Source organism: Antennarius striatus, chromosome 1 (genome assembly GCF_040054535.1).
Source record: "Antennarius striatus isolate MH-2024 chromosome 1, ASM4005453v1, whole genome shotgun sequence".
Classification (NCBI taxonomy): Eukaryota; Metazoa; Chordata; class Actinopteri; order Lophiiformes; family Antennariidae; genus Antennarius; species Antennarius striatus.
The window spans coordinates 17,246,856-17,388,619 of record NC_090776.1 but is presented as its reverse complement, the minus strand read 5'-3'; the positions used below and the strand labels follow the sequence as shown (position 1 = coordinate 17,388,619).

Genomic DNA, 141,764 nt, shown 5'->3' with positions numbered 1-141,764 from the left:
ACCCCACGTCTCACAACAACCATATGAAACCACTGTCATTGTAGGTGGTCAGCAACAGGACAGGAAACCAGAGTGCAGACTTACATCTGTCACATAAAAAAATCTTTCCTCCTAAAACCAGATGATACAGTAAAACTGTGAAGTAGTGTGGTGTTTTTTAGGATGGAGAAAAGTTTTTCAAAATATACTCAGAAGAGCCTCCTGTTATAGAGTTGCACAACATTAAGATGACATTTCCTTCTCTTCTTTCTCTTCACTTCAGCCTCCATCTCTCTCCTTCACCTCCACATAGAAGCCTGGAAGTCTGGAGGCCAACACAAACCGGTTTACCCGAGCAGCACGTCTGACCTGTTGCACCACGTTTTCACCTCATGATAATACTCCAGTACCTATCTTCCTTCCGGTCTCCTTTTTCAGCTGGTGGCCAACGTGAGGTTTACTGTGTCAGTGTATGGCTTCTCCAGCTGTCATCCTACACCTCAGGAAAAAGGAGACCACTGGTTGGAGCAGAAAAAAAACAGCTTCATCTTATGTGCACATTTATTTTAGGAAGTGGAAGTTTATATATGATTGGACCGCACAGGTAACACCAGGCCATGATGCAAATGTTCCAAGACACAAGTTTTTCAACACTGGAACCCCAAGTCTCTCCCTTCTTTAGTAATAATACGGTTAAATACCTCAGCTCTTTATCAGATCAGGTCTGCTCGTAGTGTAAGCTTTAAGGGTGTGACTTTGTGAGGGGAAAGATTATTTGAAAACTTCCTGGATTTTCAGCATTACGAAATCATTTGAAAACTTTTTATTATAACCTATAAAACGCTTTTTTTTTTTTTTAATGAAGACATCTTTCAAATCGCCTCTGTCTTCTCCACTTGAGAAGTAAAATGATTCGGGGATCTTTGGAAAACTTTTGCTTTCTTTTGAGTTTCAATTGGTTAACTGTAAAAAAAAAAAAAAAAAAAAGAAAAGAAAAGAAAAGAAAAAAGAAGTAATTGGTGTGTTCTTTGTTCAACAGGGAGAGCCGTCACGTTAACGCGGAGACGGGGTCATGAATAATTCATGTCAGGGGGAGGAGACGGTTTGGGGCCGACTACAGTCGGCGGCGTGCGTCACGCTCCAAATTGGAGAGAGGGACATGTCTGAATGGCTGACTTTAGAGCCACAGTAGGAAGTTTTCGTTCACGGAGCAACAGGTGAGGGGAATCTAACCTAATGCTTTTGGTGTAATGTAGATCTAATGTTCTCGTTAGTACTTGATTTATTTGAAAGAGTGTTGAATGGTTGTCTAATTTACTTCTGTAACGTGTTGAGATAAGGTGTCGTGCCATACTAGATATATTTTACGCGGAACTTTCTGCGCTATTATTTCTACGTGTCGTTTGAAAAAAACAGCCCTTTTTTTCAAACAAGTTTCGCTCAGACTGTTCTTGAAACGTGTTATTGGTGCGCATGATGTGTTTAGGGTGGTTTAAGAAAAAAATAGCCCTGCAGAACAGCTATTGAGGGCTTTAAAACAAAAAAACAAACAGTTTTACGCTCAGTGCCTGCTTGCCACCCAGATGTGTGATGTTTGTGTTAAAATACAGAGAGAATAGGTGAATGACACGCGTATTTGTTTGTCGTCAGTCACATGAGTGACACACAATATGAAGATTCAAATCCATACTGATTGCATCCTGAGTTTTAGTTCATTTAATCTCTCCAGTCTCAGCATGTTGGATGAATGAAGTTATCTGCCGTCGGCGATTAACATCCCGCTGCTGTTGGTCTGAAACCACAGCGCGGTCCTCAGTCTGGTGTTCGGTGCCTAAGGCGCACCTATAGTCTGTGTTTTGCGCCCGTGGTGACAAAACAAGTCAGAATTGGAAATGTTCACATGGAGAATACCCCCTTGTGTTGGCTGCGCTGCTCCCACTGCGGTTATTTACTTCCCGATGTGTGCAAACACAAGATGTAATACGACTCAGCCTTCTGGTGCGCCATCCTGCAGCCTCTCATCCTTTGTAAGAGACCCAGAGTCACAGGGAAGAAATGTGGCGTCAGTTCCACCAACTGGGCTCAAATCTCAGCCTGGCGCAAGCAACAGGAGGTGACAGGCCAAAGCCTGGCCCTCACCTGACCCCCACTCCTTTGTCCTTTTTTTTTTTCCCCCTTGCAAGTATTAGTGGATATCGAGAATGATAAGATCCGGATTTATAGTGTGACTGGTAATCTCAAGACCCCTGTGATTCTCCAGATGGCTCGGCCCTAAATTCTAAATCAAGAATTGCATTCTGTCAACTCAGTTTCTTTGTGCTGATATACATTAAAAGGATAATTCTGTGTTATTACATGTTAATGAAATGTCTTTACATCCATTGCATTACCAGTCCATTACATTTGTCGTGGCTCCTCTTGTGCACACAAACATTTGATTTGAAAGGTGTTCTTTCTCGAGCAGCTGCTGCCGAACCTCAGTTGTTGTTTTTTTCCTGATATGCAAATTTCCAGTTTAGAATGGCTTCTTCTTCCCAAGGGGGAGAGACATTTTGGCATCTCATTAATTAACAGATCATAGAGAAATCTGCCCATCACCTTCCTATATGAACAGGTTGGTGTATTATTTTTGGGAGTCGGTGAACATCTGCTTATTTGCTTGCAGCCTTCTTGATTGTTTTTGTGAGCGTCAAGTTTTACAGATGGGTCGGTAATGGTGTTTGTAATGTGCTGTTATCATAACAGGGAGCCTGGCTCCTGTTGGCCATGTCTGATTAATGGGCTCTGGCCTTAGTGATCCTCTCAGATCCTCCCCTAAGGTTTGCTCAACAGAGTTGAAATGTTTTCTGTCGAGATGAAAGTCTCTACCGTCACTGGATGCACAGCTCTGCTTTCTTTCATTGGTCTCGTTTACAGTGGACGTCCCATGAGTTGTCAGCGATGGCCAGTAAAACACAGACGCACAGATCACAGGCTTCCAGATATTGCACCATGTAGTATTTGATTGCATTAATCATCTGATTTGTGTCCATGTATAAGTGGTGCTGCAGCCCATCCAGTGGAAAATACAACAAAAGCATATCAGCATATCTCTTCTGTGAAAAGGCTCACAATATAATCATTGTGTCTGCTTCCTTGTGCATGTGTGATTGAGGTTTGCGGGCTGTGTAGAAAGATTGCATCAGACGTCTATTCTGGGGAGAAAATCAGACACAGGATGATACTATTTGCTTTTCATAATGTCTTAAATATACACTGGACGCAGTGGTTCACTGCGAATAATCTGCCAAAGGAAGTGAGATCAAACCTCTGAACGTAAAGATGCCTCACTACGTCCATGAGACATAATGATCCTGCGCTGTTTGCTACTAAACATGCATGCAGATTTCAGATTTATATTGACTGAAGTTACATGGAATTTGGTCAAGACAACAATATGGTGCCTGTTTAGACTTCCCTTTTTATCTGAGGGCATATGGTTTTGCCATAAGTGCATCAGAAAAGATGAGAAATGTTTGTAGATTTTGTTCTTTTAGTTCTTTATAAATAAACGTAAAGATCTTAGAAAATAAATACCTGAAAATTGTGGAGTATTGTAATCACAATGCTTTACAGCCTCGAGCGGAAGCCTTTTTCAATTCTTTTCAAGTTTCAGTTGCCGGTTTCATGTGGCAAACAGCCCGAAAGAAGAAGATATTCCATGTATGGTCATGTAACAGCAAAATTTGAGAAGCTTCCAACAAATAACTACCTGAACTTTTATTTCTTGGTCAGTGATTTAATCTTTAAAAATGTTGGTTAATCATTTTCTGGTGATCAATGAAGAGATTCCTTCATCATTAAATACAGGTATACCTTGGATTACGTCGTTCCAGGTTACGCCATTCTTGATTTTACGTCAGTTTTTTAAAAAAAACAAAAAACAAGTTCATGTCATTTTGCTAGACCTATAAATAATAATTCCTGTATTTGTTTGATAACCTTAAAAAAGGCTCTTATTTTTTCTTAATTTAACCAAATTTTATTATGTCATAAAAAATGTGATGTATGGTAAAGATCGCCACATTGTATTCAGAAATTTAGTTTTTTTTCTGTACTATATTAAAAAATAAATTTTTATCTGTTTTTTAAATCTTTAAATAGATTTGGATTACCCATTAATAATTCAAAATGCATTCATGAATACAGTACAGAACTGGGAATGGTTATTTTTGGTTTAGCCTGGGGACAAGTTAATTTGACATGGGTCATTTTCAACTTCAATCAATCAATCAATCAATCAATCAATCAATCAATCAATCAATCAATCAATCAATCAATCAAATTTTATTTATATAGCGCTTAATCATGGCAGCAGGATATTTCAAAGCGCTTTAACAGACAGAGAAACCCAACTGAACCCTCCAGAGCTAGCATAAGCGACAGTGGCGGGGAAAAAACTCCCTCGATGAGGAGGAAACTCCGGTCAGGACCCAGACTCTTTTGGGCGGCCATCCGCCTTGACCGGTTGGGTGGAAAAGAAATCAAAGGAAGATAAGAACAGTATCAGAGAGAGAGACAGAGAGAGAGTGTCAGATAGACCAGATAGAGACAGTGTCAATATGGTTAAGGTTATGTTTCCCACTGCTGAAGTCAAGGCACGATTACAGCTGTGTGGATGACTGTATGGCGGCACGGAGGAAGAAAGGAAGCAGGACCCCAGCTGATGGATAGTTGAGGGGTGGTACTGGTGGGCTTGGAGGAGAAGGTCCACAGCACATGGAGAGATGGGGGTGATACTGGTGGGCTCGGAGGTGCAGGTCCACAGAGGAAGGTCCACAGCGGATGGGCGGATGAGGGGTGGAACAGTATGATGACACCAAGGAAGAGAGGCAGCAGGACCCCAGTCGATGGTTAGGTGAGGGGTGATACTGGTGGATGGGAGGTGTAGGTCCACAGCAGATGGTCCACAGCAGATGGGTGGATGAGGGGTGGAACAGTATGGTGGCGCGGAGGAAAAAGGAAGCCGGACCCCGGCCGATAATTAGGTTAGGGGTGGTACTGGTGGGATGGGAAGAGCAGGTCCATAGCAGATGGGTGGATGATGGGTGAACCTCAGAAAAACCTGTGAATTTATGTGGTGTTTCCTGAAACCAGTTAATGACGTAGGGTGAGGTCTACCCATATCACTAAAGCTCTTTCAGTTCATCTCCTGGTCGATTTAAGTATTTATCATTCTCCATTCTTACACGCCTGCCCCTTTTTTCTCACCTCTCGCTCCTGTTCCCTTCCATTGATTCTCCCTTTCCTCCTTCCCCCAGATCAAAGCATGGCTGGGAAGCCTTTTCGGGCTACCTACATCTGGAGCAGCATCATATCCAATCTCCACGCTAACGTGGAGGTGAAACGTCGACGCCACAACCTCAAGTCCTACCATGACTGCTTCTTGGGCTCAGAGGCCGTGGATGTGGTCCTGGCGCATCTCACACTGAATAATTTCTTCGGTAATGAAGCGATGCCTCGCCACAAGGCTGTCCGCCTGTGTCAGGCCCTGATGGAGTCACGGGTGTTTGAGCCAGTGGGCGTCAAAGTATTTGGGAAAGAAAAGAAAAGGGCCACGTTCGAGGACAGTAGCTGCAGTCTGTACAGGTTTCTGAGCCCAGCGACGAGCTCCTCACCATCGCTGACCAACACTAACTCTTACTCCAGTAGCACCATTGAGAGCGGCTATGAATCACCAAGCATGAACAGGAGCAAGAACAGCTACAGTCTACCATGTGAAAGGTACAGACGAGAGACATAGGACCTTCAAATAATTTTCGTTCATTCATCTTCTAAACTGCTTTATCCGCCGTAGCGGGTCACAGGGAGCTGGATCCTATCCCAGCTGGCTTGGGGTGGGAGGTGGGGCAAACTCTAGGCGCAACATCAGTGCACTGCGGAGCCATGCAAAGACAGACAACCATGCATGCACACTCACACACTGAGGGCAATTTAGAATGGGTAATTAACCTGAAGCGCATGTTCTTGGAGGTGGGAGGAAGCCGGAGAACCCGAAGAGAACCCACGAAGACATGGGGAGAACATGGAAACTCCACACAAAGCGGGACTCAAACCGGAACTGCCTTGCTGTGCGGCGACAGCGTTACCCACTGCGCCACCGTGCCGCCCCAAATCAACTTTTGTTATTTGCTTTGTTCTCCTTCCATCATATCTAATTCCTGGTATAGTCCCAGAATAGGCATAAAGTTTCCACTGCGAGATAAAACATTCAGGCAACCCGTGTGCTTTAACAATTTAAATGAGGCTTTTATTGTATGAGGGATGGACCAAGTCAGGTTTTCAAGGGGATAGGTATGGTTCAATGCTGGAAATTGAGCATTTCTGTTTGGGTGGAAATAAAAAAAAAAAAGTAATGTAAATGTAGGAAATCGGAAAATAAAGAAACAGTGAACCAAAGTTCAGAAAACTAAGGCAGATTAGATGGGATTAAGTGTAATGAAGTGCTTCAGAGGAGGTCTAGGAAAGCAAAAACATTCTTCCTTTGCCTGAGATTCGTCCCTTCGCAAAATGACAGTAAAACCCATTGACAACTTTGCAGGATATATATTATACAAACAAACAAAAGCGGGTGATCATATGATGTAATGATGTGCAGCAAACTGACGGAGAAACAGGGCAGGACAAAATGAAGGCAAGTTGCATAAAGAACAAAACGTGATAGAGGGACACTTTCAAAATAAATAAGAAAAACTAAAATCATGACAAAAGCAAGAAATTGCGACTGAATCACAGACATGATGTAACCTTTACAATCGTGATGAGTCTCTTTTTTCCAAAATTGTTGGCACTGATTGCTGTTATGATGTGACTCTTCAGACAAGAGGCTCTGAGCCATGCTGCCCACCCCTCAGACAAATCACTGGCGGAGGTTCTGGGAGATTTCAACCTAAGCTCCTCCGTCACGCCTCAGATGATCAACCTCGGCCTCTCGCAAGAACGTAAGTCATTTTCTATCTGTTGAAACATTGAGAATGACGTCAAACAGGCATGTGGTCAAGTGTTGTTCAGATGCCCTGCCGAACCTCGTGTCTGCAAATCTGGGCACACCTGAGCCTGGAGTTCACAGCTTTTAACTCCTGTGTTTTTACAGTTGTGGATGAAGTGTGGCACCAGCAGGCGGTGTTCAGACTGCTGCAGCTGATAGAGCTCCCCCTGCTGGAGAACCTATTAGAGGGTAAAGATTCACCAAGGCCCCCCCTGCGTGACATGGATAGCGACCCGGACTTGTTGTATACATCGAGTTACCTGGACCGTGAGGTCCTCAAGGCCTTCAGTGATGCACAGTGAGTCAGGGAATCACTATGAAGCTAAAATGATCACCATTAGTATCAGTAATAATTGCGAGCGTCACTCTGTATAAGTAGTGATGTCTAAGATTTCAGTCCTGGTTGGTTTATAAAGCTACAATATCCTTGGATACCTGCTTGTTGCGGTGGAAATGCAGCCCTTATCCGACCCACCTTCTATTTCTGAGTTGCTCTTTTCGACCAACCAGTCAGCTATGTCTGAATCCTTTACTCTTTCCTCTCCCTCAGGGCTGATGAATGGATGTCTGGGGCTGTCGACTGTCTGGAGTTTCTACCAGATGAACTAGTGGTGGAGGTCAGTCGAGGTTTGTCCAGATGTGCAGACGACCTGGTCCAGACTAAGAAGCTGCTCTATGATGTCCTGGCTCAACATTATGGACACACGCAGCAGCTGCCTCTGCTCAGCAACCACGTTTTTGACATCCACTCCGGTATCTCAGAGCTGCTCGGTAAGACGAGGAGCCATCTCTCGCTGTCTTGTAATACTGATGTGTAAAAGCAAGTTTCATCGCCGCCCACCTTTAGCCAAGCTCAGCGCATTGATTGGTGAAATTTCTGTGGTCTATTAATAGTGAATGGCAAGCATGAACAAGCTCTAGAGTCTCTGCAGCTGAGCCTCAAGCTGCAGGACTCTCGCAGCAGGGAGGAACTACGAAGGCTCCTGAGATTCATGGCAATTGCAGCAGGACCACAGGAGATCAAACTGCACAAAGAGGTGAGTTTCTGAATGTGTCTTGTGAACGTTTATACAAGCGCAGGCCTTTTTTGATCTGTGTTAACCTGGAGACAATTCTCTGTCAGATTGAGAACAGAATGGCAGTGAAAAGGTCTTTCTCCAACGCCATTGTCTACAGCAGAAGACTCTCCAAAGGGAAGGTGGATTTGATGGTTCTGTTCATGATGGACAACCACTGCGATTTGTTTAAAGTAAGCATTTCTGATTGGCCTTTTTCACCCTTTTGTGCTTGTATGTCCAGTCTCTCGATCACCTTTGCAAGACGGGTTAGTTGCAGAGTCGATAAGTTATCTTTCAGTGTTTGACCCCGCCTTCAAAAATTGATAGACTGTTTAGAAACAGGACTGCACTCTAACTCTGACTTTGGATAGTTATCTCATCAAATGAGACTGACAGGATGGGATCAGATGGCAAGGAATGAAATAAATATGATAATCATATTTATTAGAATGGTACTGACATTAACTGTTGACATGAACTCTTTTTCACCAGATTCCTGTTTTGTTGCACAAGATGGTCAGTGAAAGAATAACAAATATCGTGAAGGGGAAAGATCCAAATTTGATAACAGGTTTGCAGATTTGCAGTTGTTTCATCTTGTATAGTCCTTTGTGGTGTTTAAGAGAAATCCTCTCTTACAAGTGAAGGACTATCCCTTCTTTTCACTCTCTTTACTGCAGGATCAACGTACTGCATGAGAGTGAGCTCCAAGGCTTATGAAGAAAATACACAGAAAACCACTAAAGAGGAACTCTGGTCTTTACTCCAGACAATCCAGGAGAATCCTAAACTCTCTGCCAAAGAAAAGAAAAGACTGCTCGGACAGTTTTATAAAGGCCATCCGGACATCTTTGTCCAATACTTTGGAAATAGACTGTCCAGTATCAACGTGTTGCTCCAGTGATATTTATAACTTTTATACCTCATTTATTCTAATGTAAAAAGAAATTGCTATCAGTTGTCAGTGATGTGCTGTATAGAATTTGCTTTTATGTAAATAGTTTAGACTACTGAACAATAATGTGAATTAACAAGCTAAAATATTTATGGACCCAACGTAAATTTCTCAGTGTTTTTCTTGGTGCAGGACACTAACAGGAAAAGCTCTTGTAAATTATACATCTGACTGTTACTTTTGAAGAAAGACAACAAGAATCCTTTGTTCTTAAGCCTAAGGGGATGTAAAGACGACAAATATACTTTTCTTTTTAAATTTCAGACGTTTCAACTCTCATCCAAAAGGTTTCCCCCAGAAAAAAAAAAGTCCACTTGCCTTCTATTATTCCCCTTAACATGAGTGTAACCTTTTTGGTTTTGTACTGCAATTTTGATTATCTGCGTCTGCACTTCTGCAGCCAGTAAGGGCAAGTGTACATGTGGCTTCTCAATGGGTGCATTTGTTGAACATCTGCAATGAACAGTGTTGGCAATTTAAAAATGTCTCAGCCTATTCATGTTGGGTTTTTTTTTTCATATTGTTATGTACAATGCAATACACAGTCTACAGTCAGATGTGTTGGGGCACAGAAATTCGAAACTGGAAATTTGAAACACTGATACGGCGAACAGGCAGAGGGATTCACAACAATAAGCCCTTAAGAGTTTTGTGTTCGTTTCAACAAATGGACAGAGCAGATGTTTGTATTTTTCTGACTTTTAGTTGTGGCATTGTGGTTGATTTAAATTTTTGTGCTGCTTTTAATCACCTGAGGAAATCAATTCCAGGCGAAAAAAAGTCGTCCCAGACTGAGCTTCATGCACACATCTTGTTTGAATATTAAATAAAATTGTACATTCAGACCGATACATTTTCCATTTTCATTGTAGACACAACAAAAGTATAATTGGATAAAGAAGAGCAAACGACATCCGGTATGTCAAGGACTTCCACAGCACACAGTTCATTCAGTTGGGAGACACATTTTGCTGTACCTTGACCGCCACCAGGAAAGTGGCGGTCAAGGTACTTTTACTTTGGGTGGAATAATTGAGAAGTCTGACATTGTTTTTTTTTTTTGTCATGCTACCATGGTTCCCAGTTCATGAACAAACTTTTTTGCACACTGTAAAATAAAATGGTTGGAAGTATTGTGGTGTTTTTTTGTTGATGTGTCATTTGTTTAGTATTCTCTTAAGATTAGCAGCCAATAATCATATATTTATAACTTTTCTTCTCATAACGCGTTGTAACATGCTGGAGCTTATCTGTCCACATAAAATATCAGAAGCGCTGATTACAGTACAGTATTTAAACGGACTAACGCCCCCCGGTGGTCACATCAGAGATAAAATCTCAAATAAAAACGCAAATCCAGTTGAATTCTTTCTCATTTTTATTGAAAGGAACGGTGTCCTCCACTTATCTAAAAAGAAATCCATCACTGGAACATCACAAGGCCAAAACTGAACTGTGTGGGGAAAAAACCCAAAACTGGTGAATTAAAAATTTTGTACAGTATAATTTTTCAGTCTTTAAAAAAAAAAAAGTCAACAAAAAGTCACGAGAACACACAGATGAACATACGGTATGTCTGGCTGTGTGAGGGTGAATACATTTGTCTTCTGCACAGAGCTCAATAGATGTCAGATGCAATGTGGACATGTAGATTAAACTCCAGATGTCACCATTTGGGAATACATTCTTGAGGGGTTCAGTGTTAGCTTATCGAATCCTCTTCTGTTGGCGTGCACGGTATATATCATGTATGGGCGGAGCCATGGCTCCTTTGTCGTCGTCCTCATCTGAGTCGGCGTTAGGCCTCTTTAGTGATTTGGTAACAGCGTGGTTCTCCATAGATCCGTTGCCTTCACCTCCTGTGTCTGGCTGTCTACCAGTGATCAGTTCTACAGCAGCGTCAACAGCTTTAGAAATAGAACATACAGGATTCAAATGTGAACAGGGGGTAGAGTGCCATTATAACAAAATATAACGCAACATGCTGATCTAAAAGTGCTCATTTGTTCACCGGATGACAGCCTATCCACCTGACATTTACACTATCGGAGTCACGTCGTAAAATAAAAATGGTCTACATTCATCTAATTTGCTGGTGAAAGCAACTTACTATCAGGAAGTGTGCATCTCCTGAACATTTCCATGAGTTCATCCACTTGAACAAAGGGACCCTGCAGTGAGAAATAACCACAGACTTTTTCAATAACCTATTTTTCTTTTGCAGTTACAATATTATCCTGAGAGGATTAAGCTGCAGATACTCACAGTGAAGCATGTAGGTGGAGGGAGCAGCTTCATCAGGACAACAGCAGCTGGGGGGACTGGGAAAACTCCACCAGGGACTGGGTGTAAACCTGGAGCTGTGGGAGGGAACACAGACGGAAAGCATTAAAAATGGATGCAGAAGAGACAGCAATGTGTGATAGAAGAGTTTCAGCTAAAATGAAAGGAAAGGTGTACAAAACTGTGGTGAGACCAGCGATGTTGTTTGGTCTAGAGACAGTGTCACTGAGGAAAAGACAGGAGGCAGAGCTGGAGGTAGTAGAGATGAAGATGCTGAGGTTCTCTCTGGGAGTGACCAGGAAGGATAGGATCAGGAATGAGTACATCAGAGGGACAGCACATGTTAGAGGTTTTGGAGATAAAGTCAGAGAGGCCAGACTGAGATGGTTTGGACATGTCCAGAGGAGAGATAGTGAATATATTGGTAGAAGGATGCTGAGTTTTGAACTGCCAGGCAGGAGGCCTAGAGGAAGACCAAAGAGGAGGTTTATGGATGTAGTGAGAGACGACATGAAGGTAGTTGGTGTGGGAGAAGAGGATGCAGAAGACAGGGTTAGATGGAGGCAACTGATTCGCTGTGGCGACCCCTGAAGGGAAAAGCCGAAAGGAAAAGAAGAAGAACCAGCAATGTATCTGTAAAAAAAGGGGTTGATGAGATTTGTGCAGCATGACACTTTAAAATGCAGATTCTGAAGACGTAGCTAACATACGGGCAAGGTGACGTGGCTGGAAGGGGATCATCTGATTGGTGTCAGGTTTGGGGTATTCGGGTTTACGGTCGGCTTCGTCTTTTAGTGTGGGAGCAGATGGCACCACCACCGTCTCTGGGAGCAGCGCCACCAGTTTGGCACGAGAAACATCCTAAGAAAACAACGCAGGATTTCAGTAAAATCTGACGCATATGACACCTTCACCAGAAAGAGACCGTGGACGGCAAAACACACACCTTATATCCGAGTGCTTTGAGTTCGCTGCCGGAGCAGGGATACAGGTCCATGAACTTGTATCTATCGACGAGCAAGGCGGTTTCTTTGCCCTCATACTCGTCCTTGAACGCGGAGAATCTCCTGCGCTCCACCTTCAGGATACTGGCCAGGTCTCCGATGTTACTCTCAAAAGCCAGGAATCTAGCCCAGACCTCGCTGCAGTATCAATGAGGAAAGAAAATGAACAAATATGTCCTTAGACATTGATCCACTACTTTAATACTGACTATGCAGCAACATTAATCAATACTTGACATTACCCTGACTTTTCTGGTGAGAGACTTCCTGAGGTGAGGACACGTTCAAACAGAACCCTGGTGTTGTTATCCTCTGGAGAGACACGACAGGAGAGGACAAAACACACTTACAATTTTATCTTCCATTAGGATGACAATAATAGGTAGAAACTTCAATTTAACTGACAGACTTATTCATTCATGACCTACCATTAAGGTGCGAGAGATAATCAATGTATGCCAGGATGTACTCTGGAATGTCCCCATACTTCTTCAAACCAAGCTCAAAAATCTTAAAGGCCACCGATTTATCCTGTGTGGAAGAATTGTCAGCAGGTTATATGTGATAATTACAGCCTCTCAGGTTGATGTTTTTTGTATTCGAAAAAAGATTTTGTGTTCTCACCTTGCTGCAGTAGTACTCCATTAGTGCTGCCGTCACGTAGACATGGTGACGGGTACGTAGATCTTCTCTGGCCTTTTTGAAGATGGTGCGACCGGATTTGATCCCCTCTGCTCTCCTGGCGAACTTCATGTACTGAATGTAGACCAGGGTGGGGTCGATGTCTTCGATGGCCAGCAGTTTATTATAGATGCTGTGGACCTTCTCGTACTTCATGCGACTCTGTGAGGGGAGCAGAAATGTTCTTGGTAAGAAACCATCTTGATTATAAATTGTGTTCACTGAGCGAATGGAAGTTCACCTCTTCATAATCAGCGAATGAAAAATATAGAAGCATGTTCTTTTTCAGGAGAGTTCCGATGGCACGTTCGTAGATGTTCGCTGCCTCGTCACTAAACAGCTTAGAATTATTCATGTCCTGAGTGAACAGAAAAGAAAACAAAGAATAAATATCTCACAGCTGAGGCTGTGAGATATTTTGACTATTTCACAGGAAATTCTGGTGTATCTCATACCCCTTTCTCTGCCAGCAGTTTGCTGGACTGTTCCAGGTACTGTGCCGCCTCATACCATATGTCAGGATGGTGGCCCAGCACCAGCAGGCACTGCTCATAGGCAAACATCACTGCAAGACAGAGCACAGCTGCAAATGACTACAGTCCAGTGAACACTAAATCTATGGGCCTCAACGCGTGAAGGGTTTCTTGTGCATCTCTCATATCTACTCAGAGGAAATTTGACTAGGAATTCATAAAATTTATTTGATGACTTCCTTTTGAAATGAAATTGGAAAGCAGCAAATACAGAGGGTTGGGTCAGTGAGGCCATCCGACGTTAAACTTTTGCCAAATCAAGCATGCAAATCAAATTTATGACTTCCATACTGGACCGGTAGAGAACTGGGTTAACAAAGACCACCATCAGTGCTGTTTAACCCCAGGGTGCCGGTGGAAATTTGATTACTATTGGACGAAGAAGGAGAAGAGGAAAGTGTGTTTGTAGGAAGAGAGAGAAGAGGAGCGCCAAGAGTATAGGACTGAGAGTAGGGACGCTGAATGTTGGAACAATGACAGGAAAAGGTAGAGAGTTGGTTGACATGATGCAGAGGAGGAAGGTAGACATACTGTGTGTCAAGGAGAACAGGTGGAAAGGTAGCAAGGTTAGAAGTTTAGGAGCAGGGTTCAAGTTTTTCTATTATGGTGTAGATGGGAAGAGAAATGGAGTATGAGTTATCTTGAAGGAGGAGTTTGTTAGGAATTTCCTGGAGGTAAAAAGAGTGTCAGATAGAGTGATGAGTCTGAAGCTAGAAATAAAAGATGTGATGTTCAGTGTTGATAGTGGGTATGCTCCACAGGTAGGATGTGAGCTGGAGGAGAAGGAGAAATTCTGGTTGGACTTTGATGAGGTGATGCAGAGCATACCTAGAAGTGAGAGAGTTGTCCTTGGTGCAGACTTCAATGGACATGTTGGTGCAGGAAACAGAGGTGATGAGAAGGTGATGGGCAGGTTTGGTATCCAGGAGAGGTAGAGAAGTGTGTACAGAGAAAGAGGTTAGCTAAGAAGAAGTGGGACACTGAGAGGACTGAGGAGAGTAGACAGGAGTACAGGGAGATGCAGCGTAAGGTGAAGGTAGAGGTAGCAAGGGCCAAACAAGGGGCTTATATGACATGTATACTAGGTTGGACAGTAAGGAGGGAGAGACTGATCTATACCGGTTGGCAAGACAGAGAGACAGAGATGGGAAGGACGTGCAACAGGTTAGGGTGATTAAGGATAGGGATGGAGGTCTATTGACAGGTGACAGTAGTGTGATGGGAAGAGTTGATGAACGTGGAAAATGAGAGAGAAAAGTCTAGAAGAGGTGGCTGTTGTGGACCAGGAAGTAGCAAAGATTAGTCAGGATGAAGTGAGGAGGGCATTGAAGAGGATGAAGAGTGGAAAGGCAGTCGGTCCTGATGATATACCTGTAGAGGTTTGGAAGTGTCTAGGAGAGGTGGCAGTAGAGTTTCTGACTGGGTTGTTCAACAGGATCTTAGATAGTGAGAAGATGCCTGAGGAATGGAGGAGAAGTGTGCTGGTGCCCATTTTTAAGAACAAGGGAGATGTGCAGAATTGTGGCAACTACGGAGGAATAAAGCTGATGAGCCACACAATGAAGTTATGGAACTGAGTAGTTTAAGCTAGACTCAGGGCGGAAGTGAGCATTTGTGAGCAGCAGTATGGTTTCATGCCAAAAAAGAGTACTACAGATGCAGTATTTGCTTTAAGGATGTTGATAGAGAAGTACAGAGAAGACCAGAGGGAGCTGCATTGTGGTTTTTGTAGATTTGGAGGGGTGTCCAGAGAGGAACTATGGTATTGTATGAGGAAGTCTGGAGTGGCAGAGAAGTATGTTAGAGCGGTGCAGGACATGTGTGAGGACTGTAAGACAGTGGTGGTATTTTTCCCAATATTATATCGCAGGAAAAGGTAGCATCAATTTTTTTTATTGTAAGTATTTAAAGCTTGCGTCCTACGGACGCACTTTGTCTGATAATTGTGCATCCATGTCAAAAAATGTGCGTCAAAGACGCAAGGATGCACGCAAACAAGATCGCTGGACTAGTGCACATGGAGAAGGCCGGTGTGAGTAAGACCCTAGATAAAAACGAGTGCATAAGTAGATCAAAGCACTAGCTTTGATCTATGGTCTTACTCACACTGGCCTTCTCCCTCGTCTCACTATCTTATCCAGTTCCTGAGTGTACAAAAGTTGAAATCTGACCGTGACCTACTTTTCTCAAGGTCAAAGTCATCTCACTTTCATCCCCTTTGTCGGCCGAATAATGTGCTTTTTGTTTCATCTTTTATCTGCAAGGGCTATGAAGATATTTGGTGGACTAGCAAACGAACAAACAAACGGACAAACACAGGAACACTGACAATCACAATACAACGCTGCTTTGAAGCGGGATGGATGTAAAAAATATTCACATACCTACAGGAAAAAAAATATTTGCAGAGACAAAAAATTGACTGAATGAAATTCTCAAAGAATTAGAAAAAAATTTTTTTAGCAAGTGCGCCAATACAGAGATTTGGAAATGCCACTTTAATTGATTGTCTTCACAATTTAACATAAAATCAATTTGTAAGTGCAATTAAAGTGTTTAAACCACCAGTAGAGAAAAGTGAGGAAAAGTGAAAAGTTTCAGTGCCCTCTAGTGGCATCTTTACATATGCCTCAAAGCAAACGTTGACAAATTCTGAATGGATATTTCCTGAGCACTGACACTCACCTCTCTTTGTGATGAGTGTCTGGTCTTCTGTGCGCAGCGGGTTGCTTTTTTCCCACTGGATGTACTTCTTCCACATTTCCACTTGCTGGGCTTCTTGAGGGGAGTTCTGTGGCGGAACTGAGGGGGCATTCCTGTCCAGTCCCTTCATCACGGTCTCATATTCCTGGATCACAAAAACCACACAACAAATAGGATTACATTACAAATGAGGACAAGGATGATGAATTTTAAGATATCGCAAAGGACCAATAACAGGTCTGCAGAATTTTTTGCCCTCATCTCACCTTCGCCACTCTTCTAGCGTTCATGTAGTCTCTACTTCGATCTTCAATCATCTTTTTGGCCAAGTGCACATTGATTCCCTGTTTGTGAAATCAGAGGAGTCAGTCTCAACTCCAGACAATGCAAATATGCGTAGGGAGAAATAGAAGAGCTGGGAAGATCACTCACTTCCTCATATTTGCTATAATCTCTCCAGAGCTGCTCAATGTTGATCATGGGGTTCACACAGCCCCTCTGGTACACCCTCCGAACAGCAGTGATCCGCTGGTTCTCTGCGTATGAGCCCACAGCCTCCCTGATGGAACATGAAATAAAAATGTCACCACATGAGTCTTCTAACACAACTTATAAACTATTTTATATTAATGATGAAAAAAATCACTCACACTCCTTTGAGGAAGTTGATGTAATCCACCCAAATCTAGTATGGGAGGAAAGGACTGTTAGCTAGCAACAGATGACAGAAACTCTGTGTGTGTGTGTGTGTGTGTGTGTGTGTAAACATATATGTTTGATGTAATGTTTTGAAGGAACTACAACAAAATTACAAGCACCATATTTTTCTACGGTAACATAACTGTATTGCATTATTTTCTAAAATTAGTAATTAGGGTTATGGCTCAAAAATGACAGCGGGAGTTCTCCTCCTCATGGACTGGAACACCTTGTGAGATGGTGACCATCCCAAAAGGGCTTTGATGGGGTTGGGCTCATCCCTGACTTTTCTCATAACTCCCACTACTCTTTTCTTTTGCTCTCTGAGTCCGGCAACGATATCCCATTAGATCAGAACCTTTGTAAGACTGTCAAGCTCAAAATCCACCTCGCGTCTGGTGGTGTGCTTTCTCTTTTTAATTGTTTTGTGACGTATGGACTGATTATGATTGCCAGTGGTGTTTGCTGCTGTGGTGAAGGATTGGATACTGATCCTGTCCAACTCATTCCAGGTGGAAAATTTGATTTTAATTCTGGGTTGCTACCCTGGTTACTTAACAGTCAAGTGTGACCAAACTCAAAGACAATGCTCATAGAGCCTCCCTATCGCTACTTATTTTAATAATAGCCTTCTCAAATTAGACTAGGTCTGCAGTATCCTTTTAAACCCCCTGACTGTAGTTCAGCTACATACCTGATAAGACATTATTTCCATGCCTATTTTATCCAGGGCAAAGTCATATGCTTGGGCCATCTTCTCTCTGCAGGTGCAAAGATAAACACAGGAAGTTAATTGTGCATATCACAGGATGGAGGCCATCAATGTAACTAAAATGTATTATGCAGCAGGTTCCCTTACTTGTAGCTGGGCAGCTTCCCTTTGGTCTCTCGGACATATGAGAGGTAACATTTCCACAAGTCGATGTGCAAGACTTTCATTAAGCATCTCTGAAACAACTACAAAGGTAGAATACAGGAGATAAAACAGATGGAACAGACATGTTTTTTTTTTATTGATTTAACCCCTGCTTAAACCGGCATGCTAATAACTAGGGGTGTATTTCATGCAAGATTTACAATACATCCACGAAAAGCCAGAAGTTTTTCCTTTTTCCTTCCGGACCTCAGTAGATTTAAGACTTCCTCACTCAGAATGTTCTGCATCAATGAACAGGCTTCAGATTTGGCTTATATTTCACCAAGCCACTCTAAAAATGATGGCGCCTGAAGCTCGTGTGACAGATGCCTCAATCTGTGGCGCTGACACTCAAGGAAAAATTGAACAGGATGTACTCTCAGTGGAAAACCAGTGCAAACCAAATCAACTCCAAACAAACGCAAATATTGGTTATATAAAAAAAATATTTTGCTAACAAGAATAATAACCATGTGATGTTAACTACAGTATTATTAAAAAAAAGGAACATAAATATAACATAATAGGAAAATAAACTGTGTCCATGCCTGTTTTAGGTGTACAGTATTTGCAATATAACTGTGATTTTAATATTCACTCTAGTGCTGTGTTTTATGCGGAAACCATATAAAGTCAACATGTACAATTACACCCTTCCCAGGTATAATAAAGGCCCACTGGTTGGCTTTCATGTGTATGGTGGACACTTACCTTCTCTACTTTGTCATAGTTTTTAGCCTTGACCTGTAAATAAGAGTGTAAATGCAATATTAATTCACACATCCCCTCTGCTTTCTACGTCTGGTACGAATCATGCACTCATGCAAGTGTGACCACTCTCTCAGTGAGAACACACACACACACGCACCAACACACACCTAAGATCAACAAAGTGAAATTCAAACAAGAATGACAAACTACTTTTAGAAGGGGGGGTTTATTTTTTGTTGGTTTTACTGCATAGCCCAGAAAAGCACCAGTGACCACATGCTACAGAAAGAAAAAAAAAAATCAGACAAAAGTGCAGATTTTACAGGTTTTCTTTGACGAATACATGTCATGTTTTTTTATGTTCATGAGTTGGATGTGGTATTAAAACCTCATGTCTATGTGCATGAATCTGATTACATCACTGTGCACTAGCTAAACTTGCTGACATAACTATTTTAAAAGCATGGAGAAGGTAAACTGCTGCAGGTTGGCTCAAAACGGAAATATTCTCAAGTGGAAATTACATGAGGTTTTTAACAGCGTTGTGACAACAGGTTTAGCTTAAAAACAGCTTGTGCAACGAGGTTTTAGGCAGTCTGACAATAGTCTGATCCCTGTTACAGGTTGGTTGAGTGATCTGTTGGGGACAATTTTGATTTTTCGTGTACGTGATGACATCTTGCAGCCTGACGGTTGCGAGATGTTTGCTGAATTTGTAACATCTACTTCTAAATTTCCTTCCTCTCTTCTTTTGGATCCTGTACCATCTTCTTGATGCATATTACTCATTCAATATTGACACTTACATAAGGGGAAATGAGACATTTAACAATTACGTTTGATAATTTGGGTCAGTTTTGCAAATACACAATTTCGAAGTGGTGCACACAACTCATGCAAAACGCAGAACCTCTTTTGCGATTGCAAATTTAGAGATCAGAACTCACGACCAAGTCATTTTCCTGTCATGTCATCTTTGATGATTAACCACATTTTTGGAACTTCTGAATATTCAGCTCAATTAGGAATGACATGCAATCCACTTTTTTTAATAATCCACCACACATTCTGACTTTGAAATGTTCACAAGAAGGTGACCTCACAGTAAGGCTTTTCACTCTGCACCATAAGGTCCCGTTCTGAGCCAGCCTGAACCAGTTTATGAGCTCGCAGTGTCACATTCTGACATCATCGACACAAATTTCGCATAGAATTCTTCAACAACTTCTTGTGACGCTTACATGGTTACTGCCTTTTCCTGAGCCGGACTGTGCAGAGGTTAGACGAAACATTCTTCATACACTCTAAACCAGAGAACACATCACCATGACAACCTTCACCTCAGACTGAAGATACACAGCTGATTCTGATGGGCTAATTAGTTTATTTTTAGACACCCCCCCCCACACACAATCTGCTCCTTTATTTATATTTTCAAACTCCACATAGCTGAAGTTGATGATCTAGTTTAATGTATACTATTCGTCCACCTGCTATTTTTAACCGCCTCCCAGTTTTTCAATAGTTACACATTACGGCTTTTACTTACACAGAAGTACAAATTAAACTAATTTCACAAATTACAGTCAGTTTGTTATTTGGAATCAATGATCCTAAAAATATTCCCCATCTTTCATACAACAGTGGTGTCATTCAAATCTTAAAGCCAGCACTGCATTTTAACCTCAACCCCTCCAATTCCAACATTCACACCTGCAGACTAGATTGGTTAACAATATTATAGTGCAGAATATACCCCCCCCCCCAAAAAAAAACCCCAACTTACATTTAATATGCATTCAAGGAACTACAACTACACATCTAGTCAAAACAACAGTAAAAGCAATAAGCTTTTCTGCTACTCTTATTTTAAAAAAGCCAGTAGAGCTCATGTTATAAAGAGATGTGTTTTTTGAATTATAAACTATGTTGACATTGCCTTCGAAGTATTACCTTATTTCCAATATATACTATATTATGAAGATTTGATTCTGTTCAGCTTATTCAAATAACAGACACTGAGTATTGCTAAATGGAATATTTTTCAGGGTTAAGAGAATTAAGCAAATGATGCTAATCCTAGATGCATTTTCATGAGCTCTCATGAATGAAAATCAGTTGCATAACACACTGCAATAATTGTATAATACACTGAAGAGATTCCAGACACACTTTCTGGAGGGGAATATTATTATTCCTCTACTGACTGCCACAACATTGAGTCTCTTGTTATATGGGAAATCTCATTAAAAAAAAATAACTCATTGCCTCCATGGATCTACTCAATTTCATGAGGATCAGTTAAATGAAAATTTAAGTTTATATGTATATATATATATATACTTTAATAATCCCGGAGGAAATTGCACATATCCACTGCTCAGCCAAACACCAGGAAAAAAACAAATAGGACATACCACAAGACATACACTACACTAACACACACACACACATATATATAACACCTATATAACATATAGGTATATAACACACATATAACACCTTATTGAAGTAGAGGACCTGAGGGATTAGTGAAACTATTTACTTTCCATTAAGAATTTGAGTAACATCACAATGCCAATTGCTATAATTTCTCTTCCTATCTCTGTATTAACATAATTGGTTCAACCGTATCAAAATGATTACATTGTTTAAAATACAGACTGCCTTCCTATGTAGCGATTGACTGTGGTGCTGTGCTCTATTTCTACACTGAACCAAAAAATAAACACTGAAGGCTAACTTGAGCTCTGCAGGTTTTAGTTCTATCATTTTTTATCTGGAACATATTATCTATAATCCAAAATTTTATCAAAGGCTGCCAGACAACAATCAAGACCTCTTGTTACACATAGTAACAGGCATGTCTTTAGTGCTGCATGTTTGTAGAACCAAGAAATAATGCACAATGAACTCCAGTATCGTGTGTCTTACACTAAGGGGAACAATATCTCTCAGTCCACCGGGCACTGCACTGAATAGTACTTATAAATTACTTGAAAGATGGAAGAGGGCTTTAAAAAAGACAAACAATGAGAACCTGATTTGCCTCATGGACTTCTCAAAATTAAGTCAATGTAAAACTAAAATCTTAAGAAAATCATGAGGTCAAGCTCCTTTTTTTAAAAAATGAGAATGGTTTTTGATGGAAAAATTTTACAAAATACAATTTTTTTGTAAAAAAGAAAAAATGGGGGAGGGGGGTCAAAATCTTATTCACATACTTACCACATAAGGTGTCTTTATGTTACCAATTCCATATTACTAACACAGACCATGGATTACGCTTTAAACTAAGAAGTTTGTGCTTCACTGTCTATTTGATAAAAACTTTATGCCGATAATACTTGCAGAAATTCAGTGTCTGCCTTTAGTCCAACAAATCTACCAACCCGCATGTCAAGCCTGGCACTTCAGAAAATACTAATCTCTACAGAAAAGTAACTCACTAGTTATCTGTTGTCCTGACTTGTTTTTCCGACTAGAGTGTGAAAATATCCAAAAAATTGTCCAAAAACTTTGTAACTCTGCACTATACAGCTTTGGTCTATTCTCAGTCTGAGCTCCACATTTGTATAATTTCCAAAGTGCATTCTGAATAATTCTATTTTGTGGAAACCTAAAAACGCACAATAACCTTTGCATCTATTCTCAAGCAAAACATAATGCATCATGAGAAAACTTAACTTTTAGATATTTGTTTTTTTGGCTAAAACTCCTAACACTAACCTAAGAAGTCTGCAAACTTGATGCCAATGTCTGCTCTAGATGCACTCATCAGTGAAAATGTCCCACGTCTACAAAGATAATTAACCTAAAACAGTCAAATTCTTAAAATAATTTGTTCTGTAAAATAATTTCAGCCAGGAGATAAACACACACACACACACACACACACACACACACAAATTTATGAATATGTTTAAAATAGCTTCAATATATAATTTTTTGTCTTCTCTCTGATTGTTGTCATATTCCTAAGACACAAATTAGAGATGGCTGTTCTATTGGTCATGGTTGTCAGGTTTTTCTTAAACTGGCTAATGCAGCTGAATTACTACAGGTGATATGAATCTAAGATGTAAAGTGAATGAGGAGGCAAGGGTAGTTTTACTAAGGGAAGTAACCCCACAACAAATCACAACAACCTACAAATACAGCAGCTTTCGATTCAAAGTAGTGAGGCGATATTTTACCAGTAATACAAACTACATTAAAGTCTGGTAATGCTGTGCAACTAAGTGTTTTACACCTCGAGCAGAACTCATCTGCACATGTGGAACAAAAAAGGTCACTGCATTAAGTTAGTAGTTATTAAAAAAAAATGCGTGCAAAAGAAAATTATTCACCCTATCAGCAGCTGACTACATAATGGCAAATCCTGTTGATGGCATCAAGGTACATGGGTCACTGGTCATATATTCTGGAGAAGTGGGAAGAAATGTCTCATGGAAAGAATGGGCCACACAATTAAAATATTTCTTTATAGAATTAACCAAAAGAAATGACACAGGAGGCAATAAATTGACACGACAAGTGAATAAAAGGCTAATGCACTCCGATACCATTAAAATAGTTTTAATACTGTTGCAGATCAAACATGCAACAAATGCACTTTACCCCATTTAAAGACGCAGAGAATATATATAATTTTTAAATCCTTAGAACAGAATTATATTTTTCAGAAAAAGAAACGTTAGAGCTACTTTTTCTTTTGTTTTGTTTAAAGGCACAATTTTTAATGAGCCCACTTAGAGCCTGACAAAAATGGCAAAAAAATAATTAAAATCTGTGTTAAATTCAGGTTTGTCATCAGATTGGACTATTTTAGCAAAGTAGTTGCTTTCTACAGTTGACATGCTATTGATCCTAGGATTTTTAAAGATTCAAAGTAGCCAGGCCTAGTGATTCAAGACAAAAATTGTGACTTTAAATATCATTGAAGTAAGAGACACTTTGTGTGAAAATCACATTGTTGATCATGTTAGAAGAATTCCCAGCCATGCATACTAAAGGAAATAAAATGATATTAACCTCAGCTTCAATGAATAGTTTCCAAAATCTGCCAGAACTTGGGAACTGTGTGACAAGTCGCTCATATGTCTTCCTTGCTTTATCTATAGGTTGGTTCTAAAGAAGGAGAAAGCATTTATATTCCACACCATTTCACATATGAAGCAGTCACGTGGAGGAAAAGTAATTTATAGTCTGACAATCTGTAAGTCCTAGAGCACCCCCCCACCCCACCCATTTTACTTAACCCCAGGAATACAACTCTGTGTCACTAAACCTGTGCTTCTCGAATCAGAATGCTCCATGCGTCAAGGTCATATGGGTTTTCTTCCAACTTCTTCTCTGCCTTCTTCACCTTCTCTGGAACGTACTCTGCAGCAGTCTGCAAGTTAACACGGATGGGACAGGACAAATGGGTCACGCAGCAGAACCGACGTGGTATATATATATTGGGTACTGATAATAATGGTGGCCAATATAACATTCAAATACAAATATGATAGGGATTAATGATGGGTTACATTATTGTTCGAGTTGGATCAAATTGCAGACAGATATCCATGTTTGTCTGGCTTATGCTGCTTGCACCACTGGCAAGGATTCCGCACCGTAAGAACTAAAATCGGAAACAGTAACTAAGTGTTCGACTATAAATCTGGATTAATATCATCTTAATTTGCTGGTAACGCTGAAACTTTTAATACATTCCGCAACTAGCAACAACAAAACAACAGTAGAAAACATGGCGATTAGCGGGCCAAGCATTTACAACACCACCAACTCTGATGTAAGTGCTGTAAAAATAATTAAATAAAAGTAATGAATGATGTTATATGGCACCTCACTTCTTATTGTTTTCCCTGTAGCATGATTTAATAGTAAATATTCTGTAAGCGTAACACAAATGCTAAAAAATGCTAAAGTTATAGTTGCAGTAAGCTAGCTCTTCTGTCGATCTCTGTGTAGCTACCTGGTCGGCTGTTCCGTCGGTGTTCATGGCTGGAAGAGTAACCTGGATTAGCAAAGTAATATCAGTTTGGTTAAAGCTCAAATGTTATTGTAGTGAATAAAAAAAAAAAAAAAAGACTAAGTGTTCCGCATATCTTCAAACAGCTCGATCACATAGCCCTCGCGCTGCACGAGATGATCGATGCCTCAAAATGGCGTGAAACTTGGCTTCCGCTCGAAGCGAAACAGCAACAAAAGCACTTCCGGGAGACGTCTTTCAAAATAAAACATCAAAGTACACATAAAAATGAAAACAATGAATAATAAAAAAAATATATACATGTATAGTGAGTACTAAAAATGCCGCCTGTATCTTCTCACTATTTATTGTAGTCAGAAATGAATGGATGTCAAAAAATATATTGAGGCATATACACCTTTATTCTTGAAATAGACTGGCAATGCCTTTTGTCCCGAAACAGATACAGTAATGCGTTATTTTAACGTTGACGTTACTTTAACGATACTTATGTATTTTAGCATAATTTTTATGTCTAATTTAATTATGGTCATAAAGAAGAAGATCTAATTATGGTCATACCCTCTTGAAACAATTCATAAAGATGCAAATATCGAAAGCAAAAGAAATATATTGTGCAAGTTTAAATGTATTTACAACAAGAACGCGTCGTACCGTAACTGTCAACTGTTTATGCATTACTTTCTTTCTTAAAATCCGCAAAAGCATCGACGGTTTGACTTTAGAGTTTGATGTTAGAGAGAGCATTCTTTTATCTGCCTATGCTGATGATGTTGGGTTTTCTTATCAAAAACCAAAGGGATGTGGATGTTTTGGTGGGTTTGACAAACTCATTCAATGTTTTAACTGCTGCAAAAGTAAACTGGAACCAAAGTGAAGCCCTTGCTGTTGGTGAGTGGCATGGCAACCTCCCGGTTCTTCCTCAAAACTTGTGTTGGAAGACTGATGGTCTCAAGTATCTCGGTGTGTACCTGGGAAATGAGACAACAACCAGGAAGAACTGGGAACTGAAGGAAACTTGAGAAATGGAAATGGTTGCTCCCCAGAATGTCGTACAGAGGTCGAGTTTTAGTGATAAACAACCTGGTGATTACAGTTCATCCAGCGGTTTCTGACCGGACCAGTGGATCTGACGTGGAGAGAGGTGGCCAGCTGCATTTTCAAATGTGTGAGTAACTTGGACCTGGATGCTGCACTGTTTTTAATGGACTCCAAGTTTCTAAAGTTAAACGGTTTGCCTCCGTTTTATCATGGTTTCTTTAAGTCATGGGCCCTATTTAAAAGCAGCCCAGGAAAAAGCTCTGACTCTGTTCTGGTTACTGAAGGAACCACTAGTGCATGGGGCCAGGCTGGACGTCTGCAGTGGAGCCACACCTGGGCTGTCTGCAGCGCTTTGCAGAACCGGGACCAGGACTCTCCAGTAGCTGGTGGACAACGTTGGCGGATGCCCAGGCTGTGAGCTCCCTGCTGAACATCCAGTCCACCAGGGTGGCTCAGAGGGTGCTACAACTGTGGAGGCAAAGACTTTCCGGGAGGGAGAGAAGCCTCCTCCTGGACTATACAGGGACTGTACCAGACAGCAAAGATCCTTTCCCAGAGGTCCACATCAGTCCCCTGTTTGGAGAACTGGAGGGTCCTCTCCTCGGAGATGAACGACAAATCAGCCTGCACATGGCCAACAAACAAATACTGTACAGACAATGTGTAAAAGTAATCAACAAGAAAAACCTGTGTAACAGAGCACCCACTACCTGGGCCAATAGGATGAGGGGAAATGGACCTGACCCACAGTAGAGACTTCTGTACAAACCTCCCCTCAAGAAAGAAACAGCCGACCTCCAGTGGAGGATTTTACATGGTGCCATCGGTTCCAATGCTTTTATCTCTGTTTTCACCCCTGCGGTGTCCAGCCAGTGTCCCTTCTGTCCCCTTCGTGAAACAGTCTTTCATGCTTTCAGTGAGTGTGGAAGACTTGCAGTGCTCTTCACTCTTCTAACGAATGTTTTTAATTTGTTCAGTGAAAATTTTAGTATCAGGAAATTCATCTACGGTGCTGGGTACAATAGATCGAATCAGAGAAAGTGGCAGCTTTTAAATTTTATCTCCGGAGAGGCAAAACTCGCAATTTATGTGACCAGGAAGAGGAGAATTGAAAACAATACTGTTCAAGAAGCAGCTACTGTTTTTTGCTGTAACATCAGATGTCGATTAAAACTAGAATTTGGTTTCTATAAAATGACAAAAGACCTGAATAACTTTAGGAACATCTGGTGTTACAAAAATGCCCTATGCACTTTAGTTGATGACCACCTCACTTTTGCAAACTTCCTGTTATAATGCACTAATTTTTATATTGTATTTCCTTTTGTTTATTGGTGTTTAGTGTTTTTGAGTGTTTAGTGTTTTTCAAGTTTCACCTAATGAAAAATTGTAAAATGTTCTAAATGTTCTGAATGTGATTGAAGTTTTTTGCAAAAAATCTTCTTCTTCTTCTTCATCTAATGTAAAATTGTAAAATGTTTGAATGTTATTGAAGTGTTTTTGCAACCAAAAAAAAACTTTCTTACTTTCTTTGTTTCTTATCTATCTGTCTGTCTGTCTGTCTGTCATTTGGGCCTATGTATGACAGTATTATGATAACCGAAATCACAAAACATCACCAATCATGCAACAAAAGCCCATTTTCCGTAACACAATTCTGGTCACGTTGCTCAGCAGGGGGAGACAAACGATAGTCACCGTGAGCGTGCGCTTGTGTTTATCTGGCCAACAACTCACAACAGACCAGAGTAAACGACCACAGAGCATTTACCTGATCGTAAATTAATTCTTATTAAAAAACAAACAAAAAGCGATTCAATCACGTGCTAAGTGCCTTTAAGTTAATTTCTTCTTTGTTACAGTGTGAAAGAGCAGGTTTGTTTCGATTACACAATTGCTTGAGAGAGATGGCCTAGTCCAGTACTCCCAAGAATCACCTCACCATTAAAAGCTTATGGAACTTCTATAGACTGACGTGTTGCCTGCTTTGCTTCCCCTATTACCGCAGCAGAATTTACTCGTGATTCACAAGAATCTGTTTTCCAGCTGATCAGGTTTGGGGGTTTGTTGTCTGTGACTCGAAATGGGAAGACTGTGAGAGGCAAAAGCCTTTTGAGTGGATTAGATTACAGCTGGTCTACTCAGACAGTGGGGGTTACAGGCAGCTTATTTACCATCTTGTTTCTTACAGACTGTATGATCAGATTTTGTGTGCGACTTTGCCTATAAATTTCCTCATTCAGATGATCCTCTAACCCCTGAATTTCCCTTGGGATCATTAAAGTATCTATCTATCTATCTATCTATCTATCTATCTATCTATCTATCTATCTATCTATCTATCTATCTATCTATCTATCTATCTATCTATCTATCTATCTATCTATCTATCTATCTATCTATCTATCAATCTATCTATCTATCTATCTATCTATCTATCTATCTATCTATCTATCTATCTATCTATCTATCTATCTATCTATCTATCTATCTATCTATCTATCTATCTATCTATCTATCTATCTATCTAACTAACTACTCAGTGCCATTACCTTGAATAAACCCATCTACACAATTCTGATGGATGAGTGGAGTTTTGTTCATTTAGGAGATTATACACAGGACAAGCAGGAACCTGTGGAAATTCCAAGATAAAACAATAATATCAGATGTCATTTGTTATCTTTTTTTTCTTCGCTGTCACAAGAAAGGGCGGCACAGTGGCGCAGTGGGTAGCTCTGTCGCTGCATAACACAGCGGGTTAGGGTTCAAATCCTGCTCTGTGTGGAGTTTGCATGCTCTCCCCGTGTCTGCGTGGGTTCTCTCCGGGTTCTCTGGCTTTCCCCCACCTCCAAAAACATACACTTCAGGTTAATTGACTGGTCCCAAATTGCCCGTAGTAGTGATAGTGTGTGTGCGTGGTTGTGCGTCTTTGTGTGTGGCTCCGCGGTGCACTGGCGTCATGCCCAGAGTGTCCCTCGCCTCACATTCTAATCCAGCTGGGATGGGCTCCAGCCTAACCCTAACCCTAAACTGGAAGTAAATGAATGAATGAATGTCACAAGAAAACAAACCGCTGTGTCTGACAAAGCCATAATGGCTCCGTGTCTGGGGGATGGACGAACGCGAAGACAAAGGCTGCTTTGGCGTTTCGGTCCGGCCATCCGGGTAGACGCCCGCATCGTGAGTTGGGTGCTGGTGAATAAAGCATCGGGGTTCCCCACACGACAATGTGAGGTTCGTTATAATCAAAGAATATAAAACCTCTGTGTTTAACAAAGCCAAAATGGCTCCGTAAGTGAGAGACATGGACAAATGTGAAGACCGGAGCTAACTTGGCTAGCGGCCCAAACTTCCAGGTAGACGCCGGCCAAAACTGTACAGTGTGTTTGCATTATATGTAAATGCACATTAAACAGAAAATAGAATATTTTTTGTGGTGACAGCTGTTTATTTTATTCCACGATGCTCTCAGGAGCTCTTGTTCATGTGATTCCTTCTGGCAGATGCAGTGTGATTGGTTGGGCGCTTGATTGACAGGCGGTGGGTGGAGTTAAAAAGCATGACAGTGTGAGGCTTTCAAGTGAGTTTATTCAAATATATATGTGGGAAGATAGATAGATAGATACTTTAATAATCCCGGAGGAAATTGCATGTGTTTCTAATCTATTTTTTTCTATTAATGCATCACAAATATTTAACAAAAAGTCCAGATATATTTATTTGTTTTTATTAACAAATCACATGTACTAAGTTTTTGGGAAATCCATTTCCTTTCACTCCCCATATCCTTTCAAAAATAATTAATAATCCGTAAATGGCAGTCCACAAAATCCTTAGATTAAAAGGTTATATTTAACTTCATATTCAAAAGGTATGCTGGTACTTACATATGCTTGTTAAGTAGGAAATGCAATCAGTGTGCATGTTCTACTTTAATGTTTATTACATGTGTGAAGTAGAAGAGATAATAAAATGGATTTACCATTTTTGTTTTGTTGTATTATACGTTACTCATTATGGGATACAACCTGTTTCTTTGCGACGTTACAGTATCCGCTCCTCAATCAACTACTCTGGTCTGGCTAATGCCGTCAGTTCACAAACATTTGCTTGCAGTTGCTAGAGAAAAGGGACATGTTAGAGGCTAGCAGGGCCGCGCGAACGCTCGGCTCGTCGAGGTAGCGGACACCCTGTTTCCGGAGATGGGATACTTTGCTAAAAGCGGAAGAAGACGAATTTGAAATCTGTAGCTACAAACTGGGCTTGATGCGGCACTTCTGGACGCTCAAATGCTGGAGTTGTTTAATGTTTAAAATGTGGGAGGTGGTGTCGTTACCGAAAGCGAGCTCTCCCTTCCTGTCGTCTAGGACAAGATGGCAGCAATGCAGGCGAACTGTGCATGGTATGGATTTATAAATCCATAACATGTTCAGAGAAGCCCTGGATTATACTTATAGTGACTCTATGTGAAGGTATGTGTAGGAATAAAGGCTGTCGAAGATATATGCTTTGTATAACATTTCAAGCAATAATCAAAATGTAATGAAATAATGAAGTTACAAGTTTGCTACAAACTTAACTTGGTTTGAGACCCTTTAGTTCTTTAGATTTCAAGTTTCAACCTCAGCATCAAACAGTCTTTGCTTTTGTGGATTTTCATTATACTGCCAGATGTATTTTCCGTTTAGGTTAGTGTTGCACATGTGCTCAATGGATGCACTCATAATATCACAGTACTCATGTTGATTTCTTAACTCGCTTTCTTTATTAACTAACTAGTGTCAGCATTCATATTTTTTCTAGCACTAATCCACTATAAACTTCAAGGATCAATTTACTTGACATTTGTGAGTGATAATGTTGATAATTAATACATATTAGTTTAAACCGAAGTCGGTAACCTAGCAAAACATAGCAGTGTAATGGTAATCTTAATGCCTAACCAAGGTTATGGCTAACTCAGTAATGTCTATTTACAGTACTGGACATTTGAAAGCTGAGTAAACACACATTGTAATAGTTAAAAATGGTCAAAAATGCAAAAGTCACTTATCTATAGTTACTGAACTATGATTGTTGAGTGATATATAATTAGTCTCGGGTACTTTAAAATGTGTGTTTGCTAAGGCTATGTGTTTTATGTTTTGCGACGCACTTTCAGAATGGAAAATTAGGGTTGGCCTCTGATAAAATCCTGGACAATGTTTCTAGTTGTTGTTATTAAGAATTTGTTCCCATTTTAAAATAACTTTACTACTCCGATAATTTTATCACATCAAAGTAAATACGTAGTTGCAAAGACAAAGTGAAAGATAAAAGCTCTTCTGTGAAGTGATGGTAACAGTTGACTTTGTTGTTGCACATGGAAACTTTCCTAAAATGCTTGTCAACAAGATTGTTTGCCACTCTGCTAGTAATGTGGTAAGTTATCGCCTACTCATCTGTTCTTGTAAAACGGTGAAAATACAGCCAAATTTCTGTAAATAGAGAAGGGTTTATCATCCACTTTTGCGTTTTCTTTTTTCAAAATATATTTGTGGTATGGAAGCTGCCACCAGTTGCTTTTTGTGAATACTGAGCCCATTGAGTTAGTACAGGACAGTATACCAATGTCCTATGTCGTTCGTTTGTTTCCTCTTGACAAAGATAATGTCAGCTGCGTATGTTTGTGTCACAGTCATCAATTTATCAGAAACAAGGGCAGCAAAGCAATGTTGAGGATCTTAGTGATGTTGGTAATGCTAAAAGAATGTACAAAATGTGCCCTGCATAAATAACGATTTCCCCTCAGCAAGTGATATTAGTGGATAATAGTGGAGTCTTTTAATGGTGTGGGAGGGCAGTATGACGTAAGTGCAGGCTATCATGTCATGCAACTTGACCTGCTGTAGGATGAGCAGGTGATGATCTGTATTTCGTTGTCCATTTAAATATTGATTTGTGGGTGATGTCACTTTTTAAGTGTGTGCACAGATATGAGGTAGAAAACAAAGCAGAACCATTTGAGTTTATGGGGAGAGAACCACATGCAAGATATTAGATAATTTTCATGGATTGCAAACATCCTGCATGGATCAGAGTCAAGTATCCCAGGAACTAAACATCTGTACTTACATATTGTAGGTAATTGTTCGTATGCATGACTTACTTTGGTCAGATACATGGATTCTAGAAAGAGGGTAGATATTTTGGTGCAGAAACTAATAAGAAATAAAATACCTACTTAAATACACTTTTCTTTTCATGGTTTTGAAAAGCTGATAAATAATGATACTTGTTAAATTCTATTCTGAGATATTTGCTTATTAGCATGCATTTGAGACTGAAATTGAGAGTTTTTTCACTGGACATTATCAAACATCATCCAGGTAATAATTACGGATAATAGTATAAAAAGACAATGTGTGCTCAGCTATGATTAGTTATATATTTCATTTACATTTTTAAACCTTTTACAAAAAAATGATGAGTCAGTGTTTGTATAATGTACACCATGGTGGAGTGTTAGATTTGTATACACCTTCAGTTGAGGCAGTCATGGAAAACACATGTGACTCACGACAACATTTACATGATACCCATTCTTTAGCCAGCCAGATTAATAATAATAATAAGAAATACACTTTAATGATCCTTGTAGGGAAATTATGTTAGCCATGCATTAGCCATGCCGTCTTTTGCCTGTCAGCAGAAGCTCATCCAAGAAGGAATACTTGTAAATGATTGTCATATGCTTATAGTTGATTTACCATATGGTCACATGCTTGAGATAATAGGGGACCCGTTTATCTCATGAGCTTTGAAGCTCACGTTCACAAGACTCATGCAAATGTCTGTAGTGTGTTGTGAAGTTATGATTGTAGCCGCAAGAGTGCACAAGCCAGTGTCCGGATAAATACAGAAGGTTGTATCAGGAAAGCCATCCGACGTAAAACTTTTGCCAAATCAAACGTGAATCAGATCTATGACTTCCATACCGGAACGGTCAAGGCCCGGGTTAACAACAACTGCCATCGGTGCTGTTCACCTACGGGATGCTGTTGGAAATTGGACTACTGTTGGTCAAAGAAGGAGAGGTGTAAGTGTGTTCGTAGGAAGAGAGAGAAGCGGAATGCCAAGAGTATAGGACTGAGAGTAGGGACGTTGGATGTTGGAACTATGACAGGAAAAGGTAGAGAGTTGGTTGACATGACAGGGGCGTCAGTGGCTTAGTGGTAGAGTGCGCAGTAGAGCGGGTCGTCCAATGTTTCAAAGATCGGCGGTTGGAGTCCCGCTCCCGCCCAAAAAGAACACCCGGATGTGAGCTGACAGTGGGAGATGTCTGCTCCCTTCCGGAGCACTGCTGAAGCAAGGCGCCATCTCCCTTACAAGTTGCTCATTTGGGGCGCACCAATGCAGGAGCTGCCCGCCACTCTACCTCCTCTGCATGTGTACAGGCCCCATGTGTGTGTGTTTGTGTGTTCAGGGCCTGTACACATACTTAATATGCATGATTTGATTTGAACTAACTAGAGTGTGCTACTAATTTCCCTGCGGGGATTATAATCAGTATATAAAATAAAAAAAAAAAATGATGCAGAGGAGGAAGTTAGACATAATGCGTGTCCAGGAGACCAGGTGGAAAGGTAGCAAGGTTAGAAGTTTAGGAGCAGGGTTCAAGTTGTTCTATCATGGTGTAGGTAGGAAGAGAAAGGGAGTAGGAGTTATCTTGAAGGAGGAGTTTGTTAGGAATGTCCTGGAGGTAAAAAGAGTGTCAGGTAGAGTGATGAGTCTGAAGGTAGAAAACAAACGTGTGATGTTCAATGTTGTACGTGGGTATGCTACTCAGGTTGGATGTGAGCTGTAGTAGAAGGAGAAATTGACTTTGCAAAAAGAATGGAAATGGCTATAGTAAATAATTTCTTCCTGAAGAGGCAGGAACATAGGTTGACCTATAAGAGTTGAGGTAGGAGCACACAGGTAGACTACATCTTTTGCAGATGGTGTAATCTGAAGGAGATCAGTGACTGCAAAGTAGCGGTAGGCCAGAGTGTAGCCAAACAGCATAGGATGGTGGTGTGTAGGATGACTCTGGTGGTGAGGAAGATGAAGAGGGTAAAGGCAGAGCAGAGGACGAAATATTGGAAGCTGAAAAAGGAAGCATGTTGCATGACTTTTAGGAAGGAGTTAAGACGGGCTTTGGGTGGTTAGGAGGTGCGTCCAGATGACTGGACAACTACAGCTAATGTGATCAGGGAGACCGGTAGGAGAGTACTTGGTGTGTCATCTGGAACGAAAGTGGATAAACAGACTTGGTGGTGGAATGAGGAGGTGCAGGAGTGTATACAAAGAAAGAGGTTAGCTAAGACGAAGTGTGAGACCTAGAAAAGTGAGGAGAGTGGACAGGAGTACAGGGAGATGCAGCGTAAGATGAAAGTAGAGGTAGCGAGGGCCAAACAAGAGGCTTATGATAACTTATATGCTAGATTGGACAGTAAGGAGGGAGACACTGATCTGTACAGATTGGCAAGACAGAGACAGAGATGGGAAGGACGTGCAACAGGTTAGGGTGATTAAGGATAGGGATGGAAGTGTATTGACAGGTGCTAGTAGTGTGATGGGAAGATGGAAAGAGCACTTTGAACAGTTGATGAACGAGGGACTGAGAGAGAATAAAGAGTAGAAGAGGAGGCTGTTGTGGACCAGGAAGTAGCAAAGATTCGTCAGGATGAAGTGAGGAGGGCATTGAAGAGGATGAAGAGTGGAAAGGCACTTGGTCCTGATAATATACCCTTTGGAGGTATATAAATGTCTAGGAGAGTTGGCAGTAGAGTTTCTGACTGGGTTGTTCAACAGGATCTTAGATAGTGAGAAGATGCCTGAGGAATGGAGGAGAAGTGTGCTGGTGCCCATTTTTAAGAACAAGGGAGATGTGCAGAGTTGTGGCAACTACAGAGGAATAAAGCTGATGAGCCATACAATGAAGTTATGGGAAAGAGTAGTGGAAGGTAGACTAAGGGCAGAAGTGTACATTTGTGAGCAGCAGTATGGATTTATGCCAAAACAGAGTACTACAGATGCAGTACCGGTATTTGCTTTGAGGATGTTGATAGAGAAGTACAGAGAAGGCCAAACGGAGCTGCATTGTGTTTTTGTAGATGTGGAGAAAGCTTATGACAGGGTGCCCAGAGAGGAACTGTGGTATTGTATGAAGAAGTCTGGAGTGGCAGAGAAGTATGTTAGAGCGGTGCAGGACATGTATGAGGACTGTAAGACAGTGGTGAGGTGTGCTGTAGGTGTGACAGAGGAGTTCAAGGTGGAGGTGGGACTGCATCAGGGATCAGCTCTGAGCCCCTGCTTGTTTGCTATGGTGATGGACAGGCTGACAGATGAGGTTAGACAGCAATCTCCATGGACTATGATGTCTGCAGATGACATTGTGATCTCTAGTGAGAGCAGGTAACAGGTGGAGGAGAAGCTAGAGAGGTGGAGGTTTGTCCTGGAAAAGAGAGGAATGAAGGTTAGCCACAATAAGACAGTACATTGTGTGAATGAGAAGGACCCAAGTGGACCCAAGAGTGAGGTTACAGGGAGAAGAGATCAAGAAGGTGGAGGATTTTATGTACTTAGGGTCAACAGTCCAGAGCAATGGAGAGTGTGGATTAGAGGTGAAGAAACGTGTACAGGCAGGGTGGAAGGGGTGGAGATAAAGTGTCAAATGTGATGTGTGATAGAAGAGTTTCAGCTAAAACGAAAGGTGTACAAAACTGTGGTGAGACCAGCGATGTTGTTTGGTCTAGAGACAGTGTCACTGAGGAAAAGACAGGAGACAGAGCTGGAGATAGCAGAGATGAAGATGCTGAGGTTCTCCTTGGGAATGACCAGGATGGATCAGGAATGAGTATATCAGAGGGACAGCACATGTTAGAGGTTTTGGAGATAAAGTCAGAGAGGCCAGACTGAGATAGTTTTGACATGTCCAGAGGAGAGATAGTGAATATATTGGTAGAAGAATGCTGAGTTTTGAACTGGCAGACAGGAGGCCTAGAGGAAGACCAAAGAGGAGGTTTATGGATGTAGTGAAAGAGGACATGAAGGTAGTTGGTGTGAGAGAAGAGGATACAGAAGACAGGGTTAGATGGAGTCAACCGATTTGCTTTGGCAACCCCTGAAGCAAAAAGCCAAAAGGAGAAGAAGTGTTGTGAAGTTATGGGTAGGGATGTTGTTCAATTTTGCTTTTCCTAATAAATAGAGAGGTTAAACATGGAGTGATCAACATGTCTAAATTCACATGACAATAAACCTGTGGACAATCGAATTTGTCAGGTCAGCCAATGTCCAAAAAAAAATTGTACGAACTCAACACAACAGTTGATTAGAAGTGGATGCTTGTTTTAATGAATCAACATTTGATAAGTTCAGATCTTATATGGCTCCTGCACATACAAACACCGTATAATATGTAGTGAAATGCTTCAAATGCCTGTCCAGAGTTCACATGAGTTACAAAGACGCTGAAAGAATTAAAAATATTAAGTCAATTTGTATTATTGGTGCAAGAACAGTTACGTCAATAATTGAGATTTTTGTCTGCAGGACACTTTTTTTTGAATACAGGCATTTGACTAGTAATGCTAAGCCTTCTGCTCTACAAGCTTCTACATATGCATTCTACATACTATTGTGTATTGCAATACTGAATCATTTTGTGCAACCCAAATTGAGGCACAAAACCCAGGGACAAGGCCTGTTCCAAATAGCAAAGCACTTAGTTTTATTACTCATCACACACTGATCAAGGTTGGCGAACAATGACAACTCTGACTTTCCTCCACTGCAATTTAAAGTGACACAATACTGTTCTTCTCTAAAATCACAACCTTATGCACTGACTTCACATTCATTCTCATATGTGATCTCAACCATGATGGAAAATGTCTTTGTTGTGCCAGTTGTGACTGTTCACTCTGCTGTCACATCAGTAGGAATCCAATAAGGATCTAATCTGGGAATCACACGAAAATGAGCCCAAATACAGTGAAAATATTAAATCCTATATGATTTATGCTTTTCACATTGTCACGAACGAACACCTGGGCCACTTTTGCCTGCAGTGTGAGTGTAGTCTAATCTACATGTCACTGTACTGAACACGTATACAGATATTCCCCTCAACACTTTTGATCCAGAAACAAAACAAAGGGTTATATTGTTAGCTGGTTAGTAGTGAAATGTGGCCAATGCTTTGGATAGTTTTTCGTCCTTCTGGCCATTTCGAAGCTTTCAGGGACAGCTAGGAGGAATAATGGTATGTTAGTCCACACTGCAGAGTGGAGACTGGCTAGCTCACCAGCTAATGATTTACTTTCGATGTTGTGGAGCCACATTTAGAATTTGCGTAGGTTCTCCTCTAACATGGCAGATAACTTGCATTTATTACATGTATCAAAACAGGTCATAGTCAGTTGTCATTGCCTCAAAAATCACTGCATGAAGTCCAGTAAAATTTTACACATGCTTTATAGAAGCCCTAATGTTTTCTCATCTCATAAACCTCATTTCAGCTATGTAGTACTGTCTCGTTTTGACTCTACTCACTTGAATCTATTCCTGGCACTACTTTTTTACTACCGCCTCTGTTGGGGTTCAAAGTGAGTTGATACTGAAATGACAGCAAAAGGCAGGAACGCACACACAAGGCTCATGTGTTTCAGTTTCTAAGCTCCACTGATCATGAATAGATATCATATTCAAATGATCAGAGTGAAAATAGTAGTTTATAAAATCTCATTGTCAAAGTATTGCGTTAAATTATACAATGTGTCTTATCTTTTGGCCTGAAAAATTGACTTCCGCCACTGCATGACTCATATTACTTGTCCGCCATTAGTTTTTTTTATTTTAAAGATATTTGAATTTTGTCAGTTCCATGTTCATCATGGATAGCGGTCTATATTATTTTCTTGACAAGTTTGGGTGGATCAGGGTCAGGAGTTCAAACCTTAGCAGTTGTGTAGGAGCTCAATGTTGCTGGAAATATTCTACAGCTTTGAAGGTAATGTGATGCCATAGGAGTAGCCTCATGGTGGACAGGTGGTAATGGCTGCATTCATTCTTTTGAATCTCAAACAACAAAGGGTGCTTAGCATCCCTCTCTCGTAATGCACATCAATGTAGTTAATGTCTTGTGTATATGTGTGTATGTCATCAGAATTACTCACTGATGGCCAATCTGAGTTATTTTTTTTAATTTGAATTGGGTATTTTGTTACACCAAGCTGGTATTCACTTAACAGAAATCTTGATTGCCCAGTTGGTTAGAGTTCCATCCCTCCGTATCTCCAGACAGCATGCTCTCCATTTCCAGACCAGTCAATCAAAATATCCATTCAACACATTCAGGGAACTTACACTATAAATGTAGTGTTAATTTAGAATAAGAAATGCATAGCTGAGATTCTGCACGAATGAATCTGTCATCACTGTATCACAGACAAGAAAACATCAGGCAAGTTCAATAAATGATGAATGAATAAATACTGAGTAATCTTAGATATGCTCAGTAAGAATATATTTTAAAATGTAAGTAAGAATATATCTTAAAATGAGTTCTTGGGTCCCTATATGTTAAGACTATAGCCCTGTTTTGGAGTTAGATTTTCATAATCAAAATAGTCTATACTCTCCATCAACACTCTCAAGTCAACAAGCTTGTTACTAAGTGAACTCCATAGCACTGAACATCACAAAAGTTTATGAGCAGTTAAATTTTTTTTAGCTGTTGTCCCTCCGCAATTTGATAGGGAAATTACTTTTTACCATTCAAAGTAGTCACAAGCGTGTGCGTGTATATATATGTGTGTGTGTATGTATACACACACACACAAACACACACACACACACACACACACACACACACACACACACACACATATATATATATATATATATATATATATATATATATATGACTCCACAGAAATATCAAGAGCCAAAGTTCAATTTTGTGTCTGTTTTTTTAGAGCTATGAACATGCTGTATGAAGCATAATCGATAATTTCCTGCTTCAAAGTAAAGGAGGCATTTTTAGTTAACCTAGCAAATTTGTTTTGCAATGTTTCCCCCACAACATTTATAAATTTAGTCAAGCATTCTTAGGGTACTCTATATGGATTCTTTCTTTGTAGAAGCTATACTATCGAAATTGCAACCATCATACAACGGTAATGTGATCCTTTTTTAAGGTTCATTCTGTGGAAGATGTGCAATTACAGTAGATCTGTTTAAGACCACTAAAGGGACTTAAGAACGGGGGCCATATTGGACAAGAGTTTTTTTTAATGGACAGCGCATTGTGGATAACTTCATTAACATGGTCTTGGAGACACCCAGCCATACGGCAATGCACTCTCTCCTGTGTGGTAACAGGAGAGAGTGCACAGGAGAGGTGGGGGCCATCATCCAGATTTTCACCGCTGTGTCTGAATTTAGAAGTCTACTACGTCATCATTTCATCGGAAAATCACCCTACTACAGTGTTCACACAATGTTCTCATGACCCTTCCTGAGTGATTAGTCCCGCAGATAGATGTAAACACTGACTCCTTTAAGGCCATTGTCAATTTTCTCACACGGTGCTGACTTGCAGTTTTCTATTAATATCAGTGTAGTTATTGTCCTTCATTGCTCTTTTTTTGCACATAATTGAGTTTGATGATAAAGTATTGCACCAATATGTGATCTCATTCTCCATAGTGCTTTATTTATTGTCCGTAAAACACGCCTACACACACACACACACACACACACACACACACACACACACACACACACACACACACACACACACACGAGCGCACTTCTGCACATACACTTTTTCTAACACCCAAGTAAACACATGGGATAGTAAAACATAATTCCTGTTGTAGGTCATTCAAGTGTGTTTTTTTAAAAATTTAATTTGACTTCTCTTTTTGTCTCTTTAGCACCCCCCTGGGTCTGGTTGCCTAGAGACACACTGTTAGTTTCAATGAAATGGAAGGAAAAGATCAGGCAAACCTCCGTGAAGTTAGTCATCTGCTATGTGGAGGTGTTTGTGGGATTGCAGTGTAGAGGGCAACATGGTGATGTTCTCACACGCTCCCTTCCAAGTTCATCTAGCCACTGATCAATTACTTATGCAATTAAAGTGGTGTGTGGATACGTGTTTCTGGGGCGCAATTAGTTGTGATGTTGGAAAAAAAAAATATTGGTATTTGTTTTGACTCGGTTGCTCAAATTATTAGTCTAAACTTGAATTTGTGGTTTAAGCAACTACGAGTGTCCGATTTTTCCCTTGATGGATGATCCAAGTTTATTTTTTTTTGTACTGTATTGCATAACGTGTTTTTGACCATTGAAGTTAAGCTTGAATATGCTGCAAAACATCTGTTTTCAATGTAAAATGGCACTATTATATGTATCTAGTGATGCCAGCCCATAAGTGAAATTGTTTAAATTTGGCTCACGGCAAACCCTTACCTTCTCCAGAGCTGTCCAAGTAATGTAAAGTTTAAATTTGGTTTCCTCTGGAAGGTTGCTTCTGCATGGTCAAATGTTAACTCATATTAGATAACATTACAGTATTTTCCACACTATAAGGCGCACCTAAAAGCCTATAATTTTCTCATAATCCCGTTGTGCGCCTTATAATCCGATGCGCCTTGTATATGGATTAATATTAATATTAGTATTGGTTAAAAACAAGGTTGCTGAAAAAAAGGCGGCAGTCATGCTGCCCTATGTCACCAGGGGCACCCTCAGACAGTATTCAGGCCGTACTACGCCCCCTAATCACGGTAGTCAAGGGGCATCGCTGAAGTGCCGACTCTCACTCCTGCTGTTTGACGGCAGAGCCTGCTGAGAAGAACACCGGTGACCGGCTCTGACAACGTAGCAAAACATTGGGAATTTTCAACAATTCTAATAATAAAGTTTGACCGACTGACTGATGTCAGTATTTCCCAACTACTGTGGCGCCGGAAATAACCCACTTTAAAGTTAATTGGTCTAAAAAATGCTATTGTCGAATGTCAGTACTGGATTTTAGTGACGGTCAATTCTGTTACTTTGCGGAAACACACAGAGAAGCTGGCATAAAGGCGAATGAAAGACCCTCAAAGCTGAACTTCCAGCCTTTTCTGAAATATCAAGAGACAATGGTACCTGGTGTGCTGCACTGATTTACAAATGTAGTTGATAGCTCTGGGCGGGCGGCAGAGGGTCGCATTCAGGCTTGTGTATTCTGTCTGCAGCGACGTGCTGTGAGATTCACGGCGGTGAGACACCAACGTTAAAGTCAGTTCTATGAGTAAAACAGCGTCACATTTGCCAGTAAATTAGCAGCCTGACATTAAAAACTGGTTAAAAATAATTTAGACAGCAAATGGTTGCACCTCACCTCCGACTGGACTACCGATTGATCGAAACAATATCTAATAAACGAAGACGAACGTCGCTGCTTCAAAGTTCAGATGAGGAAATAAACCCTGTTTGAAGTGAGTGGACTCGTAATAAATTCAACCAGTTTTAATGTCAATTTTTTTAATATGTGTGTTGACTTCTCTCTAAGGCCCCGTCCACACAATGACCGATTTTTAAAAAAACTGAACTTTTTAAAAACGCATCGAAAACAATTCGCGTCCACACGACAGCGTTTTAAAAAAAATCTCCGGCCCCATGTAAACGCACCAGTGCGTTTTCGAAGACGGCTATAAGCATGCCAAACATTGTGGTGGCAGTATTGAGTCAAATTTTATCCAATAGGAATCCTCTGTGTTTTGTTGTCACAACACACGGGCCCATAAATATGACGTCACAGTGGTTTTCATCGCAGGCAAGACGTCAGCGTTTTTAAAAAGTCGTGGACAGGCCGTCCACACGACGACGCAGATCCAGCATTTTAAAAACAAGGTAGGCCAACGTTTTTAAAAAGTTGCGTTTTCGTTCCGGATATCTGCGTTGTCGTGTGGATGGAAGGCGTGAACGCAACAGAAAAGTTGCGTTTTCAAAAAATCTATCATCGTGTGGATGGGACCTAAGATGGTAACGTGATCAAGTGATCAGGTTTCCTTGATGAGGCTCAGAATGGCTCATTGAAATAACAATAGGGGCCATTCACAGCTGAGTAAAGGTACTCACAGTCATGAATGCTCTGGCTAGTGGATGGATAGCGCAACTACAGCCACTAGTTTTTTAAATCTATGAATATTTTTTATTATATGCGCCTTATAATCCGATGTGCCTTACATATGAAATAAATTATAAAATAAACAATTCATTAAAGGTGCGCCTTATAGTGCAGAAAATACTGTAATTAGGTAAAAGACAACTAGTTTTTTAAAACTTCACATAGGGAGCATAAACAAAGCTGGTTAAGTAACGTCAGATTCTGAATGAGAATAATAGTTAATAAGTTAAATAGAAATGTAGAATTGTCAACAAAAAAAGAAATCGAGTGGACCAATACAGTAGTTTAGGATATGTTACTGAATTTCTAAAGTTTCACTTTTGAGATGGCATGTTTTTCCTTGAGAATTGGACTAAAAGGAAAGGACCTCTTATATTTCACACAACTTGTTCATTACTTGTTAATGGGTATAGGACTATTAAACGAGAAATGAAGAGCAAGCCAAAGTAATGACATTTTTTTATTGTCTGTCTCTTCAGGTATGGCCTCACAAGTCTTGGTCTACCCACCACACATTTATCAAGCCCAGACAAGTGCCTTTAGCAGTGTGAAGAAACTCAAAGTTGAGCCCAGCAACTGTGTGTACCATGAGAGGGCACACCCACGGACTTATCTGAACAGCAGAACCCTTGGAATTGTGCAACCAACGAAACAAGCCCGCTTGTTTGTGAACCGTGATTTGGGAGTAGGCTTGAAACTACGTGGAGGACAAGAGTACCCAGTGCAGACGGTGGTGGTGCGAGGTATACAGAGACAACAGCCTGGTAAAATAGGAGGTGGACCAGACCCTGCTGCGGCCCAGGAGCGACAAGACGGGGTTGTCCACTGGCAGGGCAAGGAGAAGAAGCAGACAAACATCGCAAGTGGGGGCAGAAGTGGAGCAACAGGAGCAGGAGGAGGGGGAAGGGGAGAGGGCTGCAGTGGAGGCAGTGAGGAAGGTGGAAAGGGGGAGGGAGACATAGAGGTGAATTGTGGAGGTTTCGACTCAGCTGACAGCTCTCAGAGATGTGGGCTGAAACGTAAAAGTGAGGAGCTGGATAACCAAGGCAGCACCATGCAGATTGTGGAGGAACTGTCAATGTTGCCTGCCATGTTGCAAACTACGAATGTGGGGAATAAAACCATGACTGCACCAGCGGCTGTGGGGGCTGGAGGGGGTCCCTCTAAACAGGGTATAGGGCCAGGGGGTGTAGGTCCAGGAGGGGGGACTGGAGCTGGTGATGGGGATTATCAGGTAGTACAGCATGAAGTTCTGTGTTCTATGAAGAATACATATGAAGTGCTGGATTTCTTGGGACGTGGCACATTTGGCCAGGTTGTAAAGGGCTGGAAAAGGGGCACAGGTGAGGTAGTGGCTATTAAGATCCTGAAGAACCACCCCTCATATGCAAGGCAGGGTCAAATCGAGGTTGGCATCCTTGCTCGTCTTAGCGGTGAGAATGCAGATGAGCACAACCTCGTGCGAGCCTTTGAATGCTTCCAGCACCGCAGCCACACCTGCCTGGTGTTTGAGATGCTGGAGCAGAACTTGTATGATTTCCTGAAGCAGAATAAGTTTAGCCCACTGCCCCTGAAAGTGATTAGACCTGTGCTACAGCAGGTCGCTACAGCTCTGAAAAAACTAAAGAGTATGGGTCTGATACATGCAGATCTCAAGCCAGAGAACATAATGCTAGTTGACCCAGTGAGGCAGCCGTACAAGGTGAAGGTGATAGACTTTGGATCAGCTAGTCATGTGTCCAAAGCAGTGTGCTCCACATACCTCCAGTCTCGGTACTACAGGTGAGTACAATAAAGAAGTAACTGTTTTTTGCCCATTTTTTTTTAGTGTGCTGTTAAGTGCAGTGCATATCAATAATTTCAGTTTCTGTTGATGCCTGATCTATTCATAGCAAGGTTACAAAATGTCCTTCGTCTTGCAAGCAAGTAAATGTCTCCTGTAATGCCAAACTTCCTGCCACATACCACTGACCTTGATAAACTGCAAACATTACTAGAGGGCTACAAACTCTATATATCTGCTTCCGCAGGAATTCAAATGCCTTTTTCTAAACATGCAAATAATAATAATGGTTATAGGACTATTTACTTTAAGGGTGAAGCTGCTTTGGTTTAAATAGTTAAAATGATTCACAGAGATGTCATGGTAGAAAAATGGTTGTAGTTAGAGGTTAGGGAGTGGCATTTAAATGACCTCAATTGGCAATTGTGGATTGATATTTAATAGATAACGACTTACGAACAGTTCAACTTCTGAATAACCTTTTGAAACCAAAGGTGTTTGTATGCTGGGCTTGCACTAGGAGCTAGTATGACTAAACCACTGTGGCTCAGTGTAAAAGAATTGAGCAAGCCACAAAATGCCACACTGTGTGTCCAAGACAGCGGCGCAGCACGCGGACGAGTGACGCTCGTCACGGGGGGCGTTGGGGGGTCCGGGGGTTTTGTTACTCCAATCTTGACATAGTTAATCCCTGCAGGATTATGATCTCATTATAGCAGTATTATGCCTGGTGCACATGGCGACCCCTGAAGGGAAAAGCCGAAAGGAAAAGAAGATGATGATGCCTGGTGCACAGGTGGCATGGCAAATGGCGGTTAAATCATTTGAATTAAAAGCTTGACAGCTGGTGCACACTCTGTTCATTAATGGTAGTGATTCAACCAAGTCTTGTCACAACTGACTCACTTCAGGCAATTTCATTATCCATCTTTTGATTTTTATCAAAGCTCAAAGACTGAACTGTAAGAATTAATATTCTCCTAGAGTACATTGAATTACACGTCTTAGGGATGCTTGTATTTTGCTGTCTCTCTGGTAACCCACTGCTGAGAAAATATGGGAAACTGGTGTGATAATGCCATATACCTAAGCTGTTAACACAATCTACATGTCAGTTTTCTATATAACCACATATGAACATCTCTTAGTCAATGCACATCTTTTGTCTATTTAATGTTACATTCTCATTCTCATACTTGCCAAAAATGTAACCTCCTCCATGTTCGTAAATTCAAGTCTCCGCAAACAGTTCAACTTTCTTAAATGCTCTGGGAATATGATTTAATATTATATGCAGTTACTTAGGGCATTATTGTGGAAAGTGTATTACATTATATATGAATAATATTAAGTGTCTGGCAGCCTCCACAGTCCATTCAGTTAGAATGGGGATGTCAAGCTAAAAAAAATTTCTGCAAAGTGACAAACGTTGCATAATTTGTAAACTACCTGTCTTGCTAACCATGCACGCAAGTTGTCGAAGTATTGTTAGGTTGAGTTTATTCTCCAGCAGGAAGGAGCCCCCAACTGGATCGAGAGTCACAAATTCCTTTAACATAAAGACCCGGTTAACAAGGAAACTTTGAATTCAGGAGTAAGGCAGACTATTATCTTCCCAAATTTAAGGCAATGTGACTTGACAGTTTTCATTTTGGTTGTATCAACTTTCCTTTCAAGTTTTAGTCTTTTGTATTTTTATATTAAAAAATTTTTTTTGAAAGTTTTGTGTGCTTGTTTCAGTAAAATTCAGATGGAGTTAATTAAAAAAATAAGGTGTTAGCTAATTAAAGTTAGGAAAAACATCAGAAAATGCCACACCATCCATCATCCATTCTCTTCCACTTATCCGGGGTCGGGTCGCGGGGGCAGCAGCTTAAGCAGGGAAGACCAGACTTCCCTCTCCCTAGCCACTTCGTCCAGCTCCTCCGGGAGAATCCCAAGGCGTTCCCAGGCCAGCCGGGAGACATAGTCTCTCCAGCGTGTCCTGGGTCGTCCCCGGGGCCTCCTCCCGGTAGGACGTGCCCGGAACACTTGGCCAGGAAGGCGTCCAGGAGGCATCTTGACCAGATGCCCGAGCCACCTCATCTGGCTCCTCTCATTGCGGAGGAGCAGCGGCTCGACTCTGAGTCCCTCCCAGATGACCGAACTTCTCACCCTATCTCTAAGGGAGAGCCCGGACACCCTGCGGAGGAAACTCATTTCGGCCGCTTGTATCCGGGATCTTGTTCTTTCGGTCACGACCCACAGCTCGTGACCATAGGTGAGGGCAGGAACGTAGATCGACCGGTAAATCGAGAGCTTTGCCTTTCGGCTCAGCTCCTTCTTCACCACGACGGACTGATACAGAGTCCGCATCACTGCAGACGCTGCACCGATCCGCCTGTCGATCTCCCGTTCCATTGTACCCTCACTCGTGAACGAGACCCCGAGATACTTGAACTCCTCCACTTGGGGCAGGATCTCATCCCCAACCTGGAGAGGGCACTCCACCCTTTTCCGACTGAGGACCATGGTCTCAGATTTGGAGGTGCTGATTCTCATCCCAACCGGCAACACTCGGCTGCGAACCGCTCCAGTGAGAGTTGGAGATCACGGCTTGATGAAGCCAACAGCACCACGTCATCTGCAAAAATCCGAGACGCAATACTGAGGCCACCAAACCGGACACCCTCAACGCCTTGACTGCGCCTAGAAATTCTGTCCATAAAAATTATGAACAGAATTGGTGACAAAGGGCAGCCTTGGCGGAGTCCAACCCTCACTGGAAACGAATCTGACTTACTGCCGGCAATGCAGACCAAACTCTGACATTGGTCGTACAGGGACCGAACAGCCCTTATCAAGGGGTCCGGTACCCCATACTCCCGAAGCACCCCCCACAGAACCCCCCGAGGAACACGGTCGAACGCCTTCTCCAAGTCCACAAGACACATGTAGACTGGTTGGGCGAACTCCCATGCCCCCTCAAGGACCCTGCGGATATTGCCACACGATATCTATTATTCACCAAAAATGCAGACGTAACCAGCACCGCTGTGTGCAAGAGGCTGTTATTTTTAACATGCTCTGAAAATAAAGAAATATGTCCAACAGTGTATAATTACAGAATAAACTCTGATTAGCATTGTTTTTCTTACCTGCACCAAAGCCCTCAAAATCAAATGAACCAGAACTTTATTCCTTTCACCGTTGTTGTGGACAGATTAGTTCACACAGGTTCATCAACAATATTGAACGGTTTCCGGAACATTTGCTGTCAGTGTATTCACAAATGCCAATTTTGTCCCAATGTTGATCACCCTGTCTTAAGGAATATGTCAGTATATTCAGGTTACATATTTATGGTAACAACAAAGTGTATGTTGTTTATCTGAGCAGTTTATAAAAAACGTTTGTCATAACATAGTATTAATATCTGATCAGTGATCTGCTGAAGGTCAGTTGCCCTTATGGCCGATATTTCTGATTGTGTGAGAGATGAATAGATTGATGAGCCACATTCAGGGTGTTGCTTAGCTGATTTTGTTGTTGTTGTTGTTGTTGCTTTGAAGAATATTTACATAACATTTGAATAATTCCTGCTACCTGCATGCTGAGCCAGTGAAGCACTATGCTCCACAAGGAATTACCATTGATAAAAGTAGATGCAAATGAAGGACTTGATAGCTATCGGTTTTTTTATCCACTGTAGATTTTGCCACTGATGTGAAAAGACAAGACTCACTTTACGTTTTTGGCCATAATTCTATTGAAGATTTAGAAAAATATACAGTATATTAGAATTACTTCTTTATAGTGCAGATTTGTAATGATGTCTCTCTGAGAATATGTTCATTTAGCACCGGTGTTTATTGCTGTCAGCAAAAAAATGTACCGGTACTGTGCTTTTCATCAAAGTTGAACTGCTAACAAAAGATGTTTGGCAAGACATTTAAATTTTAGAGTTAGAACAACCACAAAGCAAATTAGAAATCATTCTGAAAGCACAAACCCTCAGCTGTTTTTCTATTTCTTCACTATATAATTGCAGCAGAAAGCAATCATTCCTTGTTTGACACTTATAATATGGCTGTGATGATGAAAACTGTAAAATTTTAAAACACATTGACATCATTATTTTATTTAACGAAAATATATTTGTTTTCTTCTGGATCTGAAGCTCTCTATGTGTTGATTTTTAGTGTCATTTGATTTTCTTTGGCATTTTCTGATTAAAGAAGACAAATACTTTAGATACATTATTAAAGTTATAGCTGTATGCTTTGCATACTGTTTGCCAGTGTTGCTGAGGTTGAGAGTGAAGGGTTGCTTATAATAGATCACAGGACTCCGGCCAGTGGGCTTTGACTTCTATAGATGGTAAAGCACATAGGCAGCCAGAAATACTAGAGCTCTTGCTTACTTGGTCAAGGTCAACCACCTCTAACGTTGGCTGATTTTCAACATCCATTTATGTTTGTGTGCTTGGTTATATGCGTAAATGTTAGTTAATGGCTCAAATGATTTTATTAATCAAGCCAATAAATTGGAGAGATAGGTCAGTTTACCAGCATTTGGTCAGTATTTGGCGTCGACGATATGCTCTCCTAAATTTGAACAACTTGCTGGTCAAGAGTGACATCTGTATAATTTGCTGTTTTCGCAGTGTAGATCTGGGATCAGACATACTCATATATTAGTTTCAATAAAATTGTTGTAACTCATTGTTTAGGTTTAAACTTAAATTTATTTCTCACTTTTAGGACAACATTTAAAAAAAACGATAGAAGATGAGATTACATCACTACTGCTTTTGCAACATTTAACTGGCTGTACGTTTACAGAATTGATTTTAAAATTTTACTGGTTACGTTCAAAGCACTTACTTGTTAAGCTCCCAGTTATATATCTGAATAGCTGCCTTTCTATGAGCCAGATTACAGCCTCAGATAAGATCCCTTCTGCCTATAACTAAGTCCCAATGCAAGATTAAATGCACCTGTAGATATCTAACTAAAATCTGTTGATGTGTATTTGCTTATGGAGTGTTAAATATTTACCCCTTTCATATACAGTATTTCAAATTAAAACACATATTTTTCTTTTCAGCAAACATAAACTTTAAAGTCTACTTGAGATTTTCCTCAGTGGGCCAGTCTTGAAACTACTGGATTAACTTTTCCCTGAAAAGTAGGTCTAGCTTTTTACATAATGAAGTGAAATCCCAGAGAGTGTTGCAAGCAAGGAACAAGGAACTTAAGGGCACAACAGTGTTTCTATTTTATGAAATTTGTGTGTCATTTATGGTCAGTGTCACATTCTCTGTAGGATCCTAAAGTTGCACTTCTCATAAAAGGCTTCTTCAATTTTATTTTTTATTTTTTGCCATATTGGAAGTCAGTTTATTCACCTTCAGTACTGGAGAATCTGTCCCTGGACATATTTTTGCAACATCATTCATTAACAAGATGTGATCATTTGCTTTACAAGTCAATTAATGCTGTGTCAAATTTTATTCTCAGTTGCGTTTATTTATCAGAGCGAGCTTACTGAAGGGCATCCAACAATAACCCCATCCCTAATTACTGTCTCTTTGCGAGGATGCCACTTTACACTTTGCTTGTCTCTGTGAGGACAGACCAGGGGGATCACTGAACTATTTCTGGAGTATGAGACAGTGAATAAGAAATAGAGGTTGAGATAATTTCTTTGCTCTGTCATGGCCCTTGTTGTAAAAAACGTGATTCATACCAGTTCTTTTAGGTAAGATTATAATAAGACGCAGGTCACAAGAAAACACCTAAGGGACAAGGCTTATCAAAGGAACACTATCAGATACTGTATATGTCAGAATAACAGCTCCATGAAGAAGAAAGGTTTACATCAATTGAGTGGAAGGGGTAGTTAAATAATGTTGAATTTCAAAAAATACACTTTTCAACATTTAAGCATTAAGTAATACACAAATAGTTTTACATGTTAAACATAAAGCCATACTCCAGTACATCCATTAGTCAAATTAGGTCAGATGTAAGGACAATTAAGAAATCTGGCAAACTTCCTATGAGACTTCAGGGCTATTGACATTTCTGATACCGTGTATTTAGCTCAGTTCTTTAGCAGCATTCCTTTTCCAAAGCAACTGGGAGACAGAACAGGACTCAGCATTATGTTTATGCATCAGCCTCTTCCTCTCAAAAACTTAAAAGATGGAAGAAATTGTAGAAAAAAGGATGCAGCTGCTTGACGTGAAGGAGCAAACGGTTGAACTTAAGGGGGAAGCATAGGGGGAGGCTGTGGAGTTCTTTCTATTCATGTCAGTACAGTAGTAAATGCAGAATTTAGTGTTCTTAATCAGGATTTATTCTATCGATCTCATCATAACCAAATACTCCTTGTTGCCCCATCTTAATCTGTTAAATGAATTCAGTAGGGCTGTCAGCTATGCTTTAGCCCCTTATCACTCAGCGAACTGGAAACCATAATGCATTAACTTTTTAACTAAAAAGGCATGAAAAATAACAAGCGAGATGAATACACATTTACATGCATCGCTGGTTATTCCTGCCGGTCATGCAGATCAAAAGTCTAAAACTACAAACAAGTATTGATAATATCATTTACCTTCTGGTTGGTCTGTCACCACTCCCACCCCCCCTCAGCATTCACCATTTGTTGTTCAATTAGAATTTTAACGCAAAATCTACTATGAAACACTTGTTTCTCATTTTCTTTCAATCGATCGTCCTTGCCTTGTCGTAAACCAATTTGCGGGTTTAGCTTGTGAAAAAAGAATCCTGTTTTTTTTAGTGCTGTCAGGCGATTAAAAAATTTATCTAATTAATCACATTTTAATCTCATACCTGCTAAAGGCCCCCAAATAAAGAATTTGAATTCTAGGACATTACAAAATTGTAGTGCATGACTAATCAATAGAATGCAACAAGAAGAGAAGATTTGAAATCCACATTTTTGTTGTTTAAGTGTGCTTTATAAATGAAATTCAAAAGAAAAAAGGCCAAGCACATCAGCAAACCAATTAGGCCAGATGCATTTCTCAATAAGGCAATACGAATACCGTTAAATAAAATTCAGAAATAAAATAAGGCTGAGTCTCAATATAGCAATTCAAAATGAATAGTATAACATGCCTCTAAATAAGGCAACTAAGTAGCAAGATGACAACAGGCTTTTCCTTTAAAAGGGTACGCTAACGTTCAATTCTGTGTCCTTGACATGTTTTGCATTTAAATGATACATTAGGTGATATGAAAATTCTCTTTTCAAAAGGTACAAATAATAATAACAACAATAATAATAATAACAATAATAATGGATTATAGATTTATAGATTTATATAGCGATTTTCTGGACACTCAAAGACGCCTTACATCGGATCCATTATTCATTCACTCCTCATTCATACTTGGTGATGGTAAACTATGTGTGTAGCCACAGCCGCCCTGGGGCAGACTGACGGAGGCGTCTACAGCGCAGATTGGCAGCGCAGAATCACTGCGTTTTTGTTGATAGTCCTGTCTTTGTTCTTTTTATAAATAAACTATTTGCCCAAAGGTCGAAGTGGGCTTTCCTCGCTCTCCTGTGTCGCGTCCATCTCTGTTGTCAGTCACTCTGCTTTTGACTAGTGGCGCAGGTAGGAAATGACGTGCAGCTGCAGCCTACGGGTCACTTAATGGGCCAAATTTAAAATGCGCATTGACTTGCCACTCGCGATTAATTGCTTTAATTTTTATAGCGTGTTAATTTGGAGCGTAATTAATCTAATTAACGCGGTCATGACCCGAGTGCATATTTAATGATCGGGAGCATTCGGGTCACTTCGGCTATTTCCGTCAGCATGTGGAAATAGCAGCATGCAATTGTTTTCTTATGTTCTTGCTTCAGGATTTTCGCGAGACCAAAAAAGTTGTAGACTTTTTTTTGTAAAAATAACAATGCCATTCTGGCTACACAAGCTAAAAACCTTGTAGCCATGTGGAATTTACTTCGCCTATGGCGAAGTGGCGAATGGCTAGTGCAAGCCCAGACTATGACAAATTCAATTGTTTTCTGCACTAAATACCTTTCTTCCTAGATTTGGTTTCACTGTATTGTGGTGAGGCTTGAGTTGCAATGAGGTGCAACCATGACAACATTCATTCATGCCCCTCTAAACCAAGGGAAGATGGAAAACTAACCTTTTCTTATTTTTTCCATTTTCATTACACACTGTTTTCACATTGTCATCGTGTTGTGCATTTAAAAGAGGAAGATGTGTATGAAATTATATAACATAACACAATGTATCTTTTTGTACCCAGAAGCATGTTCTTTGGTGATGTTTGACAAACTAGGAAGAACTAAACTCTAGAGTTCATCCTCTGTTATATAACTTGCTTTTCTTCATCCTGTTGTTGATTGTTTTCCTGAAAAAAGTATCTGCTGAAGGTTTTGTGTTTTCATATTCACAGACCTTTGTGTTTCATTGAATATAAGAGAATGTGTATTTCAGGTTTATACAAATACAGTATTTTCCGCACTACAAGGCACACTGCATTATAAGGCGCACCTTCAATGAATTGCCTATTCTAAAACTTTTTCAGATATAAGACACATTGGATTATAAGGCACACAGGACCATAAGGCGCACTTTCAATGAATGGCTTATCTTAAAACTTTTTTCATATATAAGGCGCACCAGATTATAATGCGCAAGATACTGTATCTGGCAAGGCTATAACATCAACAGTTTTTTTTTTGTCATTGTAGCTGTTGTTTAGATAGAAACTAGTTAGTTGTTTAATTCATTGAACTGAGAAAATCCACTTCCAGCAGCAGAATTGACAGGTCATTTAAACTCCATTAATGTTTGAAAACTGATATGTCTGAATTAAAGACTGTGTAAGTTGGACAACCAGATTTTCTGTAATAATAGATATGATGACAACAGCACAGCAAGTTGTGATAATATACTTTGTTAATGCAAAGCAGCAAAAGCATATAAAATTATTAATTTTCATGAGGATTGAGAATTTGCTTCAATTTTTCAATTTTACTTCACATTTGACTTCTTGGTTGTGTATTTTGCCCTGAATGAATTGTTGTCCCCACCATCTCTGGAGGTAATGGTCCCTTAGCAATTCACATGGCAAGCTTGAAGGAGACAGATGCTGGTTTACATAACTGGCGAATTACAGACTGACAGAGATTGTAGTATTTTGATGGAGGATTGCTATGTAGACCATATTGAAGCCTTTTGAATTGACAAAGCTGGTAAGCTGTAACTCAAAAATTAAGTAGAACCTGTTGCCAAACTTGAGCGTTGCAGGTAGCAGGTGATTGCAGGATAGCCTTTAAATACTAGACCACCCTGATGGTGCTGCGTAATGCTGCCAAATTTGTTCTGATTAATCTTCCCATATATCCCCTTATAACTGGTAGCCTGGCGTCTGGAAGAATGCAAGGTTGTGTTGACATGTAGAATCTTTTGTCACTCCTCCAGGGAAACCTGTTCCTTATAAATAGGACAGCCTATGAAACTCAAATGGTTAGAATAACTGCTTAGTTAGTTTTCTGCTGCTACGTTGCCTACAGCACAAGCTGTTGTGAGCATTTGTTTTGATCACTTGTTACAATGCATTTGATAAATTGTCCTAGAAGGTATTTTAGAAGGCTTTAAATTTGCTGTTATTAGCCATTTGTTCAACACTTTTCAGCTCCTTATGGCAGCAGTGATGTCGTGTCAGTTGTCTCAAAATATTTTCAGAATGAATGGGATGATTGCCTAAAATGGCATGCCCACCAGTCACTTGGTCCAGCTGTCTAGGAATCCCATCCTTGTCAGCATGTATGTTATTAAAAGCCTCCAGATTCTTCCAGTTTGATAATTATTTTAAGGATATATTTTTATTTTATCTGTATACCTATATCTTGTATATGTTAAATAGATAAAATTTTATCTCATAGACATTCAGTTCTGTACTATATGTGCTCAAATGATTCTTTGTTGCCACGTTCTGTGACTGTAGTAAAAGTTATTTTTAGCAGGGTTATAATCTCCATTAATAATAAGGACACAATTACCACTGAAGAGATGAGGAAAGCCTGACGTCTACATGTTTATATTAATACAGTTTTTAACGCTAAAACTGACAATGATTTTGCTCAGTATTTTTAACAATGATCTGAATTCACCCCCATAAAACCAAAGAAGAGGAAAAAAAGAACATGTGCTACATCATTCTGTCAGTGCACCATCATAGTTCACAGGATTTGTGGTGTGTCTGAACCTAAGCTTTCTGTGTAGCTGTCAGCATATCTTACCATATTGATGCTGACAGGACTGTGTCACCAGTTGAAATCCTTGTGACGTGGTATTACAGTGCTATTATGGAGACCGTTGAAGAAAAACTGCTTCAGGATGTAGGCAGAGGTAGTTATTGTGCTTACTTCCTATCAGCCTAAAGCCGATACAACAGTCTGTCTTAGGTCTAATGCCAGCCTGACCTGCTAACCCACTGACTCAGCCTCTTGATGACTTTAGTTCATCTATGATACTGTCTTGGCAAACTTACACATATCCCCTCTGACAGGAAATCAACATGAATTCCACAACACTGATTTTGATAGAAGACCCCATGGAGCCAGAAGGAAACTTGTGCAAATCAAATGGAAAATTATTTGAAGATGTTGTTGGTAGAAAATTGATTGATAGCTTTTATGTAAACAACTGTAATGTGGTTAAAATGAAACATTGTAATGCTACTACACACGTTTGCTCTTTAGATCGGTAATGACACATGTATTCCGGTTACTAACACATTTTATGATATATTTCTATCATCGCACTGACAGTTTCAGCTTTTTGAGTGTTTTAAAGTTTTGCTTTCATTTCTGTAAAGAAGACATTTAAACTTTTTTACTTACATTTTTAAATGTAAAATTCTATGCTTGTATCACCATTTAATCCTTTCATATTACATTTGATCATTGTAAACCTTAGATTCTCGTTTATTTTTTGTTCCACAGGGCTCCAGAGATTATTTTGGGATTGCCGTTTTGTGAAGCCATAGACATGTGGTCCCTAGGCTGTGTGATAGCTGAACTCTTTCTGGGCTGGCCCCTTTACCCTGGGGCTCTGGAGTATGACCAGGTAAACATATTCATTCTTCATCATTTTTAGGGGAAGTTTGAACCTTTCAGTACCTTGTGTCCCATGCTATGCCATGCTAGCCTCAACTTTCTGTCCCATTAGTAACTTATTCCAGCATGCCTCCCTCTTCGGTCTACATCCATGACTCAGAATCTCCCATCTGTACCCTCTCCATGGAAAGTATTACTCCCTCTACAGCCCTTTCTCTCACAGCTCATTCCCCTAAATGGAACCCTTCATTCATCATAACACTGCCCATGTGGCAGTAGAAGTAATTTTGCACCCTCTTCCCACCCAACCAGTGATACTCCTAGATTATACTCTATTCCTTTTCTGTCTTGTCATTTTTTAAATTTTCCACTGAAAGTTCCAGTCAGGGAGGTTTTGAGAGGAGTGGGTTTACTGTTTGTTTTTTGTTCTTTCATTCTGTCCAGCTTTTTATTGAAGGCTTGTCTACAAGTTTCTGCCTCAGAAATGGCTCAGCTGCTGTTGAAGTTTAAATAATATGTAATCAATGGTCACTTTCTATATCTCCCAAAAGATGGGTTGCAGTGACATTTGGGAAAATAAGTTAACATAGCTATAGCAGATCGACGCTCTTAACGTCAGAGTTAAAAACAGATGGCTCGAGGCCAGGACAAGATTGCAACTGTTTGAAAAATGTGTTATTTTAATCTGTGAGATCGAAGCCAAATGCCATCTCTGTGCTCTTGAATGGATTTTGCCTATGAGGGTGGCATGGGTAGGAGGAAGAGGAAACTTTTGAGGTTAAGGGAAAGAGTCTTTTGTGCATAATTACAGCACATGGGAATAATAGACTGACGTGCACGACCAAATTAGCGCAGTACTTGCTGTTTACTTGGTGACGTACCTACCTAGATTACCTCGGCTCGTTTCTGTGACAGTTAACAGAACAACATATGGCTGTGATTAATGGTATGTCTATTAGGAGCTATTGAATGTCCCCCCTCCCATTTGAGTCCAGAGGGTATCGTCCCTGGACAAGACTTATGTTGGGCTGTTTTCCTCTGTCAACAGATCCTGTTAGATCCTGCTCTGTCCTATGCAGTTCCCTACATTACAGCACTCATACCCAAGTGTTTTTATTGCCTGGCATCATTTTTCACTCGTCTCACACCTGAGACAGGAGCAATAACTCAACATCCCCAAAAGAGATTTGACTGGATTTTTGCACCAACTGTCTGAATATGATGAAATGTTTTTTTGTAGGAGCCAGTCAGCATTTTGATTTCCAGATGTCTGGTTTCAGTGTCCTCATTTTAGCAAGGGGCCGCTTGGCTGCGGGTGGGGAAATGAGTTTGGGTGAGATGACAATGGTATAGATAGGGAGCGTTAGGCACAATATGGAAAAAAAGTCAGTAGTTGAGAAGTAACCTGTGAAAAGAGGAATGTGTCAGAGATCCCAGCCTGTATGCAAATAGATTACTTAATTTTATTCCATATATAATACTAATACAGGCAACGTGGCTGAAGGTCAACACTTTGTAGCTTGCAGGATGTTGCACCTCTCATGTTACGGTTTATTATTGTCTGCTGATTACCTGCTGTTAATTTTAATCTCTGGATGTTTTCTGATGAACCCAACTGACTACCCCGGACTATTTTAGCAGAATGGTTATGAAGTCACTTGGAAATGCATCCCAGAGCTTCTAGGCATATACAGTAATCCGTCATCGTGAATTTTTAGCAGGTAGTCACATGATACTGTATGCGCATTCTATTGGCGGACAGCATCTGGAAGTGCGCTACATTCCGAGACTCACGTACCGCAGCGCACTTCCGTGTATTAAAGAAACACCTAAAAGGGCTTTAAACAATCTATAAGAGTGTGAGAAAAGGTAATAGATATAAGGTGATTTAATATCAGTAAAACTTGTGTATCAACTTGTGTTTAGCACGGTCCAAAAACACAGTCCAAAAGAAATTAATACAGGTGAAATGGTGATCATGTAATGTTTCAACTTATCAGGTCAATAGATTTTTTGCAATTTCTTATTGAGAAATTAATGTAAGCATAAAATTTATGGAGGAATTTTTTTTTCCGTAACCGCTAACAGATGATGGTATTCTGATTGAATATGAAAGGGGAATCAATGAATGGCTCAGTCAGTCACAAGCAAAGATTGGGTAAAGCTCACTACATGGAGATTCATGAAACCATTGTCAGCTCAGTTCATGTGCATTCTGTTTTTTGTTTTGATGATTATACCTTGGCCTGCTGACTTTTTCTAGTTATGATGTGTGCCTGGACACGCTCCCCAAATAGAGATGATCTCTCCTTCCCACTGGCAGGCAGGATTCTCCATTTGGTCATAGAATTGACCAATAAGTTAGACCCAAGACAGTCAAGTGCATATAACGTACTTGAGAGTGACAGTTCCTGTTAAACAAGTCAATGAGAAATTTCAGCATCGCAGAGTGTTGATGGCAATAATTGTTGCACTGTCTGTAATGAATTCAGAATTCACTTTTTTCTGTTCACTCTTGAATCAATGTTGTTATATATTAAAAATACACCCAGAATTAATATCATGGCTTACTCTATGTCAGCAAACAGCTAGACAGCTGATTGCTGGTGTGAAGTGTCATGCAGGGGCCACAGGGTTGTTTGGCTGAAGTCACTGTCACCCCTGTCTTTCCCCTTTGCGTCTTCTTTTTCTTCAAGGGGTCTTGTTCCATGCCACACAGCATATCGTATTTATAACTCTGGCCCTTCCTCTTCCCTTCCCCTTATGCTCTTCTTACTTCATCTCCCAGTCACAACCATCGTTTAACCAGTACAGCCGGAGATTTTTCATGTGGCAAACCTCACAATACAGTCAGTAGGTTTCAAGTATATTCACCTTATTTTGGTCTTTTTGTCTGCCCACTGAACACCTATCTCAGGTTTTGTTTTATTGATATGCATTGGCACTCCATGCAGACGCTAAAATAAAATGTGCAGATTTTTTTTTTTCCCATTTCCGTTGGATCTTGGTGAAACTGGCAACCTGAAGGGTCTGTGAGAATGAAAGGATATAGGCAGGGTCAGTGGAAGAAAAGGTTTGGTGCCTTTATATTTAGATTAGTGGGCTCAAAGTTCCTAAATGAATGTTCCTGTGAACTGACATAAACTGGCCAAATGTCTGTGTGGGGACATTATTTTAAGACAAGATGTACTTTGATGGACATTGTTTAGTTGTAAATGATTGTGTGTATTCTTATATAGATTGCCATAAAATAAATGCTGCCTGTGCTTCCTGTCAGTTCTGCAGCAGGCCCAGGCCTGCTATATAGTTGTTGTTTGAAACGCAAGATTTACACCAGTGATCTCACTGGTTTGTGAGATCTCTGCAGAGGCATGCCTTCCAGGAAAAATAAGGGTTTTCCCATCAAAAGAATTTTCCCACCCACACACACTGACTGTGTTTGTGTCTGATGCTGTTTTCATGATGTTGCAGAAGGGGAATTCATCCAGTTCACATTTTGGGTGAAGTTTGTTCCAATTAATTGATCACAAGAACATCATGTAAAACTAGACATGGGGTGCTTTCAATAAAAATAATTCAATTCTCTGTCATTTTAAATTGAAGGCTGCCTCGTAGAGTTCTCACATAAACTCAAGCTTCATGATCCACGTCTTACTCTAAATGTGCAGGCATTTGCTCTTTGTTTCTCAGCAACGTTCAATGCGATTCTTGTCCTTTACACTTCAATGTGATTGACGTCAGCCAGGCTTCTCACTCCCTTCTGCTCTCTAACCTGTGTGTGCGACACTCTTGCCCCGCAACATCTGACTGACGAGCATACCATAATTGTTTGGCAAAGCATTTGACATTGAGAACAAAGGAACTTTGTCATAAGAGGATAAATGAAAAGAGCCTGACACCTTTCAGAGATCCTGGATAAAATTTGCTATCAGTCTATTTGGGTCTTTTAGTTTCTCAGGACTGTATTATGTTGAAGGTCTGCAGTTGTAACAATATTAGCTGGACACAAGTAACTCCTACTTGGCGGATATTGGGATGTGAAAAGCCTTGTCAGTATCTAAAAGAATGTATCAGTTACAGTGAAATATAACTATTAATTATTCTGTTCATATTTTCTTCTTTCTTTCTCTCCTCTTCACCATCAGATTCGATACATTTCTCAGACACAAGGTTTGCCTGGGGAACATTTATTGAACGCAGGGACAAAGACGGCACGGTTCTTTTGCAGAGAGTCTGACTCACCATATGCAGCATGGAGGCTAAAAGTGAGTACAATTTACACAACTTAAAAACAACAGAGACAACTGCTTTTGAGGGTTTGAGTCTTGAATGCCAAACTACTTTTCTGCATTGGAATCTGAAGTTGTGATATGCAGGTCTTCCAATTTCGTACATAGTTTGAATGAAACTACTTTATAATAGCGTGAACAATTAATTCCAAACACAACTATCTGGGCTTGCACCAGGAGCTAGTATGACTAAGCCACTAAGCCGCTCAGTGTAAACTAATTGAGTAAGCCACAAAAAGCCACATTCTGTGTCCAAGACAGGGGTTTGCTATAATAGCAAGTAAAACATACAAGTAAACATTGAGCAATATTTTATATGACCGTATCTTCACATAGTGAATGCAAGTTTTCAATTGTTGGGGGGTGTAGAACCACACTTGTCGTGGGGTGTGTGTGGGGGGGGCCTCCCCCGGGAAATTTTTTAGAAAATTGGGTTGTTTTCCTGCATTCTGAGGGCAAACTCTTCTGTTCAGTTTACCTACAAAAATACCCTAAAGTCAATAGTTCAAGCTTAACTATCTTTATTTCTATCCTACTTTATGCAGGTATAAATGTGAGATTCAACAATTGAAAACTTGCATACACTATGTGAAGATACAGTCATGCAAAATATTACTCAATATTTACTTGTAAGTTTTACTTGCTGTTATAGCAAGCGAGGTGAATACACATTTACATGCATCGCTGGTTATTCCTGCCGGTCATAGGGATCAAAAGTCTAAAACCACAAAAAAGTATTGATAATATTTTTCATTTACCTTCTGATTGATCTGTCACCACTCCTACCTCTTCTCAGCATTCACCATTTGTTGTTCAATTAGAGTTTTAATGCAAAATCTACTATAAAACACTCTATTCTCATTTTCTTTCGATCGATCGTCCTCGCCTTGTCGTACACCAATTTGTGGGTTTAGCTTTAAAAAATAGAATTCTTGTTTTTTCATTGGACGAGAAGAGGTCATGACTTGAGTGCATATTTAATGATCGGGAGCGCTCGGGTCACTTCGGCTATTTCTGTCGGCATGCACGCCGACGAAGAAGACAACGAAGAAGAAGACAAAGAAGATTTTTTTTTTTTTTTGCAAAAACACTTTAATCACATTCAAACATTTTACAATTTTAAAATTTTTCATTAGGTGAAACTTGAAAAACACTAAACACTCAAAAACACTAAACACCAATAAACAAAAGGAAATACAATATAAAACTTAGTACATTATAATAGAAAGTTTGCACAAGTGAGGTGGTCATCAACTGAAGTGCATAGGACATTTTTGTAACACCAGATGTTCCTAAAGTTATTCAGGTCTTCTGTCATTTTATAAAAACCAAATTCTAGTTTTAAGCGGCATCTGATGTTACAGCAAAAAACAGTAGCTGCTTCTTGAACAGTATTGTTTTCAATTCTCCTCTTCCTGGTCACGTAAATTGCGAGTTTTGCCTCTCCAGAGATAAAATTTAGAAGCTGCCACTTTCTTTGATTCGATTTATTGTACCCAGCACCGTAGATGAATTTCCTGATACTAAAATTTTCACTGAACAGATTAAACACATTCTTTAGAAGAGACGAAGAAGATGCGCGCTGCCTAGCGAGAGAAAAAGTTTGTTTTCTTATGTTATTGCGTGGGGATTTTCGCGAGTCCAAAAAAGTTATAAGTTTTAGCCTTTTTTCCCCTAGAAATAAGAACGCCACTGTGGCTACACAGGTTAAAAACCTTGTAGCCACTCAGGAATTTACTTCGCCTATGGCAAAGTGGCGAATGGCTAGCGCAAGCCCAGACTATGACAAATTCAATTCTGTTTTCCGCACTAAACACCTTTCTTCCTATTTTTTTCCCTGCAGTCTACGGATGAGCATGAGACGGAGACAGGAATGAAATCAAAGGAAGCCCGAAAGTACATCTTCAGCTGTTTGGATGACATAGCGCACGTATGTTAAATTGGTCAAACCACAATGCTGTACGTCAGAGTTATGGCAATGCAAACACTGCAGAGCACATTTATTACCGAGAAAGAAAATGCCTTTCAGTTCAATGAAAAAAAGAAAGGGTGAAGTTTCTGTCACAGACCTCAACTGGGAATTCCCCAGGCAACCATTAAACTTCAGATTTGTACTTTGTAATTAGATGAATGCGAATTGAGATTCATGCGTAAATGTGGTCCACTGATTCATTTCTCATCTTTGATATATTATTATTTTCACCGGTGGTTTCAACAGTACTATGTTTCCATTCCAGGTGAATTTGGTGATGAATCTGGAAGGTAGTGACTTACTCGCTGAGAAGGCAGACCGTAGGGAGTTTGCAAGCCTGTTGAAGAAAATGTTGTTGATTGATACAGAAGAGAGAATTTCCCCTGCCGAAGCCCTCAGCCACCCTTTTGTGACATTACAACATTTGCTTGATTTCCCCCATAGCAATCAGTGAGTACATTTGTCTCTGATTTTGACATGAGTTATCATTTTGACCATTCTACACGATTAGAATTCTCAATGTCAACCCTGTGCTTGCAGTGTCAAGTCATGTTTCCACATTATGGACGTCTGCTGGACTCGTACTGGTTCATACGAGGCAGCCAACAGAAATAAAGGTCCTTTTGGAAGACCTGTCACCACAACTTCTGCTGCCTCTGTTAACCATCCATTCAGCAAGATTGCTGGCATCCACCCTCAGGTAAGTTGCCCCAGAAATGTTTGTATTTGATCTGCCTTTACTATGACTGTGCAGTTGGAATTTTATTGTAATTCTAATTAGTAGGATAAAAACAAGGCCTGCAGCATATTTCATGATAGGCAGGTCAATGTGCCTTACAGGAAAGTTAACTTCAGTCATTGGGAAATGAAAGTATTAGAAAGTAAGAAGTTGTGTATATGTATTATTACATTATTTATTATCTTGTTTCCTGTAATAAATCTGATAAATGGAATAATCACAGATTATTTGGGTTGCAAATGCCCTGGTTTGTTTTTGTGTTGACAAATCATGTAGACAATTTCCTGGATTATTGCTTTTGTTTATGCTGTCTTGCGTCTTTGCACTGCTGTCATGGCAACAAAATCACGTCATGTATCCGAGGTCATGGCAACAGTGCAAATCACTGTTTTTGCCGAGGAGGAGAGCTGACAATTTTTTGTCTTTGGATCTTTGTAATGTTAAACATCTTAAAAGCCACTGTTCTTAAAATGAAATGACAGCGCTTGTAATCTGGTGTGAGATAACTGTTACATCATTATAGCTCTTAGAAATGTATTAGAAAGCTCTCTCATTTCTTCTCAATATTGATTCTTCTCATTCTTCTCATTTTAAATTTTCCCATAAAGGACTCGAGTAGAAGGTGAAGATGTCTTCTTCTGAACAATTTTCTTAAAATATGGTCTTTTCCAGTATTATTGTATACTGTTCTATGAAAGGCTGCTTTGCTTAAATACTTATTTTTTAGGAGGCATGAATACAGACTAGAGCAATGCAGCAAAATATAACCATAGTTTTCGTTATTCAATTGATGTGATAGCCAGGCAGGAAAGCAGCAAAAATATTCCACTTAAGTGGAAATTAAGTGGAATATTTTTGCTGCAGTGCCCTGAATGTACCTTGAGTAGATTATTCATCTGTTGTAAATCAACACTGGTCAGCCACCATCCTTCTGAAGAAAAGATGGCTTGTAGCTGAAGTTAACAATCCTACTTTCTGTTTCTTCTTTTTTTTTAGGGGTTAGCCCCATCCGCCCCTTCAGTGATGCACCCGGGGATACCACTGCAAACAGGTAGCGGCCAGTTTGGATGCAATGATTCGTTTCAGCAGGCACTCATTTTATGTCCACCAGCCATTCAAGGTAGGATTTTTATGTCTAAATTTCTTCATTTCACTTCTCTGTAATTCTTTCTTTGAGAATAAATAGGCAAAAGTAACATTTTTCCTGCCCAATTTTGTTTTTTCAGGAATCCCCACCAACACAGCTAAAGCAGCAGGTTATCCTGTTAGAATGGATGCTTCTGGGCCTTTGGTCACTCAAGCACCACCCATCCAGCCCATACAAATCAGACCTGGAGTTATCACCCAGGTAAGGGGAAGGAAAGATCTGTGAATCATGGTTAAAAGGACAGGGAAACTAGATCAAGATTAAAAGAGAATGTTGCTTCATTTGGAAGCATAGTTCTGCTTAATTTTAATGTTATTAATTTTGATTACGATACTAACTGTTGGAACTGCTTTACTTGTGGGCACTTTAACAGGCCTGGTCCAGTCGTGCACAGCAGATCTTGGTGCCCACTTGGCAACAGGTGACATCAGTACCCCCACCACCAACCACTTCTGACACTGTGGCAGGCTCACAGAGACTGGGAGATTGGGGGTAAACAATGTTTTTATCTGTTTCAGGGAGGGGTTAGCAAAAGTGTTTTTTATTCTTAGAAAAGATAAACTCTGACTCTTTATATTGTTCATACTTCTGATGTATAGTATCATAGAAAGCAAAATTTATTATCACTTAATGGTGTTCCAGTTGCGCTACACTCTTGAGAATTTCTGTGATACAGCACATTCGTTGTCCTGAATGCTAATGATCAATGAGTCATACATGTTTTTTCAGTACCTGCAGTAACTGAGACCATTCTGTAGCTAATGGCGCTAAAGGCTTTGGGATTAATTCGCAATGTTTTGTTTTCTTATTGCAGGAAAGTGCGTTCCCATGGTAACCATTACACCTCCATAATTGCACACCCTCAGCCATTCCTAACCAACCAAATGACCATGCCTACCCACCAGTCAATCAACATAGGCATTGCACATGTTGTGTGGCCACAGCCTGCTGCCAACAAGAGAGTCAAGCCTTGTGTGAACAGGTACAGCTCAGTGTTTTTATCTCTGGCAACAGAAGTGCTGTTCAGACCAAAGGTTTGTGAAATGAAAATGACCACTTTCAATGTGCCTTTCTCAAAATCTTCCAGATAATAAACAATGTAACTGGATGAGGCAGAGTATCATTTCCCCATTTTCCTACGAACAACTTTGCTATCTTTTCAGGGGTTTTTGTTGTTGACCAGAATTTGTAGCATCTTAAGATATGAACTAGCATTACAATTGTGAGTTATCTCCTACAGTACATTTAGCAGGAACATGGGCACTACTGTAAGTCAAGCAAATTGAAGAGGTGATTTTGTCCCTCAAACTCTGTTGACTGGAGACTGAGGTGACACACGAGGGTCTAGTTTACACCACTGCAACGTTTCCCTGTAGTGCGGTCTGAACTACACTTCAAACACACAGTTACCCTCAAAAGTGGTCTCACTTTCTGACAAGAACTTCTTTGTTTTTAACAGCAGAGGTAACAACTTCATCCAAAACACAAACATCCAAAATTTAGCATGCCAGTCCCCAAAGATGGCCGACATAGCAAAGAATGTGCAGGAGGTGGAAGAGGAGGAAGCCAGGTGCCCAGAGGCGGGGCTTATTGCTGGAGAAGAGCAAGGAGCGGGTCAGGTGGAGGAGGATGATGAGAACTGCTATAAAGTGGAGCCAGACTGTGATGAACTTTCAGTTTCACAAGAGCAGAGGCAGGCCATGGTAATCTCTGACTTGGCTAGCCCGACCATCAGTGTGATTAGTATCAGCAGTGATGAAGAGGAGGGTGCACAAAGCCACCCAATGGGAGAGTGAGTACTCACCAGTTGCTTCTATTTGAGAAGCATGCTAAATGATTTGTTAAATGTATTTCTCACTTTATTTGTGTTCCTCCATGCTCAGGTGTAAGGGCAGTGCAGATTGTGAGGCATGCAAGAGCACTGTCAGTATGAAGAGAGTCTTCTCCCTCAGCAGTCCAGACAGCACGCTCAGTACCAGCTCTTCAACCTCAGCCCAGTCCAGCACTTCACCCTGCAAACTCCCAAACAGGTTTGCGTAAAGCAAACTTACTCAAACTATTGTTACATTGCTGTACCACACAGCAAAAGAGTTTAAAAAAAAATGTCTTTCCTTGTTGGCTGCTCTTTTACAGTATGTCATATGATGAGCAAGAAAGCAGTTGTGACACAGTGGATAGCTCACCTGCCTCAGATGCCTCCGGCCACAGCAGTAGTCCCTTTGCAGAGCAACGCTTTATTGCTAGTGGCAATCAGAATTGCGAGCCACGTGTTGCATGTGTTGCCCCTGAGATTGAGCCCAGCAAACCAACAGTTCGTACTGTCGTGGTTCCTCCAATGAGAGTTCAGAATAACAACGACAACAGCGCTATAATCAACGAAACAACTGGCAACACAGGTAAAACAAAGATGATTCATGTACCCCTGAAACATACAGTGCCTTGCGAAAGTATTGCACCCCCCAAGTCTTTTTGACATTTTGCCACATTTCAGGCGTCAAACTTAAAGATAACAAACTGAAAATATTTCTCAAGAATTAACAAGATGTGAGACACAATTGTGAAGTGGAACCAAATTTATTCAACATTTTATATTGTGTATATAAATAAAAAACTGAAAAGTAGGAGTAAATGTGAGACTAAATGACACACAGGTGCACTCTGTCATTGTAAGTCATTTAGGTCAACATTGGATCATTCAGACGTCATCAGGGAACTTCTGGAGTTGGATAGCTGAGCTGAGAGCGCAGTGGGCCAATGTTTTTGCACATCCTACTTTTCAGTTTTGCATTTGTTGATTCTTGAAAAATATTTTCAGTTTGTTATGTTTACGTTTGATGCCTGAAATGTTGCAAAATGTCAAAAAGTTCTTGGGGGGGGGCAATACTTTCACAAGGCACTGTATATAGTATAATTGATTGTGAGTTGACCTAATAATTGAAATGAAACAGCAAACTTGTGCTCTGTCTTCTATTATTAAAAACTGCTAGAATCGAGAGTGGCTGGCAGAGTTGACTGGTTATATCAAAATCATCAGATGAATTAACACATGTGATATGACACTTTTACCCCCTACTGGACATACACACACACACACACACACACATGCACGCCTGAAGTACTACTGAGTGCTGATAGTGTTATCCTCTCAGTAGATCAGTAAATTAATCTACGTCATGTTGGCTCTAAGATCCTGTCACCACCGCTGCCGTCTGCTCCACAGGTCACGTGACCTGGGATTATGTCATCTTTGTAGACCACAGAGGTTCTCACAGGTGATTATAGGTGACCTTCTTGACGCATCTGCTCTGGTCTCTGGATATTTGTTTGCCGTGAACACTCTTTACTCCAGACTCTGAGAAGCCTCTGTGTGAATATTTATTTCTTAAAGCTATGTAGGGCATTCACAGTTGTTTGTCCTGAAAGAAATATTCAATGGGATGTCATCTGGACAGCATTCTGACATACCACAAACAAATATATGTCTTGTGAATGTTTCCTTCAGGTTTACAATGGAATGCTGTTTGTTGTTTTTAAAACAGCTGTTGCCAGTGGGGCATCAGTGTCATTTTTTCATTTTTATGAGGAGCTACCTAACTGAAGGTATTGGTGAAGGGTTTAACTGTCAGTCCTCAGAAAAAAATATATTGTATCACTCGTCATGTCAAAAGATATCTTTCTCCCCAATCGCAACTGAAGCCCCACATAAAAGGACACAGCTTGCTATTCTAGTGCTACCAAGTGTAATTATAGCTGTTGGTCTGACCCTACTACAAGTTCTGTGAACAAGCTTAGTTACAGACTCCTCCTAGATCCTCCAAAACATATCTATTTATAATCACAGAGATCATATTCAGACGACAGATGCAACTATATTAAAAAGGGCTGGAACTGATCAAACAGCTGAAATCACTGGTAAGCGTACAAAGTCACAAATGTTGCCAATGGTGAGGTTGCAATTGAATCACTTGGCTGCCCCCCCCCCCTTTTTTTTTCACACTGTCTCATCTGCATTAACTCTGCAGTAAATCTCTTTGTGTTTCTTTGTTCTTTCCCCAAAACAGTTTTAGAGTCTTCGTTCCAGTCCAAAGGCCGAGGTGTTCTTGGGCGACAACATCACCACTCCACTACCCTGCTCAACAGGCCGCAGAAGATCACCCCTGCATTTCAGCCGCAGCCACAGCAGCCTATAGGCTTTGGGCAGGTGAGCACACGTATTTGCGTCTACACAAAAATATACAAGTTTTTAATCTGTTTGTTAATAGTATAAATTGAAAAGTGACACTGAGGATCTTTAACCCCATCAGTCCATCAGAATATACAGAAGACTATCAATCACTGGAAAGTCACTGTAGAAATTGTTACTTATCACCAGGATTTGATGATGGGTGGTAATATTGCAGGTTTAGATGGGATACCACACTGAACTGTCCCATCTCACTGCATCATGCACATAGTCTTCTCAAATATGAATAAACAAATATTCTGGCAGTTCAGAATGTCCCAGTTTCTCGGGTGACTAAAGTGGTTTTGACTATGCTTAGCAAGTAGGTGATCAACAGAACACAACACTTAAGTAGTATTTTTTTTCTTATAAGAGCAGCAGTGAAGAGAACGCTTGATGCTGTAAATAGAACTTAAGTCAGCTGCCGGAGTAGCGTGGTCACTAACACGATTAGCATTTAGGTTATGATTACTCACAGTTGGGAGGTAACATTTCCTGTTGTGTTTAAATACTAACTTGCTGCCTTGCCAGTAAGACAAAAGGAATTGAATAGTATTGTGTGACAAACATGTGATTGATATTGAAAGAGCTCCATCTACTGGCTCAAAATACAAGCTCAGTGATATGTCTGTTGTTCTTCTGTCTCTCAGGTGCAGCACTATGGTGCTTGCCATCAGGAGTGGAATGGCAACTTTGCCCATCGGAGACCGCAGGCCTATATCCCTCCTACAATGCATGGCCACACATTCACTCTGTCCCACAGCAGTCCAAACCACACCACAGGCCCCCACCCTCACCTTGGAGGTCATCCGCACTCCCAACCTACTTTACTGTCCTACCCACCGTCTGGTCCTCTGGTCACAGCTGCTCCCGTGGCCCACCTCTTGGCTTCCCCTGTAGCCTCCCGCCCCGTCCTTCAGCCCACTTACGGCATTTCCCACCCGACAGGCATCGTGCATCAGGTCGCGGTGGGCATCAACCCCCGGTTGCTTCCCTCCCCTACCCTGCACCCCCAGGGCCAATTCAAGCCCCTCTTTCCCCCACACTCCTACATTGCCTCACCCGCCTACGCAAGTTTCCCTCTCAGCCCCACCAAAATAAGCCAGTACCCTTACATCTGAGCACGGCTGCCCCGGTTACCCTTCATAACAACTGAGGGCTAAATGAACAGGGCAAATACTATCTTAAACCACAAACAAACATGGTTTCATTTCCAAAATCATGGCACAACCATAGAGAAAGCGAGCTATTTTTGAATCATGTAGACTTGGGTGTAATCGAACTTCAAGCTTTAAAACAAACAAAAAGAAAAAGAGTTCCAGCAGTGGAGGTGATTTGGACAAAAATTGAGAAGGAAATAATGTATGAATGATTGAATGAAAGAACGAATGAGTAATTAAACTCACACTTAATGTGTTTTGCACATTTGATATATCTTTGCATTGGATCTTCTACGAATACTCCTCAAAACAGGTAAATAATTGGGGTGGCGTTGAATAGTTAGGACTTTGCACCCCTGATCCCAGCTATTTTTCTATATTGCCTTCTTACGTGTGCAAGACACATTCATCTTTGTAAAGCCATCACAGTCTCTAGCTCTAGATCGACAGATGCACATGTTGTCCACGGCGTATGTTGTACTGCGTTTGAAGTATTTGTACCTTTTTGGTGTCTTTTGGTGTTAGCAATGTAAGTCAATTAACCGATTTAAATAGGGTCGTTCCTCACGCTGCATGTGGTCTTGCATGAGCAAAAATGTAAACGGAGAGATGCGTAAACGTTGCTCTTATTGTTTGTGTCACAAGACTCGCTGCATTGTATAACTGTCCCCAGCCATAGTGCCTTACATATTTGAGGTTGTTAATGTTTAATGTTAATGTTTCTACTTACATATGACTATATACATGAATATAATGTACTGGATTACAGCACTTGAAATTCCAATCAGTTGGTGCATCCTATGTGTGAGTAAATATATGCACATGTGTATATGTCCATGCATAGCCTGCATTGATGTGATGTATCGCATACAGCGGTGCTTTTATTTTGGAGTCGGTGTATATTTCAGTAGTAGTGAACTTGTAGTGAGTTTCTCTTTTCAGTTTTGGTGAGTTACATTTATGTTCTTTTAAGAACAGCATGCTTTGCTGTTGCGAATGCTTAGTTTAATTCAAACCTGTTCATTTTTTGTTTTGTTTTTTGTTTTCCCTCTCCTGATTTAACTAACTAAAGTGCAAGTACTGAGTATTGCTTAATATTTGATAATCACTTTCTATTTAGTGAAACTCTTATTACAAACAGCATTTGTACTGTTTGATGAAACTGCAATACAATCTAAATAGTCATTGATTATTTTTCTTTCATTTTTGTCCTCTTTTCATTTTTAGTGTCTTCACTTTGTTTCGTAGATGTTTTGAAGTGTGGTGGGCATGGCTTTGATTAGGGTTAGAAAAAATGCAAATTAATTCACGGTATGGAATCTTCAAAGCCCGGGCAAACCATGCAGTATTTGATATACATATATGGACATATATTATAGAGCTAGACTATTTAGTACAGATGCTTGATAAGGTGTGAGTTATTTGTGTGCAATTCTCTCATTTATGCATGTGTGACAAAGTTAACTTTTCCCTTTACATTATACCATTTGTTAAAGGCTTCAAGATTATCGGTGTCAACTGCTTATTTTATACATTCCGTCAGGGAGGATATAGACATATATATATGATGGTAGCGCCGGTCTCTCTCTATGTATGTGGATATGCTGTGTGTGCATTTTTCTGTTCATTTTACTTGTTATGTGAGTACATTTTTGTCTTTTATTTTCACATGAAGTTGCTTGTGCAGCACCAAAGACTAATTGATTTTCTGAGCAAGGTAGCTATTCTGATTGCATAGACCTCAGTCATACTGTAGTTGCAAAATTGGGTTAAATTAAAACAAAAAAAAAATCCAACCTATATTTAAAAATGACTGAGGTTTTGTCTAGTTTATTGGGCAATTAATAAGTCGCATCATTTCTTCTTGAATGTATCATAGATAAGCTGCTATACAATGATTGCCACTTCAATAGCTGTGAAATTAGGTGATTTCTCTGAGTTGAAAACTAACGTTGCTATTTTTGTATGGGTCCCTAATTATCTGAAATAGAAGTGGTTTTGATTTTTGTGTTTTATGTTCATATTTGGAGTGTCATTGTAACTACTGTATTGCTGATGATGAACATGAGTTGCATTTGTTGTTTCTCGGGGTATATGTTTTTGCATCAGTATTTTATCCTTATTAATCTTTCAGACTCATCACTGCATATAAATGATGTATTGATGTAACTTAATTTTTGTATGTTTCATATTGATGTTTGTACACACTCTAAAGCTGTAGCTTGCAGGGTTGATTTAACTTTTTTTTTTTTTAATTGTACGCGTACTACCAGTACTCTTAGGTATGTTACAGGAGCACTGTGAGATACCAGGAAATGGAAAAAAACCTGAAAACGCTTCAGTGATGTTTTCACCAATTACACACAAAAACACACTCTCCACTAAGCACTTGTTTGACTAGACTGTGTCCAAAATGAATTTAGCCTGATGTTTGTGTTCCAGAATGGGTTTTACAGCTTGTTTTACGATTTATTTATTTTTACTTTTCTGCGTTCAATGTTGTATCTGGCTAGAATATCAGTTTCAGTTTGATATTCTGAACTGCCTTGTTTATTGGATCGCTCTCCCCTTTATGAGTGTCTCACATCAGAACAGTGTTTTGTCAATGCAAAACTGTGGCCATTCTTATGTCTTCTTTACTGAAATTGAGACAGTGTGAGCAGCACTGCGTATGTGCCTTGAGATTCAGAAAGTGACAAGTTCAAGGCGGTGATTCCTCACCGCTTCTTTGACAACAAAGGCATAGATTCTAGAACAAGTCTGTAAATGTATTGAGTAGACGAGGAAAAAGAAAATACACAATAGGACTCCATCACAGTATCATTCATGGGACTTATACGCCTCTGATCAACTTGCAGTCATGACAGAGGACGCAGATGCTGGTGATTCTCTTGTGTCGCTGCCGCATCTTCCCTACGACAACACATCAATACAACACACGCACACTTTGAATGATATGACACTCAGTCTTTGGATAGTCACTCTGGCTGAACAGCAGATGCAATACTTAACATTGTGCGGTCATTGCACCACCAAGTGTTCTTAGATAATTTCCATGCTTTACATTACCTTGCATCAACACCAATGTTGCTTTGCTTTGTCTGCCTAGAAGCTGTGCCGTCATAGCGGCTTTTCCAACGTACAAACACTTTAGGCTGAGCAGGAGTAACTGGAGCACAATTGACAACACTGGTCTTTATAATCAAAGGCTCCAGGAATGGTAGATCTGGATGATAACTTCTGTCTATGTTCTGGATGCACACTGGTCTGTCAAACTTGCTCCTGTTTCTCTGCAAAGTCAGTCATGAGTGCAATACTCCACATTTTAACACTGGCATCGACATGGTTGTGGTGTTAACTTCTTTTGTTTGGCTTTTTTCTTTTTTCTTTTCTTACCTGTATACTGTATCCAACCTACTCCAGTATCATTTTGGAAAGGAATGCTTATCACAAGGCATGCACTTGGCATATTAGTGCTTGAAATAGTTCCCCAATAATAAGCATGTGAAATATAATCTGTGTTTTGATTCCTCCAAAGGTATTCACCAGCAATGCGCCTGCATAAACTCTCCCATACTTGTTAAAAGAATGGATGCAAGAGGAGAGAAACTTTAAAACAGTTCTTAGTTTTTCACGTGATCAACTCCTTGGTTTATGTACAACTTTTATTTGTGTAACATTTTAACAGAAAGAAATTTATTTGTAAAAGGACAACTCTTAAAGTTGTCACTTTGGTATCGGAAAAAATAAATCCACTACTGCGGTGTTATCTTTTAGAGATGTTAATTCAGGGTATGTATTAGTCTAAATGTGCTACTGTATAAATCTTTGATTTGATGAGGTTTGTTTTTATTCAAATTCTTGTTTTCAGTTTTCTGGTCATCTTTTATCAATTTCAGAGTTAATTCACACTGCAAGTTATGGAATCGTGTGTTTAGATTGCTCATCAAATAGACTTGATTATAAAAACTGTTACTGTTTTAATATCTGTAGAATTTATGTGGCTTTGTTTTGTTTTTTCATTTGCTTTTTATTTTGTGCTACACTAGTTTGCCATGTAGCAATTGCACTGTGCAATATTTACAGTATGAGGACTGGGAAAACTAACTCTCTGGATGTGATGTCTATTTACAGTTTGCGATAGTGTTTCCTCTCTAGTTCTCAGTGATTTAGGTGTGACCAAGCCTTCTCTACTTTGTCACATTAAGCGGGTTTTCCAGGTGACTCTTTTGGTGAGTGTCAAAATACAACTTTATGGTGTATTATTGTTAAGATTCACTTTGAATTAAAAAAAAATCGATTGATGCAGCTCTTTTGTCTTGGTCTTTTTAAAAACAAAAACATGTATTCAGGTGCTTTTCTTATACTGTATTGAACACAGAAATGGTCTTAATCTCACATTTCAACTTCTGCACAATATATGGACAAAATAAGATCCACCCAAAATCAAGTCCACCCAAAAATCAGTGTGAATATAGTCATACTCATAGTCAACTCTGTTGACAAATGTACCATATAGATAGATATATACTTTATTAATCCCAGATATATGCATGATATACAGCACAGATTAAATTCCAGTCCTCTCAGACCCACAGGCAGTTAAAAAAACCCTCTTAATTACTTATATTATTATTATTTATATAAAGTTAAAAAAACAAAATTCTGTTTTTTTAAAAAGGTTTTTGATGTCACATGACCAGAATTGATCTACCTTCATTCTTACAATCGGAACAAAGCAGAGGCCTCTCTTGTTCGGTTGACTGGGTGTGGACTGACCCCTGGTGGAGAGGAGGGGGTATAACAGCTGTCTTTATGTTTACAGTCTCAGACATTCGGGTGATATTAGTGTAACCCTCAGGGCAGACGCTTTCTGTTGATGGAGGTAGAATATGACACTTTAAAAAAAAAATAAAAAATGCGTGAATGAGGCTAACCATGTCTGCTTCACAATGGAGTTCTGTTTCGTTTAATTCACCCAGCAGAGGTCGTCCTTCTAGCTGCTGGCTGTGAACCCCCCCCCCCCCCAATATACCAGCAGAGGCTAATTTGCGCGCTCTGATCATTGAGGTGTTAAAAAAAAAAATCACCTCATAATAGCTTCTTTGTCCTTATATTTGTGAACAGGCGTCACATTTAAATGTTTGTCCCCTCTGTGGCTCCATGTCTCCGAGGTCGTTCACCGCCAGCAGCGACATGTCAAACCTAAACGGGTAAAGTGCGCGCCGCCCTGCGCCAAACGCTGCTGCTGGGTGGACCGAGAGAAACGGAGCGATAGGGCGCGTTTCTTAATTTCCCTCCAACGCCTCTCCCTCCCTCCATCCACACTCCAGCCCTGGACACACGACAAGACCGCGGGAACTCTCCGTTTCCCCTTCACACACGAGGATTGATCCAATGCATTATTTACGACCGAAACTTCAGCAACTTATCCACTGGATATGGCTCCCGGCTTGAGGAGTGGACGGACGGGTCAGCCCGGAGTGGTGGGAGCAGGCGAAGCGGAACCCGGCGGATGCTCCGCGCAAAGGACGGACACCGTGGGACGGGGAAGGTGTTTGAGGACCTGGTGGCGATCCGGTGTAGCGGGGATGCTGGCGAACTGTCTCCTCTCTGTGGGCTTGCTTTTATTGATTGTCCGGTGCGCTGTAGCTGCAGAGGGTAAGAACACCGCCGCGCTCCGCTCCGGGAAACAGGCTGATGTGTTGCGTTAACCTGTCGTCACATCAACGCCACACCACGAGTTACACACAGCAGAGGGAGGAAACGGAATTCTTTTCATTCACATTGGCAGTATTTCTTTTTCTTTCTCTTTTTTTTTTTTTTTTTTTTTGAATCCGCACATTCATTGTTTCTTGGTGCACGATAATCAGGCTGTAAGAATGAGGCTGAATATTTTGCTGTGTACATTTTAAGAAAGATAAAACTAGTGAAGCACGCACAACGCTTTTTGCACATGCTCTGACATGTAAATGGATATTGCATTGGAATTTGCGCAGTCAGGGAATATATCCAAACGGCTATTATTCAGGATGATTACCCCCCCCCCCACACACACACACACAGCACTGAAATTAAATGTGAGAGAGATGGTGTGGTGATGCGCATGGGTTTTCTATATGCGATGCAACTCACCCTCACCTACTCATCTTTCCACCTGGGCCTGGAGTCTCTATTTCTTTGTCTCCTGCACAGATCTTCATGTCCTCTTCGGCTGTTAGTTTCTAATGAGCTGTCTCAACTTCAACTTTGTCTTTCATCTCAACTTTACTCCACCGTTGTTCTCTAAATGAAATTTTAATTTGGTTCTATTTCCTTGATAGGTTTGTTAAACATTATTACCGGCTGAGTTGTGGGAATGCAATGCACACAGTGTTTCAGAGCATCTGGGTCAGCACTAATGGCACACATGCTTTAGCTCACTGGGTCTGTCTGTGTCTGGCAGCATGAGAGGCAGCTGGGGTAAGGTTGGTAGACATAGCTGCCCTTCAATCCACACACACTGGGAAAAAAAAAAGGACTTGGTCTTGACACTCACATGACTTGATCTAATGTTGAAGATGCTACAACAATGCAAGATGCCCGTCACAAGTTTTGTCAATGTGTAACAGCAGCTCCATCATCTCCCTCCAGTCTGTCGACTGTGATTTGTTGGCTATACTGTGGTGTCACCACTGCTAATGATGCACTGCTACAGCAGCAGTCTCCTCCTCCGCCCTCCCACTTCCACCTTCTCACAGTCAGCACATCCATTCTTAAACACATGAGCCCAGCAGCACCTGAGCAAAACAGTACACACGGAGTCAAAAAAAGCATGCAATGAGGATATCTCAGTGCTGGAGAAGCTGCACTTCTTTTGTCTCAATTGGTTTAGTGAGAATGTAATGTTGGATTCTGTGGTCTTAGACTGGCCGGCTATGTTTTTAAAGTGTTTTTTGCACTGCCTTTTATTATTTATTATTAGTCTGAAACATTAAGTATGTCCTGCAAACACATGGGATCTAAAGACACTGCAAAAACACCAGAATGTTAATGAAGGATGGGTACCGTAAGGTTTAACAATGGACATAATGGATATGTCTCAGCTGCTGCTATTTGTGTACAACTCACCAAAGTTGAACCAAATCCACCTTCAAGACAAAAAAAAAAAAAGACTCCGCTTCCCCTTTTCCTCAATTTAATGTTCAAGAGGAAGTGAAATTACATGTGGTTTAATAGTTTTCCACAATTTGACAAATTTATTCCAACAACTACTCCTTTTGTTGTTCCTAATTTATGTTTATGAGGATTCAGGGAATCTGGTGTGAACTGGATCGGTATCAATGCAGATGCAGACCTCATTATGAAGATCAAGTTTCAGCCATGGATGTGCCCCAAGCCACACTCTGTTGCTTTGTCAATGCTATTAAACAAGTCCTCCCAATTACATTCAGACAGCCACAGTGGCCAATCGACTGTTTTCGAAAACACATTTGTCCACTGTTACAGATCAACTGAGCTACACAGCAAAATGAATGAATGTGATGACCAGAGAGCCCTCTGCTTATACGGACCATTGATCACAATATGTCTATAGGTAGGGAGTATCACACTTCAGGTTGTTGAGAGCGCAGGGTGAGTGGAAATGCTTGTGCTGCGCCTTTCACTTGGAGGGACATATAATTCTATTGCATTGTTATACATGACAACAAAGTTGTATGCAGCCTTCACAAAACAATATGACCACGATACGCAACAAGCTGTAAATGATTAATACTCCGTTCTTCGTCTGGCACTGGCTTCTCCTGCATAGTGGCTAAACCATTAAACACACTAGACTGATAAATGCAGCAGGCCCATATACTTTTTTTTTTTTACTGATATACCCTAATTACAAATATGGCACTATGGGTATATGAGCCACATGTTAAAGAATAAGGCATTACAATGCAGAGATGATAAACTATGTTTGAAGTAGTAACACCTAATGGTTGTCATGTTGTTCTGGATATTGGTTTTTGCAACGACATTTTCAGTCACTTCAATGCTGTAATTTTATTAATAATTAAATTTGTACTTATTATTCTTCAGATGTGACTCTGACTGCCTTTCCTCTCCACTTGTGTAAAACCTTCTGCAAAAACAACTCCTGAGCTACAACTAAAAAAAAAACACCTCCTGTTTTCATTTCATACTGGTTGATGAAAAAAAATACTGCAATGTCATTTTTTCCCCTTCAATATCCTTCTTTTGGGTCAAGAATTTATTGTTTCCACTACAGTTTGTCAACCAGTAAGAACTGATATGTCGTTTTTGAACTGATAAAATGCTGCTTAGAATTAATATTGTTACATTTTTACATAAAAACCTAAGGGATGGTGTTGAAATTGTGTTAATAAAGAGATCCTCACTGAAAAAATGGAAATGTATTACCTGCTTGTTTAGATTTACAGCATGAAAAAAAAGACTATAAGTGGACTCGCAGCTTTTTCCAGCGTGGAATCAGTGCAGCATGAGTTTTTTTTATGAAAATGCTTTTCATTTTCTCCCAACAATAACCATTTCCTCCTTAAATCCTTCCGCAGCCATCAGATCACAGGACAAGCGTCGGGTAACCTGGGCATGTGTATGCAGGGATGATGATCGATCTTTAGTGAACTACTAGGATCCTTTGGCTGATTTATGGCTTCTTTATCGATGCATCTAGTGAAATTATCCTCAGCAGCAGTTTGAAGACACACGGTTGATGTCATCTCTGTTTACATCTTCCAACAGAACTCACTGAATTCTTGTGCTGACAGCTCTTTTCTAGTACGTGCGTGTGTGTGTGTGTGTGTGTGTGTGTGTGGGGGGGGGGGGGGTTAACCTCAGACCACTTGCCGTAAGAGACGCCTTCGCTTACTCGGCAATTGATTGAAAGGAGATGACAGCAACATTCAAATGTGTTTCCTGTTTGCATTGCAGCCTTTTGCCCACAGTGGTTATTATTGTGCATGAATGAGAAGGAGAGCTGCACATGACAACATTTTCTGTTGTTTGTGGCTTTTTCTTGTTTTGGTGTGCTTCGGTATCCTGCTGTAGATTAGTCTTTTTTGAGCTGCCACAATGGTTGATGTTCGAGGAACTTCCAGAAATTGGTTTTTAAAAAACAGACCGTGACTCAGCCTTTGTCTGATGACCTGACCGCATGTACTCTTGGTTTTTCAACGCTCTGTGTCTGTTTTCCTCTCCCCTCGTTTCACCTCATCGCAGTGATTTACTGTTCAACTTTAATTATGTTGTGAGTAAGCACGTTGTGACAGCTTAACGGGTGCGTGTGAGAGTGTGTGCACAGTAAAGGTGGATGGTTTCTTTTTAGGCTGAGCTTCAGCTGTGCCTCCGTGAGGCGTCCATTTGATTTGTAAACATGAACAGATTTTTGAAGGTGGGACTTTGTGACTTTTCAAGATCTTTTATTCAGAAAGTAAACCACTAAAAGGATGGAAATACAGTTTTGTGAAGGAATTGAATTTATGTAAATCCTGACAATCATTGTTAGAGTAAAAAGATATGAAGTATTCACTCACAGTGCCGTTCTCTTTTTCACATTGTACAGAAAGTCAAAAGGTTTGCCAGCAATGTTCCCTCTAATTTTTAATGTGTCTGTGCAAACACACAAGCTTCCTGAGTGCACTGAGGACTTACGTGAGCAACATCAGATGTGCTTGCTTTGGCCACACACAGGGCACACACCTCAAAACCAGTATCACACTTCAAAACCTTGGATCATAGAAAGATGCATGGCTTATTAAAACAATCAAACTACAGTAGCAATTTTCATTTCTCCTTTTTTTATTAGCATTTCTACTATCCCAAAATTATCTAGTAGTAACAGCATTTTATGATAAATATCCATAAAAATAAAAATAATAAAAAAAGCCATTAGAATATGCAAAAATCTGACTTGAATTTTACGTTATTTTTCACGTGGTTGTACACTTTATCCAGGTTAATGGTGTCGTCTTGCAAACTCATGCACAATTCACACACGTGCAGAAAAACTCAGACCAGCAACACACAATAGTAACACCACACGGGATATCACAATACAATTATATCAAATTTTATTTCTTATGCGCTGAGACTGTGAGAGCAGTGCGCAATTGCGCAGGCGCACAGCATAGAGGGAACGCTGTTTGCCAGTCTTTTCTCCATAGCTGCTGTGAGTAAAGCAGGCAGCACTGCCATAATAGATGGATGTAATGATAAGTAAGGCACACAGGCTTCTAATTAGTATCTCGGACCATCTGCCTCGCATTATCACTTGTACAGTTTGGTGTAATCAGGCTGTATTGTGCTTGTGTGATATGTGTGTGTGTGTGTGTGTGTGTGTGTGTGTGTGTGTGTGTGTGTGTGTGTGTGATGAGATATCTCCATGTCTCCCTCCAGTATCTTTGCATCTTTGTGCCTCTCTGTACTTACATCCATCCCTCTGTGTTTCAGTCTGGTGCAGGTTAATGATAGATAAATCTTGGCTCTGCTACTTCTTCAGCACAAACAGCAGGCTTTTAATTAGTCCCCAAATCCTTGCACATAAAAAAACCAAACATGAGTGCACAAAACATCCTTTATCAGTACACCTCTAAGCACTTTGGCCAGTAAGTTGTGTCATTAGCTCGTTATTACTATTATTATTTATTCCATTTTGCAAATGGACATAGGCTTTTCAGCGTAACGTCTGCCGCCTGAATTTTTTCTTTGAAAACATTTCTGTCTGTGGGCAAACGGGTGTAAAAACAGTGTATTTTGCACTATACTGTGTATGTCTTGAGGAAGCATATGCTGAAATGTTTAAGAGGATTATTGTCTCAGATTGGGTAATTATTAATGTGACCAATTTTATCAATAAGTTTTATGCAAGAAAATAGTTTTGTGTGTTACACAGGATTATTTGCAACAGAAAATTCCTGCTAGACTAGAATCCATGTCACAAAATAATTGTTAGTCTTCAATGATCTTAGTCCACGGATTACAATGGGACTAAAACTGTTTCTGATGTTTGCACACATCTCAGGACGGATTTTGGCTCACTTCTCTTTATAGATCCTCCCCCTACGTATTCTGGGCTGATCATCGAAATCCTACACGGTGAGATCTTGTATGAAGCCCCAGAGGGAGACCGACGGTTGTTTTGTGTTTCTTCCATTTGTAAAGAGTGGCACCGACTGTGGTCATCTAACCCTAATCCATGATGTCCTTGGACGACCGTATGATTGAGGCCATGGTGGAAAGGTTGAAATTGGATTGATTAATTGATTGATTGCTTCAGTGACCAGATGACTTGCATATGGGTAACAAGCTGAGATTCGAACAGGGATGGACTAATATGTGTGCCTCAGGGACACACAACCAGTCTATGGGAGACAGAAATCATGCGGGTCAGTAGGTGGATCAAATATTTATTTAACTCATTTAAATGCAAATCAATTCACAACCTTCCTTTTACAACGACAGACCATTCATTTCTTTGTCAGTGGGCAAACTAACAAATTTAGCAAGGGGGTCAAATTATTATTTTGCTCAATGCATATTTGTTTGTACATTAAAGTACATTATATTACATGTGGTGAATATTCTTTAGCTTAAGTTTTTTAAAGACCAACAGTTCAGGTAAGGTAAGACACCCCAGATGAACCACACACAGATTCTCGCCCAGGTTGACGGTGGGTAACACAACGCTGAATGTCAGCAGTCTTCATGCAGCAATGAGAATGACAAAGATGTTGCTCAAATTATGCTCCTAAATGCCAACCTCAGCTTTATATGTATGTGAATGTTCAATAAATGGAACAGAAATTGGCGTAGGGTTTTGGAAAGGTGTCTATCATCGATAATAGCTTGTAAAGAATTATTATCGCTGTATTCATTGTATTTAAACAGTGAATTATAGGGTATTTATACAACTTTATAAACTATAGATGCCCCTCATAGGAGTCATAAATGGGGCTTTGATTGTAGTTTGTCATGTTTGATTAAGTGAAGACATTCTGCGTTACTTAGAATGATCTGATGGAAAAGTGAAAGTTAAGGAAGTTAAAAATAGAAGATTTTTTTTCCAGAAGGCTGTATCAGGCCCAGATTCTGATCTATGGTGTACATAAATAAGCCAGACAGAAGGACAGAGAAAGAGAGGAAGATTCACCTTGTCACAGAACAGGTCATCAGTAATATTCAACAGTGTCATTGTATTATATTTAGTTGTAGTCATCTTTTGTTAGAAATGGAGGAGTTAAATGAAATATTAAATGTGGCTGTGGGCTTTTCCTTTTCAGATAGCGATCTCTGTGGACTGTGGAATTTATCTAATCCCTTAGAGTCAGTGAAAGAGAGAATGTGAGCTCACTGTGACGGACAAACCCATTCACCACATGAGAATTTAAAATGTTGCTTTAGATACTTGTGGCAGCTAGCAAAGTGTGACTCACATCGCACACAAACATGTGATCATTTTTATTCTTTGTAATTCAATTAAAGATAAATAGAAAGCAAACAAATTCAAGTTCAGTCAGCTGAACAGTATAGCTCTGCTTCAAATGCAGTATTGCAGTGGAAACGTTAGAGGATGTTGTCCTGCTCTCAACAGAGGGGATGTTTCTGATCTCTTTTTTTGGGACATGTTCAGTCTGTTTTCAGTTATTCTGCTGGAATCAGGGAAAATCATGAACTGAACCGAAATGACTGTTTATCTCTCAGGACGTTTATCTTATGATCATCTTATTGATGTGACCAATATGCAACACTCAGTGGCAAAGCTGAACACTAAAGTGATGTAGTGAAGCCAGGTAATTTTGCAGGGACCATTTGACAAATTTTTAGCAAAAAGCAAATAAAGTAGAATAGTTACAGAAGTGGAAAATAAATACTTAGTTGCTGTATTTCACTCATCTCCCTGCGTTTTCTAAACGGAACAATAAAACTTAGAAGACAATCTTGTGTCTGTTGGTGCGTATCAGACACGAAAGATTAAACGAGATAACGTCCGTGAAACACTTAAGAAGATGAAATTAACAAGAATAATATGAATGAAACTAGACTGCGATGAAAAGTCATAATGAGAAAACATTTAAAGTGAATTGAATTGCCTCTTCTACTTTTACCAGAGTTCATATTTACATATTTATTTACATATTTATTATATTTACAATGATTGTACTTCAACTTGAATAATGACTAATGTTTTTTCACAACCTGCATATTAAAGGTTAAAACCACTCATGCTACAATCCAACATGTGAAATGTGATTGGTCGCTGAAGGGCCTCCTCAAGTTGAAAATTAGAGATTTTGCAAGGTAGTTCAAATATAGGTGTCTTTTCTCGTTGCTTTAGATCCCACATCAAAGTCGAGGTGAGGCGGGGAAATGTTCCCAGACGCATTGCCAGCACATTGCGGAACCACACAAAAGACGAACAACCACACACACAAACAGACACACTTACAGATAATTTGGAATCGACAAAGTCGCCTAAGCTGCCTGTTTTTGGAGGTGGGAGGAAATTGGAGGAGCCAGAGAAAACCCATACAGACATGGGGAGCCATGTTTCCAACAAGCTGAAAGATGTGAGTGCAATATTCACTCTCAGTATCTTGCTCAGTAGCCTCATACTATTTTTTTCTTCAATAGTTAACTCTGTCTGAGGCATCGGGTTAAGATTGTGGTATACAGTGGATTCATACAAGCCAGCAAATGCACTGCAGTTACACAGAACAGACCCAAAAATGATGCAAATACAGGCAAATGAACATGTTACATAAAAGGACTACTGTATATGTTTCTAAGAATTTGAACGCATTTCTATAGGATGTCTGTGCTGAACGCCACTTGGACAGTCAGGTCAGTATTGTGCTGGTGCTTAATTTACTTCAGTAATGTCATACATGTAGCATCTGTCACATTTCATGCATCCATTTGAGGTAATAATCATCTGGGAATTTACCAGTGAATAGCACATTGTTGGTCTGTGACCCCATTTTTAGTGTGAGAGTTTTCATGACCACAAACTCAGGATGTTTTCTTATTGTCATGTAAATGAGAGGATGCCATTTGTTTGTTTACTCTAATTAGATTATAAGAAGATTAAGGAACTAGGTGGGTCAATTCTATTCACAATAAAACAGCATTCTGACAGTGTGAACAAAGGTTGCTTATAGATTTTAAGATTCAATGATTTACAGCAGCACACATTTCATTGCCCTAACCATTATTCTTATAGGATGCAGTCATGTCGCAATTGCCTTCCTTGTGCAAATTTGCTTATGATATATTATGGCTCTGGAAAATCAGCACCAAAGATGGAGCTTGGATTTTTGAATCCGAGTAATATCACAGATTTGGATGTCCCTGCTCTCTGATTTCTATCTATAATGAAGTTGAAAGTCGAGGCAAGGAGGACAGCGCCAGTGAAGCATCAAACCGATCTTATTAATCAGTAATCAAGCTGACTTAGGACTTCAAAAAATGTTCTCCAGATAGGTTTTAGTGCTTTTATTCTACACACATTCAGACATATTTCAAATCGCTTAAAAAACTGACATACAGTGTTATGAAAGATCTTGCATTGTGCCACACATTTTCAGGCATGTACAACAGTACATTGTTTTTTTGTCTGCTTTTTATTTAACACTGCTGAACACACACGCGCACACACACACACACACACACACACACACACACACACACACACACACTTAATGAAATGCACTTACTCTTAGACACACACATAAATCTATACCACATTGCATTTGTTTGATTTATGACCTTACTTTAACACTTTGAAGTCACCCCTTAAGGTTTTAACACGAAGGGCAGTTCCCCACAGGCCAGTTCATTTAGTGTGGTAATCCTAGTGTGGAACTAATTTTTTGCACACACACAATCATACACAAACAAGGCCTCGATAGTCTGGCTCATTCTCATTTGTGAGCTCTACGTCAGCTTCAGAAATGGATTACCTTCATTCGTTATTGGTACCCTTTTAGTCTTTCCCACCATGAGTGTGGCCATGCATCACAATTTGCCACTCAGCACTTTATTATCTGCTGTAGACAAAGGTCTCTTTTGAAGTCAAACATTTGATTGTGTTTTTTTTGTTCCTTGACGTTATGTAAAATTTGTATGTTTTCCCCAGTCCATGTGGGTTCTCACCATGCTCTGTTCCCACCATCAAAAACATGTAATCCAACCCAACCAACCAACCAACCAACCAACCAACCCCCCGTCCTATTAGAAATTTGAAAGGCGTGTGCATCTGACTTAATGTCTCTGTGCGTTCTGCGAAGGTCAAGAATATGCCCACCAGATTAAATCTTTGCATCCCAGGGTCTTTCTCAGTAATGATGTTGTCACCTAGGAGACAGAACTCTCCTTGACAGTGGAAGTCATTGCAATTCATGGATGGCTCCCATTAATTTGTGCATAATAATCATTGTCATAGTGGGAGATTCAGGCACAAATTCAGATTAGAATGACAGAATATCAAAATCAAGAGGAAGGTCTGTGAGGAGAAGTAAAAAAGTCCATGTCATGCCTGATATGAGCAGACATACCCTCTCAGTTGCAAGAGAGAGAGACACACACACACACACACACACACACACACACACACACACACACACACACACACACACACACACACACACACACACACACACACACACACACACACACACACACAATCTTATTTTTTGTGCTTCTGTTAATGCAAATGACATCTTGGATTTTTGAGAACCTGCCATCATGATATGCAGTCCCATTTCTCATCCTTCTCAATGGAGGCCACTTTGCATGGTTGGATAAACTATTCCTGAAAAGGCTGCTCCCATGAGGAAGTTCATCCTGTTTAAATGCACCAATCTTCTATCTCTGGGATAAATCTGCTAGATAATATTGGCTAAAAATCTTTCATTAAATTATGAGTTTTCTGCCAAAATCAATCCGAATTAGACATTCTCAATCCAGATGGTCTCTCTGAACTCTGACACACCAACAATTTTGCAGCATTTGTCTACTTACATCTTGGCCGGTGTCCAGCGGAATGTTAGATGCCTCAAAGTAGATATTCTTTTCTGCATTTTGAAAATTTCCTTTGTTTTGTAGGATCCATTACAGTTTAGAATTTTCAGAGTTTGTTTGACCCACAACAAATAGGAGTAACTCAGAGGAGTTGTCTCGGCAGCAACTTAAGACCGTTAAATGGATTGGGGATCTTGATGTGTTAAAATTAAACTCCTTTTTTTAAACCCACAAGGTTATAGTGTGTGTCTATGTGTCTGTATATCTATATCTATATCTATATCTATATATATATATTAGTGCTGTCAGGCGATTAAAAAAATTTATCTAATTAATTACAGGATTTGTAACTAATTAATCTAATGAATCACATTTTAATCTCATACCTGCTAAAGGCCCCCAAATAGAGAATTTGAATTCTAGGACATTACAAAATTGTAGTGCATGACTAATCAATATAATTCACCAAGAGGAGATATGAAATCCACATTTTTATTGGTTAAGTGTACTTTATAAATGAAATTCAAAAGAAAAAAGGTCAAGCACATCAGCAAACCAGTTAGGCCTGGTGCATTTCTCAAAAATACAATACAAATACAGTTAAATAAAATAGATAAAATTCAGAAATAAAATAAGGCTGAGTCTCAAATGGGAACATAAGCAGACTCTCAATCAAAAGGAATACTAAAGCTGACTCAATACAGCAATTCAAAATTAATAGTATAACATTCCTCTAAGTAAAGCAACATCAATGGCAAGATGACAACAAGCTTTTCCTTTAAAAGGGTAAGCTAACGTTCAACTCTGTGTCCTTGACATGTTTTGTATTTAAATGATACGTTAGGCTGGAGCTGCTTCGGTGATATGAAAATTCTCTTTTCAAAAGGTACAAATAATAATAATAATAATAATAATAATAGTAATAATAATAATAATAATAACGATGGATCAGATTTATATAGCGCTTTTCTGGACACTCAAAGACGCCTTACATTGGATCCATTATTCATTCACTCCTCATTCATACTTGGTGATGGTAACTACGTGTGTAGCCACAGCTGCCCTGGGGCAGACTGACGGAGGCGTCTACAGCGCAGATTGGCAGCGCAGAATCACTGCGTTTTTGTTGATTGTCCCGTCTTTGTTCTTTTTAGAAATAAACTTTCCGCCCAAAGGTCCGAGTGGTCTTGACTCGCTCTCCTGTGTCGCGTCCATCTCTGTTGTCAGTCACTCTGCTTTTGACTAGTGGCCCAGGTAGGAAGTGACATCACTGCAGCCTACGGGTCTCTCAATGGGACAAATTTAAAATGCTTGCGCATTGACTTGCCACTCACGATTAATTGCGTTAATTTGCAGCGTAATTAATTAATCTAATTAACACGTTAAAGTGACAGCCCTAATATATATATATATATATAAACAGTATATTTGAAATTAGTTTGGAGTTTCTTTTCTGGTGTCTAGCACACCAATAGTAGCCTGAATAGAAAAACAAACGTGTGTAGAACAAACACATTCTGGTAGGGTCTCCTATGGCAAACAGGTTCCAGGTGGCAGGACCTAGGACCTGGAGAGATTATGTCTCAGAAGAGCTAGATGAGGTTTCGGGGGAGAGGGAAGTATGGCCATCCCTGCTTAGATTTTTGCCTCTGCGACCTGGCTCCAGACGTGAGGTCGAAGATGGATGGATGAATGGATGGATAATGTAGAGGCTGAATTATAGATTTTTAAAATATATTTTACTTATCTTTTTAGTAATGTGCACTGATAACATTTGCCTCTTATTGTTACAGTTAAAATTCACAGGCAACTTCATTTGTTGCCTGTTGCATGTAGTGACCTCAGATTACAGAGCATTGTGATTGTATTACATACATTTTGACATTCTGGTGCTTGACTCGAGTGTGGATTTCAGAGGGGATTGTGGAAGCTTAATAGGCTTATCCCACCTTATTATCCTCTATTGTCCTCCTCCATCCATCCTCTTCCTGCCTTGGATAACCTCTTCCGCACCAAAGCCAATAGCAGTCCAAAGCCATAGTATCTGCTGTACACAGTTGGGGTTAGGGTCCCCTCGGATGTGCCATAGATAGTCACAGGTGTTTATCAACCTGATACATCACAATTATAATTGATGTAGGTTTTATTTTCTTTGATATAGAGAAGAAATTCATGATTGGTGCAATAATTCCACCTGTCCATCCATCTGTCTTGCTGTCCGTCCATCCATTCAAACGACGACGACAGTCATCTTGTCTTCAGTAGCTTTTGGGGACTCTTTAATAGCTATAAAATAGAGAAAAGGGCAGCACGGTGGCGCAGCGCTGTCATCTCAAGACGGTTCCGGGTTCAAGTCCTGCCCTGTGCAGAGTTTGTATGTTTTCCCTGTGTCCGCGCAGGTGTCTCTTGGCTGTCCGGTTTTCTCCCAATTCCAAAAATATGCACTTCTGGTAGATTGGTGAGTTCAAAACTGTCCACAGGTAAAAGTGTGTGCATGAGTCAATGTTCGTCTCATGTGGTTCCGCGATGCATTGGCAACTTTTTCAGTGTATCTGACCACCTCATGCCTGTAGTCTGATGGGATGGGATCCGGCAACCCCCGTGACCCACAGAAACAGAGGATGCAGTATGGAAAATGAAGGATGACATAAAAGAAAGAAAAAACACATAATTTGGTGGAGCCACTTACCACCCTGCCTCTAAGATCACAGTCAAGCTTAACAAGATTAAGCTTTAGTGGATAGTTCAGCCAATAGGTTTCTGTACTATGTCTTTGCTATGTCACTTATCAGCATAGCAATTCATCATTGTCTTCATTTGCATTGTGTTAATGTTAATATACTCCAGAGGCAATTTGTTTTGATATTGGAGTCATAAATTATGCATTACTCTGACAGAATCATTCACTTATAAGTACTTTGGAGGAAATGCAGAGCTTTTGTGCCATCGTTACGCTGATGTAAATCTTGAGAAGTTCATGATTCAATGTTTACATTTGTTGGGGTTGATTAAAATTATTATCTCAAATCATTCTATCCATCCATCCATTTTCCTAACCGCTTCGTCCGCTGTTGTGTGTCGCAGACAAATCATTTCATATTATTTAAATAACAGGAAATACAATGGATTCCTTCTTTTCTTTACATATTCAATTCCTACAACCTCAAATTAAATGCCAGATGTGATCAAACAAAGGAGTGATGTGAAGTAGTCTGGCATTGGTCTGTCATCCACCAGCAGTGTCCGTCGTTGGGCATTCAGTAGGGATGAGGGAGTACACCAATATCTGTATCTGTATCTGTTTAACCATCTAAATTATCTGTATCCATATCTGTACTCGGAGTGGGTGGGGCTTAAACCGGAAGTGTGTGTGGTTTGACCGGTAATGGGTGGGGATTAAATCGGTACGTCTGAAATTGATATAGATTGATCAGAAATTGCTAAATTTTTTGTTTATTAAAAAAAAAATTACAGAACAGCCTCAAAATTGAGATTCAAATCAATGTTTATGATCCCAAAAGTAAGAACTATTTACAGAACAAGTTTTTTATAAACTCAGAACATGAATATTTTTAAGTAGATGAATGAATATTTACAGAACAGCCTCAGAATTGAGATTCAATGTTTTTGATCAAAACAGTAAAGGAACTATTTACAAGTTTTTTATGAACTCAGAACATGATATGCATTAATGAATACAACACCTGCAATAGGAAAATATGAATTACAAAGTGTGCATGAACAAGAATTGTAATACTCAACAAAAGTTTTCTTTTCTATTTCATTTAAATGTTTTTGCTATTTTAATGTTTTTTTCAGTTATTTATTTTTACCACCTAATGTTCTTGCCATTTTTTTCACACAATGTTAAATAATATTGATTAATGTGTGTGTGCGTGTGTATGTGTGTGTGTCTGTTTGTGTATGTGTATGTGACTGAGTGACTGTGTGAGAGGGAGAGATAGAGAAAGAGAGAGAGAGAGTGATCAGTCAACGTCTGTGTGTGTGTGGGAGAGTGGGCCAGTGGGCGTAAGTGGATGAAGCGGTCAGGAAAATGAATGAATGAATGAACGAGCATGACTATTGGCGAGTTTTACTCGTATAATGCTTGTACTCGTCAAAAATTTGTTAACCGTACCGGATACTCGTCTGAAACAAGTACCCGGCTCAACCCTAGCATTCAGAAGTCTCACTGCAGTTGGAACACACCCCCTCAGTTGTCAAAATACCCTGCAAGTTGGCAACCTAACAAATATGGAAGCTACAAATGTGGGAGTAAAACTAAATATCTTCCCAAAATAAAGACAGGCTGAGGAAGAGGAATCAGGACCGCTCAACTCAAGAAAGATGTTGCATACACACAGTTGTTGACAAAAAAACACTGTACATTCTATACATTAGCCAAATTATGGAAATTTAGTTCATAGAACAAACGTGTTTGAACATTTTAATGGCGACATATAGAGAGATAGCATTACGGTCACATAGCATGCCGGCACAGCTAGTCGAGCCGTTGGTGAGGCTCGGCTGGCTGGAGCCTCACCGCAGGTCTTTTCAGTATTTCAGCGGTGAATGTGAAAATTCAGTGATTTTGAGTAAAAATAACCTAAAAGTGGTGATGTTAAAGGGAAAATAACTAAAATGATTCACATAATGGGCGGCAGTGGCTCAGCGGTAGAGCAGACGTCTTGTAGACAGATCCCCCCAGCCATCGGTGGATCGAATCCCGCTCCCGCCAGGATGTCACCAGGAGTGTGAGCTGACGGTGGGAGGTGTCAGCTCACCTCCCAGCCACTGCCGAGGTGCCCTTGAGCAAGGCGCCGTCCTCCCTACAGCGTTCCAGGAGCCGCTGCCTGTCACTCTGCCTCCCTGATGTGTGTTGTTTGATGTGTACTAACTGCATGCTTGCAGGCCCCCTTGTGTTCAGGGGGCCTGTATATACACTGATTGTTAAAAAAACTAACACAACAACATGTACACCTGAGTGACTATGTAATTTCCCTGCGGGGATGAATGAAGTATACTTCTTCATCTTCTAATTGAATAAATATAACCATTGTATTTATTTTTTCCATTTTTGTCTTTTATGATGGTAGGTGAGGCCATCCCTCACTTGCCTCCCCTGAAGGCACATCACTGGTTTGATTTAAACTATCTACATTAATACTGTATTGGTTGTGTTTATTGGCAGTTATTCTAAAATAATTTACTATACACAAGATCATGTCTCATTTATATAGAATGTCTTTAATAAACTGTTTACTGTTTGGTAAAGTCATCTGCATTGGCGGTAAACACTTTTATATTATTCAAGTGAACTTTTTTCCTTGTGCTTCTTTTTGACCTTTTCTTGCTATCAATTCTTTTCTACAACTTACTCTGCTTGGTACAAAATACATCACCTGACCTTGTCTAACATAACCTTATTCTACTTATTTATTATTTTTAGCTGTCATTCTTCTTTCTGCTCTACTTAAACAGTCAGACAAAGAGGAATGTCAAGGAGGGTTATCACCAAATGTATGTAAAGGGACTGATAAGTACTAATATATTTTTTTAAACAATATTAAAAAATTGAACACTTTATTCCTTGAAGGTTATTACTATACTAAGATCTCACATTATTGCTGGCGGTTCACTCAGACATGTATACTGTACGACTGCAGGATGAGCTTTGACTTTGTCTGAAGTCTCTCTTAGGGCCCAATTAGAAAGTTAGAGGGAAAAACGTGTGACCTACCCAGCAGTGACACCAGAGTACTACTGTGGAGTCTGGTTTTTTTGTAGTTGAGACACTGACAGGTGACCAAGCTGTTATTTCACATCCCATCACAGTGATGTATAGCATTTTCAAATAAAAGGCTTCCGCCCTCATCCCTTAACTCGGGTCAGGCTGCAGTGTCAAACGACTTGTTTCTATGTTTTAGCTGTTGTTAGTTTGCTGTATTATGTTATGGGTAGCTATAATTTGCTTGTCAAGTAACCCGAAAAGAGTTTGCGGTGCTAATGAACTGTTTCAAATTCTGATGGCAGCTCATTGTTAGTAAAGCAACAGGAGCTATAACAAGTGGCGCGGCAGATGAGTTTGTGCCAAAAAAAGGATCTTTAATGTAACATAGTATTTTAGTGATTCCGAGGGAGACATTCAAAGGACATTTCAAGTTTTGCTGTAGCTTACAGGTCATTTCAAAAAGGAAAACGTTTGTCACTTAAACAGCAATTTAAATAAGTAATTATTTAAATTGCCACCTTTAAATGAAAATAGACCTCATTGAGCTGGCTCAAGATCTGATCTGTTTCTATTTTAACTAATTTAACATGTTAATGAATGTATCAGAAGTACTTATCAATGTCATACAACAATTAACAAGTTGTGAACATTCAAATAAGTGAACTTTAGAGCTGTGCAATTACTTAAGATATGCACATTTGTGATAAACTGGCATGTGCACAATGCAATTTACTTGTCATTTCTTTGCCATTTTATCCCACCATTATAAATACAAACAGTTTTACAATACACCTTACGAAGCAGGAGACGGGTGGCATTTAGTGGTACTGTCCTGTTTATATTTAGACTCTTCTGAAGGTTTCTGCAACAGCTGATGTCATGGATGAACCGGCATATGCAGCTGTCTGTTCGGAGAATTGGGTGGGGTGGAGATCTGTAGATGTTTTTTTTTAAATTTGAATGCTATCTTTGTAATGCAAATTTTATTAACTCTCGTCCAATTTGTTTTTTCTTTTATTCTGCACCAAACAGTAGAAAATGATGCAGTGGTAGTAATGGATATATGACGAGTCTGTTATTTCCAGTTTTCATACAAAATTAATGGAATCCGTTGTAACAATTGTTTTCAATACTATCATTGTGGTTCTCTTGAGTCTCTCCTGAATTATTACAATGAAGTGATGACATAATATTTATGATGTTAATGATTTTCTTATAAGTTTACATGCTCGGACATTAGCAGAGAAAATGAATAAATCATGATGAGACCTTCATTTTATTCAAGTACACTGTCCTGTCAGCTGCTGCATCACTATCTCCCTTTGCCCCACCTGTTATTTGACACCCACAGCCAGCCCTGTGAAATAGCTTTTGTACTGTCATCTCTTGGCCATCACATCCCCAGCATGCAGCTTAACTCCTACACTCATCCCCTGCCTGTTCTGATATGCATGCCCCCAAGAGATGACTGTGAGCTCCAGTTTGATACAGACTCTTTTCTATGTGTGTGTTAAACCAGGACAAGAGGCCTTATTTGTAGGGGCAGGGGATATTTTCATCTTGAGATCTGGTTTGGAGCCTTGCTAACTCACAATGTGATCATGACACACTTAATTGCTGAAAGCTAATTGTCTAATAAGATCAAATGACTTTGTACCTCCTGAGTGACAGAAGTTTACAGTTTCACCAGCTGGGCAGCACGGTAGAAGGTTCCAGGTTCTGTTTGAAGTTTGCATGTTCTCCTCGTGTCTGCGTGGGTTCTCTTTGGGCTCTCCGGCTTCCTCCCACCTCCAAGAACATGCACTCCAGGTCAATTAATCCTTACAAAATTGCCCTTAGGTGTGAGTGTCTGCGTGAGTTATTGCTTGTCTTTCGTGCGGCCGTTGTGTGGCTCAGAGTGTCCCCCACCTCTGGCTTGTAAATCAGCTGGGATAGGTTCCAGCAACCCCTAACCTGCAAAAGCGGAAGCAGAGGATCAGAAGACGAATGAATGAATAGATGAGTTTCACCAGCAAACGTGATTTTAGACTTTGTAGTTCATTTGTTCGATGCTTTCTTGGTGAGAAGGTGGGTGAACTGACCTTTGCTTTTATCTCTACCACTCATACCCTATTAGCTTCATACCTTTACAGTTCTCAGACCAGGTTTGTCTCTGGGCCTGATGCTGATGTGAAAGACGACATGGTTTTGATGGGTTTAATTGGACTGTGATTGCCTGCAGTACCCTACCGAGCTGTCTGACTTCCAGTCATCCTTGTCTGCCTCAGCAAGCTTCAGCTGATTACTCCATGCATATTTCACCCTTAAGAAAATATCTTGTTCAACATTATGTTCTTACATTTTTATTTTCCAAGAATCCACAATGATAAGTGCCTCCAGAGTGTTTTTTTTAATGACAAATTTCGAATCCCGCTCTGTGTGGAGTTTGCATGTTCTCCCCGTGTCTGCGTGGGTTCTCTCCGGGTTCTCCGGCTTCCTCCCACCTCTAACCTGAAGTGCTTCAGGTTAATTGGCCAGTCCCAAATTGCCCATAGGAGTGACGGTGTGTGTGCGTGGTTGTCTGTCTTTGTGTGTGATTACGTGGCGCACTGACGTCGCGGCCGGAGTGTCCCCTGCCTCACGCCCTATGCCAGCTGGAATAGGCTCCAGCTCCCTGTGACCCGCTGCGGTGGATAAAGTGGAATAAAAAGTATGGATGGATGGATGTACCAACCCAATTCATTCAATATTATTCTAATCTAGGATATAATTAACACTTGTCTGATTAGGTCATGTTTTCATTTTGTCAGTTTTTCAGAATTCTGTTTCCTTTTGTGTTATTTAATTTATAGCTTTCTGTTCCAGAAACATCACTCTGTTTGCCCCCCACTCCCACCCCGATTGTCTTAAATTGTGTCTTGGTATCCCTTCCTCTTCCTGGTTTATGTCTGTGCTGCCATTCTCATCAGTTATTCCGTCTTCTGTCCTTATTCTTTATCGACTCCACCTTAATATTTTGTGTACAGGACTGTTAAACTCTGTATTGGGCTATCTTTGCAAAAGCTGTTTTGCTGCACCACATAATGTGATGCCTAGTCTGTTGGTAGCATCCATCCATCCATCCACTCAAGCTAGTCCTTTGATCTACCTATGCTTTCAGTCTCTGAATTTTGAATTCAGAGACTGGAACATCCCGCGATTTACCCTGACCTACCCTGAAAGTAGGTCAAGTTAAAATTTTGAATTCAGGGGGATGTCGCAGTCTCTGACTGCCTTGGTTCTAGTTTATACTGTATTTCAGAAGTTATTTACCTCATTAAACATATAGTTCATGTTTGACTCTAACCATTATAGGTGTAATGAAGTCAGTCTTGATTTTACCTATGACTGCCTAGTGAGAATACAGGTTTCACTTCTCTTGATTTGTTATCTCAGTTTTTGTTAGTCTATACATAAGCCATCATTCACAGTCTAGCTTTTGTTGTGCATCTTGGGCATTGTTGTAACATGAACAATGGCATGTTGGCCATATGTTTAACCATAAAGAAAACCAAACTGCGTAGTAGACCGGACGTCCGGAACACACTTCAGGTGTCATTGTCTCCCGTTACCCTAGATCAGCGGTCCCCAACCACTAATTCTCATTATTGTAATTATTATTATTTGATTGACTTGTTCACCCTTCCATTGGAAATGATCTGATTGTAAGTTGCTAAATTTGACATTCCTAAATTAAGTTATAAAAAAAAGGTTGTTTATTGTCTGTTGATGTCTGCGTTGTACATAAAACCACTGATTTATTATGAGATCTATTATTATTATTACCAGTTTTCAAGCAAATGAAGGCCTGTCCGTTAAAATCTTGTCAAACTGGTCCGTGGCGCAAAAAAGGTTGGGGACCACTGATGTAAAGCACTTTCAATGCTGAGTCAGACCATGAAGAACAGTTCATTGCTTGAAATTCACCCTCCTCCTCCATAAATTTAAATCTGCACGAAATTTTATTACATGGCTTTGCTGATGGCGCTGCTGTTTTTTCATATATTAATATTGAATTGGCCACTCAGCCATTAGAGTCCCTGAAAGTCTGAGATCTTTCATCAAAGTAAAAAAATATTCTAAATATATTTATTTTCTCCGGTGCCAGCCCGACATGTTATTTGAAACTGCTTGTACAAATTTTACATTGAGAATTATTTGACAGCTTCTTGAGGGATTCTTTGGCTGTACTTTTAATTTACATGAACTTGAAAGGATTGTATATCCTTATTTCTACCAACTGAAAAATATCATTAAAAAACATGGGTCATTACTTTCATATTATCTATATGTACATAGACTATTAACATATTTTAGATGATCACCAACATAAAAAAGAGACAGTGTAAAAGTGATAAATTTGCATTAACAGAACTGAGGTCCAGAAATCAATTACTTTTGGGTGTTTTTAGCAAAAGGGTCTGATGCAGCAGATATAGGATACCCCAAGTGAGTGAAGACAGAATGTGACCTCTGCCACTTTCCAAAATGCTTGCTAAAAGCCTGAATAATGACAATGTTAAAGTAAGCCTGTAGTGGCAAACACTGACACTCAATAAGAAAATTATACAAATATACCCCTATAAAGGTGTATACAGATACAGGAGCAAATTAATGCAGGATTGTGCTATTTAGTGGGTAAACTGTTATGATTTATGATTTCATACCTGCCAGGTAACAAACCTGCCACCTCCTATGTCATTATACTGCGCAATCATAAATAAGGTAAGTTCAAGCCCAGGGAGAAAGGCGATGGAGAACAGCCTTGTGAGCAGTAATAGGACCAGACAGAGAGCAACAACATAAGCCATGACTTCAGCAGTGGGAGCTGCGACAGCGCAGAAGTCAGAGTATGGAATTGGCAAGCTGAAAAAGACGAGGAGCTCTCGTGTCAGTGGATATGCTGACTGTATTCCAGAGCAAAAGAGCAGAACAGACAGTGATAAGTACATATATGACAGCACTGTCCGGAATAGTTTTTTTGTCCTCTTCTGTTATTTTATCAATTAAAACAGACATACTATGGTGTCAGATTGTCATTGAGTTCTTCCCAAAAATTTTCAAAAACGTGAATTAATAATAAATTATATGGGTCATTCTACCGAATTCGTGGAAAGTTCAGAGTTGGAGACACATTTTTAAAAGTTGTTTTTTTCCAAAGACCTTGTCTATATATAAATTGTACCACGTTTCTACAGTACAAATATAGAAAAGGTGCAATCAAATGTCATATATTGATGCCTTGCCTGTTCTTGAAATTGTTTTCCTGCACCTGAAATGTGTCACTACCGTAACACAACAACACACTGCAGAAACTATTCTATTAATTTGTTAAAATTTTGTGTCCATACACCCTCTAAAGAATATTTTTAGAAATTTATTATGAAGGTTTTTACTATTAAATCAGTTGAGATCAATTTATTTTCTGTTATGACCCAGCTAGAGGACTGGGGAAATAACATAACTAGGATATAAAAAAGGGGGAACGTAAAACATTTATTCTCAAATTCTCGCAAAAGTACAAGTGTTTAACCAAGATTGTTTTTAATTAACAAAGGAAGGTCAAAGGGCGCTGTTCAACAATAACAAAAATGCACTAACTTAGGACTCTTTTTAAGAGATTCAAAAATGCAAACTTCACTAACAAAAATATACAAAATGGAACACAAAACACAACCAGCTCTTTAACGAGGGTGTACAACAATCCAAAATCCAAAACTCAGAATCATAAGGTCACAAATCACACAGTCACAGTGATCTTATAGGTCTCAGAATTAATTAGTTATTACATTGAATGCACATTTAACTAATGGTTATCATATAATTAAATTTAATGCCTTTGTTCTTATTTTATTTTATAAAACACTCCTTGTTACAGTAGTTATTGTACTACTTGGTCGTGACCACATGATTATGTTTGCAAAGTTGTACTGTATCCCCTCAACCATATTGTTTAACATTAACTCATAACCTGCCTTACAATTTGAATTTTACAAATACAAATGTATTCAGTAATAATCAAAACATGAGGTCTTTTACAATTTAACATTTCTTCAACATAGCAGCACATTTACTGCAACATGACATCAGAACATCTAACGTGTTTTGTACTCGAAAGTGTGTTAAAGAGTAAAAAAATAGAACATTAATAATCAAGTTATTCGCATACTGAAATAAAAACCTTTAACAGCTCCTTCATGGTGCACCTCCAATGAGCAACTTATAAAGGGCACAGTGCCTTGCTCAAGGGCGCCTTGGCAGTGCTCGGAAGGCGAACTGACACCTCCCACTATCAGTTCACACTCCCGGGTCTTGAACCACCGACCTGCCCATCCCCAGTCCAAGACTTAGTGGACTGATTATTATTATTATCAATAATTCAAATTCATTAAAAAACAAGGGAGTCAGAGACTGCAACATCATCATTTTTCGTACCTCTGGCTTCCTGAAAATGTTGCTTTTTGTTTTGTGATTATACCTTATCAGGTTTCCAAGATGTGTAACTAAAAAGGTATAAAAGGTATCCCCTTGCCTCACTGAATATAAGGCCTTTTGTTTCTTCTTTCTATCTCATCCGGTTCCTGAGATACGTGCAAATAATGTACAAAAGTTGAAATTTGACCTTTACCTAGTGTTCTCAAGGTCAAGGTCACCATCTCATTTTCATCCCCTTTGCTGCCGGAGTAAGGTAATGCTTTTTCTGTCATCTTTCAGTCTGCGACGGTTGCGAAGATAATTGGTGGACAGAAGGACGGATGGACGAACACACAAAAACTGACAGTTACAATACATCGACCGCTTCACGGGATGTAAAAAACTTTATTACTCCCCAACGGGCAATTGAAGACACATAAAGCAGGATTGGTGCACAAAAAACGAAGAGTGCAAAAAGCAACGCCCCCCTCAAAATCCCCCCACAAAAAACCGACTTAATAAACAGAAAACCAACACTAACACTAAAATATACAATAAACAGATAAACAATACAAAAAAATATGTGCATTGGTATAATAAATAAGATATCAAGACTCTTCATATTGTGGCAGCAATATGTTAGTATGAAGGGTGTAAAAGTCCAAACATACAGTGTAAACATAAACAACTAACATAAATAATGATTAAATAATAACATAAATACACTTATGTTAAATAACTCAAAACCTAGTTAGTTCAAAACCCAGTTGATTAAAGCCTAGTTAGTTAGTTAGTTAGTTAGTTAGTTAGTTAGTTAGTTAGTTAAAAAAGGAGTTAGTTTAGTTAGTTAGTTTGTTGAAAACCGGGTGGGTTAGTTCAAAACCTAGTTAGTTTAAAAACCTAGTTAGTTATTTCAAAAACTAGTTGGTTTAGAACCTTGTTAGTTTAAAAACCTGCATTCTAGTTACATTCTAGTAAGAATGTAATTCTTCATTTCAACTTGCACATTCTAGTTAGTTTAGCACCTAGTTTGTTCAAAACCTGGTGGGTTAGTTAGTTCAAAAACTGGTTAGTTTAAAACCTAGTTATTGCAAAACCTAGTTAACAGTAATAATTCATTCATTCATTCATTTTCCTACCCGGGTCACGGGGAGCTGACGTTACTAATTTTAGATGATGCAAACGCTGCATCTTTGCCACAGACAGTCAGATAGGGTGAAAACCATCCTATAACCGCCTTTGTGGAGGAATAAGTCACACACATGTACTGGTCTCTGTGTGGTTGCAGTGTTAAGTGTTCGGTGGGCTGCGTTCCAGTCAGCTAATGTGTGTTTCAGCCTGCTGTGCTGTTTGCACCCTCTGAAAAAAAATAAATTGAAGAGCATAGTGCTGTGTGTGACATCATCCCTCCCATATATACTGTCAACTCAGCATTGTTTGGCATCAGTGTCGCTCTCCTCCTCTAGCCCTGCACAGACAGAATTCCTGTAAACAGAGACAAAAAACACAGCGGTACGTGCAATACATAATACTGTTTTCACTCACAGTTCTTTATTCTCAGACTTCCCTCCACCTCACTACAGAAGCTCTCCTTTATAATTTGGATACAAAAACAACAGCCGTGAGCAGTCTGCGCTGCCACTTTGCAAACATCAAAAACACAGAAGAAACTCCTCAGAAGAAGTCAATCAGACTTTTTAAATTTGTTTCTGTGCTTCCAGGGAATTTTTACCTTTTTGTTTACCATTTTCCACATACAGAGGAACAGATTCAGCTCAAAGCAGTGTGTAAGTGGGGCAGCAGAAGCCCTGACAGTGTCAGGTGTGTATCCTGGATGCTCCTGGTGGCTCAAAGACAGCCTTAGCTGCAGAGGGGAAGAAGTAAAGTCAGTGGTTTGTGTGTGCTGGTTGCAGAAGACTTTAGGAACATGTTAAGATCACGTAACTCTTGACATAAGATGTGCATTAAAACCAAACTGTAGCTTGGACTTTCAGTGTCCTACATGTTTCTCAGTTCATTGGTATTTGACAACCTTTTATTGCCATTTTTTTCTCAAAAATAGTTTTAAATTAGATTGACTCCTCATCGAACTTGTGTCCACATTGTTAAATATATAGGATCTTTAGATACACACTGTAATTTATTGTGACAGACTGGTGTTTTTGGAAGTGTTGACATTTCCATGGGATTGACCAGTTTGCCTGAACAGCACAGGTTTGTAACAAAGAGTTACAAGCAGTTCATTTGGGTTTTGAGAGGCTGAAGTAAATGTGATTTTGTTTCTTTTAATTGATCAGATAGTAAAAGATAATTATTCCTCTGATCCACTAAATCTTTAAGCGTTTGAAATAGCAGTTCTACCTAGCCCTGTTTGTCATAACCCCAGGTTATATTTAATTATGTGATACAAAAAAGTATTAAACTAGGGTTACTTCTAGAAATACGACATAATATGCTAATATGCATTTAAGGGAGATATCATGCAGGTAGATTACTTTTGAGGAAAAAGACCCTCAGATCTCTATAATGCACAGATTTTCTCATTCTTGTAACAGTCTTTGACTCATCTGTTGGCCTTGGTGGGACTATACTATTCTCCATTTCCTTTTTCACTTCCCTTGGTCTCACTGGTACTATCACTTTGTGTGTTTGTTTGTTCTCTCTCGTCCATTGTTAAAATCCTCCCATATGCTCCACTCAGTGGGAGCAGGTGGCAAACCACAGGTGGACTCACACTTCCTCTCGTGCTGGCCTCCATTCTTCGCACCCAAATTTGTGTTTGTGCTGGGATTATGAAGCAAGGGAGTGTGGGGGCCAGGAAATTCTTTTTTGACTGACTGACCTTTTTATGGCCTTGAAGCTTGATATAACTCTTTTGTTATTCTGGAACTCTTGTGAATTCTAAAATACATTTCACTTCTACTCTTCCCAGTGATTGTTTTATAGTACCAGTTGTGAAGCATGGATTAAGAATCACAGTATAGCAATTCCACTAATCACATTTTAGAACATTAGTGATCTTTTGAAGAAAGAGGAATTAAATGGGATAACTTACAGAGCATGAAGAAACCCTATTTGAGAAATGAATGTCTGCAGTTAATGAAATTTTGAGATTTATCCTTTTTGACAAAAAATATACAAAAACATTACACCAGTTCCTTGGGATATGCGTGACATTTAAGACTGTATTAAGAATTAGTGACCTGGGACCTATGGGACTCTATAGGAATTGGATTCTATTTCATTACTCATTTAATGTTTGAGGACTATATAAAGACAGGGAAAAAAATGTTTTTTGATAGCTTTATAGTGCCAGCTGTGTGAGTACACATTGCCTCGGGCTAGTCATCATGTGTACAATTCAGGAAACATGCATTCAGACGCAGCAGTAAATCCCATAATATACGACAGACAGTTCTTTGAAATGTAGGTTTTATGTTGAAACTGCATTCATTTCAGCAAACTTGCACATCAGCATGAGATAAGACAAAGTATTTTTTTGAAGTCCAGGTATACGTTTCCCTTAAATTTTCTCTCTTGCTAATGTCCCTCCAACATTGAAGGAGATGTACAGTATGTGAGTGCTAGCTGGGTTCACTCCAGCAGAGGAAAGATGCTGAGGGGGTGAGAGGTTTGACAGAACTGCAACACTTTATAAATGGCTAGAGAAACCCCTATATGGACGTGTCAAGGCTGTACAGAGATTAAATGAGACCACAGGAACGGAATGGATGAGAAGCAACTCCATGTTGACTGCGCTGGTGAATTAATTCCCTCCAGTTCCTATGATGTAAAGGTCCATATCTTTGTCACCCTCTCTGCCTTTGGCTGAAGTATAATTTCAGCAAAGGCATAAAACATTGCAACATGAATACATTGTTTGCTCTTGGAAGTAACGTTATCTTAGTACACTTGTGCACACAGCTTCCATCTCTTGAATAATTCTATTTGTTCCACTTTGAAGATTGTCTCGTTCCTCTCCTTTGTCTGCCCTTACAAAGATGTGTTTGTGCTTCCAAATAATGGTCCATGCACATTTCAGTGTTTCTGATTTTGTTTCACCCTAGTTATATTAATAGTGCTTGGAGGTCAATTTATGACTTTTTAGAAGTTTGACAGTTCATTTAAGAGCGTTGTAATTGATCCAGGAAGATAATCCAGGTATCTAAAAAACCTGCACATTTTCAATCCATTCCCTTACATGCTTGTCTGACATGTCTGATATGTCATGTTTAGAGAATGTAATTCTACTGACACACAGGCTGAAGGAAAATGCACTCTGCCTTGGCAATCAAAATTTTTTTTGCCACACATACAGCTAGAACTTAGAGCTATGACTCTAGTAAAGAACCTCTCCATAATACCTTTTATAAATTAATTCACCAATACTTAAAAAATTAGTTCAACCCATTAATCAGAGCAGTTTTTCATTGTCAGTTTGTACGAAAAACAATCAAGTATTTGGCAGATTTTTTTTGTCAATTTTTTAATAGCTTGCGTGACAACCCTCTGATGAGTAATTCACCACATGAGTTAGTGGTGACACAGAATGTGAAGCAAGATCCATTTACTAATATTCAAAGGTGCACAATTAGTAGTTTGTTGAAAGTAAAGGAAAACATTGGTAATTAATTGAGTCCCCATATTTGTGACTTTATTGCCCAATAAGTACCATCCAAAAAGATTTAACAAAACTTGTTCTATCATACAGCAGATATTGTGTTTATATTGACTAAAGAATGACACATCATTTAGAGAAAAAAAACAAAAAACAAAAAACAGTCTGTACTAAATGTTATTTCAGTATTGACAATTAATGTGCATATGCACAGTATTCACTTAGCAAGACTAGTGCCTCTAAAGAAAACAAGAAGAAGAAGAAGAAGAAGAAGATGAAGATACACTTTATTGATCTCCTAGGGGAAATTACAATACAGCAAAATGTGCCAAAACATGTTCGATAGCTTTTGTCAACCATTGATCAGCGTGAAAGCTCAATGTGGTTTTCAGGTCAGGCCAAGCTGTTCAGCTCTCACCATATTTGAAAGTCCTGGTTTATCGTCATGACACAGTGTACAGTATACCACGAACAAGAAAAATCCTGGATGTCATTATTTTCCAATCTCCTGCAGCCATAAAAATATCCAAAGTCCATTGGAACATTTTATGTTACAAATTAATTTTAAAAAACATGAATCTACAGTGAGCCCTCGTTACTCGCGGTTAATGCGTTCCAGGAACAACATGCAAATAACAAATTCCACGTTATACAATGGTATGAAAAAAGTTTGTTATTTTTTACTATTTGTCTTCACAACACCTCTCCAGTTTGGTTAGTTTGATGGTTGCTATCATGGTCAGGCCACTTTAAATCACACCAAAATCTTTTGGCAATATTCAGATCCAGGAGTGAAATAGCTTTTCCAGAACATTGTACTTGTTCCTGTAAATGAATGCCTTAGTAGAATTTGAAAAGTGTTTAGGGTCGCTGTCATGTTGACGTATCCAGCCCCAGCGTAACTTCAACTTTTGTCCCAAATTTGTGATTAAGAATCACAAAGTTTGAACAACTTTGTGTATCAGCAGATTCTTGTTTGCAAGAATCTGCTAATACGGACTTGAATCCATTCGACCTTCAACTTTAACAAGATTGCCAGTACCTGCACTGGACACACAGCCCAGCAGCATGATGGAACCACCACCAAAATGTTACTGTGGGTAGCATGTGTTTGTTTTGGAACACTGTTTTCTTGTTCTGCCATGTGTACCACCACTTGTTATTTCCAAAATAACTTAAATTCAGTTTCATCACACCAGAGCACTTCGTTCCAAAATGAAGCTGGCTTGTCCAAATGTGCTTTAGCATACCTCAAGCGACTCTGTTTGTGGCCTGTGCGCAGACAAAGCTTCTTCAGCATCTCTCTTCCATAGAGCATCCATTTGTACAAAGTGTGCTGAATAGTTGAACGATGCACAGTGACACCATCTGCAGCAAGATGATGTTGTAGGTCTTTGGAGCTGGTCTGTGGGATGACTTTGACTGTTCTTACCATGCGTCGCCTCTGCTTATCTGACATTTTTCTTGGCTTGCTACTTTGGGCTTTAACTAAAATGATGCCTGTGTTCTTCCACTTCCTCACTACGTTCCTTACAGTGGAAACTGACAGCTGAAATATTTCAGATAGCTTTTTGTATCCTTCCCCTAAACCAACAACAATCTTTGTTTTCAGGTCATTTGACAGTTGTTTTGAGGCTGCCCTCTTCACATAAAAGAGGACAACAACTTACAACTGGCCACCGTAAATACCTTTGGCTTCACCTTTGTGTGTAGGTCAAGGGTCAATGAGCTCACTAAACAAATTTAGTAAGTGCTAAAGATATTCAAATCAATAAACAACAATGGTGCCCAAATTTATGCACTGGCCTTTATAAATAATTATTGCACAGTTTTTATAAATCCTATAAACTCCATTTCACTTCTCAAACACCATTGTGTTCATCTGCTGTATGATATATTTAACTGAAATTGTAGATCCAAACCACCAGTGAAAATCTGGAAAATTATCAGGGGTGCCACAAACTATTTATTCTATTTTTTTACGGTACTTTAAACATTTATGAACCCTTCCCATAATGATATTAAACCACCTTCTATCTATATGACCTTTTCCCACACTCTTATAGACTGCTTAAAGCACTTTTGTGTTTCATGGAAGTGCGTTGCGTTCCAAGACTCACGGAACGTAGCGAACTTCCGGATGCCGTGAGCCAATAGAATGCGCGTACGATATCACGTGACTACCTACCAAAAATCTGTGATGAGGTGAAGTCGCGAGTGTTGATGTGCGAGGGCGCACTGTATTTTTGTTTTTATTTATATTTTATATTTCATTGGTAGAGGTAAAAATTAACTTTTGGCCAACATAGAAGAGCATATTAATGGAGACACTTGATGGTGAATTAAATGTATAGCATTAGAAATAGACCTGTGTATATTTACTGTTATTAACATGTCTTTTTCCTTTTCTTTTCTGTTGACAGAAAAATCCACCTATGATGCCTCTGGCTTCTCATCTTTACAAAGCTATCCCACAGCAACAGCTACTCCTCATCCATTAGCTGACCTGTCGGTGGTGGAGGAGGTGTCTTTCTCAGTGGTGCATCCAGGTGGCGACTCAGATTCTGAAGGGAGAAATTTATCAGGGCAGCCTGCCTTTTCGTCTGTCTTAACTGTCATGGCAGGAACTGCCAGAAATCCGGTGAGCCTTGATCAAACCTCACCGACAATCACCAGGGACAAGACCCATATCACCCAATGGCCTTCACATAGTTCCAGCCATGGCTCAGAGATGTCCTCCTCATCCTTGTCTGCAGGAGACAAGCTCCTGTTCACCAGCTCAGGTCTGACTTCCAATCAACAATCCACTACCCTACCTCTGGCTGTTATCATGGCATCAACTGTCTCGAGGCCATCGCATGTGTCCTTCATAAACAAAAACACGGTCGGCTTGATGTTATCATCATTAGCATCATCATCCTCATCCTCATCATCATCATGGTCTCCATCAGCCCCATCCTCCTCCTCTATATTATCACCTAGAACAAATATCTTTCCTTTACCATCTTCCACTGTGTGGATAAAGAAAGCTGCTTTGTCATCTCAAAGTCAAGAGACTGTGTCTAGCCTTGGCAAGCAAACATTATCACCAGCAGGGTCTCTAGATTCGACAGACAATCCAACAGTCACAGAAGCCTCCACTCATTTAATTGTTGACCTAACAGCTGTCACACAGAGACTGCAAAGCACAACAAACAAACCGTTAAGCTTTCTGAGTGAAACCAGCAATGAAACGATCAATGAGGTGAAGAAACACTCATCAGACTCACCAGCAAATAAAATACATGGCATCAGTGGAACATACCCAAGGAATACAAGTACACACGTCATCAAGTCACCAGTAACTGGCATGTATGCATCATATTTTACACCACGCCAAAGAGAAAATCTTTTAAAACTCCTGTATACATCCTCAACAGGCCACAACGCAGGTATGAACTCTATGCCAGCCAATGATATTGAAATTAGGAAGTCATTTTCCAAAAATCACACTGTGCAAAGGCAACAGGAAACTTTACAAGATCCATCATTAGCACTGGGGTCTACCTATTCTAAAATATATTCGTTTTTTAGCAACGTTACCGAGCAGATGCTACATCTTTCAGCAAGTAAAGATAGTCAGACCTCTATTCTGAAACCTGCAGTGGATGCAGTCACATCGCCTCGACGTCCACATGTTATACATCCAACTGTGCCACCACAAATGACTTTCGGAGATACCGGATCACTTTTCACTGTGTCCTCCCAGACTCTGTCTCTTTCTGACTCTGCAACCATTGAAACAACACCCGTCTATTCTAGCACAGTGTCCTCAGAGCATTTATCTAATACTAGTGGTTTAGTGATGACAGGGGGCTACGGCAGCCCAGAAATGTCTTCCATCAACACAAGGCACAAGAGAGAGGGAGCAGAAGGGTTTAAATCTGTAGATGCTCACCTCAGCAATTCACTTTCACTCACACAGCCAAGACCACAATCAACCCCTGGTTTCCTTTTTGGATTGATGACCAGAACAAGCCCAGCCACCTCCAAATCAGAGTCTGACTTACCTCAATTGCTAACTCTAACAGGGTCTCCCAGTAGCATAGCTCAGGAGGCTAAAGTGTGGTGGATGCCAAAGACGACACTTCCCTCCAGTAGTAGGACAATATCTGTTTCTGGTTCAGCACTGAGAGTATATTTACCAAAGGATGAAATCTATAAAATCTTGTCTAAAAATTTCTCACAATCCTCTTACCACAACAACACTCATAACACAGGTCTGCCAGCGAATAGTGACTTTAATATTTTAGATCAATCTGAAACCTCTTTGTCCTTTCAAGTCAATCCTTCACAACGACCTTTTCAAACACAATCTGGAATCAATGTTCCCCTCAAATCTTATACATCTGCTCTAAATCCACCTCCCAGTAATCAGACTGTGTCCTCTACTGAGATCTCTACACATATCAGAGCTAGCCAAAGTACGGCTTTGACATTCAAGGTCGATATAAGTCAACGCAGTAAAGCAATTCCAGCCAACAACGTTCATGTGACACGTGGAAAGAGGCTCACTGAGAGCTTCCTCAGCGGTGGTACAAAGAGCTCAGCTTCTCTTTCATTTGATGGGACTGAAAAGTCAACTGTAATCAGAGACACTACCTTCAACAAGAAGGGTTTTCTTACGGGGTATTTCACAACTGAGTTTCCATTTTTTATGACTACAGAAGATTCCTTTGTTTTGAATAAAGTCTCTGAAGGTCCTAACAAAGAATCTTCTACTGGAACCCTTTTTTCTCCAGAAACTTTTGATGCTGCATCAAAAACGTTTACAAGTCTTCCTCATAAAGATGTGACAGTAACGGTTGAGCAGTCATCGCCTTCTTCCTGGTTGGACTCAATTCTAACTTTGAAGAGAAATTTAACTCCCCACCCTGGGAGATCAATTACCAATGTGAAGGATGATAAATCAACTTCTTATCTAGGTACACAATCAACCATCCCCTCTTCAGCTTCATCAATAAATGGAAAAAATAGTAGTGGCACATTGAGTACTATTTTCAGATTTGGCACTAAAGCTATGGCAACATACACAAAGTGGAAATCTACTGAGTCCATCTCTTTTCATAGCACTTCTGCTAAATTAGAAAATGCTGATACTGACTTTCACTGGGCAAATACAAATCTACAAGCAGATGGAACAACATATGAACGTCTAAAGCTAGAAGATGGACGAGAGCACAGTGTGCATATATTGAATTCAACTGAACCAACTGTAGTGACCAACGATCCATATTCACTTCATCCAACGGTTGTAGGGCTTTCATCACATTCATATATTAAAGAAATATCAGGAGATGGAGAACAGAGTTTGAATTTGTCCCCGGCTAATCTCAAATCTTCTGTGCCTGAGGACACCACTGCTCTACCAGCATGGAATTTAGATCTCTCTCACATAACCACTGAGTCTCTAAGATCTTCACAAGCATCTTCTCCTGCACTGGTGGATAATCGTGAGCAAAGGCCCCCTCTGGCAGATGTGAACACTCTTGAATATGCATTTGATTTTGCTGACATGCTATTAAACAACTCTGTACTCAATTTTTTTGAAAGTGACAACACCAGTAGCACAACTGATTTGAATTCACGAGGGTTAACCTTACCAACAGAGCTGGTGCCATCATCTTCAATTCATTCATCCCCATCATCTCCAGAGAGGCCATTATCCTACAGTAGCATGAAAACTTCTCAGTTGTCGTCCTTACATATGAAAGCCCTCACTTCAGTGTCCTCTAATGCAACACCATCATCATTGTCCTTGTCAAAGTCAACATTACACTCAGACACCATAATGTCAATCAAAGCAACCACTGCATCATCCATATCTTTAAAAGCAACATCGTTGATATTTCCATCTTCATCATCGAGTACGACTTCATCAATAAATTCTGAGGAAGTGACAGAGACATTTTTTGTCCTTACAGAGACGGGTACAGATGAGTCAACGACTGGAAAATCCCGAGCTGTTGCTCTAACTTTCCCCAAAGAAAAAGTGGCCAGTCTTACCCCCTCTCAATCAGTCAGAATTACCCTTTCTGCTGGGCCCATGGAGAGGACATCTCAGGTATCACCTCTGCCCCAGGACACAACAACCTCTGACAAGAATGCCACCACAACAGTAGCTTCATCCACCAAATCTAAAATCCCTGACACTACCACGTCTTCCTCACGAGTTCCCACTGCAACCCTACAGTCTACCACTACACCATGGCCCACACCAATGACCAGGAGGCCGACTGCCACTACAACCAGCAGGACCCAAATCAGCAGGAGAACATTCACACCACCTTTCCCCAGAACAAGCCCTCCCAGGGAGGGCACTGCTATTTTTCTCTCCCCTTTTACCACCACCACAGAACCTCCACCACAGCAGTGCAACATTACGGAGAGATTGTGGGTGAAAACAGGTAAAACAAATATTTTGCCACAGTCTTAAAAAAAAGTAACATAAATTAATATTCTAACACGTTGTCTGGTGTCTGTCTTCGCTCCTGCCTTTTTCGTCTGTCTGGATCTCTGTCTCCAAATCTCTTAGTCGTGTCCATCTATGTGAGAAGAAACAGGCTGGACAGCATTCAAAGGCAGAACCTGCGAAGGGGACTAAGTCAGGGCCTCCGAAAAGCTCTGAATGATAGTTCAGCCCAGGCTCAGGTCAGACTATTATCAATTAATACTGATTAATTAAAGAAGGCAGCTCTTGTTTAACATTAATTTAATCATATACAGTCAATTATGCCCAGTATTTCTTATTAAATGAACATTTATGTTTTTTGGATCTCACCAAATGTTATGTGTATTCTTGAGGACTAAGGTGACAATAAGTACACCACCTTCCACATGAAAACCTCTTAAAACTTTTTTCTGGAATTACAAGCTGTAGGATTTTCGTACTTGCTTGTTTGTTAGGCTCTTTTTTCTTTGTTGAGTTTGTTGATACACTTGATGCTCAGTTTCCCTCCATCAGCTCCATGAAATCCACATGCATGCACTTCCCTGTATACTTCTTCTACTGTATATGTCAACAAAACAGCACCTCTGCTCATATTCACATTATTGCTCTGTAGCACATGACATCACAGTGGTGCACTGGTTAGTCGTGTCGCCGCACAGCAAGACGGCTGTTCTCTCCATGTCTGCGTGGGTTCTCTCCAGGTTCTCCAGCTTCCTCCCACCCCCAAAAACATGCGCTTCAGATGAATTGGCCGGGTTCAAATTGCCCATAGGTGTGAGTGTGTGTGCACATGCTTGTTTGTCTATATATGTGGCTCCGCGGTGCACTGGCATCACGTCCGGAGTGTCCCCTGCCTCACGCCCCAGTCGGCTGGGATAGGCTCGAGCACCCTGCAACGTGCGACAACGGATGAAGTGGCATAGCAAATAGCTCTGTGGCACTACTAGTGGTCACAATGTACTTCATATAAAATGGAATGGCATTGAAAATGTAATGAATTATTGAAGCAGTGTTCACAGTTCCTCGGATATGCATAGTAGGAATGAAATTAATACCAATACACTCTATTTCTACATTGCTTAGGCAGCACGGTCGCACAGTGGGTAGCTCTGTGCAGTTTGCATGATCTCCCGTGTCTGCATGGGTTCTGTCTGGCTTCTCCGGGTTCCTCCCACCACCAAATCATGCAGCTTAAGTGACTTGATGATACCAAATTGCCTGTAGGTGTGGGTGTGTGTCCACTGGCGTCATGCCCGTAGTGGACCCTGCCCCAAGTCAGCTGGGATTGGCTCCAGAATTCCATGACAGTGGATGAAGTGGGTGTTTGAAAATGAATGTGTATTGCTTTTCAAAAATAATTATACAAATTGAGTAAAAGAGGAATGAAATTTAAGGTCATGGACACATTAAGCTGGAAATAAAAAAGAAGGATAAAATGCAAACACAAGTGGATTAAGACTGAGCAGCTAAAGACTTAAATGCAGCATCATGAATACATAAATGCAGTGTAGTGCAGCTATGAACAAGGAAAGACGTAACGTATGAATACAAACAATATAAAAAAGCCTTTATCATAAATAAGCATTCATTCATTCATCTTTCGAATCGCTTTGTCCGCTGTAGAGGGTCACGGGGAGCTGGAGCCTATCCCAGTTGTCTTAGGGCGTGAGGCGGGGCAAACTCCGGGCGCGACGCCAGTGCGCTGCAGAGCCACACAAAGACAGACAACCATGCATGCTCACACTCACACACTACGGGCAATTTGAACAGCCAATTAACCTGAAGCGCATGTTTTTTGGAGGTAGGAGGAAGCCGGAGAACCCGGAGAGAACCCACAAAGACAGGAGGAGAACATGCAAACCCCGCACAGAGCGGGACTCGAACCCAGAACCGCCTTGCTGTGCGGTGACAGCGCTTCCCACTGCGCCAAAGTATTTTAAGCAATTCACAAAAAGATACTTTGTAAGTGTGAGATCCTCAGGCAACTCAGCAGATGTCTAGTTCCCTTTGGTCTTCAAGTGTGAGCTGGGAACAGTCATGTTCCTGCCTCAGGACCCCAGGTTGCACAGCATTGGTAAGCAGGCAGAATGTTTTCATGGGTTAAATATGGTTTTGAAACAAGAAGTGTAATCTTAAAATAATTTTAAAAACAAATTTGCAGCTAGTGCAGGGTCATTAAAACTGTAGTAACATGGTTTTCTTTGACTGTTTTTGTTGTCTGTCTATAGCATTTAATGATTGTTTTCTGATTTACCCGTTAAAAGATCATTACAGCAGTTGACCTGAGAGGAAGAAAAAGCATGAATGATAATTCTGAATTAAAATTCAGCATTGATCCTATTTTGGCACCATTCCTCAAAAGGTTGTAAAATGAATGGGTAATCTTGGTAATGTGCCTTTCAATAGCCAGTTTAGAGTCAAAGAGCATACCCAAGTTCCTGACATTTGATTTGACCTTTGCCAATAATGGACCAATTGTTGACTGGAAATCTAATGTACTGTAGACTGCGATGTATCTTGTGTGGAACAAAGATGAAAGTTTCTGATTTATCAGGCTTTAACATAAGAAAAATTAAAATGTATCTAAAGTGACTCCATTCCCCCTTTCTTGGGACTCCATTCCCCCTTTTTTGGGAAAAGGGGGAATGGGGAAGGGGGACTTTGTTTGTACTCTGGCTAAACAATAAAACAATATTCTAACACTGATGAGCACTGAATAGTACTAATAATTTATCTGAGGGTTTATTCGCGTGGAGTAAATTACACGCACACCAAGGACCTTCATGTAGGCTGTCTGAGAAGAGATGAGGATGAATATAGAAATTAGGTTGACTAAAGAATGTCCCAGAAGGAAATGGATGATCACATATTGGAGTAAAGATAAGATGTAGATTAGGACTTTCGCAGTGCTGCAGACGAAGGCTGTTGCACAAATTCCCCTATAATTAGACGAGACCTACTTTCGTTTGAATCAATACATATTTCATTTCATAGGTGTTGTTGCTTGAAAAATGGAGATGCAGGATTTGTTTAATCAAAAAACTCTGGAGGAAACCAATCTGAGCATTTTCCCGGCAATAACGACACAAACAGTTCCAGTGTGCACACAGTGATCTTTATGTCTGTGGATTAGCCATTTGTGGGATATATCATGCCTCCCAGTGTGCCAGAACCATTATCTCACTCCAATAGGCCTATAATACCTCCACACAGTACAGCTTTGTATCAGGAGCACGTCTGTGCAATGATGCTAAAATACAACTGATGAGAATTAGAAACTTGAGCTTCAGGTGAAAATGTGACTGAGTGCATGTGAAACAGAAAGAGAATTACACTAGACAGTTGAAGACAAACATTAAAAAATATTTTAAAAAAACAGTAGCAGAAATTTGGAAATAGATAACCAGCGGTCGGATTCCTTTCCTGTGACAAAAAATAATCCTTCTCTTTAGTGGGTTGGATTACCCCGAGTGTTGCAATTTTGGGCAAATGTTAAGTACGTCTGTGTGTGTGTGTTTTTCTGTCTGCGTGTTATTTGTCTGGAACCCTACTAAATACAGGAGTTGTATTTCTCAGTATGGAAGTATCAGATTAATGAGAGTGAGACCCGTGTCCTGCCCATGTGAAGGTCAGCGCACTCACATTTTGACTCTTCTTTCTCCCCCATCTCCCTCCCCTCCCCTGTCCTCCCTCTTCTCTCTCTGTTGTCTCTGGAGGTGCCTTGCTTCAGTGGACTCCTGTCCTGTTCCTTTTAGCACCGCTGCTCTCTCGTCCAATGAGAAGCAAGCTTTTGGCAAGGGAAATTGCTCCTGTGTTTAATTATAGGTTATAAATGGTTGGGCGGAGAGCTTCTTGTCGTGCTGATGCTAAAAAGATGATGAGAAGACTAAATGCATTGAACCATGTGACTCAAACCATTTGGAAGTTTTTTCAAAAAAAAGATAAAAGATAAGTATTTCTGTGTCTGGTTGCTAGGTGCTCTCCAGTGACTGAAAGTTTCCAAAGAAGAGATCCATTTGGGTCAATCTTTTGGCAGCCTTTGAAACCATCAGATAAACTTAGTGAGTGTGTTACCAAACTCCAGCTGCCTGGAAATGCAATCTCTTAATAACACCTTCACATGGGTGAAGCCTGAGTGGATGAAGTGATAATAAAGGGCTCTTTTCATAGACCCCGTAACAGCTGAATTGTGAAGAGGCAGAGTGTTGACTCTGGTCTGTAGGGACTGTAGGTTCTTACTGTTTCAGCCAGTGGCTCATGTCAGCACTGGCTTTCCGATGATTTTGATATGGTTTCACCTCCTCTACATTCGCTGAGTTTTACTACATTTTATATTATGGTCTGTCCATTTCCTAAGTTTACCCAGAGCTCCCTGACAAATATAAATTTGAATGTGATATGGTATGCATTTAGTCAACACATAGACTTCACAAGTGTTTCTCTGAGAATACCCACAGTGTTACCTGTTGTCTCTTGGTTTAGAAATGTGGGATCATAAACTCCTTTGTCCCCAAAACACCCTACTTAACAGTCTCTCCCATGTTTCACTTATCTTATTCTCTTTCCAGCAGGCGTCCCTTCCCTTCGGCCTCCCTTCGTCTCTGCATTCTCTTAATCACTCTCTTGTTGCTCATGCTTTCATTAGTGAGTGGTTGAAATGCACCCTTAAGTGCATCATCCATTCAGTGCAGTCCAATTTCTTGTCATTTTGCTCACTTTCTTATTGGACTAGACATTATCTTGTGATCCTTCCCAGTGGGTCATATCCTGCAAATGGTTTGCCTGTTAAAATTTTTTTGCACCATGTCCAACATTTCATGCAGTATCTTTCGGTGTTTTTGACGGAATTCAATTTGTTTTATCCAGTATCGAATGAGAATAAATTTTAATGTCACTTCAGATGATCGTTTCTCACAGCCAAAATTATGACTCATGCCTTAGTAGGTTAGCAAAAGTCTTATTTATAGTGTTATGTCTCAGTGAGCCAACATGAACATTATTGTCATGCTGCAGGTGAAGCTGCTAAATAGATTAAATCCATCAGCGATTGCTTTATTTACACCACTGCTTTTCCTGTGTTAAAACGTCTAATTGGCTTATAAAGAACTTTCAACTTAATCCATCACAGTATTGGCTTTTACAAAGGAGGTGAAGATGATAATGGGTTTTCTCTGTGTACTGTCATTTTTAAGCACTGTTCATGTTGGCATGCAGTACTTGACAATGATCAGGGGTGACCCTGTTAACCAGAAGGCGCAGTGACATACCATTTTTTGACCTTGTTTAAAATAATGCCTGATAATCAGAGTGTAACATTGTTAAAGCTACTGATGTGGTTCTTCAGAGATACCATTCTTTGTACACTTTCCTTTTTTAGATGGAGACAGTTTTTGGTTCTCCCAACATGACAGTGGCGTATCATGTGACCGGAGGGGACATTGTCTATCCTCCCTTTGTTGTACTAGAAGGGTTGGACTCCTACGGCCGTGATAAGCTGATTGCAGACCTGCGGCAGTACCTCCCCATGGTAACAGCTCTGCCCCTTACAGTTGCAACATGGAGACCCAGCCCGGCCACTGCCTTCCAACTTAAAACAGGTCAGCTGGGATGAAAGCAAAAAATCAGGGCTTTGAACCGGAATTTTTTGCCAATCGGTTCGTTCCGAACAGAAACGGAATTATAACGTTTCCGGTTTTGCGTTCCACCCATAAGCTGACGTTCCTGAACCGGTTAGAACAAAAAAATAAAGTTCCTGAACCGGTTAATAACGTACCTTGTAAATATAAATATGTACGTGCCGTATTTTGCGCACCATAAAACGCGCTTAAAAGCCTTAAAGTTTCTCAAAAATCAACGCTGCGCCTTTTAACATGAAGCGTCTCATGTGTACACTGAGTTCAGAAATCTGTAAAAATGTTTTTGTGTACCATTAGTCAGTGATCCGCCAGATCGGCCATTGTCCTATGTCCACCGACATAGGACGTATTACGTCACTACGTACTCTAGCAGCGATGGACCAATTAGAGAAGATGACGCGAGGCTCTGTCTGACACACCTCCGGTAGGTACCGGTATACAGTACAGGGTATGCCGGTACTGTACCACAGGTATGCTGTTAACCACATTAGTTTGGCTAAAGACCCCCGATAATGGCATCAGCGAAGAGACACGCTTACAACACAACATGTAAACTCCAGGCTATCAGTTCCGGTTGTTCCGGTTCACGTAAAGAGACCGGGGGGCTTTTTTCACGCTTCGCCATCACTCTTGATCTGTGACTCCATGCCCCCCACACCATCGCTTCTGTCGAAAACACTTCAAGCGGCTGAATTCGGAGCTTGTCATCATCCTGGAGGATTAACGAAAGAACTCCAACCGCTGGACATCGGTGTAAACAGAGCCTTTAAAGTTAAACTGCGTGCGTCGTGGAGCGATGGATGAGAGACGTGAACACACGTTAACCAGGACTGGAGGCAGTGCCAAGCGAGTTACACGCCCACAATATGTGGTGGATTGTGGATCCTGGACTAATGTGTCTGCATCGACTTTTGTCCGATGTTTCGCTAAAGCCGGCATCATTACCGGACAGTCAACCGGAAACGTGACGGTCAGCGATAGAGAAACTACCGAGATATTCAATGTAGACCGAAGATGAGGACTTCGAAGGATTTAGTACAGATTTATCAAAAAATAAAGAAATAAAAATATATTTGAAAAAATAATGTTGTTGTATTTTTTTAAAATTTAAATACGTAATACAACACAGTTCAACCACAGTCAGCTTTTTGCTTCCGTTAGCTAGCATGTACCGGACAATAATGTGCGCAGAGTGTCTGGTTGAAGTACAGAAATAAACTCCGTTATTTAGACTGCGCCTCTTTATACAATGAGCTGAATGGTGCGCAAAATACGGTAACTTAAGGACTTTTAAATTGGCAACTAAAGCAGATATATCCCTACCCTACAGTAAACAGTACCACAGCATTACACCACTGCTTTATGACAGTTATATCACTGTAGTTAAGGCTTATGCCTCCTACTTAGACACGACATGAAATAAGACAAGAATAACTTCCACCATGTCATTAATTGCTGAACAACAGATCTTCATTGTTCTTCTCCCATAGCTCAGTATTGCTACAAAGAGCTGGCAGTACGGGGATACACTGTACTGAAAATGACTGCAGCCAGTTTGTTAATGTCTAAATCATACATTTTTTAGATTGACACACTGCAGTGTTTACCTGTTATGATTAAATAGTGACTGGGGGACTGCCCTTTTCCTAACTGCTGCTGATAGCCGCTACTTCTCTCAGCTCTCATTCCGCGTCAAGTGAATGACAGGAAGTGAAACATGAGGTCAAATATTTTTTTCAAGAACGAAAAAACCCCCGGTATTAACCTGTTTACAATTATTGTCTGTTCCGATTCTGTTCCGGAACATTAGAAAATATAAAGTTCTCTGTTTCGTTTTCGTTCCTGCCAAAATATCAAAAGTTTCCGGTTTTTGTTTTCGTTCCATGAACCGGTTCAAAGCCCTGCAAAAAAATAAGTCAGACATGAGCTTGGATCTTTCTGCTGTTTTGCTCCTAGTGATCGTGCACTGGAACAATTCAGAAAATTAAGATTATGTTGTAAGAAAATATTGCGATACCACATCAGAGGAGGAAAAGACAATTAAGCAATGTGTAATCAGAATGAATTTACTTTAAGATCAATATTAGATCACATGCTGTGATTTCAGAATACTATCACATGTACAAAAACAATATAGTTAATCATTGTCAAGAATGATAGCTCTACCAGAGAAATGTTTTGTGAGCTCATTCTATTTTATGTTCCAGTGCTGCAGTTTGTGGGTGCAGGTGATGATCTCCGGTCTTGTCGGTTCTCTCAGATGATGGAACAGAGGCTTGAGAAAGTGTTTTCTGAAGCACAGGCCAAGGTGCTCAACACCAACAGCAGACTCTCTGTTCAGGTACAGTACTGCGACAGGTGTGTTGCGCTCCTGGTTCTGTGTAGGTGATCTCTGTCATAATAGTAATGCCCCTAATGGTGGTATGTGTTTTGATTCCACACGATATTAAAATGATCTGACATCTGACTCAGAAAAAGACCTGTCTGCATTCAGCAGTTGAGCTAAACAGTTTACTGAATATTGCTTGCTGCATACTGGAGCGAATGTGACTTTGGTAGTTTTATCCCCTGCTACACATCAATATTATCATGTGGTTTAAGTGATTTGGCAACAGATGCAAACTGTAATGCATTTTGTGAAAGATTGTCCCCCGGTGTATTGGGCACTGCCTCCTGAACAAGTTCTGTTTCAGAGATGGAAATTAATTATGTTTAGAGAGGCAATGTTTGGATTAATTTTAATGAGCTGCCAGATTTAAGTGCACCCTATATTAAAGCCAATTTGATGATTATGCTTGAATGAAATATTACAATATTTTACATTTTTTCATGCTTTGCCAATTCCCCTCTTTTAGATTTGCAGATTATAATTATATCCACAGCATTTAGCATAGTAATACATACATAACAGTTTTCCCGTGCCCTGCTCTTACCCTGAACTTTTCCTGTTTCTATTTCCAAGATACTGAGTGTCTCCCAGGCAGCATCCTCGCCTGCAGTGTCATTGGTTTACATTGTAAGGAATGGGACTGTCATCCTTAATGGGACCACTGCCTCAAACCTCCTTGGCCAGCTGTCAGCTGAGCTGGTGGGCTACTTCCTCTTCTATCCACCCCTTATCATTGCTGAACGTAAGTTACAATTGGCTTTACGAAATAATGAAGTCTGTTAGTCAGAAGAAATTCAATATCCCAACCAGAAGAGACATGAGAAGTGGTTCTTGTCATCTCTTGGGAATAATTTGTTCTCAAATAACAAATCAAACTCAACAAATGCCTTGTGTTGTCCTTGTGCTGAACTGTGCGACAAGTTCTGTGTAAGGTTGTCAGCTAATGTCTTACAAAGAATATAAATCTGTCATCTTTTGATCTAGATGTTCAGATGAAGGAATGGGAGATTGACTTTTGAAAATAAGGAAACAAAATTATAGAAAGCCATGTTTATGTTGGTGCTTACATAGTCTTGACATTTTTAGAAGGTCTTTTTAGGCAACAGTAAAGAACAGCAATACAATAGCTAAGCCTGACATCCAGTCTCTCAATAATTGGATGTTTGCTACTGTTCTTTTTCTTTTTATGATCACAATTGTTTCTTAATGATGAAGTCTCTTAGAGATATTTGGTGGAAAGACCCAGTGAAGCCCATGCCTTTAATCTCAGCCTCCTTTGAGGCCGCATTCAACTCCATTTGTGTTAGAGATATGCTTAGAGAAAAGTAAATGTAGAGTGACAGGCAATCAGTGGGTGCCTAAGCATCTCTATGTATCCTAGTGGATTCCCAAGGTGCGTCCTATTCTCAGCTCCCCAATAAATGAGAATAATATATAAACTGCTGGGGATAAGGAATTATAGCAGATCCCGGTGAGATACAATGCTAATAATTTGATTGATAATTTTTAAGGTATTTTAATGATCCCAGATGAAGAAATTTACCTGTTTGCTTGATATGCAGTGTATGTGTAGTGCTAAATTTAGATTTATAGGTTATATAAATATAATATACACTATATTATATTTTTGTTCTATATATTTTTGTTTATTATATATTTGTTATATAATAACATAATAAAATTATATGAGTGAAATTTGATTGTGTTTATGTAAGCTACAAGCGCATTTATTGGACTACATATGACACATATGGATGTGATTGCAATAAGTGAGTCCTGCCAATCATCGTTCACCTGAATGCTGTCTCCAAATCTCTGACTCATCGAGCTTATGTGAGTCTGGTGGCAATATATATAATACTGGGTCAAGGAGACTCTGGAGTCTTGGGCCAGGTATTCAGTTATCTGTAAATTTGAGGAGGCTCAAGGCCAGGAGGCTCCTTTGCTGAGGTTTTGTTTGAGCACAATTAACTCCCACTGTCTTCATTTTAAAGGTGGGGTTTTAAGGGTAGCACTAGTGCTTGAATTCTCCGCAAGATCATGCTCAAGATTACAGCGAAGCCTTCCTGTAGCTGATCCCAACCCTGAGAATATGTTTCATTTTAACTGTCTTGTCCTCTTTTACTGACCCAGTGGATAATCAGGCCAAAGATCTTCTCTTATGTCTCAGAGTGTAAGTAGCCAAACTATATTCAGCCAAATTTAGTTTGTGTTCGTCAAGTGTTCTAATAACTTGGAAAACGGAGGATTATATCTGTCTAGATCACTTTGCCCTTTATATGATGTGAATGTGAAGCCGGAACTGTGTTTTCTCCTTCAATGAAACATCAAGACCACTCAGTGACCTAGTGTAACGGCTAAAGGGAAGTATTTGACTCTGTCATTGGTGCAGGTAGGATGTGTTTAGAAAATCCAAAGGGGTAAAAGCAAGAGAATTTAAAAAAGAATATTTATTCTTCCCACTTTACCCTACCTGGATTACAGAACTGAAATGAAGAAACTATTGGAGAAGAGAACCGGACAAAAATAAAAATAAAACTAATAAAAATAAATGAAAAATATTAATAATGCGTAATGTTGGTTTCATCTAAAGCTTTCAGATATAATAAAAGAAATCACATACCGTAGATGAAGATTAAACTGTAGATTTTCTGAGGGCTGCACACATAAGGCTAAACATTCATGTGTGCAGTGTCAGCTGCAAGTGTATAAAACACGCTGCGACTATTTATTAGTTAGCGATTAGTCTTTTAAACACCTTACGCTCTTAGAACTTGATATATAACTTGTTTAATAATGTTTTCTTAAAGCTAGACCTGGTGCTGTGGCCATTTTTTCATTTGACATGAAAAAATATTTCAGTGAAAATGTGTACATTTTGTTTGAAGCTTGCACTTACACTACTCACATGCAGGTTTTTTTTGTTTTTTTTCTTTTCGGGGGAACGAACATAATGTAGCCGCAAGCCAGTGTCTTATTGTGCCAGTCCCAAGCCTGGATAAATACAGACGGTTGTGTCAGGAAGGGCATCTGATGTAAAACTTTTGACAAATCAAACATGCAAATCAAATCTACGACTTCCTTCTAGCAGAGACTCTTCTGTCACATAAGACACCTGACACTTTCCTCCACCTGCTCCGGCCTGCTTGGATCTGAATCTTCACCTCCTTACCACACTCACCGCTGCTCTGGACTGTTGACCCCAAGTTTTGAAAGTCCTCCACCTTCATTATTTCTTGTCCCTGTTGCCTCACTCTTCATTCTCCACTCCTCTCATTCTGTTTTACTTTGGCTAATCTTCATTCCTCTCCCCTCTGACACTTTCCGTGACCTAAATGTTCCTGCACCTGCTCCCTGCTTTCACTGCAGATAACAATGTCATCATCAAACATCATACTCCTTGGGGATTCCATGTCAATTGGTCAGTATTTAAGGTCCCAGTTTTGGAATCTTTTCGGAATCCCCCCTACTTCTGCATTTGAATTTCTTGAAATCACTGAGGACAAATCACAGTTGTGGTTTAGGCATGGAGCAAGAAGCAAAATGAATAGGAGGTCTGCCCGAGAGCCTTAAATTAAAACTCAGTTTGTGCTGGGATTGAATTAAGTTTGAAACAGAAGCTACCTGTAGGTAGGATGACTCAATCTGGGAGCAGAGAAACAGAGGAAGGCAACTAAGTACCAAGTGGGGACTTCAAGGGAGCAGAAACCAACACAGAGGAAAACCTATTTAGACAGGGGCATAAAAGAATGAGTGAGTGTGTGACAGTGATTTTTCAGTTTGTTTTGTAGCCTCAACATTGGCAATATTACACTGTTCACAGGAGGTCTGAACATATGCCGTCAGCGGCTGCCTCACTTCAAAGCAAATTATCACAGTAAATAATTAACGTTTGGGGATTCTCTCTCGCAGCTGACAGAAATGACCTCACACCACTCAGAAGTGACTTTTTGTTATGCTTAGTATGTCATTTTTGTTGTGCTTGTGGAGGTTTCAGTTTCCTTTCACTACCAAAAAACATGCAAAATTGGCAAACTGGTGATTTGAATATGATTGATTGTCTGTCTTTTTGTGTGTGGCTCTGTCAGCTCGAATAGACTCCTATCTCTACACAGGATAAGTGGTTATAGAAAATGCATTAATGATGGATTTTACTGACAGTCCTACATTCCTATCCATCAGCCATTCCCCAGACCTAACTTGTCCTCCCACCATGCCCTCCACCATACCCTTCTTTCCTGTCATGTCTGAGTGTACTTTTCTGTAGCGGTTCTGCAATTGCAAGCCACTGATGTAGAATTTCCCCCAGAACTCTACACCAGCCTCCAGCACAAGAGCTTAATCAGGCACCAAATAGCTGTATCAGAACATGGAGACAACCAGAGCTCAGGCAGACGAAAACTCTCATCGCTTCTGTATTTGTCTGACATGCCGCGATAGGGCTCTAAAATCGGATTTTTAACCACTCAAACTATAAATTGTTCCTCTGTTCTGCAAGGTTTTTCCATAGTTTTTATTCATTTGCTCCTGAATTGACTAGAAAATCTCTGGTTAATGAGAGCACCACTTGTTGCAGTAATAATAGTAGCAAGAAAATTACTTTTACAATACTTCACTGTTGCACTTTTTGAAGACCAGTTGTGCAGACCAAAAGAAAGGCTGCATCTCTTATTTGACACAGCTTAAAAATGTAAAAATACAAATAAAAAGATAATCCTGTACCTGTACTAATAGATTTTGATCGGATGATTATGTTTTTATATACTTGCAGCATTGGAGTACCACAACCTGAATACATCCGTTGCTACCAGAGACTTCTGGGTTATTACAGGTAGGATTATCATTATCTGATGCATTTTGCTGTGGCAGTTCTACCCCTTACATTACAGATCATTATGAAAAGTCAAACCATCATGACTTTCATCCAGAGGATTTTATGTGAAAAATAAAAAAGATAAAGGACAATGTGCATCTACTTATTTATTTGAATTGGTCTCCTGGTGAGAGGCAAATTGCACTGTCTTGTCATGTTCTCACTCTGTTGACTTAATGAAGGACTACATGAGTTGAGTAACATGAATATACTGTATTTCAAGGGCACTTACACCACTAAACTGGATAATGGATGGCCCTGTCAGGGTGTGCAGCTTTTAACCCTGCACTTACCGACAAGACAGGTCAAGCCGGTCCAAGGTCATTCCTTTGATGAAGAGATTTACTCAAACAGGACAAGATGTATAACCAGGATTATTGTTATTCAATTGTTGGCACAATGAAATGTAGTCTATTTCAAGTATGACTTTGCTACCAGCGGAAAATAACACACTTTCATGAGACACAATTCAGATTTATAATATACAGCAGTAGCTGTCATGTCCATCCGTACAGGAATTGCACATTTATTTTACTCTCTATTCTCATTGACAATTAATTTTCGTCCTTAACCACCATCTGAATGTCCTCTTCCTTTCATGCACATTTGTAGTGATCCAAGATGTGGACAATGCCAGTTTGGAGGGACAGTACCAAAGCTTTGCCAGCCTAATGGAGCAGCGATTGGCAGAGTTGTTCATGCTGGCAGGGCAGCAAGGCACTCGTTTCAGACGAGCAACTGCAGTGGGTAGCTACACCGTCCAGGTAAGAGTCTGGTGCAGGTTGTGTTTCGTATGACGTATCTCTGGAAGATCGATCCTAAATGCACAGAATTGGAGCGCTGAAAAACCCCTGATTCATTTAAAATCCTGCCTCATGTTTGTTTGTGACTCTGAAGGCTAATGAAAGCATTAATCCAAGTGTTTTGTCGGCTTAGATTTTACAAGATGAATTTTTCATGAGATGCACACTTTGATAAAAACTTCTGCTCATGCTTGCGTAACTACTTGTAGCCAGCCCTTGATAATTTAGGGGGTCCTGAGCTCATCAACTACTAATTGGGAATCAAAACAAGACTGAGAATTAACGTTTTACTAAACAAGTAATATATTTACCCATGGGGTTTTCTTCTCATACAAATTCATAGTTTACTTCGTAGTTTTGAACTTTTGTTGTAATGTTTGAAATGTAATCATTGCAGCAAAGTGACACAAACATTGAGTCACAGTTGACATTCACTCTACTATATCAGTTCCACGAAACTTACAATTCATTTTCTCTCCCAAATCAGATGGTGAGCATCCGTAGGATGTCTGGGTTGAAGAACCCCGCAGAGATGACCTACTATGTCCAACACAAAGGCATTCCTCTACCAGGCACCTCAGCTGCCAAGGTCCTGAACACAGTGGACTCTCAGACCATGGCGCTTACCCTCGGTTACTTTGTCCAGCTGCAAGCAGAACGTAAGCTGAACATCCATTTAGTGTTTGACAAGATGATAAATAGACAGAAACACCGACAGATTGGGTGTTTATTGGGTGTTTATGACGAAAGGAGTGGGAGGAAAGGTGAAGAAGGCTCTGAAATGCTCCCGAAAGGATGTTTGTTTGGGCTGCAGTTTAGGTCAAGAGAAAGGAAGAGGGGTATAGAGGTAAAGAGACAAAGCTGTACAAGAAGGAAGCTGCATTTCCTTAAAAATCTGTAATAGCTGAATCAGGCACATTGAATATCAGGTACAACGGCACAAACGTCCCTTAGTGTGGGTGTGATGTTTTACCTGGAAAGACAAGCTGTGCTTATCACTTCTCTTGACCCAGTCGATAGACTGTGTGTCATTCAGTGTTCAGAGGTTACGTTGGTGAACAACTGTTTTTCTTTTCTCTTTCAGCTGTCGTAAAAAACCCTCCTAATAACCTTTGGATAATCGCTGCGGTGTTGGCCCCCATAGCTGTGGTAACGCTCATTATCATCATCATCACAGCTGTGCTGTGTAGGAAGAATAAAAATGACTTTAAAGGTGATGCTATCGGCAACCTCAATCCCCGGGCAAAGGTATCTGTCTTCCTGTCCGTTGTATCTTTCTGTCTATTTTGCTGAAACAATTTTGGATTATCATACCAGCTGTATTTCTATGGTTCTCAGATGTAACAATTTGCTATTTTGCTTGATTTTATGCCAGCAACTTTAGGATCTGAGCATTTTTCAATTTATAATAACTTCCTTGATATCTTAAAAAAACTAAGTTAGGAACCAGCAGATGAATCGATTAGGAAAATAATCAAAGTTGCAGCTCAGGAGTATGTGTTCATGAGATCATAGCTGCAGCTCACATATTGTACGGTGCAGCATGTGCCAACAAGTGATGAGGGTAGGTTATGTTTTATATGCTGTGTTCAATATTATCTGCATAATGTGCACGGATACGACCTTTTTTAATAGAATCATCTCCTCGTGTTTGCAGATGTCATATCGGAGAGATGTGGGCTATTATCACCAGGTATCCACTCTTTGATTTCTTCTCATTACTGAGATGTGTTATTCATCTTCGGGGCTCACCTGTTTCAACCGTGGGATGTGAATGGGATTCTGGGGAGAATCCACCTCTGATGTATTTCAATAAATCCGCACTGATGAAAACAAAGGTTAAAACAGCACTTTGGCAAAACAAACCTTTCACAGTGAGATTCCATTCGATGGAAGGATTATGCTTCCTATAGCTGTTTACAGGTGGTGAATATCTAATATTGAATTTTGACAAAGGATGAATAAATCACACATGCTGTGCATTTACTGACAGTTTGTTTAGCGTAAAGATTGAAAATTACATCAAGGCTGGCAAAATGTCAGAAAATTCTCTGTTCATTTCTGTGTCCGTTGTCTTTTGTGCACGTTGAAGATTCTCTTCACTGAAATGTTAACGTAGATAAATGAAAATGCATAATAGCACTATGCACATTCCTCTGCTTTAAAATGGAGCCGCATAAGGGAGAAGGTAATAAAACCTTCCGTATTAAACAGTAAAATTCACTTCATTCCTGCTTTCAGAGGACTTTTTATCGTGAGCCATTTCAAGTCTCATCACATAAAAAGCACCGATAATCTAAATTTAATTAGACTTTATATATCATTAAGTTGATTCTTCCAAAATTCACATTCTAGGCAGCATATACAACTGTTTTCATTTCAAGCAAAACAAGGTCGATGCTCAAAGAGAGTGACTTAAAACTAAATGAAGCTCCTGCACTGCCGCTTCTGTATTATTTTCTCAATTTGTAAGACAAACATTTACCATAAATCCCCTTAGAGTCCTCCCACAAAAGCAATTAAAGTTAATGAGAAAACTGGACCCTTACAATTTATTTATTTTCCATATGTGTGTATTTATCATCATCTCTCTGCTATTAGCAGAAAGATGATGCATGTCTTTAAGTAAGAGGAGTAGCACATATTGATTTGGACCATGTCTTTGCTGGAATGATGCAGTGATGTGTGTCTGACAATTTATGGCTATGATGAAAGCCCTGAATATTTCAGTGTGTGTGTGTGTGTGTGTGTGTGTGTGTGTGTGTGTGTGTGTGTGTGTGTGTGTGTGTGTGTGTGTGTGTGTGAGAGAGAGAGAGAGAGAGCGTGCGTGTGTGTGTGTACAATGTGTGTGTGTGTTAGAAGGGTTGTTAGAGTCAGAGGTAAGGTGTATGACATCCAGTGTTAGGTAAAACTATTTGAATCCTCTTCGTTGTCTCTTCAATGCATTCCAACAATATTCTAATATATCTGTCAAAGTCTGCAGATCTTTTTTGCCGCCCACTAGGAGTCATCTTTTTGACAATAACTTGGAACAAAATTAAAAAAGGCCTCAGTTAAATCTGTACTTATCTAATTCAAGATGCAGCAGGGCTGCAGTCCCAGTTCTGTTAAATCTTAAATCTTCCTGACGTCTCCTCAGACAGACACTTTTGTGCTACTTTGAGATGTTCTCACAACACTTTTGATTTTTGAACATACAGCTCCTTCTTCCTATCCTTTCTTTTATGATTCCAGCTGTGTCCCACTTACCTGTCTCTTTTGTCTTTCTGAAATTTCACTTAAACTGTCCATCAGCCAGTCCAGGGTTTTGACTATGCCAAGCAGCACCTGGGTCAACAAGGGGGAAATGATGAGCCCCTGCCTGTCAGCCAAGACACATTAGTGATGTCCCTAAAAATGAGAGACACGCCGCTTTCACTTGAAAAGGGCCTGCAGCAAGACGGGACGGCCAACAAGAAAAACTTCACCACTGACAAACACAAGAGGTATCACTGCATCAGTACATTCATCTCATAATTTGTGACAGAGCTCAGCTTTCACCAGCTTGAGCTCTACATGTCTCATCAACATATTAGAGCGTTAGACGAAAACGTGTTGCTTCCTTAAATGGATGACTATCATCTGAATCATTACATTTATTTAGAGTATGTGCAGCTTGATCAAGGATTGCTCCACTGTGCACTCAGAAAGCTCCTGGGTCGCATTGTGAGACAGGACGATAAAATACAAGGATCCCTCCAGTCCTCCGCTCTGTCCTCATTCTACCCCGCAGCAGAATGATAGGCAGACACTAATAGAGTTTTCTGTACGGGCTGCTGAAATTGACCGTTTACCATCCGACAGTCAGTGGTATTAATTTGTCATATTAAGTCATGCAAAAATATTTAATTGATGAATACTAAATGGTCAAATGGGATAATTAAATGAAGGTGAGAGACGAGTTGCTCTGTACAGTTGGGGGACGTCTCCCGTAATGTTTTTGTGACGGAGTGGAACTTATATTTTCATTTAGACAGTGTACTTTCTTAGGGTGGGTGGCTTGGCATGGATGTCAAATAGACAAATGTTAAACCATACTGATGTCATAGTCTGTATACACCCCACGTCAAAATGACCAGTCTTGACTAAACTTCAAATATAAGCGGCTTAATTGAATTTTTAACACCAAATCTTATTTCTTCTTCTTCTTTTGGAGATGATTCATCATGCTCTGGGTTGGATTCCTCCCCATCTTCTTCTTTTTGCTAAATCCTCCACTTCCTCATCTGAATCAGAGTTGTCTTGCTGGACATCTGAAAAAAATCAGGTCTAGAGCCTGTTTGACATTATACCATGCACTTAAGGCTTCAGCATGGATAGAATTCAGGTGCTGTCATCTGCAGCACCTTCATAGCCTCTGGGAAGCCACTGAAAAAGGGGCAATATTGTTACATTTGAGTCACATCAAAGGAAGTGCATTCTGTGAGAACGCCACCTGTCTTGTCTTGTTTGGATCTGCTACTGATTGATCTGAGACAGAACTAATACATTCTCATGTTCTGTGGTGTGGAACTAATTCTGTGACTGGGATTTCAACTCAATTTGACTGTTGGGTCATTTTGATCCAAAGACGATCTTTGTACTCTTTTTTGTAGAGCTTACATGGAAATGTGAATAAAGGCAACAATTCATTTTTTCTAATGGGGAAAATCTAGGAAAAGTCAAGTTGAAAAAAATATAGTTTAGTGGATTTCTTTGGGTTTTTAACACAGTGGCAGATCATTTTGACCGGAGGAAAACAGGGATCTTAACATTTGGCAAATCGTACCAAAATGGTACGATTTGCTTCTTACTCCTGTACCAAGGTCACACAACTGTTATCATCTAAACTTCAACACAGTATCACACTGCCAATGCTTTTTGCACCTCTATTAAATGTTATTCATCCCATTCATCTTTGTTGATCCTATGAATGTTGTGCGAAGCCGGATCTCTGCAGAACTGCCTCGACGAGAGCAGGGAGGGCAGCCGCTGTGCCTCTCTGTCTCTCTTTAGCCGTTATCATTTTTACAAGACAATTAGGGGATGTAGCACTGTGCTTTGATGTCAGTGTCAGCCTTGTGGTCCTCTGAGCTGCTTGCTCAATTGGCTCTAATTCTAACTACAGTATAGCGTTTGATGTGAACACAACAAGAATTGGATATGGCAATTTTTACAGTGCCACACTGGATGGTTTGATGTATTCATATACATAAACAGCATAATTATTGTAATATTTTTTTACTTCAGTCAACTGACTTTTCTAGTACTGGCCAACAATTTACTGAATATTCAGGCCTGAAGTCCTGAATTATGTTATTAAAATATTACCTTTATTAGACTCAAGCTGGGGAGAGGAAGATGAGATTGTTAAAGGGAGGGATGACATAACCTGGCTGCGAGCCCAGCTTCCGGATAGCTCACTGCCTCTCCTGTTGCTATGGTTACTCACAGCAATTTGCCGAGTGAGGATGGTTCCGTCATCAGCAACGAATCAGAGAGGCTGAAATCCGGCAGGGGCTTGACGGTGCTGAAAGTCACAGCGCAGCAGAAACTGACAAAGGAGGAGACGCGCAAGAGGGACGGTGAGAGTCACACACCAATGCAAATACGAATAATTTATTCTCAAGCTCATTCTCAGGCAAGGTCAGACATGCCACAAATAACAAAAAATATATAAAAATAAATTAATAAAATTGTTCCCATCCTCTACCGCATGAAATACTTTTCCAGTTTCTTTTTGTCCCGTACACCTATGTTACAATGCAGCATTTTTTATAGCCAGTAAGGTAATTACTCAACCGGAGGCAGAGGTGGACCTCAAGAATATACAGGACACATACAATCTGCTGACATGATACAGTATGTCAGGGCTGGAAATGCTATGTCAGAAATATAGATACATTTGCCGAGGTAAAAATGCACAACGACTATGTGAAGTTACATTTCTTGTGATCTCCTGAGTTGAAGAGAACACATAGTGATCTATAACATGTGGTCGGCACAAGTCATATTAATCAAATACTCTTGGATCAATTCTGTGTATTATTTTCTTAATGGGTGGATTTGAATAATTCATCAGCTGAGTTAAGCAAAACCAAATTGAAGTCAGTTTGTCTGATAGCAGTTATGCAATGAAAGCACCGAGTCAGTTTCTTTCATCTATCACAAAGAGATGCATTGGCTCAACTTTTGAAGCTAACACTATCTTTGTGATCTATTGTCTGCATCCTCTACTTCTTTGCTGAGACAGACAACTCATGTTTGACATAACCCCACATTGTCAGCGTGTGTGTGTGTATGTGTATGTGTGTGTGTGAGTGTGAGTGTGAGTGTGAGTGTGAGTGTGAGTGTGTGTGTGTGTGTGTGTGTGTGTGTGTGTGTGTGTGTGTGTGTGTGTGTGTGTGAGAGAGAGAGGGGGGTGGGGTGCAATTTTCTTTCCCTCGACTGACAATGTAACGATTAGAGGTATTTGTAGTGGGTTTGAGAGTGAACTCTATCTCTGTGTGTTCTTCAGATCCATATGACACCTCCTCTGGCTCGCTGCAGCTTATTTCCATAAAGCCCATGGCAGCCCAGCCCAACTACTCACACCCTGTATCATCTGACCGGAACCAGGAGTCAGCCATTGTCAATGGAGAGGTGATACACATGTCCAATTTGAGACAGACACACGGACCATATGCATGTTCATCCCGCATACACAGATACAGAACAATACACATTGATAAACTTTTGTTTTAAATATTTTCTCAATATTTTGTGCCAAAGTTTTCGCACATTTTTTAACCAGTACTGGTTCAAGTGAGTCCACATGTGTCTGTGCACCAATCACTGTCACTTGTGAAGTTCAACATGAATTTCTATCAGGCAAGACTAAAGGCTCCAAATTATTTCTATAGCATTCATTTATTCATCCATTTTCTATACCTGCTACATCCGCTGTAATAGATTGTGGGGTGCTGGAACCTATCTCAGCCGACTGAGGGTGTGAGGCAGGGGACACTCTGGGTGTGACGCCAGTTCTCCGTGGATTACTATAACATATCAAAACATTCTTAGTTTTGTAAGAGAGATTTATTCAGTTATTTCAAATCCTAACGTATAATCATTATGTGAAGATTTAATGAGATGCTTCGACCTCCAGTGACCCAAAAAAATACCTAAGAGTTTAGAAAAATATGGATTTAAAGGTTGCTGAAGCTAAAAAACACATTAGTTTTGTTTTTGTTCATTTCCCCCCAAAATTATACATACGGTATATTCTTTCAACCAATGTAGCTTCAAGAGGGCACAAGCCAGTGTATTATTTTGCTGGTCCCAAGACCGGATGAATACAGAGGGTTTTGTCAGGAAGGGCATGCGACGTAAATCTTTTGTGAAATCAAACATGTAAATCAAATCTATGACTTCCATACCGGATCGGTCGAGGCCCGGGTTAACAACGAACGCCATCGGTGCTGTTCACCAACAGGGTGCCGGTGGAAATTAGACCACTGTTGATCGAAGGAGAGGAGGAAAGTGGTAGGAAGAGAGAGAAGAGGAACGCCAAGAGTATAGAACTGTGAGTTGGGATGTTGAATGTTGGAACTATGACAGGAAAAGTGGAGCGTTGGTTGACATGATGCAGAGAAGGAAGGTAGACATACTGTGTGTCCAGGAGACCAGGTGGAAAGGTAGCAAGGCTAGAAGTTTAGGAGCAGGGTTCAAGTTGTTTTATCATGGTGTTGATAGGAAGACAAATGGAGTATGAGTGATTTTGAAGGAGGAGTTTGTTAGGAAAGTCCTGAAGGTAAAAAGAGTGTCAGACACAGTGACGAGCATGAAGCTAGGAATCGAAGGTGTGATGTTCAATGTTGTTAGTGGATATGCTACTCAGGTAGGATGTGAGCTGGAGGAGAGGAAAAAATTCTGGTGGGACTTTGATGAAATGATGCAGAGCATACCTAGAAGGGAGAGAGTTGTCATTGGTACAGACTTCAATGGACATGTTGGTGCAGGAAACAGGTGATGAGGAGGTGATGGGCAGGTTTGGTATCCAGGAGAGGAACACAGAAAGATGGTAGTTGACGTTGCAAATAGGATGGACATGGCTATAGTGAATACTTTCTTCCAGAAGAGGCAGGAACATAGAGTGACCTATAACAGTAGAGGTAGGTGCACACAGGTAGACTACATCTTGTGTAGACGGTGTAACCTGAAAGAGATCAGTGACTGCAAAGTAGTGGTAGGTGAGAGTGTAGCCAAACAGCATAGGATGGTGGTGTGTAGGATGACTCTGGTGGTGAGGAAGATGAAGAGGACAAAGACAGACCAGAGAACGAAATTGTGGAAGCTGAAAAAGGAAGAGTGTTGCATGACTTTTAGGAAAGAGTTACGACGGCTTTGGGTGGTCAGGAGGTGCTACCAGATGACTGGACAACTACAGCTGATGTGATCAGGGAGACAGGTAGGAGAGTACTTGGTGTATCATTTGGAAGGAAAGTGGATAAACAGACTTGGTGGTGGAATGAGGAGGTACAGGGGTGTTTACAGAGAAAGACGTTAGCTAAGAAGTGGGACACTGAGAGGACTGAGGAGAGTAGACAGGAGTACAGGGAGATGCAGCACAAGATGAAAGTAGAGGTAGAAAAGGCCAAACAAGGGGCTTATGATAACTTGTACGCTAGATTGGACAGTAAGAAGGGAGAGACTGATCTGTACAGGTTGGCAATACAGAGAGACAGAGATGGGAAGGACGTGCAGCAGGTTTGGGTGATTAAGCATAGGGATGGAAGTCTATTGACAGGTGCCAGTAGTGTGATGGGAGGATGGAAAGAGTCCTTCGAAGAGTTGATGAACAAGGCAAATGAGAGAGAACAAAGACTAGAAGAGGTGGCTGTTGTGGACCAGGAAGTAGTAAAGATTAGTCAGGACAAAGTGAAGAGGGCATTGAAGAGATTCAATTCTCAATAAGATTCTCTTATTGAGAATCTAACAACACATCACAAGAAGAACCATGACTCTATCTCCATTGTCATCTCCCCATGTCTCCCCCTCCCCCAGGTGAACTTGGCACTGAAGCAGAAGTCAGACATAGAGCACTACAGGAACAAGTTGAGACTGAAGGCTAAGCGGAAGGGCTATTATGATTTCCCATCCACCGATTGCAGCAGCAGTCAGGCCCTGGCACAAAGGCATCGGCACAGCCATGAGAGGGCAGCTGGTGAGCATGGCAGACCACTGGAGCCTGATGATGAGCGAGGTTCCACTTATGTCAAGTCTCACAGGAGGTGAGAGGAGAGTGGGAAATCAAATGGAACCAGGGTTTGACTGGGTGTAAACATAAAAGAAAACCCATGTTAATTTTAAGGTCTGAGGATTCAGAGTGATCTCAAACTGGACAGTCTTGCCTAATGAGCTCAGAGAAAAGTGAAACCATTCCCTTAATGTTGTCATCATCCTGTCTTAGTAGGCAGGAAGCAACCAATCAGGCCCATCTGATTAATTTGATCCAAGTCCTGATCTTCCATAAGACATGAGAGGATTGGCGTGGTTGTTGGATTGTCCACTTTGTGATTCCATCCTGCCTCTGCTTTACAGATGAACAGAAATATGGAATCTTTGATCCTGACATAATCACAGCAAGAGATGAAACACCTCTTTTCACCTCACATCTGCATTACCTCAGACTTGCTGTCTTTAAAAAAAAGCTGTTTCTTCTGTTCGAACATGATTGTCACTTACTGTATGTTTTTGTATTGGTTTTGCTTTTAAACTGAGCTTCCTTGGTGATTTATGCCCCCGGAATGTCCTGTCATATCACATTTTTGTGCACCTTAAGGACATCCCCATAATTAAGTCAGCTCTGTAAATTGATCTCTTAATAATATATCCTAACACATTGTGTCTAATTATTGTGGCTGACATAATTCCTTCCACTGTGCTCTACCTCTAGTTCCCAATTGCCTTTCGGGAAATTTGAATCCATGACTGAGAGTAAAACAGCTGAACTGAAAACATTTCCATTAATAAGAACTATACCCCAGGTCTGATTTGTACTAAATCCACTCTGCTTGAATTGGCAGGCACTCCCAGGTAGGGCAGATGGCCTATCGGAGTAGACAGAGTCTGAGCAGTCCCAGTCCCGGGGGAACGGAGATGGACTTGCTTGTTATGAGGGAGAGACCCAGGAGAGGTATTCGCAACAGTGGCTATGATGTAAGTCACATGTCGTCACCAGGTGACCCCGGCCTGAATTATGACTTGCTAGGACCGTGCTGCACACAGGCACACACACACACACACACACACACACACACACACACACACACACACACACACACACACACACACACACACACACACACACACACACACACACATCACATACACACACTTAAAACCAACGTCACTGTTTTCGTTTCAGTATGACAGATAATGGAATGAGAGCTTGTCAGCTATATATCTGTGCCTTGCCGCTCCATTTAAGGCACAATCAGGCAGCTATAAATCAAATATTATCATGAACTTCTCAGGTATGGCTTCCAGTGTAACACGAGAAGCTGAGAGAAGAGAAGTATTTCATTCTTCATTAAGATTTATAAGCTCTTTTTGATGCGTAATGTGTCTCAGGATGGCCGGTTCATGCCTACACTCTTTTATCATTCCATTATGGCTCCGGTTATGGCTTTTTCTATCATGAATACTTGCATGTTAGCTCCCAGGAGTAGTGGAGAAGAGCATAATAAAAAAGTTTTCTTTTTGAGCTGTAAAAGACAAAATGGAAAGATGGAAATGTATCATCCATCCAGACATTCTGACCAATCTCAGCAAGGAAAAACAAAGATTTGCGGCATTAAAAAAAAGAAAAGAAATACTATTTTATAAATGTGTATTTTTTCTACTGTGTCTGACGTCTGCTTAGTGTGTATTTGATTTTGATGTCAAGTTCTGGAAGAAGAGAGAGTTGATATGAGCAAGAAACCCATCTCTCAAATGAGAGGTTTGCGCTATATGTTGAGATTTTCCAAACATATATTATTTCTTTTTTTTTTACCTCCATACATTGTTCCTGCCGTGGCTAAACAATGTGTTAGAAACATTATCCGACAGCAGGTAGAAGCTACAACGTCCGTTTCTTTTCTGATCCTCTTGATTGCAACGGGACTAGTGTAGCTGCAGGCACCGTCACTGCAGATGCAAGGCTCTACCATTGCATGTTGCAGCGGGGGCTGATTTATGAGGTGCACTGGGCTAAGTCTCCCATTGCTACCCTCTATTCACACAGGCAGTGGGGTGGCTTGAACTCGCACTCATTTATCAATTGTTTTGATGCAAACAGATGCCAAGAGTGGACCCAATATTGGAGCATATGAAAAAATTGGAGAGAGGATGGGAAAGAAGGAATGAGGCAGCGTAGTGGTGGTTATGGTATATTGTGTGCTTTGTAGTAAAATGGCTGCAGTTGTAAGACAAAAAGGCGCAGTTTAACACTCACTGAAACACGCTTCCTTGTCCTAGCTGCTTTGATCCCTGAACCTACTGTGACCAACTTGTTTACAGCAGTCTTCCAATTCCACATACCTCTGGAACGCCGAGTAACAGCTGCTTCTATCTCAGTCGGCACCTTGTCAACAACCCACTGCTGGGATGACAGGAGACGTAATAGAAGTTGTAACTTTCCAGGTTTTTCAGGTTGTCTGTCAATATATTTCTCGTTCAGTGAGGAGAGGTTTCATTTTCTAATATTTGACCCATGAAGGTAGAAATCAGCAAGCGCCTCTGCAGTTACTACCAACTACACACATTACTACAGGGTGCCGTGCTTAAAAGTGTACCTGAGTTTCACACTCCTTTTATTCCTGGATGTGTGACATGTGGGGACCTTTGGTTTGAACCTGTGCCTGTTTATCAGTCAGATCCCTCGTACATCATTTTACAGCATAGAGTATTTTACATGTATCCATCCATCTGTCCGTCTGTTGTCTGTTTGTCAGTCTGTCCATCTGTCCATCCAGCCATCCATCCATGCATCCATCTATCCATGCATCCATCCATCCTTCCATCTCAGTTCATGACAATCTCTTTCATGTTTTTACCGAATTCAGACGGAACCTGAGCTGATTGAAGAGACGAATGTAGATCGCCTGATGGGGCCACGTGGATATATGTACGGTCGGGGCTTGAAAGGTCACTCGGAGACTTCCACCCTGAGTTCACAGCCTTCCATTGATGAAGTGAGGCAGCAGATGCACCTACTGCTGGAGGAGGCTTTCAGCCTGGCTTCGGGGGGTCAGTCCACATCTGGAAGGCAGTCCCATCTCCACCACCCACGTGCTGATCCCTACAGCAATTCAACGCCTCCCCTCCCATATGCGGACATGGTGACCAGCTCCCCGGGTTCAATCAACTGTGGGCATGGAGGCGTACAGTGGGTGCCGTCTTATAGAGATGTGTATCAGTGCAGCTTGCCTAAACCTGTAAGTGGAATGAAATTATCCCCCCCTTCTTATTCTTTTGCTAGACTGTGTAACCTTAAATGCCTTTCACTATCTGTTTAAGGCCTTCCACTTCACCCAGCTCCCTGAGATGGCCATGGGTTCTCCTTCTTTACTGTCTCGTACTGGACCTCCCCCTGGAACCTCCTTAAGACGGTGAGGTTGAAAAGATCTCTCTCTCTCAATCTCTCTCACACGCGCACACACACACTGGCAATTGCAGGCAGACGCAGGCATAGACACAATGTGTGTTGCATCACAAAATCCATCAGATTGTCCTCATTTATTCACATTCAATTTCATATTCAGGGATTAGATATTCGCTTGCTAATGTTCTGTGGCCAGGGTGATTTCAGGCCTCGTATAAATTTGAATATTGAACCAGTGCATTGAGAGAAGGTAAGAATGTTAATAAGGCAATCACATTTCCAAATGGAGTTTGTCTGCCATCTAGTGGTTGTGCTTAAGTATTTTAGCCCTTCGTATTTAGTCTCTCTTAATGTCTGTTCATCTTAGCTCCACATCCGACTTGGGCCTTAAAGGCAGGAGCTCAGAGATGTCCGTTACTGAGAGTCAACATGGCAACAACCCATATGGGCCATCTACCAGAGTAGCTCTTCCACCAATCACTGCAGAGAAGCCTGTGTCCAACTACTCAGGTAAGCAGATGAAGAGACGTTTTTATGTTTCAAAAATATCTTCTTAGTTCCATAGAAACACAATAATACTCTTTGAAAATTTGAAAACCACACAACAAAATATATCAGTCTGTCTACTTCTCTTTCCAGGAAACCCAATAACGGCCGTCTACGCCATCCCCGCCACCAGGCAGGGATACTCGGAATACTTTGTCTCCACCCCACCCACTTCCTACCACAGTCCCTCCTGGATGTCCTATCCACCTGAACCTGAGGATGTGCCGCCACAGTGGGCAGACTCTGTAAGCAAGCTCACTTTGCCAGCCCTACAAATAAATTATAAAAACAACTGGAACATCGCGATGACTGGAACATCCATTATAACATCGCTATGGCAGTTCATAGCGTTGTTATAATGGAACCAGATGTCTTGACTAAACCAAGTCACAGTTTCTAAAATAGACTATTTCAAGTGGTGTCTGTAAGAAAACCATTTGTGTGTTCTTACTTTGGACAAAAGGTTTATGTTCTAGCAGTATAACTAATACTAATATAATGATCAAGTAAAGATTAACCGGCTGACTTCTTCTTTACCCTTTTTTCCAGTTGCCCCTGCCTGGCTACGTAGAGGCTTTCCCACACCCTCGCTACCCACAGGAGAGCCCCACCAGATTGCCTCTGCAGTATAACCAGACACCGGAGCAGCCGTCTGCTGCCCCCAGCACGGCGTCCCAGCAAAGCCCACCCCAAGTGGTGAAGAACATGGACAGCATGCCGCTGAGCAGCCTCTCCACCTCTGCTCTTGTGCAGGCGATTCGTCAGGAGGTGGCCAAACTAGCGAAAAAGCAAAATGACATGTTTGAGTTTTAATTCTGCTCTCAAGTGTGCAGGAGATGTCGTACTCTGCATCATTCTTGAACGGAGGCACACGGAGGGAGGACTCCTTCAGACTGATTTTTGACATTTGTACTGTATGGACTGAGCTTCTTTACACACACAAAATATTCTGGTTTTTTTTTAAGAATAAAGAAAGCCTCATCTCTGTTAACGATGTTCCAAGTAAGTACATGCATCTCTCCTGTGTAGATATGTCAATAAGATATGCCAATAAAGAAATGGAAATGGAAAAGTTTTTTTTCCAGGGTTAGACATTTTTAATCCACTATTAATTGAGATGACAGAAAAAATATTGTTATTGTCTGTAATGACAGGACCAAATACTTCTTAACAGTTTAAACCACAATATATAGTATATGAGCATGTACAGGATTAGTATGTCATTTATCTTATCTCCCTTAAGAGGCCACTAACATCAACAGGCTACATCTGTATCAGTTCATTCAAGCATCCGAAAGTGAATCCACCTTTTCTAAAAATGATTTCATTCCAACACCGTAAGAATAGAAACAGCGAACACCGTGGTTTGTGTTAAATATTACTTTTCAAATTTTAATTCCCGTTAATTAACAAATACAGTAGACTAAAAGAGTAAATGTATGAATTTTTAGTTGACCCCAAATAATTATTAAATCGTAAGAATCATTAATAATGATAAATCATATATAGATGAAAATGTTTGCTTCTATGCACTTGAAACAGAGGGAACCATCAATACAAACAACAAACATGTTTTAATAGACATAGCTGGTTACTATAGTGCTGTTTTAGTACTGTTGTCAAATAATTCAAACTACAATTTTCGACAACTATAATTTTCTGTTTTCTTAATGAAAACCTGAAAAACACTCAAAAATTTAGACAGAATTTTTTAAAAATTTGATTTCTCTTCATAGCTGGATGGATAAAGAAGAGTACCAGTTTTACACAAAGCTCAGTGGTTTTAAGATGTACAGCACATTCAATGCACATCTGCCACAGAATAATTCTCTTGCATCCATTGAGGTCCAGCATCAGTGCTCCTGATCTAAGAACTTGCACACACCCTGATGTCATTTTATAACGCCGTGCATCGACTGAATATGGGGTGCTGTTGGTTTCCAACACCTTTTTCAGAAACACAGCAGAACATCAAGTGTACCCTGAAATCATTCAGTTTGTTATAATGTAAATGTGCACTTATTTTAAAAGGACACTTTCAGAATCACTTATTATATTTAGAAGCTGCTACACCTCGATATCAATTCTGACTCCATTAATTTGCCAGATGTGAACATGAATATATGACCAAGCATCATAATCAGTTCCGTCTTGTCTAAAACATCATAAATACCAAACTTTTAAAACCTTTTACAAACATTAATAAAAAGAAGAGCTCTAATTTCATTAAAAATTAACAGTAACGTAGTGGGTAGAATGTAGTTCTTTGGAAACAATGTGCCTATACTACATATCAAAAAGAAACCTTTCTCTGCTGCTGGAACAAATGAGAACCCTGCATGCCAGAATAATTCCATCAGCAACCGGATGAAAGGAGGTCATGTCTTAATTTAGTCCTAATCCAACAAAACCATCTCGAGGCTCCACCTGTTTCATCTAAATATAAAATTGGTCATAATTGATTTTGTCTCTTTACAAAACTAAGCAAGTAGGAATTTGATTACACCCCTTTAAAACAAACACCATTAATTGCTGCATGCATTAAAGGAATTAATCTAGGAAGAAGTCTCATAAAAGCAGTCAACATCATATAATGAGTTCTTAAAGTAGAACGTGAGGCTGACTGCAGATGAGTTCATGGAGACCTGCAGCAGGAATGCTCTCATATGTGTGTATTAACAATCAGCTTTTACTTAGAATAAACAACTTTTTCCAAATCATTTAGTGAAAATGCCTTTAAATAATTTCTTTCACTATATACCTATAATAGCAGTCTGGATGAGTTCATCCTTTTTGCATTATTTCGACTTTTGGGAATGATCACTTCTTTTTTTATACTCATGCCTGTAGGTATAAGGAAACACTGTGTGTCTTTGCTGTTGTTTGTCCAAAAAAATATTTTACCCATTATTCAGAGTAGCTACAACTTATCTCAGTAAAAACATTTTGTGTGTAGCAGAAGTCACATCTCTTCATGATCTCATGTTGGAAAAACTACTGCATTTATGGGTGTTAGAAGGTTTACCGATACCGAAATGATGAAATATGACGTGAACTAAATATTCACAGATCCCTGACTTTATGTGTTCCTGACTGGTTTTCACATTTTCATTTCATCCGCATATTCTTGTTATATTTCTCAGAGACTGATCCGACAGAGACATTGAGGAAGATGGAGAATGAAAGAAATACGATCTTACATGACTAAAACAAATAAAAGATTTTAATAGAAGAATCAGTCCTTAATTTGTGCCTTGAATGCTTCAAAGTTTCTTCATGCAATATTTCCTGATGAACAACATGACAAAAGCTTGACCATTTATCACACTGGTGTTCTCTATCTTATAGTCATCTTGGTTTTAGCGCAGAGGCTGTTTATTATCATCAGATTCTTACACCACATGTCAAAACCTGTTGGATCACAATACAGCAATAAAATTTTAAAAGTTGCTCTTTTTCCACACATGGTTGAGCAATGGTTGATGGGTGGCAGCGAACAGAAGTTGATTGAATTAAACAATGACAAAGTTGCCACAGTTATAAGAGACGGTTGAGACACAGTAGTCAGATTCTCAGTCCTTCAGGGAAGTGGCTTCTGCATGAAAATGTGTTGATGAAAAAGAAATGGTTTTGATTACAGTGTCTAAAATTGATGAAAAGAAATCCTCTGTTTTTTGTTTTTTTTACCTCCTCCAAGGAGGTCATATTTTCACCTGCATCTCTGGGTTTGCTGGTCTGCCTGTTAAAAGGAGTACAGCAAAACTGGTACATGGATTCTCAGGTATCTTGGGAGAAGGTTTATGCCCCGGAAGAAACCAACAAATTTTGATGGGTAGGATCTGCAGAAATGTTTCCACAGCAGCATTAGGTGTGAACTATTTTATGGATTTTCATGTAACTTGGTAGAAGACCAATAGCCTCTGACAGAACCACTGAATTTTAGACATGTCCACAAAAACAATACATGTTTTTGATGGTACACATGCCTTGGAAATGTTGAGCCTTGGCAGACAGCCAAGGCTCACAGAAGTAAGGAGTCCCACCCAGCAACCACCTGAAAGCTGGAAGGGAGAAACATTTATTCTCTTTACTACATTCCACACACGTCTGCGGTATCTACCTTGAAAGTGTTCACATCCATTGCCTTTAGCCCGATGCTGAAGAAAGTTGCTAAAATACAAGAAATAAACACTGGATTTAAAAAGAAAAATGGCTTTGTACTTTTGACATGATTTGTTCATGCAAAAATTTTATCTTCAATTTACAAATAAGAAGGCTAAAATTAACAAAATTTTAAAACTAACAGTTTATATCAGGTTTTCACATCTGAGATTTAAAATTCTGACAATAACTCCAAGTTGCATTAACCAATAAAACTCTTCTCCCGGGATCGAGGTGGTGTGTTTCGACAATTCTGATTTGATTATTTCAATGAATCTTCTCAGAATCCACTTCTGAACCGGTAACATTTTTACACATGATTCCATTCCTGCCAAGTCCAACAGATTCTTGAACCTCAGGCTCATTAGTTGCTCAGTGGATTGGCACTAGTGGTGGTCTGAGAGATGGATCAATAATTCAGCAGATGACTACATAACTTTCTTTTTCCGAACACTGACAGTGCATGCCCTGCACATCCATAGGGTGATGGATGATGTGCAATTGATGCTAATCCTCCACAAGAGGAGGGCTTAGTTGGTTGGCAAAAATGACCTGAACCACAAACCTTTCTCATAAAGAAAATCAAGCATGTCTCAGCACGTCACATTCATAAAGCACTACAAAACAAATGCATCTATTCTTTTGTTAAGGATAGAGGACAACGTAAAATGATGTTTGCCTTTGCTCTTTATTTGGGCCTGAAAGGAAAAGCTGTAATCCTGCACTCCGTTAGAAATAGTGATGAAAAGGAGTGAAACATGCAGTTACGGTGCTCAGGACCTTGACAGCAGGTGTGACACATTTATGAATTTATGATCTCAATAGGCTTACCATTAAAATTAGCTTATTATCATTAACTGTGAAGTAAGTCCATTATATTCCAAAGTATTCTGTTAAATCTCATTGTGGTTTTGAATAATTACTTCTATCATTAATAAGTGTGTATTCAGCGAATTTCTCCTCAGCAACCTTTCTACATTGCACCGCCAGGCTCCCTGCCCTTTGTAACTGACTCATCCATACGTCTCGTTCAGCACCATCGCTCTGTCTGTAGTTCAGGTGTAAATTCTTATCCTTCTGTGACGTCACCATGTTACAAGTGCTCACACTGAGACATGTAATTTCTGCATTACTGAGCTTCTAAGTCTTGTATTCGTATTCTGACATCTGGATGTTACTCACTTTGACCACCAGGAGTCGCTACTGGGCTGTACAAAAATGGACTTGTCCAATCGTGTGGTCTGGCCAAAAAGTATTAATTAATCTAACCTCATTTTAGTTCATTGACGTACACAATGCTTGTTAAACGTTGACAGGTAGAGAGTTGGTATTAGGAACTAATTTGACAGCTGTAATTAAATCTATTGTAATGCGGAAGAGCTGTTATCTGTAATAAATGCTATTTAATGTAATTATACCTCAGCCTTGTTCAGCAGATATTAGCAGGGAGATTACATAATTAACAACAGGACAGGTCAAGGAGGAGAGAAACCCAGCTGATGCATTTTCTTAGACACTGAAATTGATTTTTTAATAGTTTTATTCCTCGGAGCATAAAATCCATAGAATCACTAGTTCTAGTCGCTCTGACTTTATTCAGACTGTGGTGTTGCTGAGAAGAATAATGTTCGCTTTTAGTGTAATCACAGAAACTGAACATCCTCAGTAGTCTTGTTGAGACAAATATCCATGCAATTCACCCTTAAATGATCAAAGATAATAGTTTTTCAAAATAAAACATCTGCTTCTTTATACATCATTTGACTTCATAAACATAACACATTGTTTTGTACTTGCTGCTGAATTTTAATATGAGAACTCAGCGGGTGGCGCATTGAAAGTCAGATTCAAAGTCTGAGTGAGCCTCATTAACTGAGGCACTTCTGAATGACACAGTGGAATAGAACATAATAATAAATGAAATTATCACATCACATGCCGCGCCTCTGTGACAAATCCAGTTCAAACGAGTCAAATAAGACAGTGCAGTCAAGCTCTAAATAGACAAAGGCTTCCATAACAGCAAGACATGATCAGATCATCCGTGAAGTTTCCAAGTCTCCAGCAACAGCTTGACTCAACTCTAGTGATGAAATTTGCTTCCACTGTTCTGTCTGTGCTTTATAGGCTGGTTTGGAGATAGCTGGAGCTGTCCAAGATATTTCAGCACAAAATGAAGCGCTGAATCAGAAACTAATCTGTTGTATTTAAAAGTTCTTAACAGCAGGTGTTTTTTAATGACTAAGCTAACTGATAATCTGCATGCATTAAGTTTATTAAGCATCTCTGAATCAAAATGTGATAAAATAAATACGAGTGTCAAAAACAGGAGCTAAATAACAGTTGTGATGCTGTATGTCTCTGCATGAGCCATTGTGTAAATCCATAATTGAAACTGAATGTGTGGCGTTTTTTGTCATCTGACTCTTTGTTATCTAATGTAGCCACAAGACGACACAAACCGGTGTCTTATTGTGCCGGTCTGTCTGGATAAATACAGAGGGTTGCGTCAGGAAGGGCATCCAACGTAGAACTTTTGCCAAATCAAACATGCGAATCAAACCTATAACTTCCATACAAGATCGGTCAAGGTCTAGTTTAACAACGACCACCATCGGTGCTGTTGACCTACAGGTTGCCGACTACTGTTGGTCGAAGAAGGAGAGAAGGAAAATGTGTTAATAGGAAGAGAGAGAAGAGGAATGCCAAGAGTATAGGACTGAGAGTAGGGATGTAGAATGTTGGAACTATGACAGGAAAAGATAGAGAGTTGGTTGACATGATGCAGGGAAGGAAGGTAGACGTACTTTGTGTCCAGGAGACCAGGTGGAAAGGTAGCAAGGCTAGGAGTTTAGGAGCAGGGTTCAAGTTGTTCTATCATGGTGTAGATAGGTAAAAGAAATGGAGTAAGAGTTGTCTTGAAGGAGGAGTTTGTGAGGAATGTCCTGGAGGTATAAAGAGTGTCAGATACAGTGACAAGTCTGAAGCTAGAAATCAAAGGTGTGATGTTCAATGTTGTTAGTGGACGAATGAGGTTACAGGGAAAAGAGATCAAGAAGGTGGAGGATTTTAAGTACTTAGGGTCAACAGTCCAGAGCAATGGAGAGTGTGGAAAAGAGGTGAAGAAGCGTGTACAGGTAGGATGGAACGGGTGGAGGAAAGTGTCAGGTGTGATG

The 141,764-nt window shown here is 40.2% G+C and overlaps 4 protein-coding genes across 7 annotated transcripts; 3 read left to right on the top strand and 1 right to left on the bottom strand.

Moving 5' to 3' along the window:
- The first annotated feature begins 1,032 nt into the window (after positions 1–1,032).
- On the top strand, positions 1,033–10,152 carry depdc7a (DEP domain containing 7, paralog a). The gene is made up of 9 exons (XM_068313692.1): positions 1,033–1,196; positions 5,280–5,742; positions 6,838–6,959; positions 7,112–7,304; positions 7,557–7,777; positions 7,901–8,043; positions 8,130–8,255; positions 8,557–8,635; positions 8,745–10,152. Exons 2-9 carry the CDS (start codon positions 5,288–5,290, stop codon positions 8,966–8,968), a joined length of 1,563 nt encoding a protein of 520 aa, XP_068169793.1. The 5' UTR covers positions 1,033–1,196; positions 5,280–5,287; the 3' UTR covers positions 8,969–10,152.
- Positions 10,153–10,401: 249 nt separating this feature from the next.
- Positions 10,402–24,728, bottom strand: cstf3 (cleavage stimulation factor, 3' pre-RNA, subunit 3). 3 transcript variants are annotated; one of them, XM_068319486.1, is made up of 20 exons: positions 24,533–24,728; positions 23,840–23,944; positions 23,584–23,679; positions 18,550–18,582; positions 17,782–17,879; positions 17,617–17,683; positions 16,874–16,908; positions 16,656–16,782; positions 16,490–16,567; positions 16,206–16,368; positions 13,443–13,552; positions 13,229–13,345; positions 12,931–13,149; positions 12,735–12,837; positions 12,549–12,618; positions 12,249–12,444; positions 12,013–12,163; positions 11,285–11,379; positions 11,130–11,190; positions 10,402–10,926 (listed from the first exon to the last, which is right to left on the bottom strand). In XM_068319486.1, exons 1-20 carry the CDS (start codon positions 24,557–24,559, stop codon positions 10,727–10,729), a joined length of 2,151 nt encoding a protein of 716 aa, XP_068175587.1. In that variant the 5' UTR covers positions 24,560–24,728; the 3' UTR covers positions 10,402–10,726. The 3 variants fall into 3 exon arrangements, with proteins under 3 accessions (XP_068175587.1, XP_068175605.1, XP_068175596.1); XM_068319504.1 differs by adding an exon at positions 24,084–24,178 and having other exon boundaries at positions 10,403–10,926; positions 23,584–23,944; XM_068319495.1 differs by lacking the exons at positions 10,402–10,926; positions 11,130–11,190; positions 11,285–11,379 and adding an exon at positions 11,388–11,935.
- A 5,008-nt stretch (positions 24,729–29,736) lies between these two features.
- On the top strand, positions 29,737–72,542 carry hipk3b (homeodomain interacting protein kinase 3b). 2 transcript variants are annotated; one of them, XM_068310234.1, is made up of 16 exons: positions 29,737–30,066; positions 42,281–43,583; positions 54,592–54,715; positions 58,851–58,970; positions 60,838–60,924; positions 61,232–61,416; positions 61,507–61,666; positions 62,702–62,825; positions 62,932–63,053; positions 63,226–63,344; positions 63,667–63,834; positions 64,315–64,644; positions 64,736–64,882; positions 64,986–65,248; positions 66,914–67,053; positions 67,725–72,542. In XM_068310234.1, the coding sequence occupies exons 1-16, from the start codon at positions 29,994–29,996 to the stop codon at positions 68,193–68,195; spliced, it is 3,936 nt and encodes a 1,311-aa protein (XP_068166335.1). In that variant the 5' UTR covers positions 29,737–29,993; the 3' UTR covers positions 68,196–72,542. The 2 variants fall into 2 exon arrangements, with proteins under 2 accessions (XP_068166335.1, XP_068166327.1); XM_068310226.1 differs by having other exon boundaries at positions 64,312–64,644.
- Positions 72,543–73,584: 1,042 nt separating this feature from the next.
- Positions 73,585–135,370, top strand: kiaa1549lb (KIAA1549-like b). Its single transcript, XM_068317602.1, has 22 exons — positions 73,585–73,895; positions 103,468–103,827; positions 107,008–107,490; positions 107,619–107,734; positions 112,912–113,131; positions 115,378–115,511; positions 116,133–116,301; positions 120,331–120,390; positions 121,045–121,196; positions 121,723–121,894; positions 122,320–122,483; positions 122,893–122,928; positions 124,530–124,720; positions 126,708–126,838; positions 127,771–127,895; positions 130,299–130,525; positions 131,321–131,453; positions 133,343–133,714; positions 133,797–133,888; positions 134,249–134,391; positions 134,521–134,672; positions 134,977–135,370. Exons 1-22 carry the CDS (start codon positions 73,676–73,678, stop codon positions 135,238–135,240), a joined length of 4,116 nt encoding a protein of 1,371 aa, XP_068173703.1. The 5' UTR covers positions 73,585–73,675; the 3' UTR covers positions 135,241–135,370.
- Positions 135,371–141,764: the final 6,394 nt, after the last annotated feature.

Bases quoted from the DNA above. Each gene is read 5' to 3' on its own strand.
- cstf3 (XM_068319486.1), bottom strand. From the start codon at position 24,559: ATGAACACCGACGGAACAGCCGACCAG. The intron at 13,150-13,228 runs GTGAACTTCCAT...CTCCCCTCACAG, and splicing joins CATTCGCTGATTATGAAGAG to AGTCGCATGAAGTACGAGAA. The intron at 11,380-12,012 runs GTATGTTAGCTA...TCCCTCCCACAG, and splicing joins CCAGCCACGTCACCTTGCCC to CTCCAGGTTTACACCCAGTC.
- kiaa1549lb (XM_068317602.1), top strand. From the start codon at position 73,676: ATGGCTCCCGGCTTGAGGAGTGGACGGACGGGTCAGCCCGGAGTGGTG. The intron at 127,896-130,298 runs GTGATACACATG...CCCCTCCCCCAG, and splicing joins CAGCCATTGTCAATGGAGAG to GTGAACTTGGCACTGAAGCA. The intron at 130,526-131,320 runs GTGAGAGGAGAG...TTGAATTGGCAG, and splicing joins TATGTCAAGTCTCACAGGAG to GCACTCCCAGGTAGGGCAGA.
- depdc7a (XM_068313692.1), top strand. From the start codon at position 5,288: ATGGCTGGGAAGCCTTTTCGGGCTACCTACATCTGGAGCAGCATCATA. The intron at 5,743-6,837 runs GTACAGACGAGA...GTGACTCTTCAG, and splicing joins TACAGTCTACCATGTGAAAG to ACAAGAGGCTCTGAGCCATG. The intron at 8,256-8,556 runs GTAAGCATTTCT...CTTTTTCACCAG, and splicing joins ACCACTGCGATTTGTTTAAA to ATTCCTGTTTTGTTGCACAA.
- hipk3b (XM_068310226.1), top strand. From the start codon at position 29,994: ATGGTATGGATTTATAAATCCATAACATGTTCAGAGAAGCCCTGGATT. The intron at 63,054-63,225 runs GTAAGGGGAAGG...GCACTTTAACAG, and splicing joins GACCTGGAGTTATCACCCAG to GCCTGGTCCAGTCGTGCACA. The intron at 64,645-64,735 runs GTGAGTACTCAC...CTCCATGCTCAG, and splicing joins CAAAGCCACCCAATGGGAGA to GTGTAAGGGCAGTGCAGATT.